The sequence below is a fragment of the Rhinatrema bivittatum genome, chromosome 9 (genome assembly GCF_901001135.1).
Source record: "Rhinatrema bivittatum chromosome 9, aRhiBiv1.1, whole genome shotgun sequence".
In the NCBI taxonomy this organism is placed as follows: Eukaryota; Metazoa; Chordata; class Amphibia; order Gymnophiona; family Rhinatrematidae; genus Rhinatrema; species Rhinatrema bivittatum.
The window spans coordinates 132,068,595-132,212,773 of record NC_042623.1 but is presented as its reverse complement, the minus strand read 5'-3'; the positions used below and the strand labels follow the sequence as shown (position 1 = coordinate 132,212,773).

Genomic DNA, 144,179 nt, shown 5'->3' with positions numbered 1-144,179 from the left:
AATATTAAAGAGCACGATTAAAGAGCTGGTACAAGATGCATTGGATCGAAAGTACATTACCACTCGGGAGGCCCAATTTTTGGTAGTTGATTGTCCAGTGATTCCGCTCTTTTATATTCTACCTACAATTCATAAATGTTTGCAAAATCCACCAGGCCTTCCCATTGTGTCTGGGATTGGAGCCCTCCTGGAACCTCTATCCAAATTTGTAGATGTTTTCTTGTGACCATTTGTTCCTTTAAGTCGGTCCTTTGTAAGGGATTATACACATTTGATTTCTATATTAAGTAATCTGACTATTCCATCTGATTTTTTGGTTACACTAGATATTGTTTCTCTGTATTCTAATATACCTCAGGATGAGGCTTTGACTATTATTGAAAGTACTCTGAATCTCCGTATTGACACTCCCCGAGTTCCTACTGATTTTTTGATTGAGCTAGCTCGGTTAGCTCTAACTAAAAATTATTTTCTTTTTGACTCTAAATTCTTTCAACAGATTAAGGGCACAGCCATGGGCGCCACCATGGCTCCCAGTTTGGCGTGCCTATACATTTCAGACTTTGAGGAGCAATTTGTTTACCCATTTGGTTTACACATATACATCTATGGCTATGTTATATAGATAATGTCTTCCTGGTTTGGTTGGGTACAGATATACAATTTTTTCTTTTCTTGGATTGGCTCAATAATTTTAATCCTAATCTTCAATTCAATTTTAATATTCATTCAAACCAAATTTCATTTCTGGATATCTTAATTTCTGTTGACCTTGAGGATTTTACCACTTCCATTTATTGAAAAGAAACTGATCGTAATACTTTATTGACTTTTGATAGTTTCCACCCACGTGTCTTAAAAAAAGAATTCCTGGACTAGTTTCTGAGACTGCACCGGCTCTGTTCCTCCAGAACAGAGTTTGTGATACAAGCTAAGCAGATGTTCTCTTGGGTACTCTATTAAAATTTTGAAGAGAGCATTTAAATGTGCACTATATGTGAACCAAGATCTTTTGTTTTTGCCATGAGAACGCTTTACTGATTGTTCTATTAATTGTATCCTCCCTTTCTCTAACCTTAGCTGCATGATTAGTAAAATCATTCGTAAGCTTTGGTCTTTACTTTCTTTAAATCACTCTTTTAATAGTTCCATCCGCTTCACTTTCCATCATAGTAAAAATCTTCGTGATTTATTGGTTCTTTCTGAACATCGCTCAAGTATTACACAACCCCATGTCCCCAGTATTCATAAGCCATGTGGTCACTGCTCTGTATGTCCGCTTGCATTAACTATGTCTTCTTTTACACATTCTAACTCCAAAAAACTTTTTTCTACATGGTTTCTCTGATTGCACTTTTTCAGGGGTGATTTATGTTATTATCTGTCCGTGCCAGAAATTATATGTGGGTAAAACAACACGGATTATTAAGACATGCATTATAGAACACCGCTCTAATATTAAAAACCTCTGCGAAAATGCTCCTTTAGTTAACCATTGGACTGCTCTGTCTCATTCCTTATTGGATTTAAAATTTTTTGTCATTGATGTTATATCACCTTCTCCCCGGGGGTAATTTTTCTGAAATTTTAATCCAGAAGGAGCAGAAGTGGATCTACACTTTAAACAGTATGTCTCCATATGGTTTGAATAATAGAGGGAGTTTTTTTACTTAAGCCCTGCTGCGATCTGACTGGCTAACCTTCTCCTCGTTGTCACTTGAGTGCTGCGCTAATTCTTGATAGCGTTTTCAGTCCCTTCAGCAGTTTTGTTTCTGAACCATGATGTGATTGGTTTACTTTGTTCTTCCCATTCTGATTGTTTGCGCCATTTTTTGACAGCTTTTAAAGCCCCTTTTCATGTCTAAGTCTCTGTGCTATGACATGATTTATTGTTATATTGTAACTTTCCTCCTTTGAGTTTTTTGTAAACCGGCATGATGTGTTTCACGAATGTCGGTAAATAAAAGTTAATAAATAAATAAATAAATAAAATAAACCTTTCACTGATGTTTTTCACGCCAATTTGATTGGTTAAACCTTTCGCTGATGTTTTTCGCTCCAATTTGACAGCGTTCAAAGTCCCTCTGCTCTTTACACTTGTGCGCTCCCTGTGAACTTACAGCATTACAGACATAGGTATGTTGTCTGTGTTGTATGTATTCGGCTTGTACCCATGTGTAGGTCCCAATTATATTATAGTATTTCATTGTTTTCAGTGTATTGAAAAAATCATTGTCCCTCCCGACGCAGCCTTACGGCGAAACACGGGGTCCATGTCGGGGGACCCTTACAAGAATCTACATATATACAGTGGAGTTGCCGCTTTTGAAATTGTGAATCTTTATAAATGAAACTTTACATGTGGACCAATAAAGTTCTCTGCACTTATTTTCTTGTGTAAGCATGTTACTAAGCCATACACTATTGCTGACAGATTCACTCACATAAAAAGATTGGCAGTCTGGTACAGACTCTACACTTCGGCCTCCATGCATTGCTCAGTCTCCTCACAGGTAGCTAGGTAGGGGAAAGGGAGTTGGAATGAACCTCATAGACATCTGTAATAGTGGAAGAAGCACCCTAAAATACTAGCACTGGCTTGGTGTGATAGTGGCAGTAGTGGCGCTGGTGATTATTTAAAACTGAAACTCAGTCATGATAAGACCTTCTCTGCACAGCTCTAGTGAAAAGAACATAGAAAAAAATAATGCGCATTGTGTACAGACTCAGAGAGGGCTGTTGGAGTGATAGTGTCTGGTGATCTGAAGGCAATCAAACAATGTGACAAGTTGGCAAAAGCCAGAAGGATGCCGGTTTACTTAGAGAGGGGAATAACTAGCAGGAAAAAGGAATTTATAATGTCCTTGTAAAGGTCTTTGATGAGGCCTCACCTGGTGTACTCTGTTCACTTCTGGAGACCTTATCTCAAAAAGCATAAGGACAGGTTGGAAGCGGTTCAGAGAAAGGCAATCAAAATAGTGCATGTTCTGCAACAAAAGTCATATCAAAAGAGGCTGAAGGTTCTTAATATGTATACCCTGGAGGAGAGGAGGTGTAGGGAAGATGTTTAAACCTTCAAATACTTGAAATGTATTAATGATATACAAACATCTAACCTTTTCTGCTGGAAAACAAAAACTAGGGTCATGATATCAAACTTTAGGGAGGATGACTTAAAACCAACATCAGGAAATATGTCTTCAGAGAGAGGATGGTGGATGCAAGGAATGCCCTCCCAGAAGAGGTGGTGAAGATGAGATTGGTCATGGAATTCAACAGGCATTGGATACACATTGTGGATCCCTACAGACTACAGGATGTTAATGAAGAAATGGGGTAACCTAAGTTAACTTTAAGTGTAACACTTCTGCATGGGGGTGACCTGCATGGAACGGCAGTTACTACTCTTAACAGAAGGCATGGGGATAACCTGCACGGCATGGCAATTACTATCAAAAGCAAATTACAAGGAATACTAGATGGACCATTTGGTCTTTTACTTGCCATCATTTACTGCATTTTCACACCAACTTTCCCTTATGAAAAGAAAGTCTCTATAATTTATGATTTAATTTCTTATCACTAGCCAGATGCTGTTATGATCACTGAAACATGGCTCTTTGAATATGACAATTTAATCCTAAATACTATATGCCCCGAAGGCTATATCCCCTTCACAGAGCCATGACCTAATTGTAGAGGAGGAGATCTACTGATTATTGTTAATGGATCTTTGCAACCATGCAAGAAACCATTTACCTGAGAAACATTCCTATGATCTAATCTAATAATCTATCTCCCTTACTAGAATCATTGACCACACTACCTGTTGATCTATCCAAAACAATACTTGCTGGAGATTTTAACCTCCATTTCAACTCAACACCCCCCCCCTCCCCCCACACACACACACTGCAGTTTCATCTTTACAAGAAGTCCTATTCGGGCTAGGCTGGGAACAATTACTGGATGTGCCCACACACAAAATGGGTAGCACTCTAGATCTTGTTTTTCATAACCCTAATTATACAAAGCTAACCGCATCATCCCAGCAAGTCCTTTGGTCTGACCACTTTCTAATACAAGTAACAGGCAATCTTAAGAACAAACTGTCTAATAATCCTGTTAGTTTAAAAAAATTATATAAAAGAAAGAAAAGGACTGTGAAACTTTCATAAACACCTTGCTCCCAAATCTTCCTTCAACAATTAGAATTGATATTGACCAATCAGCCAATAGCTGGAATTCATCAATATCTAAAGCCATAGACACTGTAGCACCTAGATAATTATGTACCATTACAGCTAGGCCTAAAGCTGCCTGGTTTTCACCCACTTTATGCGGAATGAAACCATGTTAAGACGCCTTGAACGATGCTGGCCCAAGAACCCAACAATAGAGTGAAAAAACGCTTACTTTACTCATCTGAAAAAATACAAAAAAGAAATTGATTTTATGAAAAAAATCATATTTATTTAATTTATTTAAAAACTTTTCTATACCGTCGTTAAGTTAGGTACCATCACAATGGTTCACATCAAGGCACAAACATAAATGTTAGAGAAAAATAATGAAATCTATCCGTGAAACAGGTACCAACAATTTATGGTAACATAGTTTGTTATAATTATTTATAGGTGGGTGTGATACATCATGTTCATTATTTTTTAGTGACAGATTAACATCGAGAATTTATATATCATATTCTTTGGAAGCGAGTGAAAAATATATAGAAATATATATATAGAAAATAAAAATAACTTACATACCCGTGTCGCTCGGGTAGTGTTTGTGGGTGTTCTGCAGATTGCCTCCCATTTTCCTTGTATTCTATTCTCCTTTCTCTATGTTGTATGCTTGTTTAAATAACCATATTTTTAAATTTTTTCTGAAGGTTTTGATGTTTCTTTGTAAGCAGATCTCGACAGGCATGGAGTTCCATAGCATAGGTCCTGCTAAGGAAAGCGTTCTTTTCCTTACTTGGGTTAGCCTTGCTGTTTTAATTGAGGGGATGGTCAATAAAGCTTTATTTGTTGATCTCAGGTTTCTGTGAGGGACGTGTATGTGGAGTGCTGTGTTGAGCCATTCAGCTTTTTCATTATGTATTAATTTATGTATGGTACATAGGGTTTTGTATTGTATTTTTTGTTCGATGGGTAACCAGTGTAATTCAGTTAGGGTTTTAGTGATAAGGTCTCTTCTGCTTTTTCCCATCAGAATTCTGGCGGCCGTGTTCTGCAGTATTTGGAGTGGTCTAATCGTGGTGTATGGTAATCCGAGTAGGAGGGCATTACAGTAATCAGTGCTAGCGAAAATTAGGGCTTGTAACACTGATCGGAAGTTTTTTGTTGTGAGTAGGGGTTTTAGTCTTCTAAGAGTCATGAGTTTGGTGTATCCTTCCCTTACTTTTAACGATATGTGTTGTTTCAGGTTAAGTTCTGTGTCAAATATCACGCCAAGGTTTCTTACTTTCTCTGCTAGTTCTATTTTTTGGTTGTTTTTGAGTGTGATTGGGTTTTGGATGATTTCGATGTTTTTACGTTCCAAGTGTAGGAATTCTGTTTTTTCTATGTTAATAACTAATTCCATCTGGTTTAGTAATTGTTTGATGATATCCAGATACATGTTGGCTATATTCAGTGTCTTTTCAATTGTGTCATCAATGGGTAAGATAAGTTGAATATCATCGGTGTATATGTAGTGTGAGATGCCTAGAACAGCTAGTAGGTGACATAGTGGTAGTAGGTATATGTTAAATAGAGTAGCCGATAAAGCTGATCCCTGTGGGACTCCTGTTTGAAGATTTATTTTTTTTGACATTATGTCTTTTATCTGTACTTGGTAGTATCTATTGTTTAAGTATGATTGGAACCATTTTATTGTTTTGTTACTTAATCCTATTTCTTCTAATATATTTAGCAAATAAAATACAAATGGCTAATGGTAACCCAAACACCTTATTCAATATTGTAAAATTCTTAACCTTACAACGAACTGCATCACTCAATAATATTTCAAATGCCCTCTGTAATGAAATTGCCCAACATTTTCAGGATAAAATATTCAAAATTTCTTCAGAATTTTCTCACCTGCCTATTCCAAAAATCTACCTCTGCTTACATGTTCTTGGTCCATTTTTTCTGAAACTGATACATCCACTTTATCCCATTTACTCACAAAACTGAAAATCTCAAACTTCCCTTATAATCCTTGCCCAGGCCAGCTACTGAAAGACTTCTGAGAACACATTGTTCCATCCATAGTGCAATTAGTTAACTTATCCCTCAGTACTGGAACATTTCCTAACATTCTAAAACAAACATCTATTACACCCATACCTAAGAAAAAAACTTCTGTTACATCAGTAATCTTCGCCCAGTAGCCTCACTCCCTACTCTTGCCAAAATCATTGAATCAACAGTCCTTTATTAAATAACTGAATACATCACCGACAATAACATTCTTCACCCTAATCAACATGGCTTCTGCAAAGGACACAGTACTGAAACTTTACTCCTCTCTTCATTTGACACAATCATCCGAGGGTTTGATACCAATATAGATATTATTATCATTCTTCTGGACCTCACTGCAGCCTTTGATACTTTAAATCATGAGCTTCTTCTCGCCTGTCTACAATTCATAGGCGTTAATGATTTTTTCCTTCAATGGTTTAACTCATTCATATCAATCGTCCCCAGCAAATTAACCTAGATGCTTACCACTCAAATTGGTACACCATTACAAATGGAATCCCACAAGGCTCTGCTCTGTCAGCTATGTTATTTAATATCTATCTACTTCCCCTATGTCACATACTAACTGGTCTAGACATACATTTTAAGATCTTTGCAGATGATATACAATTTTTCATACTGTATACCTTCTCCTGGACCCATACCTTCTCTTTAATTTCCCTCTATCTAGAAACCTTAAAAATCTGGTTATCTCACAACCATCTGAAACTAAATGCTATAAAAACTGAAATAATACATGTTGACTCAAAACTATCCATTTATTTTATTTATTTTATTTTTTTAATTTTTATATACCGATGTTCTTGTATGAAATACAAATCACTCCAGTTTACATAAAACAGTGAAATGCCCAAAAAAGGGGAGGGGCTTTACACAGAACAATAGAACAAAGTACAAATTAAACATAGTATAGTATAATTACAAGAAATCCATGACAGTCAACATATCCAAGGTAGTAAAAACTTCCTTCTACAAACTGCATCTTCTAAAAAGACTAAAACCCCTACTATTCCCTACAGATTTCAGAACTGTTTTGCAAGCCCTCATCCTTTCTGGCCTAGATTACTGCAATTCACTGTATGTTGGTCTTCCAGATTCCATGACCCGTCCACTCCAACTTATCAAAAATGCCACAACTTGCCTTCTTACAAATACAAAACTTAAGGAATACATTACCCCAGCTCTTCTCAGCCTTCACTGGCTTCCAATCAAACAACGCATTCATTATAAAATCCTGATACTAATTTTCCACTTAATCCACAATTCCTCCACCGTCTGGCTATGCACATCCCTATGCTTGTATCAACCTCAACATCATTTAAGATCAATTGATAAAAATCTTCTCCGGGTCCCAACGGTTAAAATCTCAGGGCTCAAAATAACCAGAAAACGTACCTTCTCAGTGGCAGGTCTGTCCCTTTGGAACTCCATCCCAACCACCCTCAGAGTCATAACCAATTCTAAAGAATTCAAGAAGAAATTAAAAACCTATCTATATTCTACTGCCTTTGACACACATATCTCAGAGTAATACCATCCCCTTACCTTTTTATTTAATGTATACCCTGTCATTTGTTATTTTTATTATATTATTCTTATTTATTTAGTCTTTTAATTTGCCATTTTATGTATGTTTTAGCCTGTAAACCATCTAGATCTCTACCTTTTTGTGTAAGCGGTATATAAAAGTTTATAAATAAATAAATAGTACATCTGCTTTAATAAGCATTGCTTTTTAAGTGCCAATAAATGGCGCCAAAGCTGTGTAGTGGAGTCAGTTTCATGTAGCACTTGTAAAATACCTCTGCATTCTTAGGGACTGCAAAGTTTATTTGAGATTACTTCTGATCCTGAGCTTTTCTAATACTGTTTTCAAATGGGCAAAATATGCAAGCAAGGTCATAGAACTGCATTTAACCTTAAGAGCTGGTATGTATCTCTCAAAGCAGACATTCTACATGCAAGGTGAGGAGTGCGGTGAAACTCAAACAGCACAAAGGCATAGACAGGCCTTGACAGCAAGATGAGAAACCAGAAAAGAGATGGAGTGGGAGGAGCAACTTGTATTTTTTTGGCTTTTTCACATTTTTCCTAGTGACAAAACACCCCACAATTACCAACAAGCAAGCAAACAGGGCGGGAGAAATAAGCTGAGAGCCAAACAGCAAACATGGAGGACCCAAAACTCCCATGCTGGTATATAATAGGCATGGCATGTAGGTATATCAACAGCATGACCCCCCAAAGTGTTATATGAGGAGCTGGCAGGTAGCAAAATGGAAGAGACTCCTAAGGCGAAGGATAATGGGTATAGCAGCAAGGCAGAGTGGCATGGCAGAGTGTTGTCTTCCTGTGGAAGTACATGCCACATGTCAGAATTAGTACAAGACAATCATCTGTCATCAGTATATTTTTGTAACAAGAGCTAGTTTTTCATTTTCTGCTTGAGCTTGCTGTTGGGTAGCATTTTGGGTTTCTGGTGTAATTTGCTTTCCGAATGAAAGAATAGTCACATTCAGAGCATCTAATTGGTTTACCATCAATGTGGTTTTCCTGGTAATTTCTGAGGTTTGCTTTACTAAAAAAGATTTTACCATATTCTATACATGAACACAGTCTCTTCCCTTTTTTGATTTTCAGGTATTGCTTTTAGTTCTTTCTTCCTTCTGAAGCTTTTACCACATTCTGAACATGGGAATGGTATTTAATCTGCATGTTTTCTGTTCTGCCCCTATTTCTTCATTCTGACTGAGGCTTTTTGTGGACAAAACACCCCAGTAAAAGTAACAAATCAAGTAGGAGACCCAGGATGGGATTGTGGAAGGGTAGAACAAAAGGAAGAACTGAAAAACAGGAGGAGGGGGAGGAGTAATTTGTATTTTTTTTCACATTTTTCTCTGAGGACAAAACATCCCAGTCTAACCAATAAACAAACAGGGTAGTAGAACTAGGGTTTGATTATAGAGGGGTAGAAGAAAATGAAGAACCGTAAAACAGGTGGGGTGGGGATAAACTTGAATTAAAAAAAAAAATCACATTTTTTCCTGGGAAAAACAAACACCCCAAAAATCTGACAACAGCAAATAACATTAACAAATCGAACCTCCCATGCTCATACAAAATAAGCACGGCAGAAAGTCAGAATAGTAGCAGCAAGATGCATGTGGTGGCATACGGGGCATGGCAGGTAGGCAGAGTGGTCAGAATCAGGCACCTGAGATGGTATAAGGGGCATTTCAGGCAGAAAGAGTAGATGCAGTCAAGCCCCTGCGGTGGTATATGAAGCATGGCAGGCAGACATAATAGATGCAGTTGGACCCCTGTGATGGTATAAGAAGCATAGCAGGCAGACAGAGAGGATATAGTCACTGCTCCTGTGGGGATATATGGAGCATGGCAGGCAGACAGCAGATGCAGTCAGGCCCTATGATAGTATATGGGACACGGCAGGTGGACAGAGTGGATGCAGCCAGGCCCCTATGGTGGTATATGGGGCATAGGACCCAAGACAGAGTAGATGTAGTCAGGCCCTTGTGGTGGTATATAGAGCATGTCAGACAGAGTGGATGCAATCAGGTCTTTGTGGTGGTATATGGGGCATGGCAGGCAGACAAAGTGGTTACAATCACTTGTCCCTGTGTTGGTATAAGGGGCATGGATGCAGTTACTGGCCCCCATGGTGTTATTTGGGGCATGGCAGGCAGACTGCGTAGATGCAGTCAGGCCCCTGTGGTGGTATATGGGGTATGGAAGGCAGTCATAGTGGAGGTTAGTCAGGCATCAGACACTCCTTCATGATCTGTCTCAAGAAATGGAGATAGGTATGCAGTGCCCCTAGGACATCATGATTGGGTAGTCATGAGACAGCTAGTAAAAATCCAGAAGCCCTTCAAGGATTCCATGGAGGAGCTCAGTTCCAGACGTACCATCTCGGGCGATGTCATCCCTATAGTAAATATCCTGAAGAAAAAGTTGGGGAGCTTTCAACAGGAAGAGGGAATGATAGTAGAGGTACTGTGTTGTCTGGACTCCTTGCAGAAGCAGGTGAAAAAGAGACTACAACCTCTTACAAAAAAAACCCATATATAATTGCTTGCTACATTCTGTGATCCTTGTGTGAAAGGGAGATTCACCCTCCAGTCCAATTGACATTCATGAAGTACATGCTGATAGAGGAAGTCTGTGAACAGGAGCACTATAGGCAGAGACAGAGTAGGGATGTAGCATAGGAGGAAATAGTGGGTACCACCAGGAATAGTGCAAGTAGGAGCAGCATCCTATCACCTTGTACTTCCTCCTCCAATACACCAAAGCCATAGAAACATAGAAACATAGAAATGACGGCAGAAGAAGACCAAATGGCCCATCCAGTCTGCCCAGCAAGCTTCACACTTTTTTCTCTCATACTTATCTGTTTCTCTTAGCTCTTGGTTCTATTTCCCTTCCACCCCCACCTTTAATGTAGAGAGCAGTGATGGAGCTGCATCCAAGTGAAATATCTAGCTTGATTCGTTAGGGGTAGTAGCCGCCGCAATAAGCAAGCTACACCCATGCTTATTTGTTTTACCCAGACTATGTTATACAGCCCTTATTGGTTGTTTTTCTTCTCCCCTGCCGTTGAAGCAGGGAGCTATGCTGGATATGCGTGAAGTATCAGTCTTCTCCCATGCTGTTGAAGCAGAGAGCGATGCTGGATGTGCATTGAAAGTGAAGTATCAGGCACATTTGGTTTGGGGTAGTAACTGCCGTAACAAGCCAGCTACTCCCCGCTTTGTGAGTGCGAACCCTCTTTTCTTCTCCCCTGCCGTTGAAGCAGAGAGCTCTGCTGGATGTGTGAAGTATCAGTTTTTCTTCTCCCCTGCCGTTGAATCAGAGAACTATGCTGTATATGCATTGAAAGTGAAGTATCAGGCTTTTTTGATTTGGGGTAGTAACCGCCGTAACAAGCCAGCTACTCCCCTCTTTGTGAGTGCAAATCCTTTTTTCCACATTTCCTCTTGCTGTTGAAGCTTAGAGCGATGTTGGAGTCACAGTAAGCATGTGTATGTTTATTTAATAAGGGTATTGACTCCAGGCAGTAGCCATCATTCTGGCGAGTCACCCACTCTTCATTGGCAGCATCTTGACTTTATGGATCCACAGTATGGATCCATGTTGCCCATAAAGAATCATCTCTTCTGGCTCAGGCTATAGAGGAAGCAGCTGGCAAGAAAGGCTCTCAGACCACCCAAGCAAAGGAGACACCAGCACAAATGTGTGTGATATGCTATTTTACAGAGCCCATTGAGGACAGACACAGATGCATTGACATGTTATATACACAATCCCACCGTCTGGCCAGACCTAGCTAAAGTCACTCTGCACTATCTGTCCTGATAACCAAATAGTGTGCCCAGTGCACATTTCTTTTCAATGACAGAGAACATCATAAACCCTCATCTCTCAAGGCTGGCACCTCAGTTGATGGAAAATCTAGTATTTTTGAAAATCTATCTGCCTTTGCTTGGGTTTCCAGATTTGCCATGCGAGTGGCAATATGAATCAAAGCACTTTGAATGCCATGCTACTACTCTGCCTGTCTGCTATGCCCCAGATGTACCACTACAGGGGCCTCAATGCATCCATGCTGCCTTTCTGCCATGCCTCATATACCACCACAGGGGCAGTGACTGCATCCACACTACCTGCTATGCCCCATATACCACCACAGGGGCCTGACTGCATCCACTTTCTCTATTCATGTACCTCATATGCCAGCATCATATAGGTGATGCCAATATCTTAAATGAGATGCTTGTGGGGTCATCCCAAAATCATTCTGCTTTTCATGGAGAAATTGCCCCACCATCACACTTCTGTAAAGTGCCCTGTTATGGTCCTTCACTTCTGTATTAACTCCTAAAGATACTCTTGGTGCTTGGACTCCAGCCCTAGTGCATACTTCACTACCAGATGCAGATTGTGCAAAGCAACAGATACACTGAAAGCCCCTATCCTATACTGCCTTTACCATATTTTGACCACTGTAACAAAGAACTCTGCCTGAAGAATCCTGGCTCTCTAGTCTAACTGCCAGCCCTCCAGCATCTCTCTAATGGATGACAGAATTTTTGCTGAGCTATGAGCCTCATCTGACAAGTGGGTGTGCAGCAAAGCCCACAGGTACCCTGATACTTGGTCCCTGCTAGAGCTGCTGCCTGCCCCTGCCTTAACCAGGTCCAGCAGTGGCTGGCTAAGGCACTGGTTGTACAGGCTGGCTATGACCTTTCTACTGTTTATTTATTTATTTGTTTGTTTTAAATTTGTATACCACAAATCATAATGTCTAAATGTTGTCTTGGAGGGAACTTTGTAATTTGGGGCTAACACCTGCTGTAGACGCTTGAAACCCACATTTTCCACTTCCTGCTGGGGCTGGTCATCCAGGGTAATTTTCCCTGATGCTCCTGCTTACAACTTTTGATGCTGCCTACCTCTTTCCCTGAACACCACCCTATTTTCTCCATAGTGGGTGGTTGCGTCTGACGTATGGCAGGGGACTGCGGGCCTGCCACCCGACTGCTGGAAGGAGCCGAGGGTGTGGGATCAGCTGGGAGGAATGCTCTTTCCCATTTCAGAGTCCCTCTGACTGGAAGAAGGATTCCCCCTGACTATTACTAGTATTACCACCGTCTCCAGCTGATAGTTTTAGTGGATGCTGCTTCTGTAGGCGATGCAACAGACCGGCATTTGTTAGATGTCCCACTTGCTTGCCTTGGCTGATATCCTTGGCACAATAATACACTGAGCCAAGCGCGGATCCTCCCTGAATGGGAAGTGTCTCCAAATCACAGATTTCTTTCAGGATCCCTTCTCTACATCCTTTAGGGGTGGATGCTAGCACCTCAGTAGCGATGGAGGGTGGATCCTGAGAAACAGTGACAGGGGCATCAGTCATTGCTCTCCAACTGCGCTGTTGCCTGCTGTTCCTCACCCTCATCACCGGTTTCCCCTCTTTCCTCCATCACTAGGGTGGCGGCTGCTGCTGGTGGTAACTAATCCTCCAAAACTTTCTTCAGCTAATAGCTCTCCAATTTCTTCTTCAGGGAATCCTGTAAAAGGAGATTCTTCTTCTTCAGTATCTGATGCTGCTGCTGCCAGTACCTTTTCAGTTCTCACTAAGAAAGATTGTGTTGCTGGTTTTGGGACTTGCACTTCTACTACCTCTACTGCACTGCTGCTACTGCCTGCCCTTTTTTTTTCCACCTTCAAAACAAAAGGGAGAGAAACAGGTAATGGTGGCACATCCTCTCCATCTTTCAAATTCTTCAGCTGGAGCTGCCATTTTCGATTTGAAAAAAAACATCTTTTTTTATTATAGGTGGAGGACTTCCTATTTTAGGGCCTCCTTTGTCATCAATATTTTTCTCTTGGCCTCTGCCTTTCACTGACATGATGTAATTTAATTTGTCACTGATGTGCCTTGTGGGGATTTCGTTAGGGATTTATTCATTATTACATGTAATGGAGCTGACACACAGCACAGCTGAAACTGTTCTGTTCTGTGCTCACAGGATCCACAAAGTGGCATTCTGCTTGCTATACTGCTTTTTTTGCTCCACCATCTCAGTTCACTGGACTGGACTGTGCCTACCCAGACAGAGGAAAAAAAAATACCATATACTTCTACTGTGGCACAGCTGGTCCACTGAAACTGGTCCCCAATCTCTTCCACCCACAGAATATCCCTGCCTGCCCTGTACCCTCCCCCAGGAGAGAGGAAGGTCTGTAGCAAACTGCAACTGCTAGCAGCCTGGCACAAGCCTTCCTTTCTCAGTGGTTGAGTGTGACAGTGAGATTAGTGCAGCACAATAGAGCAGGCAAACGGATTTATTTATGCTTTTATAAAACATCACATTAAACACTCTCGGGCCGATACATAAGACGCGCGGGAGAGCCGGCGAGCACCTGTTCTCCCTACGCGGGCCCAGGCCACTCTCCTGGGCGCGCGATTCAGTAAATAAAGATATGCAAATTAGGGCCCGTGGTAAAAGGAGGAGCTAGGGACACTAGCACGTCCCTAACGCCTCCTTTTTGACAGAAGCGGCGGCTGTCAGTGGGTTTGACAGCCAACGCTCAATTTTACCGGCGTCGGTTCTTGAACCCGCTGACAGCCATAGGTTTGGAAAACGGACACCGGCAAAATTGAGCATCTGTCTTTCAACCCGCGGGCCACGGGCAGATTAAAAAAATTTTTTTATTTTTGGGACCTCCGACTTAATATCGCTATGATATTAAGTCGGAAGGTGTACAGAAAAGCAGCTTTTTCTGCTTTTCTGTACACTTTCCCGGTGCCGGCCGAAATTAAAATGTGTGGCTTGGCTGCACATTTTACTTTCTGTATCGCATGGGACTAATAGGCTCATCAACATGCATTTGCATGTTGCGTGCGCTATTAGTTTCGGGGGGGTTGGACGCGCGTTTTCCACGCGCTATTACCCCATACTGTATAAGGGGTAATAATAGCGCGTCGAAAACACGCATCCAAATGGGGGCTAACAGCGCGTTCAGCCTGAGCTCACTTTACTGCCTCGGCCCATCTGTGAGAGCTCAATCTGTAGCAAGACCTTTCCAGACAATGTCTAAGAAGAAACGCACAATCCTTGCACATGCTCAGAACCCAAGATCAGTGTCACTGGATCCACAAAGCTGTATAGGCTAAATTAAAAAATGCTTCACGGGCCAAATTAGCCTATTTAAAATGGTCGTTCTTCCCAAATGGCTCTATGTTTTGCAGAACTTGCAGCTTCATGTCAAACATCAAGACCTCTTATGTCTTGATAGAGCCTTACGTCTTTTTAGATGGCAAGGCAAAAAGTCACATATTCCCCTAGCTTGGTTGAAAACAAGATGGGGGTCAGGCGATTTGGGAGTTCCTGACTTTGCCAATTATAACTTAGTGGCCAATCTACGTATTGTTAAGGAATGGCTTTTGGGAGACTCTCACTTTGTTACTATTTTGGCTGAAAAAACAATGGTGGCCCCCTAGACCTGTGATATGTACTGTAGGTGCCTTCCGCCCAACTCCCACTTTCTTTATCGCACAATATACTGATCTCACCTATAAGGAAGGCTTGGCTGTACTTAATGAGGCGGATGGGTTTGCCAAAGGTTTGCTCTTATTTGCTTCCTATTCTAGGCAACCTTGAGTTCACCCCTGGCTCTCAATCCACTAGCTTTTGCACTTGGGGGCCTCGGGACATTACACAACTGGGCCATGTGTTGGATGATGAGGATAGAATCCTCACTTTCCCAGGTTTGAAAAGCTTATACGGGTTGAGTGATGTCCATCTCTTTGCATATTTACAAATACAGCACTTGGTCCATACCCTACTAGCGACCTCCAGGCATCCTGCATTTTTTCACTCTTTAGACGTCCTTTTTCTGTTTGAAAAGTCACATTCCATATGCTATAGGGATATGCAGTACAAATTCCTTCGGAGAGCCTTTGTGTCCCCCAAGTTGCATATCATTCTAAGCTCACATGCTCAGCCCTGTGTGAGCGCTGCGGTACAGCAATTGGCACTCTATCCCACTCTTTTTGGGAATGCCCCTTTGTTAAGAAGTTCTGGAGACGAGTTGTGGGTTATGTTGGTGATCTCTTAGATGTTCAAGTTCCCCTTTCTCCGAAGGTTTTGTTATTTGACTGTATTCCCCACTGCTGATTTGGGGCTTCCGGCCTCTTTTGTTCTTAAAGAAAGTGTGTACTGTGGGGAAAAAGTGATTCTCTTGTTTTGGAAAGGGAAGGGTATGGCATAATCACTTGCACTGTATGATGCAGATGGACAATATGGCATCATGTATCTCACCCCAACACAGACGACGTTTCTTGTTGACTTGGGACTCCTACCTTCAAGCATTGCCGCATCTCTTCAGGAGTTTGGTTGTAAATGACTGACCTACAGGCCTATGTGAAAAAGTTTTATTGACTGTGGGCACAGCACTGCATATGCATAAGGACCTTTTTGGGGGCGTGGGTGGTGCTGGGGGAGGGGGAGGGGGCAATGGGGTGTGACACATTTAAAACAATTGTCTGTTTGTTACTATATGTTGTTACTTGGGATTGCATAAGGAAATCTACACCCCAGGTCATGTCTCTGCGATTTTTAATAAAACATTTTGAACTAAAAAATGCTTTATTCTGATATGTTGGCTGTGTGGTCTTCTTGCTGACATATCCTGCCTACTCTATGTTAAGGCTGTGAGGTTATACATGACTCACAGGGAAGGGCTGGTTGCTATAAAGATTTTCACATGATCTTCCTTAGAATCCTATGGACCCCATAGTCTTTAATGAGCTATTCAACTCAATGAGGACTAAACAAATGAAACAAATAGGATATTATTTATTTATTTATTTATTTATGAACTTTTAATATACCGACATTCGTAGAACACATCACGCCGATTTACAATTAACTCAAAGAAAGGAAAATTACATTTAATGGGGGGTGGGGCGAGGGGAGCAGGCAAGAAAAGGGGAGAAAAAAAGGGCTGGGAACGAGAGGGACTAAGAGTAGAATACTGAAACGAAGTAAAGAGGAGAAAGTGGAGAGGAACCAAAATAGGATATGTTTCATTCATGTGATAGACCCCACAAATGAAATGAATGGGGTCCATTCATTTCGGATGTGCCATTTGTTTTAAACAAATGGACATACCTAGAGGAAACAGATCGGATCCATGCAGTGACTTAAGAAGAGTGGTTTTATGGTTATAGCAACACTGCAGTAAGATAAATCATGCAGCCAAATTTTGAATAGATTGCAATGGAAAAAGATGGTTCAATTGGAGACCTGTGAAGAAAAAAAGGTTGCGGCAGTCTAAGCAGGATAAGATAAAAGAGTGTATGAGAGTTTTGGTAGCATACGCAGAAAGGAAGGGAAGATTTTAGCAATGTTATAGTGGAAGAAATGACATGCTTTAGCAGTGTTTTGGATATGTATAGAGAAGGAAAGCAAGGCATGAAAAATGACCCCAAGGTTACAGGCTGAGGGAACAGGGAGGATGAGAGCACTAACCACAGAAACAGAAAAAGAAGAATGAAGGTAAGTGGGTTTGAGGGGAAAGACAAGACATTTTGTTTTGGCTATGTTAAGTTTAAGATGGCAGTGGGACATCCAGGCAACGATGTCAGACAAGTAGGCTATGATTTGAGACTGGATTCTTGGTGAAATTTCTGGTGTAGAGAGGTAGATGTAGGAGTCATCAGCTTAAAAATGGTTCTGAAAGCTATGAGAGGAGATCACAGAACCAAGGAAAGAAGTGTAAAGAGAAGAGAGCTTAGGACAGAATCTTGAGGCACACCAACCAATATGTGGAATAACAATGGAAGATGACCCACCAGAGGATACAATTAAAGTAAGTTAGGAGATGTAAGAAGAAATCCAGGATAGAGCAGAGTCCTGAAATCCAGTGGAGTATAGTGTGTTAAGGAATAGATGGTGATCAACTGTGTCAAAAGCAAAAGATTTGCCAAGGAGGATGAGAATTGAATAAAGGCAACTCAATGAGTTTCCTCAAAGTTGGCAGTCCTCCTCCTGACTCAAGCTATGGAACTCCACCCTATTTATACACTTGAAACAATCTCACTGGATACACTGGGCAACAATGAAAGTGTTACTGACCTAAAAAGGTCCTACTCTGTAGTATCTTGATGTGCTGAACACGAATATGACCATGAAAAGTTTTTATTGGCTCTCGTTTTTAAGATATTTAATATAGTTCACTTTCTATGTTTAGTCATGTAAATTTATCCAGTAGGACTCTAAATAAGCCTAGAATGATGTAATATTGCATCATATTGCATAATACCATCATGCACACATCATCCAGAGTTTATTATATCATTTTCTGATGCAATGCAGTTCTACTGCCATGCTGCTGCTGAGTAAGCTGACGTCAGCAGTGTACTATATGAAGCCCAGTCAGAAAGGGTGAGCATTTGAAATATTCATGCTGGCTGACTACTGCTGGATACTCCGCAGAGATGCTCCCGAACAGGTGTACAAGAGACAAGCAAAGAAATCTAAGACGTAGTCTATGACTTCATTTTTCAAACGGTATTAACCGTAGGTCTCCTACTATTGGCATACAATTCAAGATGTAATTATATTATTGCATATTACAAAAAAACTAGAGCCAATTTTGCATTTTCACAGTCACATTCATGTTTAGCACATGGAAATTTACAAGAATTGACTAATTTAATTTCAGTAACATGACTTTTGTGAAAATTTGTTGCCCAGTGAGCTATTGGCATACAGTTCAAGATGTAATTATATTATTGCATATTACAAAAAAACTAAAGACAATTTTGCATTTTCACAGTCACATTCATGTTTAGCACATGGAAATGTATAAGAATTGACTAATTTCATTTCCGTAACATGACTTTTGTGAAAATTTGTTGCCCAGTGATATCTGAGCAGGGAAATACCTCTCTTCCTAGAGAGAGGTTCTTCAATAATCTCAGTGATCCTCTTGAATCTCAAGATAAGATATCTCTAGTCCTGAAGACCTGAGTACCTCATCTTGGGCCTCAGCCACCTTCCCAGGACAGAACAAGATGGAAGGATGACCTTTCTCTTCAAAGAAGAGACCTGAAGAACTCTGAACCAAGTGAATTTATGAGTTTTGTTAAGCTACTGACACCTCCATCTGGGAAGTATCAGACATTTTCACCACTACTATTCTCTCTCTAACCTCAAACTCAAGGGTCTATTGAGGTCTACTAGTAAGGCAGTTTTGTGGCTGCCTTACAAAATAAAAAAAAAAATCTAATCACTAATGACTAGATTATTGATTATATAAATTGAATGGAAGTTCTGCCTTGTGTGTGATTTGACACAACAGGTATAATTAGATGGTACAGTCAAGGTGCAGGTACAAGCAACATGCTTGGTTAAACTTGCTTGGGTAGTTGAACAGGTTACTCCAGCATAGAATAAACATTGAATGCTTTTTTTCTATCATGCTAATGGCTTGCTGACTGGTGATTCAACTAGTTTTTACACATAAAGTACATCAAAAATGTTTTTTCAATTACAGGGGGAGAAGTGGGTAACAAAAAGAAAAAGCTCTATCATTCACCAGAGGAGAGGATGGAGCACTTTAGGAGGCTAAGCACTAAGAATATGTGTGATCCTGATTGCTTTGCTTAATATATATGCAGAATGTTATAGATATAAGTATTCACTATCAAAAATTAGGGTGCCACATATACTTTAATCGATATAGGTTTTTACTGTGCACATTTGCCAGCTTCTGTGAACCAGATTATAATCATATACCTATACCAAGTAATGTTGTAGAAATTTTTTTGCAATATAAAACTGTCCAGTAGATATGAGCATGACTATAATACTAGGTCAGCTGATATTTTCCTGAAGCTCAGTTCTCATATTTTTCCCAATCATGCAGTTTTTCAATGAATTCAGTTCTCATATTTTTTTTGATAATTGCAGAAGGGTGCTATGGCAATGTGGAGAAGAAGGGGTCAGGAGGGGAGACTTTCACCATTCAAGATTTCACTTACAAATTAGCAAAAAGGGAGATTTCACTTAAAATTAGCAAAAAGGGAGATTAGCAAAATTAGCAAAAAATTAGCAAAATTAGCAAAAAAGGAGATTAGCAAATTAACAAAAAGGGAGATTTCACTTACAAATTAGCAAAAAGGGAGACTTTCACCATTCAAGATTTCACTTACAAATTAGCTAGTCTTCACATGCAGCAATATAAAGGGAGGGCGATGCCGCTAAAATTCATATGTCAGAAATTCAATAATAATGTTCATTAAACTAATTTAAGTACCATCATAATCAGTATTTGTCATGTCATCAACGCTAGATTAAAATTTTGGTGTCCATTGGCAGGAACAGAGAGTATAGGGTCCCTCTTGGAATATGGAGAGCTGGAGAGATTGGCTAGAGTGCCATGGTGGTATTGGCACACAGCCCTGAAGCAAGTGAGGGCAGGCTTTTTGGTATCCCAGGCAGTTGTCTTATTGCCTTTGCCTAAATTTAGGCCTGCACATGGCTACCAAGCATTGGAAGGATTCCGTCATCAATTTAGAACCAAAGAGGATAACTTTCAAAACAATTCGTATACACCCATTTACACGTGTATATGGGAGCATACAAATTTACTACTATATTTTATAACCTGTGTGGATACAATATGCGCAGGTTATAAAACATGAATATATATGCATGCACAAATGCTCACATATGTAAAAACTTGGTTCTAAGCTATACTTATCCGGATAAGTTCCAATTTATCCAGCTAAGTAGCAGCATTTAGATGGATAAGTCTGAAAAGTACTACATAGATGGACAAGTAATTCTTTTCAGACATATCCAACTAAGTAGCGCCTGCTGCTGCTTAGCCAGATAAGTTGGAATATAGTCAGATAAGTGCCACTACTTATTTGGATAAGTTCAAAATTGTCTTCCTAAATCGGAATTTAGCTAGATAAGTGTGCGCAAATGATATAGCTGCGTATTTGTACTTCGTTTGAATAGATTTTACTTGCATTATTTATACGCATTTACCCTCCTGTAAATTGGCTTTTATATGTATAAGTTAAGGGATTTACTAAAATGTGTGCAGCAGTAAAATAAACAGTTTAATTAATCTACCAGTTCACCCAGTCCATCTGTAACTCATGAAAACTCTCCTGGCTCTTCAGCTTGAAGTACCTCTATTTCACCCAGACCTTCCACCCAGTCATTTTTTTACTTTTACTATATTTAGGATTACTTACTCCTGACATTGAGCCGGAGTAAATATCTGCAAGTAAAGTGCCACATTTACATGTATACTGTAAATTACCTTTAAAATAGCAACTTATTTGCATATATGTTGGCCAAATTTGTAGATGATACAAACAGATTGTAAAAAATTACAGGAGGACCTTGCAAGAGACTAGAAGACTGGACATTCAAATGGCAGATGAAATTTAATGGGGACAAATGCAAATTGATGCACATGGGGAAAAGTAACTAATACTGTAGTTACACAATTTTAGATTCCATTTTATTTATTTATTTTGGTTCTTTGATTTATATTAGGAGTTACTTTCCAGGAAAAGGACTTGGGTGTCATAGTGGACAATACTTTGAAATCCTTTGTTCAGTGTGTAGAGGTGGTCAAAAAATCAAACAGAATGTTAGGAATTATTAGGAAAGGAAAGGAGAATAAACCGGTGAATGTTATAATGCCTCTGTATCGCTCCATGGGCAGGCTGCACTTGAGTATTGTGTGCAGTACTGATCGCCGCATCTAAAAAAAGATATAGTTGCATTAGAAAAGGTACAGAGAAGGGCAACTAAAAGGAAAGGCTAATCAGGTTGGGTCTGTTCACTTTGGAGATGAGACGTCTAAGGGGGGATATGATAGAGGTCTATATAATCATGAGTGGAATTAAATGGGTAAATGTGAATTGGCTATTTACTCATTCAAAAAATACAAAGACTAGGGGGTTCTCTATGAAGATAGTATGTAGCAGATTCAAAACAAATTGAAGAAAATTAATTTTCATTCAAACACAATTAAGCTTTGAAATTCATTACTGGAGGATGTGATTAAGGCAGCATAGCTGGGTTTACAAAAGGTTATTAACCAAGTAGTCTTAAGAAATAGCCAATACTTATCACTGCATGACAGCAACATGGGATCTATTACTGTTTGAGATCTTGCCAGGTACTGTTACCTGGATTGGCCACTGTTTGAATTAGAATACTGGGCTTGATGGACCTTCTGTCTGATCAAATATGGCAAGTTCTTATGATGTCATCTAAGCACTGATATCCTTGCAATACCCTTGTATATACTACTATGGGATAAAGGGGATAATCCCTGTGTTTTGGCATGATGGCCAAAAAGCAGCCTACTCCTGGCAGTCACTTAATAGGCCAGGTACAGATTAAATCTGTTCTGCCCTGACCAAACTGAAATTATGAGTGATTTAGGTAGCTTGCTCCAAACCTTTCTCTGAATTGTCTAGAGAAGACAACCTGATGGTGGTGGGAAAGAAAGAAAATGCAAAGAAAATATTCCTGTTCATCCTAGATAGGAATTATTGATTGTAAATACACTGTATTTTCCTACTGATATAATCAGCCACAATTTACTACCTCAAAATAAATGTAAGCCTTTGGGAAGTGTAAAACCCAGCTCAGAGTGCAGAATACTTCTTTGCAGCTACTCTAAATTCTCTTCTGTCATGAGTCGAGATCATCAAATTATTCTATTCTATTCCTTGCCCCCTTCACCCCTTTATCCAGAACAGGGCAACTACATTTATTATGGGATACAGTTAAACTCAGGCATAGGTGGAATCTCTGGTATCCATGGGAGGGCAATTTTTAAAAGCCATTCACCTGGGCAAATAGGCTGTCTGAAAATTGCTCACCCTGTATCAGATAAAATTGCATGCAGAGATCAACAATGTGGCTACTTTTATGTGGAAAAAGTAAATGGGATCAAAGGCGGGATAAGGTTAGGGGAGGCAATGAAAATAGCTTTGCTTTTTCAAAACTATGTACGATGGGTCCACATTCAGATGCTGGCTGGCTAGCAAAGGTAGCTGGATAAACTTATCTGGCTAATTTTTCAGTGATATTCACTGTCATAGATGCTCCACTGAAGATACCAGCTATGTTAAGGTTTAGCTGGATGTGTTTATCTGGTTAACTTTAGGACTGCTCTACGGCAGACCTAAAGTTATTGGGTAAGCTGGATAATGCTGAAAACTAAACATGAAAATGAAGAAATGGGATAACCTATGGCAACTTTTGGTGTAACATTTCTGCATAGGGCTAACCTGCTTGGAGTGGCAATTACTACACCTAACAGAAGAAATGAGGGTAGTCTACATGGAGCAGCATTTGCAACCTTGGATAACTTGGTAGCAATGGCATAGCCACAGTTGGGCCTGGGCTGGTCATGGCCCACCCACTTTGGGCTCTGGCCCACTCAATCAGGGCTGCTCAATACCAAACAAGGCATGAAGAATGGCCACCGCTGACTGGCTGAAGGCGAGAGCCTGCTGAAGCAAGGCTGCCACAGGAGCCCATCCCCAGGGTGTTGGAACAAGGGGTTTGGTGGTAAGCCACAGTGCCTGCGTGTGAGAATGGGAGCTTGAGTGTAGGTGTTTGTGCCTGAGAATGGTAGTCTGGATGTGTGTATGAGAATAAGAACATAAGAAATTGCCATGCTGGGTCAGACCAAGGGTCCATCAAGCCAGCATCCTGTTTCCAAGAGAGGCCAAACCAGGCCACAAAAACCTGGCAAGTACCCAAACACCAAGATGATCCCATGCTACTGATGCCAGTAATAGCAGAGGCCATTCCTTAAGTAAACTTGATTAAGAGCAGTAAATGGACTTCTCCAAGAACTTATCCAAACCTTTTTTAAACCCAGCTACACTAACTGCACAAACCACATCCTCTGGCAACAAATTCCAGAGCTTAATTGTGTGTTGAGTGAAAAAGAATTTTCTCCGATTAGTCTTAAATGTGCTACCTGCTAACTTCATGGAGTGCCCCCTAGTCCTTCTATTATCCGAAAGTGTAAATAACTGATTCACATCTACCCATTCAAGACCTCTCATGATTTTAAAGACCTCTATCATATTCCCCCTCAGCCATCTCTTCTCCAAGCTGAATAGCCCTAACCTCTTCAGCCTTTCCTCATAGGGGAGCTGTTCCATCCCCTTTATCATTTTGGTTGCCCTTCTCTGTACCTTCTCCATCGCAGCTATATCTTTTCTGAGATGCGGCGACCAGAATTGTACACAGTATTCAAGGTGTGGTCTCACCATGGAGCGATACAGAGGCATTATGACATTTTCCGTTTTATTAACAATTCCCTTTTTAATAATTCCTAACATTCTGTTTGCTTTTTTGACTTCTGCAGCACACTGAGCTGACGATTTCAAAGTATTATCCACTATGATGCCTAGATCTTTTTCCTGGGTGGTAGTTCCTAATATGGAACCTAACATCGTGTGACTACAGCAAGGGTTATTTTTCCCTATATGCAACACCTTACACTTGTCCACATTAAATTTCATCTGCCATTTGGATGCCCAATCTTCCAGTCTCGCAAGGTCCTTCTGTAATGTATCACAATCCACTTGTGATTTAACTACTCTGAATAATTTTGTATCATCCGCAAATTTGATAACATCACTCGTCATATTCCTTTCCAGATCATTTATAAATATATTGAAAAGCACCGGTCCAAGTACAGATCCCTGAGGCACTCCACTGTTTACCCTTTTCCACTGAGAAAATTGACCATTTAATCCTACTTTCTGTTTCCTGTCTTTTAACCTGTTTGTAATCCATGAAAGAACATCGCCTCCTATCCCATGACTTTTTAGTTTTCTTAGAAGCCTTTCATGAGGGACTATCAAACGCCTTCTGAAAGTCCATATACACTACATCTCCCAGTTTACCTTTATCCACATGTTGATTAACCCCTTCAAAAAAATGAAGCAGATTTGTTAGGCAAGACTTCCCTTGGGTAAATCCATGTTGACTGTGTTCCATTAAACCATGTCTTTCTATATGCTCTATTTTGATCTTTAGAATAGTTTCCACTATTTTCCCAGGCACTGAAGTCAGGCTCACTGGTCTATAGTTTCCCGGATCGCCCCTAGAGCTCTTTTTAAATATTGGGGTTACATTGGCCACCCTCCAGTCTTCAGGTACAATGGATTATTTTAATGAAAGGTTACAAATTTTTACTAATAGATCAGAAATTTCATTTTTTAGTTCCTTCAGTACTCTAGGATGCATACCATCCGGTCCAGGTGATTTGCTACTCTTTAGTTTGTCAATCTGGCTTACTTCATCTTCCAGATTCATAGTGATTTGGTTCAGTTCATCTGACTCCTCATCCTTGAAAACCATCTCCGGAACTGGTATCTCTCCAACATCCTCATTAGTAAACACAGAAGCAAAGAATTCATTTAGTCTTTCTGCAATGGCCTTATCTTCCCTAAGAGCCCCTTTAACCCCTCGGTCATCTAACTGTCCAACCGACTCCCTCACAGGTTTCTTGCTTTGGATATATTTTACAAAGTTTTATTATGAGTTTTTGCCTCTACAGCCAACTTCATTTCAAATTCTCTCTTCACCTGTCTTATCAATGTTTTACACTTAACTTGACAATGCTTATGCTTTTTCCTATTTTCCTCAGATGGATCTTTCTTCCAATTTTTGAAGGATTTTTTTTTTGGCTAAAATAGCCTCTTTCACCTCACCTTTTAACCGTGCAAACTACCTCTTTCCACTCACTTGATCAGTAACTGCCTCTCTCACTCACAGGCCGACATCCGATACATTGCTGATCTGGTGGGGCTTCAGACCCACAGCCTCAATGTTACAAACCCTGCTCCCAATCCTTGGGCCAGCCTGGGTGTATGTATGAAAATGGGAACCTGGACATGTGTACAAGAATGGGAGCCTGGGTGTAAGTATGAGAATGGGAGCTTGTGAGTGTTGTAGAACATGTGAGAGTGAGAGCTTGCGTGTGTAAGGGAGTCTATGAGCGAAAGCATGAGCCTTTGTGTGTATGTGAGAAAGAGGAAGGAAAGAAGATAAGAGAGTGAAGGTGACCCTGGAAAAAGAATTAGGAAAAGACTAACAAGGGAAAGTGGAAAAAAGAGACCTGGACCTACGATTAGAAAAATAAAAAGATCGGAGAACAAAAGTAAAATGCCAGTCTCTAGACTATTTCTTGAGCCTTGCTAGATTCCTCCTCATGTTTTCCACACCTTCCTGTCTACCTACCCTGTTGCAGATTTTGGTATCATCGGCAAAAAGATATTCCTTTCCTGACAATCCTTCTGCTATGTCGCTCACAAAAATATTGAAAAGAACTGATCCCAAGACTGATCCCTGAGGCATAGCGCTAATAACACCCATCTCCTCAGAGTAAACACCATTGACTACTACCCTTTATCACCTCCCCTCAGCCAATTTCTAACCTAGGCAGTAACCCTAGGTTCCATACCAAGGATGCTCAAGTTATTATATTTATATGTCTCCTGTGTGGAACTGTGTCAAAGGCCTTACTGAAATCTAAGTACACCATGTCTAGCTCTCTCCCTTGATCCAATTCTCTGTTTATTCAATCAAAGAAATTGATTAGATTCGTCTGACAAGATTTACCTCTAGTAAAACCATGCTGCCTCAGATTTTGCAATCCATTAGTTTCCAGAAACTGCTCTACCCTCTGTTTTAGCAATAATTCCATTAATTTGCTCTCCACAGAGGTCAGACTAACCATCCTATAGTCCCTAATCTCCTCCTTACTTCCACTTTTATGAATAGGAACCACATCTACCCCTCTCCAGTTCTCCAGAACTACTCCTGACTCTAAAGAAACAATGAAGAAGAGAAGTTCTGTGCCTGTAGGAGGAGGGGTTAGAGGGGGGTTCCAGGATCTGGGGAGAAGGGAGAGGTAGGAAGGATTGGAAGTTCCTGAATCTGGGAGATAGAATCCAGGATCAAAGACGAGAGGATGTGAATCGTGGTGGGGTGTTTTCTTTTTTTTTTTGCGGGGGGGGGGGGGGGAGGAGGGGAGGGGAGGAGGAGGGAGGTGTCCCTATTGTGCTCTAGTCTGGATCTTCCTTTCATCCTTTCATCCCTTCTCCAACATCTCACCCACTCTGGCATAGAGACAGATGCTTACCCAGCGCCAGTCTCTCACATATAAAAACATTGCCTCCCTCCCCCACAGACACATGGACCCCAGCTGATTCTCTCTTATGCCCCGGCAATCATCCACTCAGTTTCTCCTAACCTTCCCAAAATGATCCCCTTTTCTCTGTCTGCTCCAGTCTCACCCCCTTCCCTCCAGCTCCCTGCACACTGCCTGGGAAAGGAGTTGCTGGATCAGAGAGCAGAGAGCTGTTCTGTGCTGACATTCAGCACAGCTAGAGGACAGAAAATCTTCAGCCAGCCTCCTGCCCCCTCAGATTTTTGCTTCCATAAACGCAAGGCCAGAGTTCCTATTGACAAATCCAGGCCTGATCATGGTATAATATCAGAAAATTATTATAATTTGCACTACAATACATGCTGCATCTGTATTACAAGTGTCTGTAGCTGCTTCATATTCTTAGCGAATACTATGATTGTTATGCAGCTGATTTTGAGAAAGACCTGAATGACTGAAATATGAGATCTCAACTCCAGGATTTAAATTACAGGGGTAGGTGTGACTAATTGCAGTTACTCCCTGCGCAGAAATGCTGCCTGATGCAAGTCATTCCAGCCCAAACAGGAGCAGCTCTCACCTGGAGACAGTCCACTTCTAGTTCTGAGAGCTCCTAGGTGCCACATTGCTTCAAGCATGAGCAGAGCAGTGCTGGGGTCTTGCTCGGCAAACAGCTACACAGAGGAAAAGCGCAATGCCTGAATCTTCACAATGGAAAGAGTTAGCAAGGTGCTATCCAGGACTGTCTTCATATTGCTCTTCTTCACTTATGCTCCTGCTGTGCTGACAGGTACTTTATTATTACTAAAAGAGATCCTTGTAGAGGAAAAGTGTACTAGAAGGATACAGTCACTGCCAGTGTCTAAAAACCTATGAGACTAGCAAGTAAATTTTAAAAGGAGCATGAGTGCACCCATAAATGTAGGTATTGGGCATGTGAGCAAAAAATATGCTCAATTTTATATTGTGTGTGCAAGTACACGCGTCTCATTTAAAAAAATCCCTACTGTGCTTATGTATGGAGCCTTTACGTGCGTACTCAACAAGTGATATGTGTGAGAGACACTCTTTCAAAGAGACAATCTGACACGCTATATATCTCCCACTGTAAGAGGGGCACTTTCAACTCAGATTGGGGTGGTTTTTTTTTGGGGGGGGGGGGCAGTTTTACAAGGCTCTACAGACCCTTGCACCCTAGGCAGCCCTGTGTATAAGAGCAGTAAATGCTGAATTGTTTTCAGTCGCTTTCTTATACTATTACATGCTTGAAGTAGTCCTTGGCTTCTGATTGACTGACAGTGAGTTTCTGTTTCTCTCTGGATACATTTGTTTTTTTTGGATCTTAAGATGTCAATAGTAGTTTCATCACAATGACTTCATCAGCCTTTTTAATTTAAGACCTTTGACTTCTGACTGGCCTGTAATACTTTCCTCAGACACTGTTAAGTCTCAGTAAAGCTCTTTTAACAGCGTTGACTCAATTCTACACAAAACCTCTCCCCCTCCTCCCCACCAAAATACTTATACCTCCTATAGGCATTGCTTTCCTGCCCTCCCCCACCCCCACCCCCACCAAGCCATTACTTCCCTAAGGGGGTAATACTTCCCCCCAGATACACTGGCATCTCTGTGACATTATCTCTCCCACCTGGAGACACTGCTGCCTCTCAGTGACAAAACTTCACAGAAAGATTGTTTTCTTGTTGATGAGGTGTATTTATTATCAGTCTCACAATCCAGATACTGACTTTTGCTTCAATGAATGGCAGGATTTATTGCCCATCAAGTGTTTTATTAGTGCAGCCTTCCTTGCAGCCATAATGACTTTTTGGGTCAGGAAATCTGATTTTCTTAGTCAAAAGAATTCAATAAGTCTGTTTCAAAAGGGTAGTTTGAAAATGTAATAAATAAATAAAAATTAGCATTTATTACCTCATTCATATAGGTTCTGAGGTGCTGTTGCTTGTTTCATATGCATTATAATAACATAATAAATTAGAGTAGATAAAGACTAAAATAGTCCATCCAGTCTGCCCAGCAAGATGTTTTGGGTTATAACTGCTGCTCCATGCAGGCCATCCCCTTGCCAGAGCACTTCTTCCAGTATCATCAACTTGTGAGTTTTCTCTTAGCAAAAGGTGAACCTAAAACCTTGAGAATTCAGATTCAAGAAACTTTATTGGCATGGATGGCTTAACCATTAGGCAGAATGGGCGATAGCTAGACTGCAAGCTTCTATAGGTGGCAAGAGCAGCTGCAGTGAGAGCAAAACAATATGTGTACAGACAGATGTGCAGGAGATTTTCTCCTCAAATCTCTCAATCAAGTGTAAAGGGCAAGACAGAGAAGATGGGATTCTGAAGGTGAGTGAATGTTACATACAAGGTGTCCATGAGAGCATTGTTTTGACTTCCTAGACCATGGTATGGGATTCCAAGGACAGCTGAGCATCACTAGTAACAGAACCCACATGGAAGGGATGATACTGGACCCGGTGCTTGCAAATGGGAGCAGAGTTTCCAATGTCATAGTGGATGATAATCTGGGAGCCACTGATTATCAGATGGTGTGGTTCAATATTGGGGTGCAGGTGAGGATAGTTCTTTCTATAGCAAGGGTCCTAGACTTCAGGAAAACTAACTTTCTTAAAATGGGGAAGTATGCCAAGGAGTCATGCTGGATGGAAAAAACTAGGGGAAGTAGTAAAGCCATGGGCAAAAATAAAAGCAGATATTGTAAAGACAGCTCACTTTTTTTGTCAGAAAATGAAATAAAGGTAACAGGAAAAGAGCTCACTATGGTTTTCTAAAGAAGTAGCTGAAAAGGTAAGAAAAAAAAAGATTAGCATTCATAAGCTAAAAGAGATCACAGAAAGAGAAAGATAGGCAACAATATCTGGAAAAGCTAAGAGAAGCTGGAAAAGTAGGAGATCGAAGATGCAAATAGAAGAAAAATATAGCAAATATGGAAAAATAGGGGAACAAGACTTCCACTACATCAGAAATCCTGCCCCCATTGGTAAGCTCCAAGTCTAGTATTGTCCTCTCCCATGTGAGTTGTTTCTAATTGATGGAACAGCTATCCTTGCAGAGGATCCTGGATCTCTTTACTTCTAGAAGACAACACAGCTGAATTGCCCCAATCTACATGCAGCAGAATGAAATCACATAGCAATAGTACCTCCTCTTTCATAGTAACTTTGTAAATATCCTCCATTAAATCACTTTTTTTTCTTTTGCCTGTGAAGGGTGTCTGTAAATCACACCAGTATAGATGGATGTTTTTATTCCCTCTTTCCAGATTTACCCACAGAATCGTCTCCTTATTTTGTAAAACCCTGCAGTTCTGTTGCTTTAATTTTTTTTTTTTATAAATATAGTGCCATTTCTATTTCCTTTTTTCTTTCCCGTCCTTTCTGAATAGGTTGTAGCCCAGAATAATTATATCCAGTTATGGTTTTCTATGTATCACATCTCTGTGACAGTCACTTCATCCAAGTCAGCCTCTTCCTTGACTGCCTCTAGATCAGGAACTTAATTTCCCATACTATAGGTTTTAGTATACACAGCTCTGCAAATGTTGCTCTTTTCTTCCATTTCTATGCAAGTATTTAATGGTTTACTTACCTAGGTTTGCCCGGTAAGTAATCCATTCTTTTCTGGAAGACACTTTGCTCCTTCTTCGATAGGTGGATATCATCTCTGCTCAGCAGTCCTTAGAAAGCCATGCCATGGTCCAGGAAGCCAAAACACTCTTGTGGACTTTTAGCTGCATAAAGGGTGAGCATTGCAATTTTCAGACTACCTTTTACCTAAGTAAATGACCTATGAAAATTGGCCTTAAAAAAGGAGCAATTTTCATAATAGCTGTTTTGCTTGTAGTCCTGCAGGTACATGTTACTCATTGGATTCCAAGCTCATTTTCAAAGGAAACCCCATGCAGGGTTTCCAATTGAAAATTGGTGAGGACAAAAACAGTAAACAAATTCAAAAAGGTATGGTATAAACACTGGTATAAACTAAAGGCTAGAGCATGGAAATAAAGAAAAGTTATGGGGGTAACCTGCATGGAGTGGGAGTTACTACCCTTAACCAATTAGCTTTCATGATTTTGATACAATTGTAACCGCTCTCCTCTTCAGTGGTGGGGGTAAAAGAGGAATTGGATTCATATAACAACCAACACTGGGCCCTGACTTTTATGGTCTAGGGTACTGATACACAGACATTAGGGAAAAAGTGCAGAATTGCTTCTACATCCAAGACCAAAAGCAAAGCACATTCAAGCAGCATTGTCTAAATTATCAAGGCTGCTCACCCTGTAGAAATGTTGCTAGTAGTATTACTACCCTTAACATGAGGCTTGGAGGTAACCTACATGGAGCAGCAGTTACTGTCAGGATTTCTGGACTGTGAAGACAAAAATGGTGAAAGATTTCAAAAGGGTATGGGATAAACACTGTGGATCCCTAAAGGCAAGGGGGAGGGGAATGAAGTAAGAGGCATGGGGGTAACTTGCTGGTCTGGTGGATACTACCCTTAATAAATAAGCCTTCGTATTGTTGATGCAACTCCATCATTGCTCGCTGCTTCAATGACAGGGAGAAAAGAGGAAAAGAGGAATTGGATTTAGACAACAACCAACATTGAACTGTACAGTCTGGAAAAACAAATAAGCATGGGGGTAATTTGATGTGGCGGTTACTACCCTTAACAAAAAAGCCTGATACTACACTTCTGATGCAACTCCAATATTGCTCTCTGCTTCTGTGGAAGGAGGAGTTAGCAATCTGTTATGGAGCAAGGCTGAGCCTGAGTAATGGGTCCAAGGACAGGACACAGATACAGACAAGCAGGAACTGGACAGGGACTAGAACTAGGTACAGGTTGAGGTAAAATAATACATTGGCAAAATGGGGCATGAATACAACGGCTAGAAGTGGGCAGGACAGGACTAGACAAGGGCTATACAAGACAACACAGAACAAAGAATACAAAGGCCTGAAGGCAGTGATATAGAAGGCCCATAGGCCAATAAACAAGGAGAGGCTTGAGGTGGCCACAGAGCCAGAAGCAAGGTAAGGTCAGGCTTGAAGGCCACAGGGCAAGGCAAGAAGTAAGAGCAGGCCCAGAGGCCACAGGGCAGGGTGTAAAATAGCAGAAGGTCTGAGGATCATAGGGCAAGGAGGCCCAGAGACCACAAGGCAAGGCAAGGAACAGCGGCCAGGTCAAAGACTGGGTGGACCGTTTCGCCTTATTCTGCCATCATTTCCATGTTTCTATGTAATAAAATACTACTTCTGGCATCTAAGATGAAAAATTCCATAAGAACATAAGACATGCCATGCTGGGTTGGACAAAGGTCTATCGAGCCCAGCATTCTGTTGTACCCCACCCACTTTCTTATACATTTCAATCATATCCCCTCAGTCATCTCTTTTCCAAGCTAAAGAGTCCTAATATGTTTAGTCTTTCTCCATAAAGGAGTTTTTCTATCCTCTTTATCATTTTTGTTGCCCTTCTCAGTACCTTTTCTAAGTCTTTTGGGCCAGATTTTAAAAGCCCTACGTGCACTGGGCCTATTTTAAAAAGGCCCAGCGATGCACATAAAACCCTGGGACGCATGTAAGTCCTGGGGCTTTACTAAAGGCGTGGTCTGGGGGCTGGGCGGGGGTGGGGCCAGAGGCCTTCGACACAGCGGCCATTGCTGCTGTGTCGGAGGATTGCGTGCTGGCAGGGGGGTTAGAGTAGGGCTGGGTGGTGGGGGGGGGGGAAGGTAAGGTGAAAGGGGGAGAAGTTCAGGCTAGGGGGAACAGGGGAAGGCAGCACGGCTCGGCATGCACAAAGTGCTCAATTGTGCACCCTCTTGTGCGTGCCGACCTCTGATTTTATAACTTGCGTGTGCAAGTTATAAAATTGGGTGTACATGTGTACCCGCTGACTAGCGCACGCACATGTATGCCCACGCGCATCCTTTTAAAATCTACCCCAATATATCTTTCTTAGTTGGGGTGACCAGAACTGCACACAATACTCAAGGTGAGGTCACACCTCAGATATATTCAAAGGCATTATGATATTCCCATTTTTTCATTCTATTCCTTTCCAAACAATTCCTATTTGCCTTTTTGACTGCTGCCCCACACTGAACCTAAGATTTCAAGGTATTGTCCACAATGGTGTCTCCTAACATGGAACCCAGCGCCATGTACCTGTACCTGGGCTTATTCCTCCCTACATGCATTATTTTGCATTTGTCTACATTAAATTGTATCTGCCAATTAGAAACCAAGTCTCCTAGTCTCTCAAGTTCCTTTTGCAGTTCTTCACAATTCACTGCTGTTTTAATGACTCAAAACAATTTTGTGTCATCTTCATATTTGGTTACCTCACTCATCGTTCCTTTGTCCAGATCATTTTTAATATGCTAAATAGCACTGGTCCCACTATAGACCCCTGGGGCACTCCACTAATAATCTTTCTCCATTTGGAAAACTGACCATTTAGTCCTACTCTCTGTTTCCTGTCTTCCATTTATTGATCCACAACAGGACACTGCCTCCAATCCCATGATTTCCCAATTTTCTGAGGAGTCTTTCATAAGGAACTTTGTGAAATGCCTTCTAAAAATCCAAATACATTATATTAACAGTTCACCTTTATCCATATATTTATTTACACCCTCAAAAAAATCTAGTAAACTGGTAAGGTAAGACTTCCCTTTGCAAAAAACATGTTGATTCTTCCTGACTAAACTGTGTATATTCATGTGTTCAGTAATTTTGTTTTTAAGAATAGCTTCTACCATTTTGCCTAGCATCAATGTCAGGTTCACTGGTCTATAATTTCCTGGATCACCCCTAGAACCCTTTTAAAAAATTGCATTCACAGTGGCCACTCTCCAGTCTTCTGGTACCATGACTGTTTTAAATGATAGTGTTATGGATCTGCTCCTCCAGAGGGGAGGAGTTAGCAATCTGTTATGTGCGAGCTCCTCTGGAGGGAGGAGCTAGCACTCTGTTGTAGATCTGATGCCGGATGGGCGGAGACATCAGATAGGAGTTAGCAATCTGTTAAGGATCTGCTAGGGAGTTAGCATTCTTGTATGGCTAAACTCTTATGAAGGAGAGGAGTTAGCAATCTTGATAGGAAAGCTCTGTGTTAGAGCTAGGAGTAGCAATCTGTTGTGTACTAGCTCCAGAAGGAAGCAGAGTTAGCAAGCTGTTATGAATCTGTTGCTGAAGACTCCTGGTAGGAAAGGAATAGCCATCTGTTACCAGCGGAGTGCTTGGAGACGACACTCAACTGTAGAAGAATGTTTATAGGTGAATCCTTGGGCCGATGGCAGATGACTGCACCCCCAGGAGGATATCCTGAGAGGGACCACCGGTTAGGCTTGAGTATGGAGACAGACACAGAATTCTTTTATTAGACAGGTAGTAGAACCACCAGAGGTGACAGTAGTGAGATGCTACGCTGGCAGGACTGAAGTCCCTCAAGTACTGGAGCCACAATCCTAGGGTAGCTGAGCTGTAGAGAAACTATAGATAGTGAGTAGACAGGTATACTGTGTTCATAGCCAGAATTGGATGACATATCTCACATAAGGTCTTTAGAAAGCTCAGTGGCTGGAAAGGGTTAGGCCCTTGAGGAGCGAGTACCTGGTTCAAGGGAAAGCTCTGAGAGAGCGATGGTAACTCACAATTGTCTTTATCTGTGTTAGCTTCCAGGCAGTAGAGAATCTTCAGAGTGTTCAGGAACATGGGCCCTCGAGGAGCGAGTACCCGAGGAGTGGGTACCTCTGGTAAGTCCGAGGAGGCAGAGTAGCTTAGGTAACGAAACCCTTTGCTAACTCGATTCGTTAGCAATTTCTGAGACCTTTTATATTTGAAGCGGATGACGTCAGTTCAGGGGGATGCCCCCAAGGTTCGCGCCCTTGCTGGTACATCATTTGGAGCATGCGCATCCTACGTCATCAGGAACATGGCGGATCCACAGCATCGTGCCGCTCCGGGGATGCCGGAGGAAGACAGCAAGAAGACGCCGTGGCAGCAACCTGTCCGTCAGGCCCGGAGGGAGTCGCCACAGTGGTAAGGAGGGCGGAGTGAGGGTGTCGAGCAGCGACGGACGCTACAGATAAGTTGCAAATCAACAGAAACAAGTTTTCAATTTCATTTTTGAGTTCCTTCAGAACTTTGGAGTGAATAACATCTGGTCCTGGTGATTTATTATTCTTTAGTCTGTCAATCTGAGTTATTATGTCCTCCAGTTTTACAGTGATTCCATCTAGTTGCTCAGATTCATCACCATCAACAAATATTTCCGGTATAGGTATGATCCTGGCATCCTCCTCAGTAAAGACAGAAGCAAAGAATTAATTTAGTTTTTCTGCTATTTCCTTGTCCTTCCAGACCACCTCTTTTACTCCTCAATCATCTAGTGCCCCAACTGACCTTTTCGTAGTCTTTTTGCTTCAAATGTACTTGAAAAAATGTTACTTTTTTTTTTTTACCTCTATGGAAAGCTTCTTTTCAGATACTTTCTTGGCCTGCTTAATTTTTTACATCTAACTTGCCAGTGCTTATTTGAGTAATCTCCCTTTTTATAGTTAAATGCTACTGCAGTAATGCCCGGTACAATAGGTACCAATGTGCTGGGAGAGTTGAAAAGCTATTTAAGAATATTTCTTTGCAAGACATGGACATCAAGCAAAAAAGAGTGCCCAGAATTGGCACAGAGGAGAAGGCAGTATCAGTGAATGGCCTGAAAGATTGTCTTCAGATCACAGTTCTCAATGCTAAACTCAAGCAGCAAACACTGCAACTATCATGGCAGCGACTCAAAGTGCTGTCTGCATGCAGGTCTGAAACAGTGGTGGAAGACTTGTCATTATCTCTTGCTGACATAAGGCTATTACAGTGACAAGCTCCAGAGTTAGGTTCAATCATCTTTGTACTTGGATATTTTCAGAAACCTGACCTGAGTTAATAATCAGTTGGAAATAAAAAAGAAAATTACTGGCATCCACACAGACATCTTAGCATATTAACATTTTACTTGGCAGTGTAACCGGCAGGGATTTCCTGTGTTGCCCTGAGGTGACAGAGTTACATTTACAAGCACAAGTTATGCCCTGCTTGGAACAAGTATAACTTTGTGCACGTACAATTCAGCGGGTATCCAGGCAACTAGGGCAGGATTTTCAAAGTCATTTTATGTGCATAAGTTTACCTTGAAAATCTTTGGTAAAGTCTGCAGGTACATTGTACAATGTACCTGCAGACTTTATGAATATGCGGCTAGTTATAAAATTATCTTCCCTGTGTACAATTATTTTTATGTATTTCTAATTTCATGTATTTATGTATCTATTCATTTTTTTTGGTTATAACTTGCCTCGACCTAACACAGATGAGATGTGAACACCTCACATAGATGGGGGAAAAAATGATGCAGCTTCTCAGTTCATCCCACCCCACATATACATACATACACATCCCCATAACCACACCTGCCCACTTACAAAACACAGCCATACTCCCAAACCTCCCCACCCCATAATTTCTCTTATATACACAACCCTGCCTCACATACATACAAACGTAGACATCCCCACTCACACTTCCATACGCTTCCAATTTGCACACAATCTACACATGCACTCCTTCACAACCACATCTGCTGTCTACAATCACACCACCAAACCTCCAATAAAAACACACCCTAAAATCCCCATACATACAACCCCTCCACAAACCCATCCTACGCACGATACCCTACCCACCCAAAAACACATGCACTCCACACATCCATCCTTAAACACACATCTCCTCTACCCTCACCTACCCATCTATGTATATACACACATCCCCTCTCCTGTACACATGCACAGCCACATATACCCCTTCTACAAATTTATTGTGGGAAATATTCCCAAAGCTGTGTCTTTGCATGCTTTTACTACTTGTTTTATGCTGGTACTCACCTTGGGGGAAAGGGGATGTCAACAATCCGAACATGAGTTTATTTGGGTAAACACATTTCCCCATGTAAAATGCTTTGATAGTGGCCTCCTTTATTTCTATGTAGAATACTTATCTGTTTCTGTAAAGAATCCTCCAAATTCCTTTAGTCTGTTCTTAATTTATGTAAGCAATGTTACAGAGAGATCTGACCTCTGCCCTTGGAAGACTATATAAAAAAAGTATGCATTGGGGTGAAGGGTATAGTAGATGGGACCTTTACTGGCAAAGAGTAGTTCAGAACCAGTCTTAACTAGGATGCCAGTTGAGCTTCCCTCATCTAATTCTGTTAAACAAAAACTGAAAAACAAACAAATTTTTAAAGCTGGAAAATCTACAATACATAAAGGTGTGGCCTAATGGTTAAAGCAATAGGCTGAAAATCAGGGAAACAGGGTTCAAATCCCGTTTCTACCACGGATGATCCTTGTGCAAGTATCTTTATCTCCTAATAACTTAGATACATAACGGTGAATTTTAAACTGGTGCACATGTGCACGCATGTGTCAGCCTGTGCCCAAGGATGCGTCCATTTTATAACAAACGCACGTATATAAGTGCATGTTATAAAATAGGCTGTCTGCACGCACATGTGCACCCAATTTTAAGTGGGCGCGTGCCCGTGTGTGCAAATGCCGCTTCTACCGCATAAGTGGGAGTATTGCATGTCATCCATACCAGAAGTAAAATTACGCGGCAGGGGGCCTTGACGCATACCAGATCGCATAAGTATTTACATGCACATCTCAGAAATGCCCATGCTCTGCCCCTTTGAAAATGTCCAAGATATGCTCGTTCTGGGAGAGGCCCAAAAAACAGCAGGGTAGGCGATCCAGTACAGCCGTGAGGAAAAAAACAAAGAAATGGATGCCACAAGATAGTCCTTTTCAACGTTTAATCAAGGAGACGTAAAATTCTTATAAACATGCCCCTTCCACACTATTGTATCCCAGCCAGATCCACCCCACAGGCATTATTGGTAAAGAGGCACCAGGGGGACAGCAGTCACAACCTCTACAGCTTCCTCATTTGTGAGCACTGCCAGCCTGAGATGCAGGGTTGCAGAAAGGAAAGCAGTGCTGTGCTGTACAGCCTGAAGGAAATGAGGTGGCAGGCCTGAGCAAGCTGGTACCAGCAGGAGAGCAACAGAAGCACAGCTGCTGAAGCCACAAGGAACAACAACTATGCTGCATCTCCATGGCCTGATAATGCTGAAGAGAGACAAGGAAGGGGGGAGCAAGGCACCACTGTTTCACACTGACATAGTACTGCTCTGTCAGTTGCTGTTGGACACTATATCCTTGGCTGTCTGAACGAGGTGCTGTCATGAACAGGTTAAGTCATGGCATAACATTCAGAGCTTGCCCAGCCTTAAATGCCTGCAGGTGCTATTAGGAAAGGCTTACTCAGTGTTCTCCTGGCAGCAAACCCTGTTCGTGTTGCATGCAGCATGTGCATGTGTCATAAGTTGCGGCACATTGGAAGGCTGCTATCACTCACAGTGAAGCTCTTCATTGCTGTTTCCTGCTCTTGTTGAAAACTAATTCTACCTTTAGAGTGTGCCTGGTAGCTTGCAGACTAGCTAATACAGATCATCACATTAATCAGCCACTCTGTCTCTCTCCTTTGTTTTCCCCTCCATTCTCCATTGGTCCTTGCTCATCCCCTCCCTTCTCTCACATCCAATTTTCTAATCTTTCTGTACTTTATTCTCAGTCCCTTATTTTTCCATTCTATCTGCCGTTCTCTTTCTACAGCCGATTTTTCTTTCTTACGCCCTCTGCAATGTACTATATTGCAGAAAGCAAGCAGCGCTTTGCGCACTAAAACCCCAAATAGTCAGCATTATTTACAATGCTGCCCACTATTTGGCATTTTAGCATGCAAAATGACATTTGCAAAATATTTCAGCTTCACAGGGAACATAATTTTGTGTGTAGTTTTCTGTGTTAGAAATTTTATTCAGATCAGTAGTTAATGAGCTGGTTTGCATATATGTCATGATTTGGTATTATAAAAGATTGTTCTAAATTCCATATTTCATGCTAGAAACAGAATCTACGGCAGGATGTACTCTCTGCAGTAGTATGGAGCAGCTCATTAACTATTACTGCAAAATTAAACTGCACATGAAATTGGTTTTGCAGAGCTAATTTCACAAAAAAAAAAAACCCACTTTGTTTTTGGAAAACTTTTGCATGCTATTTTTCTTCCTAGATCATTTGCACGCATAGAAAAATAGCATATGAAAATTGCAAATGTGCAAATGGCACAGATTATTACATGACTCTCTTAGTCTGTGTCTCTAGTATCTTCAATCATTGCAGGATTCATGTTCATGTTACAGGAAAGGAGGAGACTGAAAGACTCCTAGATATGCTACATTGCAGCTGTAACCAATTCTGTTCCCTGGAAGCCTAGTGTGGATCCTGGAAGCAGAGACAATCTGCTTGTTTCTTATCCTCCTTCACCCTCCTGTACTATACTGTCTGCCATGCTCTCCCTCTGTACCCCTTCTGTCTCTTGTAGTAAAGTAAGGTGCATATATTGTGCATCAAGTTAATGTGCAAAGACACTTCATGAGCTCTTTAGGATAATTGCAGGATGACGTTCCTCAAATTCCTTATATCCTTCACTCCCTGCTTCCTCTAAGGCTGATGTAATAAGGTGCACTTGACAGAGCACACAGTTTATCTTCCAGTTGTTTGTACATTTTTTATTTGCAAACTTAGTGTCACTACAGCAAGGAGTTTCGAGCACATAACTCCCATCTAGATGGGGCACATAAGATGTGAGAAGATCGGACACCTGTGTGAGCTGAATGCTATCCTCTCGGGAAGGGTTTAATGGGAAAAATGGGTCAAGTAGACAGAGTAGTGGATCCGGGCCCAGAGGCAAGGAGGGTGTGTGCAATAGGGCAAAGATGAATAAGGACCTCAAGTTTAAGAGAATCCCCTCTATGACCCCCTCTGACTGCTATTTCCCTTGCTGAAAGCACACCACACCAGAAAGATGGAGCCCACTCTATACATTTATTTTCTGGTGATACCAGGCAACAGGGTGTATAACAGTAGATTGAGAGACAGCACTGATTTGAGCAGGGTACTTATGCTTGCCTCAGCTAGGCTGAGGTGATTACAGAACAATATAGAAAGAGTTAAATAGACTAAGTTGCTAACAAGCTATATACACCTTCTCTCAGGTTAGGAGAAGTTAGTTACAATTACTTCTGCCACTCCTTGAACTTCCATGCTTCAGCAACATCCTTACAGGCCGATGCAATATTGGCTCACATAAAACCTCTCATGGGCGTGCGATGCATTATTTAAAAGAGGGGTCTTGCTAAAAAGGACACGCTAGGGATAAATTGTGCATCCCTAGCGCATCCATGGCATCGGGTGCCCAGGAGAAGTGGCTGTGCGCTAGGGACCCTCAATTAATGAGCGTCCATTTTCCTAACATGTATGCCAGCAAAATGTTTTTTCAGCTGCTTTCTGTGGTCCCTCCTACTTTTTTGTGGCTTTGTGGGCTTTTTTGTTTAGATGGCTTGGAGTGCGTAAAGACTTAATGTCAGCCCTAGTGTTGGCATTAAGTTTTTCATGTTAAAATGTGTGCATCGGGTGCACTGATTTTTTGCATCGGGGGCTAATAGCTAATAGCGCTCATCACATGTAAATGCATGTAGATGCATGCACGTTGGATTGGATGCATGTTTTGGATGTGCTAATCCTCTTATTGCATCGGGTGTTAGCTAGCATGTCCAAGAGCTCGTTAGCCTGTGTGCTAGGCTCAGTGCACAATATAGCATTGGCCTGCATGTGAATATAGCTTCCAATCCTTTACTTTTCTAGTTCTCTATTTTCCTCAAATGACCCTGGTTATCACAGTCAAAATACCACAGATACCACCCAAACACATCTGTACTCACTCTTGGGCCCATTGTAGCTCTCTATAGACCAGTGAACTCTGCTATCCTACATAATTCATTGCATCACAGCTCCCATTCAAGTAAATAGCCAGGCACATTCCCTGGTGCCCCAACTATCAGTCTCTTGAGGTTCTCCACATTTCAGTCAAGCCCACACCTGTGGGACTTCCTGGCTCTCGTTTGCCTTTTAGGGCTCCCAAACCAGTCAGTTTGGCTGCTTCCCCTTGAGAAGAAACACCTCACACTTTGGCCCTTTCCACTTGAAGAGGAAAGCCCCTTCAGGGTCCTCTTAGTTGAGAGGCTACCTCGGGCAGAACCAAATCCCCATTTTCCACAAATCTGCTTTCCATTATTCTCTTGCAACAAGGATTTGTTTCTTAGGGCTATTGCCCAGGAGGGAAGGGTTAGGTTGGCTTTATAGTTGGTGATTCAATTATTAGAAATGTAGACAGCTGTTTGGCTGTTGGGCATGAGGATTACCTGGAAACATGACTACTTGGTGTGAAGGTGGCGGATCTCATGTGTCACTTAGGATTTAGACAGTGCTGGGGAAGAGCTGGCTGTTGTGGTAATGTGGGCACCAACGACATAGGAAAATGTGGGAGGGAGGTTCTGGAAGCCAAATTTAGGCTCTTAGGTAGAAAGCTTAAATCCAGAACCTCCAGGGTAGCATTCTCTGAAATGCTCCCTGTTCCAAATGCAGGTCCCCAAAGGTAGGCAGAGTTCTGGAGTCTCAATGCATGGATGAGACGATGGTGCAAGGGAGAGGGATTCAGTTTTCTAAGGAACTGGGGAACCTTTTGGGGAAAGGGGAGTATTTTCCGAAGGGATGGGCTCCACCTTAACCAGGTTGGAACCAGGCTGCTGGTGCTAACCTTTAAAAAGGAGATAGAGCAGCTTTTAAACTAGAACAAAGGGGAAAGCCGACAGTCACTTAGCGGTGAGTGGTTCAGAGGGAGGTATCTTCGAAGGATATTAATGAAGCATTAGAGTATCTCAGCAGAGAGATTCCAATAATTAGAAAAGTAGTTCATGTGGCTATAAGTAAAGAATCACCTGAGCTAAAAGATTCTAATTTATCCCCGTCTACTGAAAAGCAGAATATTAATACAAACAAAAAACACACTTTGAAATGTTTGTATGCTAATGCCAGAAGTCTAAGAAATAAGATGGGAGAGTGAGAGTGTATAGCAGTGAATGATGACATAGACTTAATTGGCATCTCAGAGACATGGTTGAAAAAGGATAACCAATGGGATAGTGCTATACTAGGGTTCAAATTATATCGCAATGACAGAGAGGAGCAACTTGGTTGTGAGGTGGCGCTTTATGTCTTGGATGGCATAGAGTTCAACAGGTTAAAGATCCTGCATGATCGAATCTTTAAGGGTAGAAATCCCTTGTGTATTGGGGAAGAGTATAGTGAAAGGAGTATACTACTGTCCACCTGGCCAAAATGATGAGATTGACAATGAAATGATAAGAGAAATTAGGGAAGCTAACCAAATTGGTAGTACAATAATATTAGGAGATTTCATTTACCCCAATATTGACTGAGTAAGTATAACATCAGGACATACTAGTGAGATAAAGTTCCTGGATGGAATAAATGACCATTTTATAGAACAACTAGCCGTTAAGCCCATTAAAATGGGCGAGATTCCATCGGTCAGACCGGCACGTTTAGAGCCGCTCTGTTCTCTACAACTTCCCTTTTCCTTCCATCCTCTCTCACCTCATCTACAACCCCTTCCCTCTCCCAGCCCTCCTCCACTCTTTTTTCTCTTCTCCAGAACTTCTTACCCTTCCCACTTGTTCAGTCATATCCTCTTCCCTTTTCCCTTCCCCTCTCACCTTCCCTTTTCTTCCCCTTCTCCCCTCTCCCTCAGCCCTCCTCCACTCACTCTTTTTCTCTACTCCATTTTACCCTTCCCACTTACATCCTCTTCCTTCCATCCCTTCTCATCTTCCCTTTCCCTCCCTCCTCCACTCCCTTTTTCTGTATTCCACAACTTTACCCTCCCAACTTATATCCTCTTCCTTCCCCTCCCACCTCCTCCACAACCCAGTCCCTCTCCCTCAGCTCTCCTCCACTCTCTCTTCTTCTCTCTGGCCCGCCTGACACTTAGATACCGCTGCCACTGCTCCATGGGAGGTCTCCGGGGGTCTCTCTCTCTCTCTCGCCTCTCCACTGGGCTCGTTGCTGGCCCGCCCGACGCTCGGTGATGAGGCGCTCGAAAGAGAGAGACACCTGGCGACCTCCCATGTCTGTGTCTGTGCCGCCGCTTCTCCCCGCGCGCGAGAGAGAGAGACCCCCCGGAGACCTCCTGTGCTGCCGCCGCTGCTCCTCCTTGCCGTTTCCAAGTCCGCTGGGCTCCCCTCTGACCGACGTGCTCTCGTGCATGCGCAGTAGAGCTGCTCTCTACTGCGCATTTGCGGCACGTCGGTCCAAGCCCATTTATATGGTAGATTAGTTCAAGAACTGATGAGAGAGGTAGCAATTTTAGATCTAATTCTCAGTGGAGTGCAGGATTTGGTGAGAGAGGCTACTTGGCAATAGTGATCATAATATGATCAAGTTTGAATTAATGACTGGAAGGGGGACAATAAGTGCTTTAGCACTAAACTTTCAAAAGGGAAACTTTGATAAAATTAGAAAAATAGTAAAAAATAACAACCCCCTGAAAGGTGCAGCTATAAAGGTTAAGAGTGTGCAACAGGTGTGGACATTGTTAAATAAAATACCATCTTATAATTGCAGTCCAGAATTATTTCATGCATTAAGAAAGGTGTAAAGAAGGCTGAATGATTGACAGCATGGTTAAAAAGTGAGGTGAAAAAGGAGATTTTAGCCAAAGGTTCTTCATTCAAAAATTGGAAGAAGGATCGATCAGAAGAAAATAGGAGAAAGGATAAAGCATAAGCAATGGCAAATTAAATGTAAGACATTGATAAGACAGACTAAGAGAGAATTTGAAAAGAAGTTAGCCCTAGAGGCAAAAATTCATAATAAAAACTTAAAAAAAATATTGAAAGCAGAAAGCCTGTGAGGGAGTCGACTGGACCATTAAATGACTGAGGAGTTAAAGGGGCACTTAGGGATGATAAGGCCATTGTGGAAAGACTAAACAAATTATTTACTGAAGAGGATCCAAGGGTGACAATTCAGATGAACGGAATCAAATCATGGTGAACCTGGAAGATGTAGTATTCCAGATTGACAAACCGAAGATCAGTAAATTACCTGGATCGGCTATACCCCAGGGTTCTGAAAGAACCCAAATATGACATGTCAAACCTATTACAATTAATTTGTAACATATCATTAAAATCATCTGTAATACCTGAAAACCGGAAGGTGGTCAATATAACCCTGATATTTAAAAAGGGCTCCAGAGGTGATCTGGGAAAATATAGACCAGTGAGCCTGACCTCAGTGAAGGGAAACATCATGGAAACTTTTATAAAGAATAAAATCACAAAACATTTAGATAGACATGGTTTAATGGGATACAGTCAGCATGGATTTACCCAAGGGATGTCTTGTCACAAATTTCCTATATTTTTTTGAAGGGGCGAATAAACATGTGCACAAAGGTGAGCCAGTAGATGTGGGATATTTGGATTTTCAGAAGGTGTTCAGCAAAGTCCCTTATGAGAGGCTTCTAAGAAAACTAAAAAGTCTGGGATAGGAGGTGATTTTCTTTTATGGATTGCAAATTTGTTAAAAGACAGGGAACAGAGCGTAGGATTAAATGGTCTGTTTTCACAGTGGAAAAAGTAAACAGTAGAGTGCCTCAGGGATCTATACTTGGACCGATGCTTTTTAATATATTTATAAATGCAGAGTAGTTAAATATCAGTGGATTGTGATAAATTGCAGGAGGACCTTGTGAGACTGGAAGATTGGGCTTCCAAATGACAGATGAAATTTAATGTGGACAAGGGCAGGGTGATGCATATAGGGAAAAATAACCCTTGCTGTACTTACATGATGTTAGGTTCCATCTTAGGAGTTACTACCCAGGAAAGAGATCTAGGCATGATAGTAGATAATAATTGAAATCGTCGGCTCAGTGTGTTGTGGCAGTCAAAAAAACAAATGGAATGTTAGGAATTATTACGAAGGGAATGGCAAATAAATCAGTGGATGTCATAAAATCTCTGTATCACTCCATGGTGAGACTACACTTTGAGTGTACAATTCCGGTCGCTGTATCTCAAAAAAGATATAGTTATGATGGAGAAGGTACCGAAAAGGGCGACCAAAATGATAAAGGGGATAGAACAGCTCCCCTTGAGGAAAGGCAAAAGAGGTTAGGGCTATTTCGCTTGGAGAAGAGATGGCTGAGGGGGGATATGATAGAGGTCTTTAAAATCATGAGAGGTCTAGAATGGGTAAATGTGAATCGATTATTTACTCTTTCGGATAATAGATGGACTAGGGGGCACTCCATGAAGTTAGCAAGTAGCACATTTAAAACTAATTGGAGAACATTCTTTTTCACTCAACGCACAATTAAGCTCTGGAATTTGTTGCCAGAGGATGTGCAGTTAGTGTAGCTGGGTTTAAAAAAGGTTTGGATAAGTTCTTGGAGGAGATGTCCATTAACTGCCATTAATCATGTTGACGTAGAGAATAGCCACTGCTATTACTAGCATCAGTAGCATGGGATCTACTTAATGTTTGGGTACTTGTCACGAAGTTGTGACTTGGTTTGGCCACCATTGGACACAGGATGCTGGGCTTGATGGTCTGATCCAGAATGGTATATCTTATGCTCTTATGTTTAACAGAACTCAAAATACTCAACCACCCCTTTTATACTGGGAAAACCAATCCCTCTACAGGACCTTACTCCCCATCCTTTTTAAAAGGAAACACGCTCACATAAAACATCAACCACTCTTAATTAACATAATGCAAATACATTGTGTAAATTTACCAGAATGAAGGCCATCTAGTGGACATTCAGAACACTACATCTTCCACTACACTTAGCAGCAACAGACAGCTTCTTCCATCCTATAATATTTTCACACTTCCATGATGCTCAACTCTAACTCCTAGATGGGGCTACATAGTCTTCGCCCTCAACTATGCCCAGAATCCTCTTCAGCGTTCTTTGTGATGGAAAAAGGGCCCCTTTCTGAGAGACTCTGTGTGCACCGGTTAGCATCCTCTTGCAATCCCATGCTAATTATGGCAGTAGTTATTAAACTCCCCCCCCCCCCCCCCCCCCAATGTAGAGAGCTGTGCTGGCTTACCTCCTGTTTACTTAGCACTGCAAAAGTAGCTCCTAGAGGTAGAGTAAGGTTTCTGATAAGGCTAGTCTATGGATGGAAGCTGGAGTCCATTGCCAGGACATGTAGTTGAGATTTTAAGTGCAGAAAACACATTTTGTGCACATAGTATGTTTTCTGCACATAAAATGATTTATGTACACAAAAAATATTTTTTCACTGTACACAAATTATAGTTTATGCACATAAATTATATTTTTATGCATGCTAAGCATTTTTTTTTCACACATTTTTTTAACTCCCGATGCATTAGTGTATCATTGACACTTTTGTGAGTATTTCATGGTTACTGTTTTGAAGAAAAGAGAATTCCAGGAAGTAGAATAACACATAGCTTTTGCCATTGCGCCTTTACTGAACATAATAATATCACTCCTCTCCATACCTCTTCTGTTTTTCCATGTTCCAGATCACAATGTCCTGCCAGCACCTCAAAATGTGTCCGTGGTTTCCATCAATATGAAGCATGTGTTGACCTGGAGTCCAGTAATAGTTCCCAGTGGGAATGTGACATACTCCCTGCAAGTTGAGGGGTAATTTCATTTCATTTTTTGTTTTCTACATACTATTTTCTTTTTCTCTGTTCTGAATTGCAGAAAATCAAAAGACATGCCTGTCTGAACAAAACTAGAGACTTTTCATCATACAGGAATATATCTGTGAATTGGAGTAGTTATCTATGCACATTGAGTGCATTGGTAATGAGGTATATAGAGATCTATATCTAACTATCCATTTATATATTCTATGGGCTATGTGCCTGCTTGCTTCACTTGTCAACCCTGCAGGTGGGGGAATGTGTGTGAAAGGGGGGTGGGGTGGAGTGCATGTAGTGTGGGGGTGTGTGCATATGTATGGCACATCCAGCATAGCTCTCTGCTTCAACGGCAGGGAGAATGAAGAAAAGATGATTTATATTCAGCATCAACCAACAAGGAATGAATTACATAGTCTGGGTAAACAAATAAGCATGGGTGTAGCTTGCTTGTTACGGCGGTTACTACCCAGAATCAATTAAGCCTGACAATTCACTTGGAATGCTTGTTAGGCGGTTACTACCCCAAACCAAATAAGCCTGATATTTCAATGCACATCCAGCATAGCTCTCTGCTTCAGCGGCAGAGAGAATGAAGAAAAGATGATTTTTATTCAGCATCAAACAACAAGGAATGAATTACATACAGGCCGATACAGTACAGTGCGCTCCGGATGGTGATATTAAGTAGGAGGTCCCAAAAGGTAAAAAAAGAAAAAAAATTTAAAATGGGCTGGCGGCTGTCGGGCCAAAAACCGGAGGCTCAATTTTGCCAGCGTCCGGTTTTCGAGCCCGTGGCTGTCAGCGGGCTTGAGAACTGACGCCGGCAAAATTGAGCTTCGGCTGTCAAACCCGCTGACAGCCGCCACTCCGGGTCAAAAGGAAGTGCTAGGGACGCGCTAGTGTCCCTAGCGCCTCCTTTTGCTCATTTCTACCGCACCACCTAATTTAAATACTGTATCGCGCGCACAGGCGAGTGGCCTGTGCGCGTGCCGGGAGAGCGGGCGTTTGTCCGCTCTCCCGTGGACTGTACTGATTCTGCCCATAAGTCTGGGTAAACAAATAAGCATGGGTGTAGCTTGCTTGTTACGGCAGTTACTACCCCGAATCAATTAAGCATGATACTTCACTTGGAATACATATCCAGTGCAGCTCACTGCTTCAACGACAGGGGGAATGAAGTAAAGAGGATTTATATTCAGACAACCAGCAACGACTGAATTGCAGAGGCAGGGTAAACAAACGGGAGTAGCTTGCTTATTACGGCGGTTACTACCCCAAACCAATTAGCTAGATACTTCACTTAGATGCAGCTCCAGCACTGCTGTCTGCATCGATGGTGGGGGTGGAAGGGAATTGGAACCAAAAAGTTACCAATAAGGGCCCTGACCTCAGCGGTCAGAGTAACAGATAAGTATGAAAACAAATAGGCGTGAAAGCTTGCTGGGCAGACTGGATGGGCCGTTTGGTCTTCTTCTGCTGTCACTTCTATGTTTCTATGTTAAGATCAGAGAAATGTGCTCATGTAGAGGAATACTAGACAAGATGTGTGCTATGGAGTTCTGAAGTAATTGCAAAGGTTGAAGACTAGATTGCGGTAACCCAATATAAAGTGAATTACAGTAATTGATCCCGCTCATCACCAGGGTCTGAGAATACTGTGAAAAGAAATCAGGTTTCAGATGCGGTTGAAGGTGTACAGAGTTTGGCTTCTTGGGGTGTCCAATTTAGGATATTTATTTAGACATTTTATATACCACCGTTCCACGTAAATATCACAACGGTTTACAAAAATAACATTCTTAACAATAAATCAGCAAATAATGAAGGGTTACATAGGCAGTATTCATAAACAGGCATTAACATCTATCAAATGCAGTTTATGTCTGCATATTTCTGTTTCTAGTCTGTGATCACTTATTCTTTATTTGGTGAGGGTCTGTTTATGTTTTACATGTGTGACCAAAGTGAGTTATTTTGCTGGCATGTAGTAATCTATAGCAATCCAGCTTGTTCTGTTTTTCAATTTGCACTTCCCAATAAAAGGTGTTCAAATTGGTATGCTAGGACACATTGTAATATTTCATTGTTGCCTTTTCATAGGTTAGGTTGAAGTTGTTTGAGTTCAAGTGTTAGTGCTGGTTTGCTATATAGATGCTGAATGTGGTTATCACAGAGTTTTTGTTATTTCACAGAGTGCCTGGTTATGGATAGTTTGTGTTGTAGTTATTGATGTAGACAAAAGAAAAACAAAATGTTTTTTTTATCTCTGTGTGGTTGCAGGGCTAGGTTGGCACCTATGCACTTGAAGATGCTCCCTGGAAGTGCCTGCTGGCATGGGCACAGACTATCTGACACACTTTTGCTGGCATGGTTTAAGTCTGGCTGGAGGAGGGGCTGTCCAAAGCCCAATGCAACTCAGTCAGAAATAGGGCTTAGAGATCCTGACTTCTGTTAAAGAGAAAAAAGTGGGTTTTTTTCTGCCGTAGCCATGGCCCATTTAATATGGTCCATGAGAGAGCCCTGAACTAGTGTGCTTAGTTGAAGTGAAAACCTGGACGGCAGCCCCTATCATATGTGCAAGGGAATTTGGGCATATTTTTGTGGTGAGGAAATGCCCCAGTACAAGGGTCCCTGTTTTTTCATGGAAATCCATGCCAGGTCTTACCTGCAGCTCCCCATTCTATCTGCAGCCCATTGTCCTACCTCCACTTCAGCACTATGAATGAGGGAGAGGTAATCCAGTCAATCACAGTAGCCTGATGGCATAGCCTCCTGGCCTTATGGGAGAGCCTTGCTGTCTTATGGGAATGAAATGACCAGCTTAAGGACACCGGGGGAGTAAGGTGACTTGCGCCTGTGGATTTTTGAGACATCACAGCTAAACATTTACTAGAAGTGGCTGGCACTTGTGCCATGGAATGGGGAAGGCTGGTGAGTACAGAAGCAAGGTTTGTGAGCACTTTTAAAGTTGGTACTACTTTTGTGATGTCACAACAGCAGGGATCTGATCTCTAGGGGCAAAAGGTTTTGGAAAGTTAGAGGAAGAAAATGGTTGTGACTAGACTAGGACAAAAGTCCAGTCACAACTGGCCCTGCCATACTCCAAAAGAAAATAAAAAGAACTTGGAGTGTTCAACCACCAATTTAAAGGGGAAGAGCTAAAGAGATGAGTATAAGAACAGTACTAGTGTGTGCCTTAAAAACTTGAGATAGTCACTCGACGTGTATTTATTTTTCTTTTTTTTTACTGGTAATTAATCCTGGTTCCTTGTACCAAAGTAAGGGGATAGAATAATTAATGGTAAAGTCTTGGACAGAACTGCGGTGCTATTTACATATCCTTATTAGAAGAAAAGGTGGAGATTTTTGAAGGTGGATGTGCTGTAACCCCTTAAATAATTTTAAAGAAAGGGAAATGTTGCTTATCCTTTTATTTTGTCTAGCTAGAAAATCAGTTTAATTAACTTGTGGAAGATTTTCGGTGCCATGGAGCTAGTCTCTCTTATTGATTTGGTATAGTCAGGGAGTAGGAAATCCTGAAGGAGAGTCTGACAGCCACTGCCATCAGACCTACCGCCCAGAGGTGCCTGCTACCACAGAGACCACTTCACCCTGAATAGATCACCAGAGATAAGTGTGCATATGACCCAGGACATACACACTAGATCTGGCCAGTCCAGCACCATTTACTGAGCTTCGTAGTAAAGCAGCACAAAAGTAAATTTAAAAAAACAAAAAGATTCTTACCTCCAGGGATTCTGTATGTGAAGAGCCTGTAAAGAAGAAAAAGAGGAGAATACGAAGAATCATTTTCTTAACTATAAACACGGTAAGAGTAAAGCAAGAAATATTCAAAGACAATACTTATCTGATGCTTAGTTGGACATGGTATAAGATTCTATAAGAAAACGAATATTATATTAACAGCAGTTCAAGGTTTTTTGCATTAAAGTAAAAGTTTCAAATTGGTTGATATTTCTAATGGATGTTTAAGAATATGTAAGAGTTTATGAAAGGTGGTTTTTTTTCCTGGAAGTATTGCTTAAAGGGAAAATATTTGTTGGGATATATTGTGTATTGACAGACTGTTTTAAAAATATATATTTTTGTTCTCTTCAAAGTTTTATTTATTGCAGAGGTTTCTTTTTGGACCAACATAACTTTACAGGACATTTCCAAATTTTTATCCTTGTTTTCTTTCCCTAAACCCCAGGTGGGTCATTGTATTCAGTCATACAATACTCTGCTGGAAGGAGGGCTTTTTGCAGAGGTGCTCCCTCAAGGGTACATCGTGGGTCACTACCTGCCATCACATTCCTGCCCTCAGCCTGGAACCCCCAAAGGCGAGAGACTCCACCCTGACTTTACATTGAGATGACACCAGAATTTGAATATTCTTTTTTGCATGTTGAGTAGTAAGATGAAGCATCCTAATTCTGCTATGCACCCATTATTAGCAGTGTTTCTCTGATCATGGGGTGTCTGTATGCAAAACTGAAGGTTTAGGATTTCTTTTGGGGTTCTGTCCCATTCCGGTATATTTTGGGGTTAATAGGCCCCAGACCTCACTCCCATAATAAAAGGATTGGTTGAATGATGCTATCAAATAATTTTAATAATATCGCTTGTTTGTTTAGGAAGAATTTGAATTCATGTTGGGGATATTTTGCCCTTTTCTGGAAAATAATAATTCTGTTTTTCCAGGTAGGCCTATGATTTATATCAGGTCTCTAGCAGATTTTAAGTACTCTTATATACCTCCAGTAGGAGATAAAATGACCAGATTATCTGCATATAGCATGGTTAGAAGGAAATGGAATTTAAAACTTTTTTTCAGCCCTAAAGTACAGTGAAGTTAAGGTGCTGAGAGGAAAGTAAGAGGGTGTGCGAGGCTTTTAAGTATTTTACTGTACTGGAAGTAATTCCATATGCAGCTCTTCAGTATTTAAAAGGTGGTAAAATTAGCTCACTTATTTACTTCTAACGGGCCGATACAGTACAGTGCGCTCCGACGAAGCACACTGTTAACCCTCTATTGGACGTGCATTTTCGACGTGCTAGCGTTACCTCTTATTCAGTAAAGGGCCGAAAACGCGCGTCCAACCCCTCGAACCTAATAGCGCCCACAACATGCAAATGCATGTTAATGGCCCTAGTAGGTATTCCCGCGCGATTCAGAAAACAAAATGTGCAGCCAAGCCGCACATTTTGCTTTCAGAAATTAGCGCCTACCCAAAGGTAGGCGCTAATGTCTTCTGGCACCGGGAAAGTGCACAGAAAAGCAGTAAAAACTAAAAACTGCTTTTCTGTGCACCCTCCGACTTAATATCATGGCGATATTAAGTCGGAGGTCCCAAAAGTTTCCAAAAGTAAAAAAAAAAAGAAAAAAATTTGAAGTCTGCTCGATAACGCCGGCAAAATTGAGCCTCTGCTGTCAAACCCGCTGACAGCCGCCGCTCCGGTCCAAAAGGAGGCGCTAGGGATGTGCTAGTGTCCCTAGCGCCTCCTTTTGCCTGTTTTTACCGCCGGGCCTAATTTGAATAGTGAATTGCGTGCACAGGAGCTCTCCCGCGGACTTTACTGTATTGGCCCGTTAGTGCACATTATATTGTAGAAAATTGGTTTACATCTATAAATTGCCATTGCTCATATTACTTGGAAAGTCATTTTAGCTCCTTGAAACTGCACACTAAACCCAAGTAAAGCCTAGTGCACTTTAATACATTGTCCTAAACACCAAAATCTGAATATATATATTTTTTGTATGGTGAGTAGTCTATTTTTTGTATGGTGAGTAGTAAAGGGAAATGTCTTAGTTCTTCTCTGCACCACTGGGGGAATTTCTGTAGAAGTGGAGAATGAATTAGAGAATTGTAGGAACAGAGCTGATATTGAGATTCTCTCCCATCCTTTATAGACTTTAGACTTCACTCCCATATAGAGGAATTGATTGAATGAAGTTGTCGAATAATTTAATATTACTTTTATTGGGTGGTGGAAACTGGCCAGGTGTTTTTTTTTTTTAATTGTATAGAAAGCCCTTGGGCCTTTTTCTTCCAATATTTTTTATAACGAATTTAAAGGCAGAGGGCTATGTTTGAGGGCGGGTATGATGTGTGGAAATGTCATTTTGGCTTGCCACCCTCCATATTTAGCTTGTTCCTCCCCTCGCCCCCCAAAAACATCTGTCTAGAGATGGCACGGAGTGGTGGGAAGGTGGAGGTGTAGATCGGGGTGTATGTGCATGCACACTCTCTGCCTTTCGCAGTCTCTGCAATTTTGTAGTCCTCCCCTCCCAGTTGTGTATCTCTGGATGGGCCACGCTTTCTTTGCCTGTGGGGTGTGAAGGGGTGAGGTGAGGAGAGAATATGGGAGAGAGTGGATAGGTGGTGGTGATGGGAGGGTAGTTGAGAGGTGATGAGGGACAGACTGTGCACACCCCCTTCCCCCTCACTTTCTCCACTTTATTACCCTTTTCTTCTCCCCCACCGATGTATGTGTGGGAGGTGGGGGTAGAATACGGATGTGGGTGGGAGGGGTGAGTGTGTGTGTATAACTAGGGACACTTTTTCTGTCTTTCATTATCCCCTCATCTCTGTGTCTGTGTATATGGATGTTGGGAGGAATGGGGAAGTGGTTGTGGTGGTGTAGATGGGATGGACGTGGGGGGGAGGAAGAGGAGGAGTTAATAAAGGTGGGCTGTGTGTGGAGGGATGAGTGTCTTTTGTTTTGCGCACTTAGTTGCCTTTTCCCTTCCCATGTCTGTCGTGGGGATGGGGCAAAAAAGTGTAGTGGTACAGGTGGTGTGGGTGAAGTGTGTGTGTGTGTTCACAGGCGGGAGCACTCTTTCCCTTCATAATCTCTCCCCCTCACGCTCTCCATTTTGTTCCTCTTTCCTCACCCTTGTGTGTGGGAGTCTGAGTGTCATGGAGCGTGTGTATGGCTGTGGGTACTATTCTCAGGGGAGGGATGTCGCTGGGTTTAGAGGAGTATGTGTGTGTGTGTGTGGGGGGGATGCTGTGGAGGTGTGTAGGATGAGTGAGGGAGGTGAATGTATGTGCACTCTCTTTTCCCCTCTCCCTTTCCTTTGCACTTACCACCTTGTTCTTCTCTTCCCTCCTCTCCCTTCCCTCTCCCCTCCCAATTCTCCCTCTTCCACATAATTTCCACATTGTAGGCCTCTCTTCCCCCATGTGTGTGTGTATGTGTATATATATCTTTTTTTTTGGGGGGGTGTTAATGGTTTAGGTGTGCTGTATTGAGGATGGGGTGTGAGTAGTGTAGCGGGGTGAGTGTCAGGAGTGTGTGTTTGTGTGAATGGCTGGGGCACTCTTTATACCTTGCACCCTTTAATTTCTTCCTCTTTCCTCACCCGTGTGTGTGTGTGGGGGGGGGGGGGGGGGAAGATGGTGGTGGTGGAATGTGTGTTTGGAGGGGGTAGGATGGTAGAGATATATATGTGGGGAGAGGGGTTGGCAGTAATGTGGAGAGGGATGAGTGTAAGGCATATGAGTGTGTGTGTGAGTGTGCATCCACGCTTTTACCCTCTTCCCCCTTTGCATTCCTGTCTTCTCCCTCCTTTCCTCTCTCTCAGCCCTTCTCGCCCTTCCCATCTCATTCTGGCACTCCTTATTTGCCTTGCCCCTTCCCCTTCCTCCTAACCAAACCCTCCTTCCTCACCTCCTCTTCCATTTCCTCCTTACCTTCTCTCTCACTCCCTTATCCTCTCCCCCCCACCCCTCTCATCCACCTCAAGCTGCTTTCTGTCACTGGTGGGGCTTGGGAAACTTCAGCTTTTGTAATGCCAGTTTTACAGCTGATCCTGCCTCCATGCCTCTCCTCTCACACTTACGCCCTCTTCTCATTCACACCAGTTTCCAACACTCAAAAATAAAGAAATCTCTTGAGATGGTAGATATAACTGAAAGTCCTGAAATATAATTGTTACCACCAAGGAAGTCACAGGCACTGTCCTAGAAACATAGAAACATGATGGCAGAAAACAACCATATGGCCTATCCAGTCTGCCCATCTACCCAACTAATTTAGCTTTACAATTCTGATCACTCCCTAGGAGATCCCCTTTGTTTCTCCCATGCTTTCTTGAATTCAGGTACTGTTTTTGTCTCCACCACCCCCATTGGGAGGCTGTTTCTTGCATCCACTACCCTCTCTGTAAAGAAATATTTTCTAAGATTGCACCTGAGTCTAACCTCTTTCACCCTCATCCCATAACCCCTTGTTCTAGAGCCTTCTTTTTGTAAAAATATTAGGATTGTAAACCTTTGTGTTGGGGTGAGGTTGATGCAACCTATAGGGGGCCCAGTAGGTCCTCACCGCCAACTGGCAGAGCAGACATGTGCAGAGATTGAACTGTAGCTTCGCCTGTACAGCCCCTTTCCCCTCGGGTTAAGCCTTTGAGTTCTGGGGGCAGGCAAATCTTAAGTGGTAGAGTCTGGGACGTAAACAGAAGAGTAGATCCAGGGTCAGACTGAGGTTGGAGGTAGGCGGCAAACAGGGGTAATGAGAGTCCAGGCTAAAGTCGGTGGCAGGTGGCAGGCAGAGGAACAAGAATCCAGGCTAAGGTCAGTGGCAGGAAGCAGGCAGGGGTAATGAGAGTCCAGGCTAAGGTCAGTGGCAGGAAGCAGGCAGGGGTAATGAGAATCCAGGCTAAGGTCAATACCAGGGGTCCATCCAAGAAGGAGAAAGTGGTAGGTTGGCAAGGAGGATGAGGCAGGCCAGGCAGGAGAGATGAGACTTGGGCAAGGCTGGAGAGACAAAGGCAGGCAGGCAAGGCTGGAACTGGAAAGCTGGATCAGGCAGCTTTGAGCCAACTCTCTGGTCACTCAGTTAAAGAGATTGATTGAATTTGTCTGACAAGATCTACCTCGGATAAAATCATGCCGCCTAGCAGCTTGCAATCCATTGGATTCCAGACATTGCACTATCCTGTGTTTTAGCAGCGATTCCATTAATTTGCCAGACTTGTCAGACTTTCCAACACATTTTCTGCATGCAAAACTCCTTGGTACATTGGCAGTAAGTTTTGGGCACAGAAAATGTGTGTTCAAGTGCAAGCAGAAAGGTGTGTTCAATCTCTAATGCCTTTTATGCAATAAAGAAACACCTGACCAGATACTGTCACCTATTTTTCTCTTTCTGTCTTGTTTATAATTACTTAACCTTTTCTCCCTTACCTTTTCAGCTACTTGTTTAGAAAACCATAGCATCCTCTTTTTCCTCTTTCCTTTATTTCCTTTCCTAACAAAAAGGTTAGTTGCCCTTATAATAACTCCTTTTAGTTTTGTCCACTCCTCGTCTACTTAACCCTAGATTTCCCCCCTTTTAACAAAGTTTTCCTGAAGTCCGGGACCCTCGCCTTTGAATGAGCCATCATCTTCCATGCTCTAAAACTGAACCACATCATCCAGTGATCCCAGATGATTGCCCACTTCAGCATCAGAAACACTTTTTCCATTGATGAGCACCAGGCCCAGTATCGCCCCCTCCTGTGTGGGTTCCCTTACCAGTTGACAGAACAGTTCTCCCTGCAGGAAATCCCGGATCTCTAGAAGACACTGCAGCTGGGATGTCCCAATCACCATCAAGCAAATTGAAATCTCCTAGCAACAGCACTTCCCCTTTCATAGTAATTTTGTGAATATCTTATATTAAATCTCTATCCATTTCTTCTGTCTGTGGTGGAGGTCTGTAGATTACACCAACATAAATAGATGTTCCATTCTCCCTTTCCAGACTAACCCACAGTGTATCCTCCTTACTTTTAAGCCCTTCTCCCTTTCTTCCTATCCAGTCCTTTCTGAATAGATTGTAGCCCACTATAATTATATCCCAGTCGTGGTTTTCCATATACCATTTCTCTGTGACACCCACTACATCCAAGGCAGCTTCTTCCATGACTGCCTCTAAATCTGGGACTTTATTTCTAATACTATGAGCATTAGTGTACATAGCTTTCAAGATGTTGCCCTTTTTTCCCAGGTATTTAATATTTTACATAACTTAGGGGGTCATTTTCCAAAGGTATTGCACGCAAAAAGGGACTTGGGGCAGAGTTGGGGTGGAGTCCGCACCAGAAGGGGAGGAGTCGGGGTGGACTCCGCGACAACTTCGCTGACGGTGAAAGGTAAGAATCCTTATGGCCGCCAGTATCGGGCCAAATAGCACCACCTTTCACGGTGGCGCTCTTGGGTGCGAAAGCCGGCAGCGGAGGTGCGATCACTGCCAGCTTTCACAGGCCCGCCCCCTACTTCGCCCCCCCCCCTGCTCCCTGTTACCGCCGGATTTTGTAAGTTCTGCGAACTTAGAAAATCCAAGCCTTAGGGTTTTGTTCACTCATAGCCAATGATCCTAGTTTAAAGCCTTCCTCAGTAGGTTTGCCAGTCTGTTTTGGAAGACACCGTGCCCTTCATTGACAGATGGATGCCACTTCTGCTCATTAATATTTGAAACATCATCCCATGTCAATATAGGTGCTGCAAAAGGTTCCGTTATTGTATTTTCAGGGTCTATAGCAAAATGGCCCATTGAAAGGGTCTGAAGATTGATTAATCACGGCTATAGTTAAAATTTTAAATTAGATTTACCATGAAATAGTTAACCAATGCAAAGAAAATAATACTGGCTATATGATCGTTACCATGTTTTCCTATAAGAAACTTGGCTGCCACATTCTGGCAAATATGGAAACAGGAGGACAGAGCTGGTACATCCATTAGGCAAACTAGGCACTTGCCTAGGGTACCTACCCTTAGGGGGTGCCAAACATTGGCGGCACAAGTTCCTGTCCCAGTGGCCGAAGACCCAGGAAAGAAAGGTCAACAGAGCCTCAGCCAACAAGCAGGGAAGAAAAGCCTAGGCAGTGAGGCTGCGAGCAGAGCCCATTCCACCCATAACCAACAAAGCAGAGAAGAAAGGGTCATGAGCTGCAGACAGAGCCCATCTCGGCTGCAGCTGAAGAGGCAAGGGAAAGAGGCTCGAGAGAACTGCGGGGCAGCCATCTCAGCTGTGGCTAAAGAGGCAGAGGAGAGAGACCCCAAGAGAGCTGTGGGCAGAACCCATCCTGCTTACAGCTGAAGAAGGAGAGGTCTGGGAGACATGTGGGGGTGCCATCCCTGTGAAGACACAGAGGAGACAAGCCTAGAATAAGAGACCAAGAGAGACTATGCATTTGTATGTGACTGAGAGAGAATTAGTGTGGTGTGTATAAGAGAGAGGGAGGGTGTATGTATGAGGGAGAGAGAGAAGGCACCTGTGAAGGTGTGTGTGTGTTATACAGAGGGAGTGTGTGGGAGAGTGAACTTGTGTGTTTGAGTAAGAGATGGACCCTATGTGTGAATGAGAGAGAGAGTAGGAGCCTTTGTAAGTGAGGGTATGTGTGTGTGTGTGTGTGTGTGTGAGAGAGAGAGTGCGGTAGGGTATGTGAGTGAGAGAGAGAGAGGAACCCTGTGTGAGGGAGAAGTTGTTAGTGTCTGAGTGAGAGGAGATACCTGAGGTGTGTGTGAATGAAAGAGAAGGTAAGCTTGTGGGATTGAATGAGGGTGTGTGAATGTGTGAATAAAAAAAGAGCTTGTATATGGAAATGAGGGTGTGTGTGTGTGTGAATAAAAAAAGAACTTGTGTATGGAAATAAGGGTGTGTGTGTGTGGGAGAGAGAAAGGGAATGCGTATATATGAGAATGAGAGATCATATGTGTAGAAGAGCCTGTGTGCATGGAGAGAACGTGTGTGTGTGTGTGTGTGTGTGAAAGAAAGAGGATAAAAGTTTGTGTACAACAACCCCTCTTCCCACCCCTTCGGGGCATCTGTTAATCAAAGTTCCCAGGTATAGAGAGCTGGTGGATTTCTATCCTTGTTAGTTTTAATCACTGGTTGTTTTTTGATGTGTCTGCTGTTTTGCAATATTTTTTTTTTGTGTTTAAATATTTTGTTAAATATGAGTTTTTAATTATTGAAAGTTATTCTGTTTGTCAGCTATTTTGAAATATTCTTTTTCAAAATATTGGATTTACTATTAAGATTATTGGGAGGGAGGATTATTGGGAGGGAGGAGGTTGAGGCGGGGGGTGGGGCAGCAAGACGGAAGGTTTGCCTAGGGCACCTAATACCCTTGCACCGGCCCTGCGGGCTGAAACATGCGAAGGTCAACATGCTTTATATTACATGCCTTATACTGGTTACTGATCAAGCAGAGAGCTCAGTTTAAGATTTTAACCCTGCATTTTCACCTTTTGTAGGGAATAGGCCCTCAGTACTTGGAGGATAAAATCTACTACTATTGTCCCTCTCTAATTCTTTGTTCTTCCCAGTCTGCTTGTCTGATTATCCCTTTATGTAAGATTGTAAGACGATCAAGATTCTGGGCAAGAATACTTTTGGTAGTTGTGCCCCCACTATAGAATTTGGATATTAAGAAGATAAGAATTTGCCATACTGGGTCAGACTAATATCCATCAAGCTCAGTATCCTAAACATAGAAATGACGGCAGAAGAAGACCAAACGGCCCATCCAGTCTGCCCAGCACTTTTTTTTTTCTCCCATACTTATCTGTTACTCTTGGCTCTTAGTAACCTTTTTTTATTCTATTTCTCTTCCACCCCCACCATTAATGTAGAGAGCAGTGTTGGAACTGCATCTAAGTGAAATAGCTTAATTAGTTAGTGGTATTAACCACCGCAACAAGCAAGCTACACCCATGCTTATCTGTTTATCCAGACTATGTAATTCAGTCCAACAGTGGCAAATCTAGGACACAATAAATAGATACCATGCTGCTGTCATGCAGTGATAAAATAGTAGTTATTTCTTAAGTTTACTTGCTTAATAACAGTTTTTTGACTTCTCCAGGAACTTGTCCAAACCTTTTTTAAACCCAGTTATGCTAACTCCCTTAACCACATCCCCTGGTAATGAATTCCTGAGCTTCACTGTGCGTTGAATGAAAAAGAATTTTCTCGAATTTGTTATGAATGTGCTATTTACTGATTTCACGGCATGCCCCCCCCCTAGACTTTGTATTTTTTGAAAGAGTAAATAACTGATTTACATTTACCACTCATGATTTTATAAACTTGTATCATATTTCCCCTTAACCATCGTTTCTCCAAGCTGAACAGCCCCAACCTTTTTAGCCTTTCCTCGCAGGGGGGCTGTTCCATCCCTTTTATCATTTTGGTTGCCCTTCTCTGTACCTTTTCAAATGTAACTATATCTTTTTGAGATGCGGCGACCAGAACTGCACACAATATTTTAGATGTGGCCTCACCATGGAGCGAAACAGAGGCATTATGACATTTGCCATTTTATTTCCATTCCTTTTCTAATAATTCCTATAATTCTGTTTTTTTGACTGCTGCTACACATTGAATGGAGGATTTCAAAGTATTATCCACTATGACACCCAGGTCCTTTTCCTGGGAGGAAACTAACATAATATAAGTGTAGTGTGGGTTACTTTTGCCCATGTCATCACTTTGCATTTGTTCACATTAAATTTCATCTTCCATTTTAAAGCCCAATCGCCCAGTCTCTCGAGGTCCTCCTGCAATTTTTTGCATTATGCTTGTGATTCAACAACTTGGAATAGTTTTTTTGTCAACTGCAAATTTTATCATTTCACTCCTTGTTCCCCATTCCAGATCATTTATAAATATATTAAAAAGCACTGGTCCCAGAACAGATCCCCAAGGAACTCCACCGTGTACCCTTCCCCACTGAGAAAATAGACCATTTAGTCCTACTCAGTTTCCTATTTTTTTAACCAGATTTCAAACCAGAAAAGGACATTGTTTCCTATGCCATGACTTTTTAATTTTCTCAGAAGTCTCTCATGGGGCATTTTATTAAATGCCTTCTGAAAATCTAAATACATTACATCCATCGGCTCACCATTATCCACAAGTAACAGATTGGTGAAGCAAGATTTCCCTTGTGTAAATCAGTGCTGGCTGAGTCCCATTAAACTATATCTGTCTATATGTTCTGTGATTTTGATTTTTATAATAGTTTCCATACTTTTTCCTGGCACAAGTCAGACTCACCGGTCTATAGTTTCCCGGATCACCCATGCAGCCCTTTTTTAAAGATCAGGGTTACATGGCAACCCTCCAGTCTTTAGGTATGATGGATAATCTCAACAATATGTTACAAATTACTAGTAAGAGATCTACAATTTCATTTTTTAATTCTATCAGAACTCTAGGGTGTATACCATCTGGTCCAGGCAATTTGCTACTCTTTAGTTTGTTAAACTGCCTTATTACATCTTCCAGCTTCACAGTGATTTGTATCAGTTCTTCTGACTCATAACCATTGAATACAGTTTCCAGCACAGGTATCTCCCCAGCATCCTCTTCAGTAAACACTGAAGCAAAGAATTCATTCAATCTTTTCGAGATGGCCTTATCTTCCCTAAATGCTCCTTTAACAGTCTAACCAACCCTCTCATAGGCTTTTTGCTTTGATATATTTTTTAAAGTTTTTATTATAAGTTTTTTCCTCTAAGGCCATCTTCTTTTTAAATTTTCTTTTAGCCTTATCAATAGTAAACTAGAAACAAACTATCATTTCAGAAGAAGGAAAAGTCTTAGCTTTTCCCATCAGGTTGACAACGCTGTCAGTTTTATAATGCCATTTGTAACAAGTTTTATTTTATATGTTGGTCTTTGCTTATTTGTATTCTATTAAGTAGTGATTTTAATTTTGAACATTGCCTTGGGCAATAAACTGGTTTGGTCTGGAAAATGGTTTAGAAATAATTTGAAAAAATAAATAATCACATTCTTTCCCCCACTCCCCTTACTGTTTTCCATACCTTTTGGTTCCTCTCATTTCCTATGAGGCGGATGATTTTGGGTTAAACATTTGCACTAGCTCTTCTGATTCAGGAAAGTCAGGTCTTATCTCCTTTAGATTTGTAAAGGCTTGAGGCTGTTGAAGCTGGGCTTTATGATTGGATGCAAACAAGTGATGCTTGCAGGATTCACAGTGCAGCACCATAACCACTGAAAACAGAGTGGCAAGCTCCATATGCAAACTCAAGCTACATTACTTCCTTCCTTAATGACTAGCCATACTCTTTCTTCAAATTACTAAACCATAGTTGTCTATATAAAATCAAATATTTTTGTCTGGCAGTTTTGCAGCAATGACATCACTCATATAAGGTGCACTTTATTCTTCCTCCTTTGCACATAAGCACTGCAGAGTATCATTCCAATTTTTATGGACTCTGATAGGCTGCATTATGATGACATGGATGGCATCAAGATGCCCATGCATATATTCCTCTTCTTCCCTGAACTTTCACTTGCTTTCATCTCCACTAAGGCACTTTTTAGGGGTGGGGGGAATGGTGGCCACTTGTGGTGCAGCATAAAGACCCAGCATAGAAAAATATGGTGATTTCATACTATTTTAATGTACATTTTGGTCCACATACCTATGGGCCTCATACTGGGTACCATTTTGGTATAGCTTTTTTTTCTCTGTCTTGCTTGAGAATGGGGAGTATGAGGTGCAGTTTGTTCCTGAGCAGGAGAAGATTTACTTTTAGGCTTATTGGAAAGAGGCCTGGGCCTGAGTTGTAGAAGCAGGAGGGAGACCCAGATCCAAGGGATGGCAGGAGAAGATCCCCGGCCCAAGTGGCAGCAAGAGACAGAGACCCAGGCCCGAGTGGCAGAAGCAAAAGAGGGCCCAGGCCCGAGCGGCAGAAGCAAGCGTTGGGCCCAGGCCCAAGTGGTGGTTGAAAGAGTGGGGTCCAGAACCAAGTGGCAGCTGCAGGAGAGAGGCCCAGGCCTGAACATCAGTGTCAGGAAAAAGATGAGGTCCTTGAGCATCAGCAGTAGTAAGAGACAAAGGCCTGGATCAGGAAATAGGCCTGGCACAGAGAAGGAGAGATGCCTACTTCTAAATAGCTGGAGCAGCAATACAAGAGAGAGAGGGCTGGCCAGGTCCTCCCCCCCCCCCCCTTGCTGGCTCCCTAGTCTCCCAGCTGCCCAGGCCAAGTTCATCCTGCTGGTGAGCGCCAGGGAGAACCCCCCCCCCCCCATACTGGGGCATCCCCGCCTCCCACCCCCACTCTGCAACCTTTGCCCTGTTTGCAGTGTGGCAACGCCCGGCCTGCTGACCCCCATCCCCCCATTCTCTCCTGCTCGATTAGGTTGCTGCTGTACCATCTGAGCTGGGGGCTTGGAGGGACAAGAAAAGAGAAGGGCGGTCAGCGATGGGGAGAGGCTGGAAGGGAGGAGAAGAGGGAAAGATAGATGCTGGGGAGAGGCTGGAAGAAGTGAGAGGTAATGTATACTGTCTCAGGGTAGAGTCCTTTGCACTTGGATGTCCTACGCCAAGGGGGGGGAGGTATGTGATGGTAAGTAGGGATTCATGATATTCCTCTTTCCTGCTAGGCTTTGCGTGGCCAAGTGTGACCCACCCAGTCTGTTTCCCAGGGGTAGGGAGAGAAAGCAGGGATAAAATGGTGAGGGGATGTTGGTCCAAAAAGAAACCTCTGCAATAAATAATTCTTGCGGTAAAAACCAAAACCATTTAAAAAAACACTCTGACAATACAACAGATACTTGAACTCTGTCAACAAATATTTTCTTGTTAAACAATACTTTCAGAAAAGGCTTTTTATACACACGTATAACACATAACTACAGATTTCAAACAATTCAAACGTATTTTGTGTAGTGCAAAGTACCTTGAAACAATTATATTCTTTTCTTATAGAAACCCTATACCATGTCCAAATAAGCATCAGATAAATATTGTACTTGAATATCTATTTGCTTTACTCTATTTGTGTACTCTTAAAACTGGTATTTTTAAGAAAATGATTCTTTTTTTATTGTTTTTTTTTCTTTACAGGTTCTTCACATACATAGTTCCTGGAGGTAAGTATCTTTGTGCTTTTATGTATTTATTTATTTTGGTGCTGCTTTACTACTGAGCTCAGTAAATGGTGCTGGACGGGCCAGATCTAGTGTGTATACACCAGAGATAAGTGTACACACTTATCTCTGGTGATCCATTCAGGTAGCAGTTTGGGTGCAGTGCTCTCTATCGGGCGGATTCAGTAAAGTCCGTGGGAGAGCGGACGAACGCCCGCTCTCCCGTATTTAAATTAGGTGGTGTGGTAGAAACAGGCAAAAGGAGGTGCTAGGGACACTAGCGCATCCCTAGCGCCTCCTTTTGACCCAGAGCAGCAGCTGTCAGCGGGTTTGACAGCCGACGCTCAATTTTGCCAGCGTCGGTTCTGGAGCCCGCTGACAGCCACGGGCTCGGAAACTGGACGCCGGCAAAATTGAGCGTCTGGTTTTCGGCCCGACAGCTGCCGGCCCATTTAAAAATTTTTTTTCTTTTACTTTTTTTACCTTTCGGGACCTCCGAATTAATATCGCCATGATACGAAGTCGGAGGGTGCACAGAAAAGCAGTTTTTACTGCTTTTCTGTGCACTTTCCCGGTGCCGGCAGAAACTAGCGCCTACCTTTGGGTAGGCACTAATTTCTTAAAGTAAAATGTGCGGCTTGGCTACACATTTTACTTTCTGTATCGCGCAGGCATACCTAATAGGGCCCTCAACATGCATTTGCATGTTGAGGACGCTATTAGGTGCCGTGGGTTGGACGCATGTTTTCCACCCCTTACTGAATAAGGGGTAAGGGAAAACGCGCACTGTACTGTATCGGCCTGCATGGTAGAAGGCACCTCTGTGCAACGGGTCTGATGGCAGCAGCTATTCGTTTCTTCTTCAGGATTTCCTGCTGCCTGACTATATCAAATCAATAATAGAGACTAGCTCCCTGGCAATGAAAATTTTCTGCAAGCTAATTAAAATGATTTGCTAGCTAACCATAATAAAAAAATAAGCCCAAAATTCCCTGCCTTGAATTTTCTTAAAAGGAAAAACACACATTCAGTTTTACAAATCCCCACCCTTCCCTTTAATGACAGGTAAATACCAACACGGTCCTGTCTAAGACTTTACTATTATCTATTCTGCTCCCTTACCTTGGCACAAGGAACCAGGATTAACTTCCAGTCAAATCTTGCCCCCCACCTCATGTGCATCTCTCAGTTTTCTAAGGCACACACTAGCACTGCTATTATACTCGTCTCTTTAGCTGTTCCACTTTAAATTGGTGACTGAATACTCCAAGTTCTTTTTTTCTCCCTTTTGGAGTATGGCAGGGCCAGTAGATCACTTCTGCCCTAGTCCAGTGTAAGCAAGTTTAGGGGTGCAGGGACCGACCTGTCTGCTACAGGACACTTCCAATTACCCTCCCACCTTACTTCATGATCCTAAGTCAGGAAAAGACAATGTGTATTCTCCTCAGAAACAGACTTTCATTTATCAGATTTGGCAGGATATAGCACTTAGACAATAGCAACAATTCCTGTTTCTATCATCCTGGCCACTAAACACCAGTTTTCCCTAAAGAACGTTCTGTACCATGGGTGGTAACAAACATGCCATAAAACTTAGCCTGCTTAATATATTAATACTTTAGCTAACTTACTTACCCCGGGTCCCAGCTTCAGGCGCTATCCCTCTGTTATATCTCTGAACCAGACTCTGGCTGGAGGTCTGGAGAAGGTGGGCAGGGGAGAGGCTTGCTTCCTGGGCTTGGTACTGGCAGAGTAGGCAGGTGGTCCCAGAAAGAGACTGGCTTCTAGGTCTGATATTTGCCAGGCTATCTGGGTTTGCTCTCACCCTTCACCGTCCCAGACTCTTTGTCACTCTCCACACCTGAACCGGGTGTCTTCTCTCTCTGGTCTCCTGCCCCAGTCTCTTGGCCACATCTAGTCTTCTCCCTCCTCGATATCAGGGGCTGCTGGTCTGCTTCAGGCTCCCCTTTCTTTTCTTTCAGGGGGGACCCTTCTCTGGTTTCACGGTTTTTCTTAGGATTCACCCCTGGGTCTCACTCTCTAGCCTCCAGGGGGTTCTTTCCTTCTTTCTGGGTTTTTTCTTCTCTTCTTCTTTGTCCCCTGTTTTATACTATCCAGCTGATAAATATGCATAAGCTCATGTATAATCATGTGGTGGGTGGAGGGTCTTTGCCGCATTGCAGGTCTCTTCCCTCTTCCCCATTACTTTGGGGGGGGGGGGTCCTGCCATGTTGCAGGTCTTTTTCTCCTTCCCCATTTCTTTGGGGGGAGAACTACCACATCTGTATGCCAAGATATGTGCCAAAGTATTTTTCTCAATCTCCAACTGCCCCTCTCTTCCTTCCAAGGGTTGGGGTCTTTCTGACCTGTGGACTTGCCTTGGCTGATCCATGAATCCTGCTTTTGGGTTTAAGTTGTTGCATTGTCTCTGCCTTCTTTATATTTGCACAGGAACTGACAAACAGGCAGATCTGATAAGATATCCTTCAGTTCTGTTTTAAAGTTCATCTGTTTTAATCAGGGAAAGGTTTCTTCTTTTTCCACTGAGCTGTGACAGTGCTTTTGGGGCCTGTCAGTAAACTGGCCTGTATGTTTCTTGACTATTATTATTCATATTTGGTGATTCAGTGGTAAAACATGAGATATCTCCCTACACCAGCCACATTCATCTTCTCTTTTTTTTTTCTCCAAAAAAAAACTTTGACTCCAGATAACATAATCCCTGCTGTGGTGACATCACAAAAGTAGTGTACCTTTTAAAAATCCTCACAAACTTTGTTTCTGCACTCACCAGCCTTCCTGATTCCATGGCTCCAGTGCCAGCCACCTCTATTTAATTTCTAACAGATTTCATAGCAGCTGTGCCTTTTCAAAAAACCCCAGGGGCTGGTCTCTTAACTCCTCTGGTATTTCTGCATTGGGCATTTCATGCCCATAAATATAGGAGGCTAGCCTATTGGCTATATGATTGATAGGATTACCTCCCCCTCCATTCAGAGAGCTGGAGGAAGAAGAATAATGAGCTGCAGGTAAAACAGTGAGCTACAGAAGAAAAATAAGTCAGAGTCTCTCAGACCTGCTCTTGACTGAGCTGCACTAGGGTTTAGACAGTCCTCTTCTCCAGGCAGCCCTAAACTATGCCAGCAAACATATTCCAGACAGCCTTTGTCCATGCCAGAAGGACTTTCAGGGGGCATCTTCATGGGAATGGGTGCTTCCTACCCCAACCGCAGATAACAAAAAAAACCCCATGTACTTTTTCTCTCTCTTGTTCATCTTAAGAAGCAGTGGGAAAAAGAGAGAAGGGAAGAGGCTGGGAAGAGAGAAAGGGAGAGGTAGAAAGTAGAAGGGACAAGAGAAGGGGAGAGATTGGAAGAAGAAAGAGAGAAAGAGGAGAGGTTGGGATGAAACAAGACAAGAGACTGGAAGTAGAGCAATGCTGGAAGGTGATGGGATCAAACAGGGGACAATGCTGTGGAAGGGGATGTACTATTCACCAACCAACCTCGTTTCCTTTATGTAACAACTCTTCAACCTCCAAGTGTCAAGGAAACCCCTTGATATGTGTTTTTTGTGCGGTTGCTATTAATGGACCAACCACTCTGTGGCTGGCCTGCTTAAATAGCTCCCGTATTTTATTCTTTAATTTCTTTTTCAAATTTCAATTTTACAATTTTTATTGGATTGTCTGTGCTTTTGTTTTCCCGGTGTGCAGTCTGACCCACCATTCACTTATCATTGTCCTTTATTGGGTACTTATCTTATCTTCAAAATGCTGATTGCTGCCATTATTCATGGATCCAGCTTTGCTTGCCCGACAATGGCCATGTTTTGGCAGCGCTCTGCGTGCTTCAGGGGTCACGGGAAAAGCCTCTATTATGTCTGAGGTACGGGTCCACCATCAGAAAAGCACATGGAAAAGCACGTGAAAATAAATCCATGTGCTTTTCTGATGGTGGATCCGTACCTCGGACACAATAGAGGCTTTTCCCGTGTTGACAATGCGATTAGCATAGTGGAGTTTAAAAGAGGTTTGGACAAGTTTGTGGAGGAAAAGTCCATATCACATTATTAGTCAGGTAGACTAAAGAAAGCTATTGCTATACCTGGGAGTGAATAACAAGAAATAGATCTACTTTATGGGATCTACCAGGAACTTGCAACTTGGACTGGCCACTGTCAGAGACGTGGTCGCTGGGCTTGATGAACCTTGGTCTAAACCAGCATGGCATTTCTTAGGTACTTACAGTCTAAAACAAAAAGTGACTTGAGAAAAGAGTGATATCCTACAAATGATTATGTTCTACAGCAAGCAGCTGGAATATATCCTTGTACTGTTGATAGGAATAACTGGAAAGATTTGATGGGCTAATTTTTTTTTTGCTATCTTCATTTATTATATGTCACTTCCTACTATGGGGTCATTTATCAAAATGCGATAAGGCGTTTTCGCATGTGTTAAGAGCTTATCGTATGCGAAAAGCCCCGTTAACGCATGCGATAGCATCATATCGTATGGCGCGATGCAAATTCTCTCTCTCTCTCTCTCTCTCTCTCTCATCCACCCAGTGGTCATATGCAGGAAATACAACAGGTCTGACACCTATCGCAAATTCTGATAATGTTATTGCAATGTGCACTAACTTAGCTCTTCGCATAGGTAATTAGCGCAAATTGCGATAAACTGAATTTTTGCATAACCCACGCCCCTTTAGCAATCGCATGCGGCACTTACCGCATTTTGATAAATCCAGGCCTATATCTGATAATTTGTAAGCCGCTCCCTAACAATTCTCCTGGAACAGCCAAATTTCAAATGTCACAAACTACCACACACATACCAGAAGTGATTGGTTCATTTTGGCTATTATGTTATAAACTGCATCATGCACAGCAAGAGGGAATTTAGTGCCATTCTATGTGATGCAGCTGGTGACACCATTTCAAGGGTAATATGGGGAACTATTTCAGAACCAAATTTACAGTCAAATGTTTGATGCAATGTAGGTATTGCACTTGCCAAATGAACTTTAAAAGCATTGCTGAGTAAATGATGACTGCAGATTTTGTTTAATGGCAGGTACGTTGAATGCTTGCTCAGTTATTACTTTTGGATTACAGACTTGGTTGTGATTACTAAAACTCAATGATTCATACTTCAGAATATATGGTGGTAACAGGTATCATGAGGATTACCATTAACTGGGCATTGGAAAATAGTAAATATATAGCTAGTATTACAGGTTAACTACATTTTAATTATTTAATTACATTATGGAGTAAATTTTATAACAGCGTGTCTGCATCAGTTTTAACGTGCATAAATCTTTGAAAATTGACCCACCAAATATACCCACACACAAGTATGTCTGCTATCATGTATGTGAAAATTTACATGTACTTTTGAAAATGCGAAAGTATGTGCATAAATCCAAACTCTCCCCATCTCTGTACTCAGGAATGCCTCCACTCAGTCCAGTTAAACTTAAACACAAACAGGCAGTACACATGTACGTTTACCTGCATATCAGGCAGCAATTTTGTAAAATGCCTTTGAAAATTGTCCTCTATATGAATTGCATTATAGTAATAAGACGGAAATTTTGTAACATCACAGATGCACCTATGTTACTCCAATTTTCAAAGCAAACGTAATCACATAAGTCCACTTTGAAAATTAGCCAAAGTAACATGCACAAACTCACCAGCACAAAGTTACCCCTGTTCTTTACAGGGCCCAACTTGTACTTGTTTTTTTATGTGCATTTTGATGTGATTTTTAAAATCATAAATATTTTGTAAATACCTCTACACTACCCCAACTCTGGGCCCTGGATACTTATCTTTTGTGCACATAAAAGTATGCATGAAATCAAGTTACACACTTTTATGCACACAAACCCTGGTCAATTTTATATCAAGCCTTTTTTGTGCTAAAACCTGTTTTATCCACAGAAATGGCTTTGGAAATTATTCCCTAAGACCAGAGCAGGAATTCTTTACCTTTTCAGTAGAGCACCCCTCTTTGGCACCACGTGGACTGATGCCAGAGAATTAATGGAATGTCCTGGAAAAGTATAACCCAAGGTGTCTAAAGCTGTTATAATTGAAGTTGGTTTAAACATTTGTAATACCTCAGTGTTGTCATCTGGATATTATTGCATGACATCATAAGTAGCCTCATTAGTTACTGGCATTTTGGCACCCATATTCATAATCATAATAGCTGTTTCTGTCGTCCTAGGGAGTTTGAAAAGAATCACTGGAACCAGAGCTGGTTCAATGTCAGTGACTGTTGGTCTATTTCTGTCACTTGGTGTGATGTGACCCACGAAATTGCAGCCAATGTTCTATACAACCTAAGGGTCAGAGCAGAGTGGGGCACACAGAGATCAGACTGGACTGCACTGGATCAATCCTTCAATCGGGTTACAAGTAAGAAATTAATTAATTTCTACACTTTCGTCTCATTTTCAGGGGAGAAGCCCTTCATTATACCTGCAGAAGATGAAAACTTGGTAATAAGTTTAAGAAGGGGGCTTGAGTGTTAGCTTAATTAATAGTAGTGTAAGAATCAAAGCTGATGAGGTATACATAATTGACATCTCAGAGTCCTGACGGAAGGAGGATAACTAATAGAGATGTGTGGGGGAGCACTGAGAGGAGAGGATCACCTTGCTGGTGGCTGAAAGGAATCAGTAAGTTTTTGCTTGGGAAATTTTCTTTTCTAAAAGCATTGGGACGAAGTTAACTATTTGGGAATATTATTTAGTATGTTTGTGTGTGTTTGTGCTTTTAATAGTCAGGAAGGTAGGGAATAAATTGAAGTTAGACTGTATTTTTAAATAGTCAGTCTGTAAGGCAGCTAATAAGCAGAAGTTAGAGTGTTTGTATATTAAAAAAAAAAAAAAAAAGTAGCCAGAAGCTAGAAATAAGCTATGAGCAATGTATGCCTAAGTAAAAAGGTTGAAAAGTTCAGCACTTACCTTGGAAAGGTGTTAAGGTAGTGTGATTTGGTTTGATTAGGTACCAACATTGTTAATCAAGAGAGCAGTGAGTCACTCTGACTAACTAATTGAAGTTTGACTGTTTGTCCTTTAATTTATAGGCAGGTGCCACTTTTACAAAACAAAACCTTATTGAGAGTTTGATCATTCCCCTATAGGCCACTACCAGACATACAGTGAATTCACTAATACATTTAAAGGATGTTAATTAGACACATTCCTACCCCCATAGCAACCTAAAACTTAACTAGGAACTGAACAAATTTGAGATGAAGGCAGCAGTCCAGCAGCAAGAGGGGGGGCTTCCCAGTCTTTTGCATCGAGTGTCACATGTATGAATTTTTACCCACCGGTGAGAAATTGTACATGTGCATGTGATGCAAAGAGCTCCTGTCTCTCAGAAAACGAGCCCGATCACTGCAGGATAGAGTGGCAGACCTGGAGGAGCTGAGGCAGACAAAAAGGTATATAGATGAGACCTTCAGGGACATAGTAGCCAAGTCCCAACTTCAGACTGGCAGCCCTGATGCTGCCTTGGAGGAAGAGGGTCTCATGATTGGAGAGCATCAACCTGGTGCAGCAGGAAAGGATCCTGTAGCAAGGACCTGCTCTCCAGGTGGTACAATGTCCTTTCACACCAAGGATGTGTCTCCAAGGCCTACTGCCCAGGAGGGAAGGGTTAGGTCGGCCATCATAGTTGGTGATTCGATTATTAGGAATGTGGACAGCTGGGTGGCTGGTGGGCATGAGGATCGCCTGGTCACATGCCTAACTGGTGCGAAGGTGGCGGACCTCATGCTTCACTTAGATAGGATTTTAGACAGTGCTGGGGAGGAGCCGGCTGTCGTGGTACATGTGGGCACCAACGACATAGGAAAATGTAGGAGGGAGGTTCTAGAAGCCAAATTTAGGCTCTTAGGTAGAAAGCTTAAATCCAGAGCCTCCAGGGTAGCATTCTCTGAAATGCTCCCTGTTCCACGCGCAGGTCCCCAGAGGCCGGGAGAGCTCCGGAGTCTCAATGCGTGGATGACTGTGCAAGGAAGAGGGATTCAGTTTTGTAAGGAACTAGGGGAACTTGGGGAAGGGGTTGTCTCTTCTGACGGGATGGGCTCAACCTTAACCAAGGTGGAAACAGACTGCTGGTGCTGACCTTTAAAAAGGAGATAGAGCAGCTTTTAAAGTAGAACAAAGGGGAAAGACGACAGTTACTCAGCAGTGCATGATTTGGAGGGAGGTATCTTCAAAGGATACTAATGATGCATTAGAATTAGGGCATCCCGACAGTGAGGTTCCAATAATAAGAAAAGTAGTCCAAGTGCCTGTAACTAAAAACTCACCTGAGCTAAAAGATTCTAAATTATCCCTATCAATTAAAAAGTAGAATGAAAATACAAACAAAAAACAAACTTTGAAATGTTTGTATGCTAATACCAGAAGTCTAAGAAGTAAGATGGGAGAATTAGAATGTATAGCAGTGAAGGATCAATAAACAATGAGCACCAAAAAATATTTTTGGGGAAATTATATAATCCGTTATTCATTCACATCCAATTCCCCCTTAGGAAATACTTTTTGCATCAAATTAAGCAATTTTTCAATGCTCACAAATCGTGAGTCATTTCAATTCGATACCATACTTTACTAGGAACCAGTCAAGTCTGTATGCTGACCCGAACTGGTTTCCCATGAAACTAACAAAAACAAAGAAAAATTTTTTTAAGGAATGGAGGAAGGGTTTCATATATCTGAGTTTAAAACCCCCACCAGGGTGAACTCAATTCATGTGCATATAATCATGAACCTCCTCCGTCCCTTGTTTTTTGTTTTCAAATTATGTGCAACAAGCCTACACCCCTATGTGTTTCATATTAATAAAAAATCATTTTCAAATCTGAATGTGTCATTCTTCTTTCTTTGAAATTATCAAAAGCGGATAGACTTCATAAAATGGTTTAAACGTCCCGACTTATCTGATGGAAGTTGACAACCCGACGTAGCCACGTTTCTGGTCTGCACCCAGACCTTTCCTCAGGGGATGTTATCCTGTTTGAAAAATAGTCGGTGTAACGAAGCTATCCATGATCTTGAGAATCTCTCGGAGGACGCCAAATGCGCTCCCTGCATAGATGAAACGCTGCATCCTACCCGCTACTGTTATTTAAACTATGCACACAAGTGGTGAATCCACCAATCGCAACGTTCATTGTTGTGACGTAATGACGTATATTTAGAAAAGGCTTGGTCAAGCTCTATTAGAAAGACGTAACCTGCATGGATGAATCTACTATTTAAATCAATGAAACCCAATCTAGCGCTTCATTCAACCCCAAAGGGGCTTGAGTTTTTAACGTAAAAATCCAAAAAGCGTTTCATCTATGCAGGGAGTGCATTTGGCGTCCTCCGAGAGATTCTCAAGATCATGGATAGCTTCGTTACACCGACTATTTTTCAAACAGGATAACATCCCCTGAGGAAAGGTCTGGGTGCAGACCAGAAACGTGGCTACGTCGGGTTGTCAACTTCCATCAGATAAGTCGGGACGTTTAAACCATTTTATGAAGTCTATCCGCTTTTGATAATTTCAAAGAAAGAAGAATGACACATTCAGATTTGAAAATGATTTTTTATTAATATGAAACACATAGGGATGTAGGCTTGTTGCACATAATTTGAAAACAAAAAACAAGGGACGGAGGAGGTTTGGTTCATGATTATATGCACATGAATTGAGTTCACCCTGGTGGGGGTTTTAAACTCAGATATATGAAACCCTTCCTCCATTCCTTAAAAAATTTTTTCTTTGTTTTTGTTAGTTTCATGGGAAACCAGTTCGGGTCAGCATACAGACTTGACTGGTTCCTAGTAAAGTATGGTATCGAATTGAAATGACTCACGATTTGTGAGCATTGAAAAATTGCTAAATTTGATGCAAAAAGTATTTCCTAAGGGGGAATTGGATGTGAATGAATAGCAGTGAAGGATGACATAGACTTAATTGGCATCTCAGAGACATGGTGGAAGGAAGATAACCAATGGGACAGTGCTATACCGGGGTACAAATTATATCGCAATGACAGAAAGGAGCACCTGGGAGGCGGTGTGGCGCTTTAAGTCTGGGATGACATAGAGTCCAACAGAATAAACATCCTGCATGATACTAAATGCACAATCTAATCTATATGGGTAGAAATCCCTTGTGTGTTGGGGAAGACTATAGTGATAGGAGTATACTACCGTCCACCTGGTCAAGATGCGGGGATGGACAGTGAAATGCTAAGAGAAGTTAGGGAAGCTAACCAAATTGGTAGTGTGGTAATAATGGGAGATTTTAATTACCCCAATATTGACTGGGTAAATGTATCATCGGGACATGCTAGAGAGATAAAGTTCCTGGATGGAATAAATGACAGCTTTATGGAGCAATTGGTTCAGAAACCAACAAGAGAGGGAAACTACAGACCAGTTAGCCTGACTTAAGTGCCAGGAAAAATAGTGGAAAATTTTCTAAATATCAAAATCACAGAACATATAGAAAGACATGGTTTAATGGAACAAAGTCAGCAAGGCTTTACCCAAGGCAAGTCTTGCCTCACAAATCTGCTTCACTTTTTTGAAGGAGTTAATAAACATGTAGATAAAGGTGAACCGGTAGATGTAGTATATTTGAATTTTCAGAAGGCATTTGACAAAGTTCCTCATGAGAGGCTTCTAGAAAAAGTAAAAAGTCATGGGATAGGTGGCGATGTTCTTTTGTGGATTGCAAACTGGCTAAAAGACAGGAAACAGAGAGTAGGATTAAATGGACAATTTTCTCAGTGGGAGGGAGTGGGCAGTGGAGTGCCTCAGGGATCTGTATTGGGACCCATACTTTTCAATATATTTATAAATGATCTGGAAAGAAATACAACAAGTGAGGTAATCAAGTTTGCAGATGACACAAAATTGTTCAGAGTAGTTAAATCACAAGTAAATTGTGATAAATTGCAGGAAGACCTTCTGAGACTGGAAAATTGAGCATCCAAATGGCAGATGAAATTTAATGTGGATAAGTGCAAGGTGATGCATATAGGGAAAAATAACCCATGCTATAGTTACACAATGTTAGGTTCCATATTAGGAGCTACCACCCAAGATCTAGGTGTCATAGTGGATAACACATTGAAATCATTGGTTCAGTTTGCTATGGCAGTCAAAAAAGCAAACAGAATGTTGGGAATTATTAGAACGGGAATGGTGAATAAAATGGAAAATGTCATAATGCCTCTGTATCGCTCCATGATGAGACCGCACCTTGAATACTGTGTACAATTCTGGTTGCCGCATCTCAAAAAATATATAGTTGCGATGGAGAAGGTACAAAGAAGGGCAACCAAAATGATAAAGGGAATGGAACAGCTCCCCTATGAGGAAAGACTAGAGGTTAGGACTTTTCAGCTTGAGGAAGAGACAAGTGAGGGGAGATATGATAGAGGTGTTTAAAATCATGAGAGGTCTAGAACGGGTTAATATGAATCAGTTATTTACTCTTTCAGATAATAGAAAGACTAGGGGGCACTCCATGAAGTTAGCATGTGGCATATTTAAAACTAATCGAAGAAAGTTCTTTTCCACTCAACGCACAATTAAACTCTGGAATTTGTTGACAGAGGATGTGGTTAGTGCAGTTAGTGTAGCTGTGAAGGGTGAAGTGGTGATTGTTGGAGATTTTAATCTATCAGATGTAGTAGACTGGAGATTCCCTTCTGCAGAATCTACCAGTAGAGAGATAGTGGATGCCCTGCAAGGGGCTCTGTTCAAACAAATGGTAATGGAACCCACAAGGGAGGGAGCTAAACTCAGTTTAGTGCTCACTAATGGGATAATGTCTCTAATGGTTGGGTGGGTGCCCACCTCAGGACCAGTGATCATCAAATGGTATGGTTTGATATTGCAAATAGGATATGGAGAAGTCTCACGAAGACCCAAGTTTTGCATTTCAAAAATATGGACTTTGTTGAAATGGGGAAGTACCTGGGGCGAGAACTAGAAGACTGGGAGAAAATGAGTGGGCCAAACTAAAAGGAGCAATTACAAAGGCAACTTATCTATATGTTAAAAAAGTAAACAAAAGCAAGAGAAATAAGAAACCTATCTGGTTCTTAAAGGAGGTGGCTGATAAAATAAAAACAAAAAGAACAGTGTTCAAGAAATGTAAAGGATTCTAAAGGGAGGAACACAAGGAAGAATATCTGGTAAAACTGAGGGAGACAAAGTAATCAAGAAAGCAAAAAGTCAAGCAGAAGAAAATATTGCCAAAGAGGTAAAGTGAGGTGACAAAACATTTTTCAGATCCATCAGAGAAAGGAGAAAGATCCAAAGTAGTATAGTGAAATTGAAAGGTGAAAAGGATCAATGTGTGGAGAGAGATGAAGAAATGGCAGAAATATTAAACAAATACTTCAGTTCAGTGTTTACAAAGAAGACACTGGAGAAGGACCGTCACTTGTTAACAAGCAAATGGAGGGGATTGGAGTAGACGAAACTCCATTTACAGAAGAGAATGTATGGGAAGAGCTAGGAAAACTGAAAGCGGACAAAGCCATATGAAGCCTGATGAGGTTCAGCCCAGGATACTGAGGGAGCTCAGAGATGTACTGGTGGGTCCGCTGCACGACCTGTTCAATAGATCCCTGGAAACAGGCATGGCGCCAAGTGATTGGAGAAGAGCGGTGGTGGTGGTTGCGCTTCACAAGAGTGGGAGCAGAGAGAAGGCTGGAAACTACAGGCTGGTTAGCCTCACCTTGGTAGTTTGAAAAGTAATGGTGATGCTGCTGAAGGAAAGAATAGTGAATTATCTACAATCAGAAGAATTGCTGGACCAGAGGCAGCATGGATTCACTAGAGGAAGGTCCTGTCAGACAAATCTGATTGACTTTTTTGATTGGATGACTAAGGAATTGGATCGAGGAAGAGCGCTTGATGTGATTTACTTGGATTTCAACAAAGATATTGATATGGTCCTGCAGAGGAGGCTTGTGAATAAAATGAGAAGCTTGGGAGTGAGCGCGAAGGTGGTGGTCTGGATTACAAATTGGTTGACGGATAGAAGACAGCATGTGATGGTAAATGGAACCTACTATGAAGAGAGAGAAGTGTTAAGTGGAGTGCTGCAAGGATTGGTGTTGGGACCGGTCCTGTTCAATATCTTTGTGAGCTACATTGCAGAAGGGATAGAAGGTAAAGTTTGTCTTTTTGCGGATGATGCTAAGATCTGCAATAGAGTGGACATGCCGGAAGAAGTAGAGAGAATGAGATGTGATTTAAGAAAGCTTGAATGGTGGTCGAAGATATGGCAGCTGGGATTCAATGCCAAGAAGTGCAGAGTCATGCATCTGGGGTGTGGTAATCCAAAAGAGCTGTATGTCTTGGGGGGTGAAGGGCTGCTGTGCACAGAGCAAGAGAGTGACTTTAGGGTGATACTGTCTAGCTATTTGAAGATGGTGAAGCAATGTGACAAGGCGATAGCTAAAGCCAGAAGAATGCTGGGCTGCATAGAGTGAGGAATAACCAGTAAGAAAAAGGAAGTGATAGTCCCCTTGTACAGATCCTTGATGAGGCCTCAGATGGAGTATTGTGTTCAGTTCTGGAGACCGTATCTCAAAAGGGACAGAGACAAGATGGAGATGGTCAGGAGAAGGGTGACAAAATGGTGGGGGTCTCCATCAAATGACTTACGAGGAGAGGTTGAAGGACCTAAATATGTATACCCTGGAGGAGAGGAGGTGCAGGGGAGCTAAGAGACAGCGTTCAGATATCTGAAAGGTTTTAATGATGCACAATCGACAAACCTTTTTCATTGGAAAGAAATCAGTAGAACTAGGGGTCACATAATGAAACTCCAGGGAGGAGTATTCAGAACCAATGTCAGGAAATATTTCTTCACGGAGAGGGTGGAGGATGCCTGGAATGAATTTCCGGAGGAGGTAGTTAAGACAAAAATAGTGAAAGATTTCATAGGGGCATGGGACCAGACATTTAACCTGGTTCACCTTAAGCCACAGACAGAAAGGGAGTTCTGTTCTGAGGGCATTTTCTGTAGAAAGAAATATGCCCAAAGAGAACAGGGGGCCCCAGGGAAAATAAGGAAGCTTAGTAAAGGCCAATACTGACTAGCTATGAATTGCAATGCTTTTTTTTGCTTTTGAAAATTTTATAGGTAAGCAGAGCTGTTTCTGTTTTATTTTTTTGTAATTAATTAATTAAAAGTCTATGAGAAAATAGCTAGAGTCTAGACTGAGCACTAAAGGCTGCTCATGGTATAACATATAATGTCAGTTCTGGAATTTCTGCACTAAGCCTGGCACAGACAGAGATCCACGCTAAAAAGAAGAAAAAGAGAATGGAAAAATGTTTTCCCTAAAGGCTAGAGGATGGAAATGAAGAAAAGAATGCATGGGGGTAACTTGCTGGTGTGGCAGTTACTACCCTTAACCAATAAGCCTTCATGCTGTTGATGCAACTCCATTATTGCTCTCTGTTTTTATGGCAGGGGGAAAAGAGGAAAAGGGGAATTAGATTCAGACAGCAACCAATAAGGATATTGGATTTTATGTTCTTTGAAAACAAATAAGCTTGGGGGTAAAACAAATAAGCATGAGGGTAACTTGCTGGTGTGATGGTTACTACCCTTAACCAACATGCCTGATACTTTGGATGCAACTCCAACATTGCTTTCTGCTTCAACGGCAAGAGGTAACAGGGAATTGAACTCAGACAGCAACCAACAAGGGCCATGAGTTTGATGGTTTGGGAAACTAAGTAAGAGGATGACTTGTATGGCGCAGCAGATGCTTCGATAAGCTTGCTAGGCAGACTGGATGGACCGTTTGGTCCTTTTCTGCCATCATTTTCTATGTTTCTATGTTACTCCACCTGGAATGTTGTGATCAATGTGGGTTCTAAAATTTCGAAATAAATAAATAAATAAATAAACAAATAAACATCCCTTTCATTTTAGCCTTTCTCCAGCAGGGGTAAAGAAGGGTTTGAACTTAAACTCTTTGAAGTTTCAAGTAGCCACCATCTCTTGTATCTGCGGTAGAGTTCAGGAGGTCTCGGTCGCCTCCTATCCAGATGTGTCCCATTTTCTTTGAGGAGTGAAAAGACTGGGTCCACTTTATAGGCCAATGGTTCCTCAGTGGGATCTCAACTTGATCCTGAAGGTACCTTCCTTTCAGCATCTAAGATATGTTTCAGTTAAGGAACTTTCTTTAAAGATGGTGTCTTAATAGCAATCTGCTTGGCTCGGCATATTGCAGAACTTCAGGCTCTATCCTGTAAGGATCTTCTTTTGGTGTTTGTATCAAATTCTGTATCTTTTTGTCATGTACTTTCCTATCTTCCAAAGGTGATGGCAGTGTTTCATCTCAATCATTCTATTTCTTTACCAGGCTTCTCTAATGAGGAATATCAGGGCAGTAAAAGCCATTCCTAATATGATCCTTATTTCAACTTTTTGTCTCTGGCAGTTTTGAGGATGGCGTTCTTGTTTGAAAGTTGGGTGATGAACTTGTTAAATGTTTTAGCTTGTTTTAACCATTACTTTTTTGCTGAGGAGTTGTCATTAGTTTTAAGATCATATATGTTTTAGATTTGATCTTAACTAATTGCTTTTAGATTAATTACATAGTACTTTTAGTTGTTTTATTTTTATTATGAAGTATTTTTTAGGATTATTTAAGATGTATTTTTAGCTTAATTATGATATATTTTAGATTTATAATTGATGTATTTTAGGTATTTATGATGTATTTTAGGCTTATCAATGATTTATTTGATATAGCATGATCTTTCATGATTGTTGTGAACTGTTACGAAGGGTCCTTAGTAACGGTATATAAAACCTAATAAATCTAAATCTTATCTTATTAAGTGGTGCTACTTTTCCAGATAAGTTTGAATTTGTGCAGCTCATGAATTTTACATATGTGACCATTTGTGCATGCATATGTACCTGTATTTTTCAACCTGTGCATATCCAATCCATGCAGGTTATAACATTCAGTAGTAATTTTATGTGCATCCACATAATATGTAATTGGGTGCACACAAGCAGTATTGAAAGTTATCCTCCCTGTTAATTGGTTTGCTCCATTAGTCGAGACTCAGTAAAGCTATCAGCAATTATTTTGCCATATTTTTATCATTTATTTGTCTAAATATACTCAGATATTTTGGGACGAGTGATATTGGGTCCGTGTATTGTGGTATTCCCTTTAACCCCTTTTACACCAGGCCTGCTAAGACCTCAGCAAAATGCATAGCCTAGAGGCTGAATGTGCTGGAGACTTGGACAGTATAGGTTCAGTCAGCAACAATGTTTGCAAGCAATTTCTCCATTTCCATTTTTCTACTTAGTAAAACATTTCATTCTCTGCACTCACTTTATATCCTCCTGATAGTTATGATGTCTGCTTTTCAGCTTTCCTTACCCCTCCTAAACTGAAGGTACAAACAGATGGCGTGCACATCATTGTGGAACTGGAAGACCTTGGGCCATACTTTGAGTATGAGTTGCTTTACTGGAGGAAAGATGAAGAGACTTTGGTAAGCATGTAATGGATCCATTTCTACTAATTCATGATCTGGGAGCAGTGAATGAATGAATATCGAAAAACTGATCTCTAATACAAAAGTGTACTTCCCCCTTTTTACCTATCCTCTTCGTTCTGAAAATCATATCATGATATACCTTCCAGTCATGATTATTGTTCAACCATTATTCAACTACACTATGGTCTTTTTCCACGTTTTCCAGAATATTGATTTTTGTCAGATAGACCATGAGCATTTCAATATATTCTAAACCTGGATGGGAACTGGCTGTGCTTTTTCTCCTGCTTGCTGCATCTGCTACTACTATTCTTCTGCCCTTTGCTACGCCATTAGATTGTACTGGAGCTGCCAGTTCTATGGCCCATACTGTAGTTCCATGCATGCATGTGCTTGCAGGTACTGGAGAGAAGAGACAACCGACCACAATCACAGGAGAGGAGAACCTGTTGCGGGGGTGGGTGGGTAGGCATATTCAACTCCACAAGGACATTAGTGTATATATATAGAAACCCAGGAAAATGGATGTGAACTGTGAGTGTCCTGAATTAAATAACTGTTATTAGTTTATTGTGTATTTTGAGACAGTTAGAAACTGTTATTTGTTAGTTAAAGGCAGGAGAGCCTAAAGCTCTGTAACTGAGTGGCTGGGAATCTCTAGAGAAGATGTCCCTGAATACACTGGGAGAAATAAGACCAGGAGTCACATGTATACCCAGGAAGGACAGGATACCCCAAACACCACTATAAATGAGCCACTGTGCTGTGGAGCAGCCAATATCAGCTGGATCAAACCAGTATCCCCAAGGTTGCTACTATTATTACTACTACTTAATATTTCTATAGTGCTACATGACATACGTAGCTTTGTACAAACATACAAAAAGACAGTCCCTGCTCAATAGAGCTCACAATCTAATAAGACAAACATACAGGACAAGAGACTTGGTTAAAGAAAATTAGTCAAGACTAAAAGCAGCCAATCAGGCATAAGATTTAAAAGCAGTTTCAAAAAAGTGGGTCTTTAGATGGGATTTAAACACGGCAAGAGAGGGAGCATGACGCACCAGTTCAGGAAGACTATTCCAAGCACACTGTGCTTGTGGGGAAGTATAGCACCAAGAAACTGAAGTGCCTTTTGCTTTGGGGAGGCACTAAGAATTGAAAGTGAGAATAGTGGGCACCACCCACAGTGTTCTAGCTTGTTGCAAATTTTGTGTACAAAATAAGCTGTTGAAGCCTTCCTATCTGAATTTATTGTGTTACGCACGATCACCAAACCCATGATTTCTGGGGAGGGAAGGGGAGAGGAAGCCAAATGAGTAACAATATAACTGTAACCATTTACTCAGGAAAGACTTCCTGATTACTTTTAACGTTCTTACACTGCTTGGCCTAATAGTGTAATGGATTTTGGGTGAAATGAATTTGCTGTGAGGTAATACTTTTTGGCAGTAGAATAAAAATTCAAGATAGATATGAGTCTACTGCTCTATATTAGAGGGTTGATCTAGCACAGTGGTTCACAACCTGTGATCCCTGGACCCCTAAGGGTCTGCAAAAGTATCACAGGGGGTTCCCTGGAAGTGAAAATGGCAAGAAAAAGCAGACTCTTCTCAAATGCTGCTGCTTGATTGTCATCTGCCTATGCTGTCCTCTTGATCCTCTTCCTTCCTGCCACTACTGCAGCAACAGGAGCAGCACTTAATAGATCATCAGCTTCCTGTGGCATCAGTCTTCGAGGCACAGAAAGTTGACATGCTATTAAGCTTCATGCCTACTGCTGGAGTAGAGGCAGGAAGGGAGAGGATTGAAACTTTGATGCATTCACACCAGGCCAAAAATGGTGCTGATTCTATGCTCTCCCCCCACCTAAGCTAAAGCCCTAGGGAAATAGGTTAATGGCGGTGTAATGCTGTGCTGCCCCCCACAGCCAGGGTAGCAGGACCGATGATGCACCTGCTTCTCCTGCAGCTGGTTTTTCTTCCTTCTGTGCAGTTCAGATCAGCTATTTGACCCATACAGGAGGTAGAGAATCATGTAGTAGGAGAACCAGTTTAGAAGCAATTGATTGCCACCCCAGGGCTGGTGCTTCCATTAGGCAAACTAGGTGGTCACCCAGAGCAGTGGTCCACAACCCTGTCCTGGGGGCCCACCAGCCGGTTGGGTTTTCAGGATATCCCCAATGAATATGCATGAGAGAGAATTTGCATGTCATGGAGGCAGTGCATGCAAAATTTCTCTCATGCATATTTATTGTGGATATCCTGAAAACCCGACTGGCTGGTGGGCCCCCAGGACAGGGTTGGGGACCACTGACCTAGAGCACCAAAATTTTGGGGGTAGCAAAATCCCACCAGCACAAAACCAAGAGAGATGCTGTGCCAGAACCAATACCATCAAAGAAGGGAGACATGTGCTGGAGTCACTGCCACTGGTAGAAGGGAGCATTATGCTGGAGGTATTTTGGGGGAAGGGGATGCATGAGCAAAGGTTCACCTAGAGTGCCAAATACTCTTGCACCGGTCCTGCGCCATCCTCCCCTGGGGGTGAGAGAGAGAGAGAGAAGGGCCTGGAAGGAAGGCAGACAGGAGAAGCTATAGTAGTCGTCTTGTTGGGGAGGAGAGAAACCCAAGAGGTGGAGGGCAAGAAGAGTTCCATGGGAACTCATGAGATAAGGGGGAAGAGTGTCATGGCAACTCATGGGGTGGGCAGAAGAGTAGGAACTGATAAGGTGTTGAGTGGAAGAGAGTGCCATGGGGCTTGAGTGGAGGGGGATAGCATGGAGGATTAAAGATTGGGTTAAAGATGGGAGGGCAAGACTGGGGGATTAAGTAGGGACTTGGTGGAGCAGAAACTCAGGAATGGGGGACAGTGTAAACTTAGGAGAGTAGAGGTTCAGGGGTAGAAGGGAGAGTGGGAATTGGGAGCACAGGGACTTGAGGATTGAGTGGAAGTTTGGGAGAAGATTGGATAAAAGCTGATAGGGGGAGCACAAGGGTGGTGAAGGACCATTTAAAGATTGAGAGACAGAGAGGGAAATGGAAGTGGCTGATGAAAGAGGGGGTAGGAGTTGGAAAGCTGAATGGTACTGCCTCTTGCATGAATCTGTTTCTTTCCTGCGTCCTCTCATCCAAAAATGCCCCTTCCCTCTATTCTTCCAAATGCTGCCTGCTCCCTCTCTTTTCTGATATTGGCCTCTCTTTTTCCCATTGCTGCCTATGGTGCTGTCTTGCTGTCCCCTAACTGCCGCTGCCCCTCTCTCAGCTTCCTGATGCTGCTTGTCTCCCTTTCCTCTTTCTCTCCCCAGTGTTGCTGCTGTTGTCCAGCTCCCTCCCTCTCTCCTCTCAGTTCCTCCTAGTTCCCCTACTGCTGCCTTCCTGCCCCTGACTGGACAAAGAGAGGGATCTAGTGGCCCGTCTCCAAGCCCCAGCCATTAAAAAGGACCCTGGTGGTCTGGAGGGAGCTCCATTACCCCCACCTCATCCCTGAACCTCCCCGTTTCTCTAATTTAAAGTATTGGTGGTCAGTGCTCCCTTGCTCCGGGCCCGGGTGACACCATTATCCAAAATGACGTCAACCTGACCTTGCCCTCTTGTGTAAGGGGGCAAATTCTGGGGACTATAGCGGCTTTGTAAATCTTCCTGTAAATTTCAAAACCTGGCCCTTTAGTCATCTGGTTAAACCTGTGCTCACAGCTAACATTTTAGATTTGGGAATGGTGGCAGGGAAGTAGAATTTTTAACCAGTTAGATATATGTGGTTGAAAGTTGATTTTATCTGTGTACATCATTCTTTTGAATATCAAACCCATTGTTTCTTTTGCTGTCATTCATCTGAAAGTTGGGGGAGGAGGAATAGCCTAGTGGTTAGAGCAGTGGGCTACAAACTAGAAGACCAGTGTTCAAGTCCTGCTGTTGCTCCTTGTGACCTTAGGCAAGTCACTTTACCCTCCATTGCCTCAGGTACAAACTTAGGGGGTCATTTATCAAAATGTGCTAAGGTGTTTTTGCATGCGTTAAGGGCTTATCGCATGCAAAAAGCCCCATTAACGCATGCGATAGGCCCTTACTGCATGTGAAAAGTCTTTAACGCATGTGATAGTACCATATTGTATGGTGCGATGCAAATTTGAAAAAGAGGAGGAGTTAGGGGCAGGGAATGGGCTGGGTTTGCCAGTCTGTGAAATGCTATCGCACAGACTTAATGCCGATGTTAACTACACCTTTTTCAATAGCGTTAAGCTGTGCGATAGCTTGCGTTACCGGGCGGTATGTTTTTATCGCATTGTGCAATGTCTCCTGAAAGACCTGTTTGAGTGGATTTAAAGCTCTCGGAGCACACGAGAGAGCGAGAGAGAGAGAAAAAGAGAAAAAATAGTGTCCTCTCCCTAGATAGGTATTTGAATCTCTATGGGAGGCCCACCTAGTAACTCGAAGTGAAGTTTAGGTATTAGTGTAGGGGGTTAGGGCCACTTTGACATTCAATGTGAGATGTACGAACAGAACAGTGGTCTCTTGTGAAGATTTGATGGCCTTTGGAGTGAGGAAACTCACCCCAAGATGAGATTTGAGCAATGTTCTCTCCACCTAGCTTTATGTTACCCAGGTAGAGAGTCCATCAAGCTAGGTGGAGAGAACATTGCACAAATCTCATCTTGGGGTGAGTTTCCTCACTCCAAAGGCCATCAAATCTTCACAAGAGACCACTGTTCTGTTCGTACATCTCACATTGAATGTCAAAGTGGCCCCTAACCCCCTACACTAATATCTAAACCTCACTTCGAGTTACTAGGGGGGGCCTCCCATAGAGATACAAATACCTATCTAGGGAGAGGACACTATGGCTAGTCTCTCTCTCTCTCTCTCTCTCTCTCTCTCTCTGACCATTAACAGTGGTACCCCAGTGGTCAAATGCAGGAAATACAGTAGGTCTGGCACTTATCACAATTTGTGCTAACTTAGCTCTTTGCATAGGTAATTAGCACAAATTGTGATAAACTGAATATTAGCATAAAACACACCCCTTTTGCTATCGCATTTTGATAAATCCAGGCCTTAGATTGTAAACCCTCTGGGGATAGGGAAGTACCTGAATGTAAACCAATGTGATATCTCAGATCAAATGTCGGTATATAAAAAAAAAAAAGAAGTTGTCATACAGGTAAGGCACCAGCATTGATAGCTAGTCTTCATATCCCAGAAGGTGGCTGCTTGCCTTTATCTGATGTATTCTAATTATCAGGTGCTTCGGGATCTTGTTTGGATCAATAGGATTATATTATTTTAATAGCGATTTTATTAAATAGTTTAGCCTAACAGATTGATCTATTTTTGTTTTTACACATTTTTAGGTGCATAGAAAGACTGTACCTGAGGCCAGTGCCTCAGTGCACCTGGAGACTGTGGAAGCAAAGACAGATTACTGTGTGAAAGTGCAAGCATATGTCAGAGCCATAAACAGGAGCAGTGGTTTCAGTTCACCTGTATGTGTAACTGTATCAGGTAAGGTGCCAAGCCTTAATTTCTGTATGTGTAGCTGGGCACGGTAAGGATATTACGCTTCAGCTTTGATATACTAAAGAACTCATCTTTAACAATAAGACTTAAAAAGAAAAGATTTACCAAAGGAGAACACAATGTAGCAATAACAATGAAAAGGCACTGATTTAGCTAAGGAATACACCTTGCACTGATACAACTGAAATGGGGCTGATTAAAGTTGTGCAGGATAAGACTTATCCAGCTAACTCAATCGGGATTTTCAGTGGCACAGCTATGCCACTGATTATATCCAGATAAGTTAGACCTGCTAACTAGAAACTTATCTGGTTAACTTAGTCAGATACATTAGTGGATAAGTAAATCTTCCCTGTTACGCCCACATCCCACCCACCACTTATCTAGTATCCTCTGTCTCCAGCAGATGTGATGTATTTAGATTGATGCAGCAGGATTTCAGCTCCCAGGCTTCAACCTACTCGCACTCTGGCCTGAGGCTTTCCAGTTGAGCTTGTGTGGCTCCTAGTGCAATAGTTTTTTTTTTTATTTTGCACTTTTCAAAACTTGATACATTTAAATTCAATCATCATTATTATTAAGGAGTACAAATGATAACAATATATATATCATCCAAGGATAATATAAACCTCCAAACATTTAAACTTAACATATATTCATTGACTCCATGTTACCAAACAATGGGGGGAGTGCCATTCTTTAAGCAAGTTCACAATAAAAAAAGAGAAAATTATATTCTAACCAAAACTGAGAGATAACGGAGTATATACCTATTTCCCTACATCTATAAGGAAGATGTTAATTCGGGCTCTGCCACCTGGTTCCTTCGATTCTCTAGGAATTTCGCTGTTCAGGTTCATAGTAAACAAATTTTTCACCATCAATTTTCATAACACATTTACACGGAAATCTAATGCTTAATACAATCCCAAACGTTCTAGCTTGATTAGCCAATGTTAAAAATTTCTTATGTCTTGCCTGCGTCTCCTTGGAGACGTCAGGGTAAACCCACAGCTACTGACCCAAATATAATAAAGATCTTTTACTTAGAAATATTTTTAATATGTTATCTCTGTCCTCTGTTAGCTTAAATTTTACCAGTAAAGTTCCTCACATTTCAATTTGGGAACTGTAAGATGTTTCTATCAGTTCCGTAACATTCAATGATGTAACTTCTGCTGGTATATTTTCTTCCACATTTTCATCTTTTTTCTTCGGCAAAAAATAAGCTTTCAGTATTACAGGTAACTTTTCAGGTGGTAGTAGCAGTATTTCTTGAAAATAATTCTTTAATGGCTCTTTAGGGGAAGTCATTTTGCATTTAGGAAAGTTTATTATCCTTAAATTTTTATATCTTATGGTGTTTTCTATACTTTCCATTTTCTTTTCTAACATAGTCTCTCCTTTAATTAGAGAGAGCTGAACACTCTTTATCTTATTTATTTCTTCTTCCACCTTCATTAAAGAAGAAGTATGTTGTTTTATTTCTGGGATCGAGTTGTGAAGCATTGTCCGCATTTCTTTTATATTCAAAGATAAGTTTAACACTGCATTTTGCATTGACATAATTGCCTGCCAGATTAAATCCATAGTAACAGCTTTAGGCTTTTCAGTCGGTAGAAAAGGTATCAAATTTTTAGCTTGAGATAGCGAAATACCTTGAGTCTCTAGGTTTCCTGGGGACTGAGCAATCCTTACAACTGTTCCAGCTTCCATTTCGCTGGTTCCAGCTCGGGCAGTGCCGATAGTTCCCTCCATTTGTGGGGAGGAGATGTAAAATCCTCCCGGTCTCTCTATCGATGCCATCCCTCCAACTGCCCCCTCCCCGATAGGGCTCATTTCTAAGGATGCCATCCGTCCTCGTCCAGAGCCTGGGTGTAGAGCAGTTTCGGCATCGCCTGGTGGAGTAGGAGTTGTAGGAGCCCCGGGACTGAGTGTGACGTCTCCCTGGAGCGTAGGCGCTTGCTCCCCGCCTCGCAGCTCAGCGGGATTCTCCGGGGTTGTTAACTCCGACTGGGGCTGGAAACCCGTCAACGTCGTTTGAATTAGAGCAGGTCTTGCGGGGGTCGGGGCACCCTCTCTCACCCGTCCTTTACGCTTCAAGTGTGGCATCTCTGGAAGGCCGGCAATCAAAAAAATAACAGAGAGAACAACGGCGTTGCAGGAGCTTCACAAGCCAACTTCTCTCACTGACGCCATCTTGGCCACTCCTCTAATGCTCTAGTGCAATAGTTTTTAAGCTGTTCTCCTGGTTGAGCATCTAGAGGCCAGGCTCCCAAGTTCTCTGGGTGAGCGAATCTGGTGTTCCTCTTCCAGATCCTGCTGTCGCCTGGTTGAGCATGGGAACAGGCTCCCAAGTGAGAGAGCCTGGCTCCACTCTCAGGTCCTGCTGGGCCTGGTTGAGCTTAGGGAGCAGTGAATCAGTTTACTCCATCTTTTTTTCCTCCCCCAACCTTGGTTTGCAATTCTCCTAAATGGCTCCCTTTTTGATAATTTTTTTGGCAAAAAAAAAAAAAAAGGAGCCGTGATTAAAAGTGAGCTCGTGGCAATGGTGGACAGCCTGACTGAAACATTTGGAGGCCCTATCAGAAGTCTCCAGGCCAAGTACAGGGAGCAGATTTTCCTTTTCCACATGTCAGCTTGATAGAGAGGGGTTGGCGGTGTGGAGGTTGTAGAAATCAACAGCAACACAGCTGGTTCCCACTGCGTCTCCTGCACTGGGGGGTAGCGATTCCATCATAGGGGTTCAGACAGGGTTCCAACTACTTCTTGCAAAGTGGGCCTGGAGAGAAGCTTTGGGATGATTTCTGGGTGATCTTCGTGGTCTGTTATAGCCATGCTGAGGTGAGAGTGGCTGCCATTTTGAATACCCCGTGTGGCCCGTACCCACCAGTGGATCCTCTGAAATTTGCGTATTTTGACTGTGGGAGCCTCCAATTTTGGAGCTGCAGGTGGAGAAGTCTTGGGTTCTGGCCGCAAGTGCCGTGACCAGACAGTTACCTCCGTGCTCCTGGACCTACTCCCGCTTCTGGAGGCCTGGTTTGTGCCCTGTTTGGCGGCGTCCCCGCAGGGGCCGCACCACCGGGAAGCTTCCTATGGACGCCCTGCTTCTAGGCGCGCGCGCACGCCACTTGGACACTTTTCTAGGCCGTTTCCCGCCAGCGGTGACGCCGCCCAGTTCCTGACGTCAGACACCGTGGCCTTGATAAGCCGGCCGCGGACACTCAGTCTTTGCCTTGCAATGGGCCTTACCTCCTGGTTCCCTGTTGTGCTGTGCACCGGAGTGAGTTGTCTTGCTACTTCCTCCGTTCCTGCTTGCCTGCTACAGTACCTGCTTGGTTCCTGCTTGCCAGCTACAGTGCCTGCTTGGTTCCAGTACCCGATTCCTGCTACAGTTCCTGCCTGGTTCCAGTACCTGAGTCTTACTACAGTTCCTGCCTGGTTCCAGTACCCGATTTCTGCTACAGTTCCTGCCTGGTTCCAGTACCCGATCCCTGCTACAGTTCTTGCCTGGTTCCAGAAACCGAGCCTTGTTACAGTACTTTCTACTGTCCTAGTCTGGTTCCAGTTCCCAGTCCTGATCACCAACTCGCCTAAGCCCCAGCGGTAGGGCCCCTACGGGCTCCTCCCGGGGGGGCTTCGGCTTCCAAGGGTGAAGCCGCCTAAGTCCCAGCGGTTGGGCTCCTACAGGCTCCTCCTGGGGGAGTACCAGCTTCCAGGGTGAAGAGCACCTCTACGTCCTGCTTGAGCATCTGCCTCCTGGCCTGCCACATTCTAGAGACATTGACCATCTTTCCCAGTCTCCTGCAGGTCGGCCCAAGGGTCCACTAAACTGAGACTCCTTAACAGATTGTAAGGCCATGGACTCGGCCGATGCGCCTGCCCCCTTGGATCTGCCAGGGTTGGCCCAGCAGCTACAGTATCAACAGCAGTACCTCGAGGTCCTTACTGGTTTGGTAGGGGAATTGTCGGTCCGTTTGGATGCCAGGGCCTCGTCTGTCCCAGAACCAGCACCCGAGGGTCAAGACTCTTCAGTGACTCAACTGCCGGCACCCTCTCGTTACGCTGGTGATTTAAAGACCTGCCGCGGCTTTCTGAACCAATGTTTTATACGGTTCTCTCTGTTGCCCCGGCAGTTCCCCTCGGATGCGGTGAAAGTGGCGTATATCCTGTCCCTGCTTGATGGGAAGGCCTTAATCTGGGCTTCTCCCCTTTGGGAAAATAATGATTTCTCGCTAACGAACTTACAACAGTTCATCTCGAATTTTCGACAGGCCTTTGATGAGCCCACCCGAGTAGCCTCGGCTACTTCTGACCTGCCACAACTCCATCAAGGGACTCGCTTCTTGGCAGATTATGCTATGGAGTTCCGGACTTTAGCCCAAGAAGTAGGTTGGCAGGATGGTAGTCTTAAGGCCATCTTCTTGGAGGGACTCTCCGGACATATAAAGATTGAGATTGCTGCTCGAGATCTGCCGGAGGACCTCAATGCCTTGATAGAGATGGCTGCCCGCATTGACCACCACCTACAACAACGGGCCAAGGAGCAGCGCTCCCCTCGCCACAGTTCTTTTGCTGTGTTGGCGAGACCTGTGCCTTCTCCTAAGATTTCTCGTCCAGATGCCCTCACCTGCGAGCCCATGCAGCTGGGTCAGGCCCTGCTCTCTGTTGAAGAGAGGCAACGTCGCCGTTCGTTGAAGTTGTGTTTGTATTGTGGTCAGAAGGGCCACTTTTTGGCACGCTGCCAGGAGCGTGTGGAAAACGACAAAGCCTAGGAGGTCGGGAGGAGCACCTCCTAGGCTGTGCTACAACTCCTCAATGTACCGTGCCTGTTATCCTGGAATACCCTGGAGGCTCCATTGAGACAATGGCGTTCCTGGATTCTGGAGCCGGAGGTAATTTCATCCTGCAGGACTTAGTCTCCCAGTTGCGAATCCCTACGCATAGACGGGAGGTTCCATTACGAATTACCTCTATCCAGGAGACGCTCCTTCCAGGTCCGGTCCTGATGTCCATGGCACCCATTACTGTCTGCACCGGGGCGATCCATTCAGAGGAGATAGCCTTCCTAGTGTTGGATAAGGCTGTCCACCCTGTGGTGCTAGGGTTGCCGTGGTTACAGAAGCACTCACCCACGATTCAGTGGGATACTCTACAGATTGTCAAGTGGAGCCCTTTCTGCCTAACTGTATGAAAGTGTCTAGGACTCCCGCACTATACTTGATGCACTCTGCTCTAAGTCCTCCTGTACCTTATGAGGATTTTACGGACATATTTTCCAAGACCAAGGCGGAGATCCTTCCGCAGCATCGTCCGTATGATTGCCCTGTAGACCTGTTACCTGGTACCATTACTAAGCAAGACCGTCACCCGCTCCCATTAATCCCGGAGCTCCTTGATAGGCTCCATGGAGCGAAGATTTTCACAAATTTGGGCTTATGTAATGCTCCGGCGGTGTTCCCGCACCTTATGAATGAGGTGTTACGGGACCTTCTGAACACCTGCGTAATTGTTTACCTTGACGATGTGCTAGTCTACTCCCAGGACCTGCCTTCACACCATCAGCATGTCCGTCAAAAGCTCCAAATACTTAGGGAGTATGGTCTGTACGCGAAACTGGAAAAAAGTAGTTTTGAGAAGACGTCCCTGCCATTCCTGGGCTACATAATCTCTGCAACAGCCTTCCAAATGGATCATGAGAAAGTGGCGGCAATTAAGAATTGGCCCCGGCCGAAGGGCCTTAAAGCGTTGCAACTCTTCCTCAGTTTTTCCAATTTCTACCATCACTTTATTCCTAACTATTCCCATATTGTGGCCCCGTTGACTGCCCTCACCCGAAAGGGGGCCAACGTGGTGGATTGGCCTCTCCCCGCCTGCCAAGCCTTCGAGGCCCTTAAGGAAGCGTTCTTGTTAGACACTTGCCTTCGTCATCTGGATCCCAGCCGGCCCTTTGTGGTGGAAGTTGATGCCTCCAATGTGGCCGTGGGGGCCGTGCTGAGTCAGTACTCCGATTCTGGACAATTGTTACCCTGTTCCTATTTCTCAAAGAAATTCTCCCTGGCAGAGAGCAACTACTGTGTTGGTGATAAAGAGTTGCTAGCTGTGAAACTTGCCCTGGAGGAATGGAGACAGTGGTTGGAGGGAGCCAACCATCCGGTTACGATTTACACCGATCACACAAACTTAGCATTCTTAAAGCAAGCCCAATGCCTGAATCCAAGGCAAGCCCGGTGGTTGCTGTTTTTTGATCGGTTCGATTTTACCTTACGCTATCGACCCAGCTCTAAGAATGTTTGAGCCGACACGCCTTCGTGCTCCTCTGAGGTCGAAGAGACTCCTGACACTCCTCAGTATATGTTGGATCCTGTGAAAGTGAGCCTTGCAGCAACCTTGGTGTCCTCCCAAGGGAAGACCGTCATTCTACGTCGCTCCCGGAGAGCAGTTCTCACTTGGGCCCATGACTCCCTCACTGGGGGCCATTCTGCCTGTAAAGGGGCCTTAGACTTGTTGAACCGATTCTATTGGTGGCCGACGGTGAGACAGGATGTCCAAGCTTTTGTGGGCTCTTGCCCTACTTGCGCTGTTGAAAAGCTGCCTATCGGGAGGCCCAGGGGCCTGTTGCAACCATTGGCCATCCCGGTGTAGCCTTGGACACACATCTCCACCGACTTTGTCGTGGACCTTCCCGTCTCAGGAGGTAATTCAGTCATTTGGGTGACCGTAGACCGATTTTCCAAGATGGCGCACTTTGTCCCCTTGCCAAAGTTGCCTTCTGCATCTGACCTGGCTAACCTCTTCGCTCAGCATATCTTCAGACTTCACGGTCTCCCGCAGGATATAGTCTCCGATCGAGGACCACAGTTTACTGCTCGCTATTGGAAAGCACTTTGCAAATGCTTCAATGTGCAACTTAGTTCTTCATCTGCTTTCCCTCCCCAGAGTAATGGGCAAACGGAACGGACTAATTGAACCTTGAAGACTTTTCTTTGTTCGCTCGTGAATGAACGACAAGATAATTGGGCCAAGCTACTCCCATGGGCGGAGTTTTCGTATAATAACCACACGCATGCTGCTACTGGAAGTTCGCCTTTCCTCGTCGTCTATGGGAAGCAACTTCGACCACCCTTGCCTTCACTTGAACCCAGTGCACTCCCGGCAGTGCAACTTTCAGCCCGCCAGCTTCTTTCCTTATGGACTTCTATCCAGGGGAAGATTTGCAAAGCCGCCCAGTCCGCCAAGAAATGGGTGGATAGACATCGTCAGCCAGCGCCCATCTTCCTCCCAGGAGATCGTGTCTGGCTTAGTACCAAAGATTTACGGTTACGAATTCCGTCTCAAAGACTAGCCCCGAGATTCTGTGGGCCTTTTCGAGTCGCCGAACGAGTGGGAGCAGTCTCATACCGTTTACACCTACCCTCCTCCATGCGCATACATGACGTGTTCCATGTGTCATTGCTGAAGCCTCTTGTTCTATCCAGATACCATTCCCGGGCTCCTGAACCATCAGACCTTTCAGTACCGGACGAGATTACGTATCAAGTACGTGAGGTCTTGGATGTCCGGTTCCATCAAAGCCGCTGGGAGTACTTGTTTGCCTGGGAGGGTTGTGGACCCGAGGATAATTCTTGGGAACTGGCCCGTAACATCCTCGACAAGGACTTATTACGGCAGTTCCATCTGGACCACCCAAATAAACCTGGACCGGCTAAGAGGGGGCGTAAGAGGGGAGGTACTGTTGCGGTTCTGGCCGCGAGTGCCGCGACAGACCCTTACCTCCGTGCTCCTGGACCTACTCCCGCTTCTGGAGGCCTGGTTTACACCCTGTTTGGTAGCGTCCCCGCGGGGGCCGCGCAGCCGGGAAGCTTCCCACGGACGCCCTGCTTCTAGGCGCGCGCGCCACTTGGACGCCTTTCTAGGACATTTCCCGCCATCAGTGACTCCGCCCAGTTCCTGACATCAGACGCCGCGGCCTTGATAAGCCGGCCGCGGACACTCAGTCTTTGCCTCGTAATGGGTTTACCTCCCGGTTCCCTGTTGCGCCGTGCCCCGGAGTAAGTTGCCTTGTTACTCGCTCCGTTCCTGCTTGCCTGCTACAGTACCTGCTTGGTTCCTGCTTGCCAGCTACAGTGCCTGCTTGGTTCCAGTACCCGATTCCTGCTACAGTTCCTGCCTGGTTCCAGTACCAGAGTCCTGCTACAGTTCCTGCCTGGTTCCAGTACCCGATCCCTGCTACAGTTCTTGCCTGGTTCCAGAACCCGAGCCTTGTTACAGTACTTTCTACTGTCCTAGTCTGGTTCCAGTTCCCGGTCCTGATCACCAACTCGCCTAAGCCCCAGCGGTCGGGCCCCTACGGGCTCCTCCCGGGGGAGTACCAGCTTCCAGGGTGAAGAGCACCTCTATGTCCTGCTTGAGCATCTGCCTCCCGGCCTGCCACATTCTAGAGACATTGACCATCTTTCCCAGTCTCCTGCAGGTCGGCCCAAGGGTCCACTAAACTGAGACTCCATAACATCCTCTTCCCTGTGATTCCTCTGTTCCCTGTCTCCCTGGCCTTACCTCTCCCCCCTTCCCTTTCTGACCACCTCTTTCCCACCCCTTCCTGCTCAGCATCCCCTGACCTCCCCTCTCCCCTCTCCCCCAACCCAGCAGGCCCACTTTCATCTCTCTCTCCTCTTCCATCTCTCCTCCCTGTCCAGCAGCCCCCAGCTCCTCCTTTCTCCACCTCTTCCTACCCAGCAGACTCCTGACTCCCTATCTCCCAAGGTCTTCCTACCCAGTACATTTACCCCTCCTCCTGGTCCTTCTCCTTTATCTTTCCATCCTTGATCATCTCACCCTCTCCTTCTCTTCTCTTCATCCCTGAGATCTCTGTTGTTCAACAAATACAAAATAAAAAATTATACAGACGCAAGTAAGGTTGGAAATTTACTTCACTTCTATAACGTAAAAGATGGAAATGTTTGCCAGTGTGCTTCAGAATTTTTTAATTTTTACTATAGAAATTACCCCTGAATTGCTGCAGAAAACTGGGGTAGATTTTTAAAGTTATGCGCGGGCGAAGATTTGCAGCACACATGTTATAAAATCCAGGGTCGTCGTGCACAGGGGGGTGCACAATTGTGCGACTTGCACGCGCAGAGCCAAACAGCCTGCCTTCGTTCCCTCTGAGGCTGCTCTGAAATCGGAGCGGCCTCGGAGGGAACCTTTTTCAAGCCCCCCCACCTTCCCCTTCCTTCCCCTACCTAACCCACACCCCAGCCCTAACTAAATCCCCCCCCCCCTTTATTCAGAAAGGTGTAACTTGTGCGCACCGGCCAGCTGCCGGCGTGCCATTCCCCGGCCCGGGGGGGGGGGTGGTTCGGAGGCCTCGGCCACGCCCCCGGAACGCCCATGGGCCGGCACCACGCCCACGACCCCCGCCCCCAGAACGCCCACATATGGTGTGTCGCCCCCGACACGCCCCCAGCACGTCTCGGGGCTTTGCGCGCACCGGCGTGCAAGTCCCCTGCACGCGTAAATCTGGCTGGATTTACACGCGCAGGGCTTTTAAAATCTGCCCCTGTGTGTCTTAGACTTTCTGCTCCCTGTTGTCTGACCTTATGGTGGTGGTGGTGGTGGTAGGGGGTCTGGGGAGGACAGCACCCTTACTACCTAGGGGTAGAAAAACCTCAGGCACTGATGTGTTTTTGCCTTAGCTGTGTGTATATAGAAAAACTGTTCTAATCATCTGCCATCCTTTCCCTCCCCCTTCCTAGGTCCTCTGTGATATCTGTCTGAAAATATCAGTGTCCTGATCAACTCCTAATCTTTGTTTGATGAATTTTTCTTTGCTCTAGGTGGCACTGCACTGAATTTGCTGATTGTTTTTTTCGGTGTCCTCATTGCCATCGTGGTCCTGCCCCTTATTGCGTGGAAGGTCTCTCAAATGCTGCAGTATTCCTGTTTCCCAGCAGAGATGCTGCCAGAAACCCTGGTGAGCTAATTTCTTATGTTATCCCAATTCTTAGTTTCCTGCCCTTGTCTTTAGTGCACAAATTTCCTGCATAGAGCAGTTTAGCAATTCATGTTAACCTTCAAACTGAAATGGATAGTCTGACTTTCTTTCTTGCTATTACCACTTCATACTTCAGGTATTTAGGGAGTATGTGACTGATTGCAGCTTGTATGACTTATGATATAGATTAGCAGAAGTTCCAGTAGAAGCATTTACTTTCCTGTATGTGACAGTGCAGTAGAACTGAGCCTCATTTTTCCATTGATATTATGTTCCAGTAGAAGGGCAAAGATCAAAACCTCAAAACTGAATGATTTCAGAGCCTGATTCTTGCTTCTGCCAGTACCTTCATTAACTTGATCCCTCCCCCATCTCCTTCTGTCATTCTTTCTTTACTCAGATCCTTCACTTTTCATCTTCAGCATTCCCTGATTATTTTATCCTTCTCCCACTTCTCCAGCATTACCCTGTGTAAAGTTTGACGGGGAATCCTTAGTGCTGAGGTATGGTTGGCACTGCCTAGCAGAGAGGCCTACTAAGCCCACACCATCATCTGGTGGTGAGATTCAGAGGTGGGACCAACTGGAGCTTCACCTATACCAGCTGCCTCCTTCACAGGTTGAGCCCTTGGGTTGTGGCTTCCAGCAGATCTTAGGTGGGGTCCCTAGGGTAGTCCAGAGAGGAATCCAAGGTGATGTATAGGTCTGGGCAGGCAGCAGACAGAAGAATCGGAAGACAGGCCAGAGGTCAGGGCAGGCAGCAGGCAGCAGAATTGGAAGACAGGCCAGAGGTCAAGACAGGCAGCAGATGGGTTGAGGTCAATTCCAGAGCCAAGGTAGAAGTCTAGGAAGGCAAGCTGAAGGAACAAAACCAGGAGACAGACCAACGAGACAGACAGGGAAGAAGCAGACAGGACAAGGGAAGGCACGGAATCAAGAACAAAGAGCAAGATCGAAGATGAGGAACAAGGATGAGGACAAAACAACAAACAAGGAGCAGAACGAGGAACCAGGAGCAAGGCAAGGGATAAAGCAATGCACACAGAAACAAGGAGCACAAGGGAACACGTTGCTGATGCATCTGAAGGACGTCTGAAGCAGGCTGAAATAGGCCGGGCCTAGTGACGTCAACAAAGGTTGCCGCGGGGACTTTCCCACTGCGAGCCCTTTAAGAGGTTGCCCAGGTTCCAGCAGGGGATAAAGTTAGCAAGTATGTCAAGGCAGCTACTCAAAGAGGAATGGAGAAGGCTATGATGAGCAAGGAACTCAGTCTTAAGCTTGCTAATTCACAGGTGTAGTGAACTGCAACAGTTAAAACTTCTGCAAGGTAGCAATGTTGGCAGGGCAGCCTCAACTCTAAAATTCTAGGAAGAAAAAATCCACAGTCTATATAGTTCAGAATCTTTTTCTCTGCTTGGAACTTCATTGCATATTCAGTTCCATAGGACGCAAGATTGATCTTGATTGGATGTCACCATCATCTGTAGATACAGGATTGGTGGGCTGTTGATGCCATCTTCTAATTCCAGATGTATGTGAATGTTCTCACTGTTGGTAATGAGTTTCATCAAGAGAGATTTTCTGAATAATACCCGATTCATATCTGGTTTCAGGCTAGATACAAAGTTTCCTCAAGGACATATTCAGCAGTTCATGTGTCCGAGGTGTACTAGCATATGGGGAGGTATGGACAGACGTCGGATAGGGAAGAATAAGCACTGTTTCTTCTCCTCTGAATGATTCACAGTCTCATATGAAGTTGCCAAGATCATCATGTGGCTGAAGACTCCATCTTTGTATTGCTTAGGCTTGCACTTTGGTTCAGTCTGTGTGCACGGCTGCAGGCTCAGGTTCAACTGTGTACATCTTTGTTTCAAGTGACTGGCTTTTACCCTACAGGATTTGAAGCATTATGCTGCAAGTAACAAAAAGTGAAGGAAACATTCAGTTTAAAATTAAAAACTAACCTGGCTGCCAAGGTGTCAGAACTGTTTGTCATGGCTGTTCCTTTGTTGCTGCTGGGGAGCTGCTCCAAGGGCTGTCATAGCTCATGAAAGAGGGTTTTTTTTTTGTTTTTTTTTTAAATGTTAAAAAAAAGCAGATTTGGTCTGCAAAGAATGTTGCAAAATTGCTGCGGGTGGGTGACTGTTTCCTTCCATGGCTCAGGAGAAGAGTCAGCTGTTTCAGGCTACCACAGGAGAGATCTACTTTCCATGGTTGTAAAGAAGGAGAGACTGGAGCTATGGTCATGGTCGTGGCTAAGTTGAAGCTGCCATGGGCTGGTTTCAGTTTGCAATGGCAGCACTGAGAACATTACTGCTACTCAAAGGGAGCTGATTTCAGTGTCCAGGGGACCTGGGAAAACCTCCAGATGCAAGAGGGAAAGCAGGTGAACTGGTAATGTCAGTTCCTGTCTCATGGGTCGGCCATGACAGTATTTAAAATAAATCTAAAATTTAAAAAGGCCCAAATTCAGATAGGGCAGATCAAAAGAGATCCTCATTCAAATTGTAGACCTCGGGAAGCACAGAAGAATAAACAAAGATATGGCAATCTTGGTGCCACTACATTTAAATACATTACAAATAACACAAATAATAAATTAAGCATTGGGAGCACCAGGGGGGATGTCCCTAACTTCCAATCTGCCCTTAGATGGGGGTTTTAATGTGAAAAAGTGGTCAAAAGTACAGCATTTTAAAACACTAAGAAAATGGAATTTAAAATTTTTTTAAATGGCCAAAATAAATTTAAATAAAAGCAAGAATCATCATCAGGGGGCCTGAAGATCATTAAAATGTTTTTTATTTATTTTAAAAAATGACTGTAAAGCAGTTATTATTTTAGTTATAATAAGGGTAAAATGGAGTGCAAAGTTTATGGAAACTTTGTCTAACATCTTGAAAACATCCATAAAACAATTTCTGAGGGAAAAAATATTTAAAAAATTGAATTTATTGATACACAAAAACTCTAATCTACTGAAATTTTCTTAGTTCAGTCTTGGATTTCAGTCTCACCAACTATACTTTTCAGTAGTGCTCAAGAGGATCTGAACTGTTACACTAAATAAATGAACCATTCCTTAGGCAATGGAACCATCTTGTTAGGGTCCAATAGAAAAAATAAAGTAATAAGGCAGGCAGAAGGATACTGTAAGTGTATAAGGTGATTAGCTTAATTGGAGGGATAAAACTTAAGTAGTCCAAAAATTAATAAAATGTTTCCCCAGTATTTTTTTTATAAGAAGAGAGTGTTACCCGTGCCACCCGCGGCAGCCCTGCGGCGCGGCCCTCTCATCTTCTCAGATGGACTCCAGCTCCTGGCTCCTCTTCTCTGGTGGCGGTGGGCCACCAGCTCTGACCTCGGGTTCCCTCCGGTGCCTCCGGCCCTGCAATGCCACCCAGTGTTGCTAGCCAAGATGTCCCTGTTCGTCGGGCCTCTCCACTTGGCCCGGGGAGAGACGCCGCCATCAGCACTGCGCCACTTCCTAGGCGTGCGCGCATCATTGATTCTTTTAAGGAGCCCATGACGGGAACCTGGCCGCGGACCCGGATGCTGATGTCAGACTCTTCAGTGTATAAAAGCCCAGGCCTCGCTCCATAGTGTTGCCTTTGCAATAGGTCTCCTTGTACTCCGAGTACTCATTGCTCATCCTAGATTCATCTCATCATGTGTTCCTGTTTCCCTGTGGTTCCCGGTTCCTGTTCTCCTAGTTCCTGTTCGTCTATGTGTTGGACTGATTCATTGGATTTGACCTCCGCTATGCTTGACTACTCTTCAGCTTCTGTCCAGCCCCGGACCTCCACTGTACCTGACTACTCTTCAGCTTCTGTCCAGCCCCGGACCTCCACTATACCTGACTACTCTTCAGCTTCTTTCCAGCCCCGGACCTCCGCTACGCCTGACTACTCTTCAGCTTCTCTCCAGCCCCGGACCTCTGCTACGCCTGACTACTCTTCAGCTTCTCTCCAGCCCTGGACCTTCGCTATGCTTGACCATACCTGCCTTCTCCGTGCCCTGACCACTGCCTTGATTGACTACACCTGCCTTCTACGTGCCCTGACCACTGCCTTGAACGACTACGCTACAGACTATTCAGTGTCCAGAGTTCTACGTTGCTTGCCACAACTACTCGTCACCGGCTCTAACCCTAGCCTGTCAGTGACACCTCTCCTCGCCGTATCCTCTGGACATGGACTTTCAAGGCTTCGGCCTTCCTTTGCTTAAGCACCTTCAGTCTCTCCTTGTTCCCTTGGCGCCTGAGTTCCAGTACTGAATCTAGTCCAGGATAGGACTGCACCTTCTAACGACTGCTATCTCTGGGCTGAAATACCCATCTTCTCTAGCTAACCTTGATGCCCACCTAAGTCCTGCCGGCCCCGGCACCCAAAGGCTCAATCCCAGGGGAACGACGGCTGGTATAGGTGAAGCTCCAGCGGGCTCTAGCTTCAGCCCACTCCACCTGCTGATGGTGGGGACCATAGGTCCTCGCCTATGGGTTGCGTCAACCCCGCCTCAGCCCAAGGTCCACCACTGACGCAACAGAGAGATGCTAGAGCCCTACAATACTCTAAAAGTACATCCAAGACATAGCCCAGAGTTATTTTCTTTTAAAGTGAAATTATTAGAGCAGTAATATTGTAACAGAAGAAATTGTCAGAAAATCTTAGAGAAGAAGTAGTTGGCAAACAGAGAGAGTAGAAGCTTCATCCCTTGTCTCTTTACTGAGACTGCTCATTTAGCCAAAAACTAAGTAAAAGCACAGAGAGAGCAGATTTATAACACAATATGAGTGTGAAGTATGTATGTGAAAGTGTTTTTTAAAAAGAATCTTTATAATTAGAATTTGAAATATTGGCAAGGCAAGGGCCAGGATAGCCTAGTTAATGATTAAAAATTGGATGAAATGCAGTTTTAGATATCGGCCTTTTTCAGAAAAGAAGAGAGAGTGTCAACAAGAGAGGCATACATTTGACATTTATTGAAAATAGTTTTATATATAGGGAAAATCAATTGAAATACCCTATGTTTACATATATTTAATCCCAAAACAAGTAAAGATATCAAGGAAAGATATTATCTATAAAGAGTATTATAAATCCACTTAGTCTCAAATTTCTGGCTATAAGGCAGAGTATATACCAAGTGCTTTTGGAAACTATTAAATGTTTAAAGCTGAGTGACAAAATCAATTGGAGAGAAATTGTTGAATGCTCTCTAATTAAGAAACATTGGTGTTGAGCTAACATTACTACTTATTGGAAGAGGAAAATTCAGCTTTTGATAGAACAGATTCCTTAAAATTATTCACTCAGTTAGAGCATACATACAGACTGAGTACAAAGAATTTAATAGCAGCACTGTGGGAACTATAGGGTGCCTGAGGATAGTCATCAATAATTCTAAAATTCATCTATTGAAGAACATCCTTGCAGTTAATGCACAATAACTAAAAGACTCAGATACAGAGAATATCAAGTGCGATTCAGAGAAAGAGATTGATGTGAGAGAGTGCACTAATATACACATACCAAGTCATTTTGTGTATTCCTCTGTACTATAGCAAGTGTATAGGTTATTTATTTGTTTGTACACATAGCTAGCCTAAGTCCAACAAGTTATTGTGGACTATACTGAGGGAACTTCTAGAACATCATTGGAAGCACCACTGAGTTTAGTATAGATAAGATACATGCAGTTTTTTTAGTTAATGCATAGTGAGGGAGAAGACCCAAACCCAGATCTAGGAGACAACACTCATAATAGTAACAGAAGGAGGAAAGACATAGCGCTCTCTACCCGTAACCCTTACCCACTCCACCCCGTCCCAAAAAAAACATAACTCTCAATTGGCGTTTATAAACTGGCCGCAGTTTATTTCACTGAACCCGAGCCCTTACAATCATAACATACTCTTCAACCCCCAGCTCCTCCCCCTCTCCCCCTCAAGTTTGCCTCCACCACCATGAGCCCTAATGGTGGATAACCTCTCCCCCCTCCCCCCTCCCCCCCCCCCCCTCCCCCCACCTGCCCCGCCTCGTGCCAGCGTGAGCAAGCATCACCGGGAGCCTATGCCCCACGGCTCACCGGTCTTCCAGCGTAGCAGCCCCCCCCCGGCTACGCAGGGCCTTAGCCCCCCCTCCAACCCCCCAACTCCCCTTTACAACAATAATAATAACTCTGGGCTCGGGTTACCCACCAACACTGCGACAATATTCAAAACCACACCTTGATTATATTTGCTTGGTGAAGGGCGGGAGGGCGGGACACTTTACCTCCGCCTGCCTTCAAGCCTCCCTCTCAACTGACGCTCTCCTCCCTAACGTCACCCCTTTCCACCAATCGCCACCTCCTATTTGAATTTTCTCCCCCCCTAATCATCCCTCCCCCCCCTTCCCTTTTCCCACTCTTATGGCTGCTCCCTTCCCCCTCGCCCACTTACGATCGCATGCTTTCCCTCTGTTACTCTCGTCGAGCTATATACGTAGCACAACTTGCTTATAGAAGAAAAGAAGAAGAACTTCAGATATGCAGCATAGAGTCCCCTTAGCAATGCCAGCCACATCCACTAACTACGATAACCAGCTTCTATAGCTAGCTATGGTGGGGTGGGGGGGGAGGGGTGACACTATCGTCGACAATCAACTTAGACCTAGCTACAGCTAAGTATGCACACAAAAAAAATCAACACAAATCTAGCTAGACTCAAAGAACAGAGAGACATAGCAACAGAGTAAAGTGAGAGAGACCTTAATAAAAGCAATAAAGAACAATATTTCTAAAGTAATGGAAAGAAGAAGAAACACAGGACAGGACATTTACAAAGAGAGAGGAAAAGAGGACAAAGGAAAAAAAAAACAAGGGAGAGATACAAGAGGAGACAAACAAATACAAAGGAAATACAAATACAAATATTTACCATTCTTACCTTAAGCTTCATTCATATAAGAATCTGCTACACTTGAAAGGGAACTGATATTTAACATCAATAAGCATAGAATTGCTAAAATAGAATCAAAGACAGCATTAAAAACATATCTGATAGCAACATCCAGATAGGAAAACTGGTTCTCTATAGTTCAGTGTATTAAATGCTAGAATGTTTATTGCAAGTGTATAACATTTTCATCAATTGCTTTTGTTTATTTAATTGTGTTATAATAAATTGGAAAGTAAAACATTTTAAAATCATCTTTGATTCCATCTGATTTTATTCAAGACTGCCTTCCCTCTCAAACTTGGGAGACTGGGTAGGTACCAGCCCTTTTTTCCTGTAGGAAGACTCAGCTGGAAGGAAAGCAATGTTCTAATTTTCACTCTTGGTTACATCAGACAGTGATTCACTCTGTATCATCAGAAACACCATTAGTATCATTGCAACCTTAACCACTGAAGTGGGAGAGTCACTAAACAAGAACAACAGGTTAGAGGAAGAATTACATTCAGGTTGAACCATGAACAAGAAGACAGGAATGAAATCCAAATATATCTCTTGTACCAAGGGATTATGGGATAATGTGGAGGGGAAGCGGGGCAACCAAGGATAGGCTACTGGGGCCCTCAGACCAGAAGGGACCCCCATAGGCCTGCCTGGAGATAAAAGAAGCACAGCTCAGTTTCAGCCTTATCTGCCTCTAGTAAAGATCTTTTTTTTTTTTTTTAAATTATGTATTTAGTTCATGCTTTTTCATTGGTAGCTCAAGGTCAGTTACATTTAGGTCCAGTAAGTATTTTCCTTGTCCCCAAACGGCTTATAATCTAAGGGCATGATTTACTAAGGCTTTTCTCCCATTCTGCATCTATGGAAAAAATGCTTAGTAAATGAGGCCCCAAGTTTGCACTTGAGACAATGGAGAGTGAAGTGACTTGCCCAAGGTCACAAGGAGTGTCAGCAGGAACCCTGGCTTCCCTGATTCTCTGCCCTCTGCTCTAACCACTAGACTAGTCCTCCACTCCGTCTTCAGATGGCAACAGTAGAGGAGAAAATCAGCACAGGATCTGTTAGTTGGCATGCGTTCACAAGCTCATCAATGGCCTCACCTCCTCATGTGTGGGTTTCCTGTTCCAAGAAACTCATGTGATGGTCTGAGGCATTGCATTTCCTGTGAGTGAGGGCCAGTTCACAGGCTACAGGCTGATTTTCCCTTATATTATCAAGGCCTAAATATCTCTGCTGGAGCAGGAACCAGCCCAATGAGCTAAGGGGAAGAGAAAGCAGTACCTGAGATGAGGGGAGAAAAAGGGCCCAGGAAGGGTCATTTGGTGGTGGTGGAGAAGATTAGGAGCAAGAGGACCCGGGAAGGGTCCATGGTAGGAAAAGAGAGGTATAGTAGAAGGGAAATAATCTGCAAAGGGGCTATGTTGATTGAGAGCATAAAGGAAGAGAATGAAGACAGGAAGGGGCTGATTGGAGGGAGACGAAGGAAACAGGAAAGACACCTTGCGGAGGGATAGAAATGAGTAAAGCCAGGAAGGAAACTTGGTGGAGGATAAGAGGGAGATGACCCAGGGTGAAGACCTGTTGGAGACTCCAGGACATGATCATGGAAGAAGGGAGAGGTCCTGGGAAGGGGCAATAGAGGAAGAGAAGAGGTGGTGATGGGACAGGAACCGGGATATAGGGTGGCAGGAGTAGGAGAGGTCCCAGACCTGGAGGGGTATGGGGAGGATGAAGAGGTTCAAGAAATGGAGATTGTGGGAGGGGGCTAGGAGGAATAGGGGCTATGGAATGAGGGAGAGGAGACAGGCTAGGGAACCCAGGATTGGATTGGATGCTCCAAGTTTCTGGCCTGAATCCAAGCATGTCTAGCACCAGCCCTATTTGCACCATCAGGAAGAAAAGAGGAAGTTAAATACAGCAGCCAGTCTTGTGTGTTTCCTGCTGTTTTTATTCAGGGAGGACGGGGAGAATTCCTAAAGAAAATCCTGGGCTGCAAGACTGGCTGCAGCAAGAAGACTATAGGAGGACATCCACTTATAAGAACATAAGAACATGCCATACTGGGTCAGACCACCCCATCCTATAATTCTGTCTTCTGCCTCTTACTGCACAATCCTACCTCCTCCAATCTCTTTCCCACACCTCACACATGATTTCCCCCCCTCTGGCTAACAGGAGGAGTGGAGTGCTTTATCCATGTATGCCTCTTCAGATTAATTCTGGTGATTTGAAGACATGGTGCTGGCAGGTCCCACAAGATGCTGGTGCCTGTGCATTCGCACTACAGTCTGAAGATGGCAATCAGAGGAAGCAGATATGGCATGAAGCACCACTGTCCTGAGAGTTGGAAGGAAGACAAACACACGGGGTGGAAAGAGAAAAGATCATTGGGAGAGGAAAGTGAGAGAGGATCTCGCAGGGAGGTGAGTGGGAGAACTGGGGATTAAAAGGAGGAATGAAAGGGATTAAAAATGGGTGAAGGTGGGGGGAATGGCCTTCAATGGCAGTTCATGATGCTAGACTGCTGGGCTGGTCAGAAACCATTCAGGAAAACCGTAGAGCCCCTGGCACAGAATTGTTAAAATCAAGCACAGTGTCACGTGTCTGTAGCCAAGCAGTTAAGAAAATGTCCTCATATAACAAAATATTAAATAACAGTTCCCATGCCAGTTGTCTTCATGAGAGAGAATAAGAAATTGTCAAAAAGACAAATTTATAATTATTTTGAAATGTATTATTTCCAAAGTGACCAATAAGTAGAGAGAAATTAAGTAGATATTTTGACAACAATATTCTACTGTTCACATTAAGACAATATGTTCCTCCAAGTAACACTGGAATTTATCAGCAAATAATATTCACACACTCTTTATCTTTCATACATATATGCACATTCTCTAGTATCAACTTCTGGTTTATTTACTTTGAATGTACTAAGCATGTACATAGCATCCCATGAAATATAATTCAAACAACAATCATGAATTATCAATAGACAAGTAAAGCTGTATAACCCTATTTTTTGGTATCCTTATATCCCAAATAGACATATATCTAATAATAGACTATTATAATAAAACTGCTTAGTTTGGTACAAAACTTATACTAAGTTTGTATGTGTCAAATGTCTCATGTGACAATGTGTAACAGACTTAGCTTTTATCCTTTCACTGGATGATTGTGAATGAAGCTTGTGACCGCCTCTGGCTAGCGAGGGTTAACTTTATCCCAGGCAGATGAGAAGCTTTAGATGCTTGAGACTAGATGCTGGCTTGTGATGCTGGCTAGCGCAGGCTGGAACTCTGTACTCACATGACTTGGAACTCTGGTACTTAAATTTAATCTGGCACCTCCAACTCTTGAACTCGTGGTCTGATTTTTACCTATTATCTTTACTTAACAAATCAATAAAGGAAAACCTGTCTCCCTATTCCAACTCTTCTTTTCCATTGACTATAATCTTGCTATATGTATGTACTCGGGAATCTTGGTGTAAAAGAATTCTAGCTATTGCAAAAATAAAAATAAATATTTCCCTCATTCTCAGATAACCTAACCTATCTATCTTAGGGGGTCATTTTCCTACTCTTGTTATGGCATTTTCGCATGAGAAAAACACCTTAATGCATGCGAAAAGCACCATAACTATGCTGCGATGCTAATTTTTAAAAGGGGAGGGATTGGGGCAGAGTCAGGGGTGGGATTTTTGTAAAAGTGGGCTGGCTTCATGAAGCCATAATGCATGATATTGCACAGTTTTAATACTGAAAATAACTATGCCTTTTTTGTTGGTGTTAAGCTGTATAATGTTATGTGATATGCCCATAACACAAATTGTGATTTTTTTGCAAATTGTGTTTAGAGCATTTTTAGGCTGGGGATGGGCCTGAGATGGATGGATGGGAGGGAAGGAGAGAGAGTGAGCCTCTAGGGTTGGTACCATAGTAAGCAGCTATTTATGCTACTATAGGAGGTCCACCTAGTAACTCGAGGTGAGGTTTAGGTAGTAGTCTAGGGGCCACTTTGACATGCAGAGTGAGACGTACAAACAGAACAGTACACTCTTGTGAAGATTTGATATCCTTCGGAGTGAGGAAACTCACACAACGCTGAGATTTGTACAATGTTCTCACAATCTAACTTGATGGACACTCTACCTGGATAACATCAAGTTAGGTTGAGAGAACCGTGTACAAATCTCATTGTTGTGTGAGTTTCCTCACTCCAAAGGACATCAAATCTTCACAAGAGTGCACTGTTCTGTTCGTATGTCGCACTCTGAATGTCAAAGTGGCCCCTAACCCCTACACTAATACCTAAACCTCACCTCAAGTTACTAGGTATGCCTCCTATAGTAGAAAAATAGCTAACTACTAGAAGAGTCTTAAGGTCTCTATCTCCAGTGGTTACAGGTAAGAAATGCAATAATTATTGTATTACTGCAAAGTGCAAAAAGTTAACAAACTTTGTGGTAATATCTCTGCAAAGCACTAAGATAACACACATAAATAGGCTATTACCATAAAACATGTCTCTCTTCTTATCACATGTAATATTTTGATGAATCTAGCCCTTAGTGTGTTTTAGTTGATTGTTGATCTTCTTCAGGAATCAATAAAAATATCAGGAATTCAGGAATCCACTCATACACTCCAATAAATTCCTCATACAGTTATTCAGAGATTCAGGTTATTACTATTCCTCTCAGGCAAAATTTAAATTTTCAGTTACAGCTGAGTAAAGGTACTAATTTATCTACATTAGTTTTACCCTTTCCTTCAAATTGGAATATTGGTTTATCTACACCAGCTTTATTTCTCAATGTTATAATTTATCATTTAAAATTTTTTCTAAACCTTTGTGAATTTTTCATAAAATTATTCTAACATTCATACATTCATCTATCACTCATTCACTATCAAGACTGACAAAAGTTTCCACGGGTCAGTCAAATTAAAGTTATTTTAAACTTCCACTCAAACCTCCTGTTGCGCACCCCATCTGCGCTCGGCCCGTGCAAGGGCCTGCTCACTTCGCTAGTTCCTCTGCAGGTCATGGGTCGGCCTCCCCAGCGGCAGCCGCAAGCTCCTTCAGGCCTTGGCGTCCCGCGGCGGCAGTCGCTGGGCCTTCCACTGCTCACCAAGCCTCACGTCGGAGTTCGGTGTCCTCCGTGGTGTTGGCCACACCCCTACATATGTACGAGTGGACCGTCCGGTCTCTTGTAGGCCAGGGGCGGGTCCTAGATCCGCGGCGCACCCTGATTGAACGTAGTACTTAAGAAAGTTCCTGCCTGCACTTCCTTGCCTTGGCAATCGGGTTGGCACTGTATGTGTACTAGTTTGCCTCCACATTCACAGTCTTGTTCCAGTCTTGTTCCAGTGTCCTTCTGTTCCAGCATCTGTCTGTTCCTGTCTCCCCAGGTAGTACCTTCAGACTGACTCTCTGGTACTGACCTCTGCCTGCTTCTTTGACCATTCTGATCGCTGCCTGGATTCTGACCTTTGCCTGCCTTCGTGACCTCGTCTGATCTCTGGAACCTGACCCCTGATTCGTTGACTTCTCTCGGACTGATTCCTGGTATCTGACTCCTGTTTTGGCTGACTTCCCTCGGACTGATCCTCAGAACCTGACCCCGGCTGCCATTGACCATGCCTCCTTGATTCTGGTTCTGTCCCTTGCCTTGTCATCGCCTACGCTGTATTGGTCTTCTCTGATACTCCAGACCTACAGTCTAGGGACCGACCGCGCTCCCTTGCTACTGATGGGCACACCTCTATATTTCCTCTCCGGGAGACCCTACGAGACCCACCTAAGTCTAAGCGGCCCGGGTCCCCAAGGGCTCCACCCGGAGGGACTGCGAGCTTCCAGTGATGAAGCTCCTTCTAGCCTCTGTCTCTTCCTGTGCTCCACCCCCTGGGGACATGTGCTCCCTGGGCCTGACCAGGGAGCCGTCCTACACTGCTCCAGGACAAGGGTCCACCTCCAAGCGCAACAGGTTGCCAAGGCCATGGACTCGGCGGAGTCTCCCACCTCCAGGGCCCTACCGGGTTTGGCCGCAACAGTCCAAGAACATCGCAGAGCATTGGAATCGCTAGCCTCTTCAGTGGAAGAGCTTCGTTCCCAGTTGCAAGATACAGCTCTGGCCAATCCTGTGGGTCTATCAGCCTCTATGCTACCCAAAGCATCCTTGGTGCTCCCTGCACCTCCTCGATACAATGGGGACTCATGCTTCTGCCGTGGATTCCTCAATCAGTGCTTCATGCAATTTGCACTGCAACCCTCTTTGTTCCTGAAGGAAACCACCAAAGTGACCTTCGTCTTTTCCCGCCTAGAGGGGAAGGCTCTTGTATGGGCTTCTCTATTGTGGGAATGCTCCAATCCCGTTCTCTCCAAGTTATCCAAGTTCGTTGCTCTCTTCAAGTAGACCTTCGGAGACCCAAGCCACCAAGCTGTAGTCAGCCACAATCTACTCCATCTCTGTCAAGGGTGGAATTCAGGACCCTGGCTAATGAGCTCAGATGGCAAGAAGATTGTCTACAAGCCATCTTCCTAGAAGGTCTCTCCAGCGCTCTCAAAGACGAACTCTTCGTCTATGAGACTCCCACGTCTCTGGAGGACCTGATTTCCCTCATCAGGAAGATCGACCATCGACTCCGGAAAAGGCACCTAGAAGTAAAGGCCTCTCGCTTTCCTACATCACATCCCATGCGTGTCGAGAGTCCTCCAGCCAAGTCTCCATCAGAACCCGTGGAGGTGAACCGTGGTAGACTGTCTCCGACCGAACGTCTTCGTCGGAGGAAGGAAGGTCTTTGCCTTTACTGTGGCGCCTCTGGACATCTTCGGCAGTCCTGTCCGGTCCATCCGGAAAACTGCAATGCCTGAGCCCAGCGGGGGTCCCAAGCTTGGGCGCTACTGTCACCGGCCCCCAACCACTGCTTCTAGTCTCTCTGGGCATCGAGTCCCACTCCTTCGCCACCACTGCCCTTGTTGATACAGGGGCAAGTGGCAGCTTCATCATGGATGACATTGTCAAGCTTCTGAACATTCCTCTTCAGCCACTAGAGGTGAGCCTTCGTATTGCCTCCATCCAAGGAGAACATCTTCCAGGGCTCATCACCCATCGAACATTGGCTGTTTGTCTTACATTGGGCACTCTCCACGAGGAGGAAATGTTCTTCTATGTGTTATAACGTTCCACACATCCAGTCATCCTGGGGTTGCCCTGGCTCCAGGCCCACGAACCACAATTCGATTGGCATTCCCTGTAATTGGTGGATTGCCTACCCAAAATGCCGAGTTTGAAGACATCTTCTTGAAGCAGAAGGCCGACACGCTACCTCCGCTACGTAAGCTGAATTGCCCTATTAAACTTCTGCTGGGCACGATGCCTCCCAAGGGCAGAACTTATCCATTTCCTATTCCAGAAACCCCAGCCATGTCTGAGTATATTAAAGGGAACTTAGAAAAGGGATTCATTAGACTCTCCGATTCTCCTGCTGGAGCGGGCTTTTTCTTCTTCAAGAAAAAGGACAGTGGATTACGCTCTTGTATTGACTACAGAGGGCTCAACGCCATAACCCGAAAGGACCAGTACCCACTGCCCCTTATCAGTGAGCTGTTTGACCACCTCCAATGGACTCAGATCTTTACCAAGTTGGATCTGAGGGGTGCGTACAATCTGGTACTCATCCAACCTGAAAATATTTGGAAGACCGCATTCAACACGAGGGATGGTCACTATGAATATACCGTGATGCCCTTTGATCTATGTAATGCCCCAGTGGACTTTCAATGCCTTATGAACGAGACCTTTTGTACTCCTTTGTAGTCGTATACCTTGATGACATCTTGATCTTTTCTAAGGACCTTGAATCCCACCAAGATCATGTTAGGATAGTACTTCAACGCCTAAGAGAAAATCATCTTTATTCCAAATTAGAAAAGTGCCTCTTTGAGCGAAACTGTTTACCCTTCCTAGGGTACATCATATCCCATCAAGGATTCTCCATGGATCCAGAGAAAGTCCAGGGCATCCGGGACTGACTCCAGCCAGTTGGCCTACGGGCTTTACAACACTTTCTTGGCTTTACTATTACAGGAGCTTCATTGCCAATTACTCTACCCTAGCTGTTCTGCTCACCGCCATGACCAAGAAAGGGGCTAACACTCGTGTGTAGACTCCCAAAGCACAAGCTGCCTTTCAGATGCTAAAAGAAGCATTCTGTTCTGGTCCCTGTCTTCAGCACCCAGACCCAAGATGCCCATTCATCGTAGAAGTCGACGCCTCTGCGATCGGAGCTCGGGCAGGCTTAAGTCAGTTTTCTCCAAAGGGTAAATTGATACCATGTTCATTCTATTCACACAAGTTCTCTCCTACAGAGCAACACTACACCATCGGTGACCGAGAACTTCTAGCTGTCAAGCTGGTGCTCCAAGAGTGGCGACCCTGGTTGGAAGGGGCGCAACATAAATTTACCATTTTCACCGATCATAAGAATTTTGAGCACCTTAAAGAAGCTCATCTCTTGAACCCCAGACAAGCCCGATGGGCGCTCTTCTTCAAGCGGTTCTTCAAGCGGTTCAATTTCGAACTATGCTATCACCTGGCTTCCAAGAACCTCCGTGCTGATGCACTATCAAGATCCTTCGAACCAGAGGATGTTCCTGATGTTCCCAGGCACATCATAGATCCTGCCTGCATATCCCTTGCCTACTGAGGTGGCACTGGCCCCCCTGAAATGAAAAATAAAGAAATGCCACATACATGGTGATGGCCCTTTCCTTCCCCCCATTAAAGGCCATAAACCCCACTGACACAAGATTGTCCCCCCCTATAGCAGGCTAATAGGATAAAAGGGGGCAAATTAGCTAGGGGGTTAGGGAAGTCCTCTCCTTTATTGGGGCAAATTGGGAATGAACTGGGGAAACAAGTAATTGCATTGGCACAAGTATCCACTAAAATCCCTCCCCCCACTTAGGCAATCGAGGCAGCATTTACACGTGTCAATATAAAGTCGTGCGCGTATGTACCTGCATATAGATGATTTTATAACAGGCACACGTATACGTGCATATATGCGTATATGTTATGAACTGAAAACTTGGCTATTCAGCCAAGCATTTCCATGATTTCTAAAAAGCTGCTTCAACGAATCTCTTTTACATCCACCCCGCTCTAATTATATAACCCCTCCATCCCCCCTCCCTTTATTCTTCTCTCCCCCCTGGATTCCGAGTTTCGCCCACCCATCCCGACCCCCTCACCCCTACTCAACCCATTCCCATTCCTCCCTGATCGCTTCGAATTACCAATGCAGAAGTAAATTATCTTAGACTTCTGTTAACAAATTCCTGTAAGACATCAGTACAATTAGGAACTAGGAATATTCCATAATACCATATTTTAGACATTGTCTTTTTTAGGCTATTTATTTCTTCTTTAAACGCTATTTAGAAAAGCTCAATCTAAAACATTAAGATTTAGACATATAAGACTTTGTTGTGCCAAGTATATTTTGCTCTTATGTTTAAATGTTATTCAAAAAAGTTATACAATATGTTACTCAAAAAAGTTCTTTGTTATATGTAATTGCCCACAAGCAAGCTTATTCAACTGTTCTCTGTAAACCGATTTGATTTACATATAATGTAAGAAGATCGGTATATAAAAACCATAAATAAATAAATAAATAAATAAATATGTTATAAAATCACTGCGTCCATGTGCGTGAGCCAGCAAACATATGCAAATCTTATCACGTAACTCGTTGTTTCCCTTTCCAGATTATTTATGGATAAATAAAAAAGCCTTGGTTCTAGCACAGACCCCCGGGCTACTCCACTGGTTACCTTCTTCCATTGAAAAAAACATTTATTTCTACTCACAGGTTTCTCTCTTTTAACCAGGTTGCAATCCACAATAGAACATTGCTTGCTATCCCATGATTTTTTAATTTTCTCAGGAATCTCTCATGAGGGATTTTATCAAACGCCTTCTGAAAATCCAGATACACTATATCCACCGGCTCACCATTATCCACAAGTTTATTAATCCTTCAAAAAATATAGCAGATTGTTGAGGCAAGATTTCCCTTGGATAAATATGTTTTCTGTCTGCCTATTCAATAATTTTGTTTTGTACAATAGTTTCTTTCACGTTTCCTAGCACTGATGTCATGTTTAATGGTCTATAGTTTCCCGGATTATTTCTGGAGCCCTTTATAAAGACTGGCATTACATTAGCTACCCTCTAATCTTCAGGTACAATAAATTGTTTTAATGATACGTTACAAGTTACTATTAATAGTTCTGCAAATTCATTTTTGAGTTCTTTCAGAATTCTGGGGTTTATATTGTCTGTTCCAGGTAATTGATACCCTTTTAGTTTTGCCAGTTTGCCCTATTATGTACATCTTCTAGCTTCACCATGATTTGTTTCAGTTCCTCTGAATCATCACCATTTAAGTTTTGTTTCTGGCATGGATATCTACCCAGTGAACACCGAAGCAAAGAATTCATTTAGTCTTTCCCGTATGGCCTTGTCCTCCATGGTGGCCCTTTTACCCCTTCCTTCTATCTTTTTTTTAATGTGTGGAATACATCTGGTGTGAGCTTCTAAGATGGTATTTTATGCCTAATGCAAACTCTTAACATTCACAGCTGCATCTTTTACTTGTTTTCTAACCTTTTTCCTTATTTTATCATAGACCCCATTTTGAAAATGTAATACTAGAGCAATAGTTTTTCTGAATGTCCTCCCTCCAGTTATTAAGTTAAATTGCGTGGCCCCACTGTCGATACCTCTTGCACCAAATCCTGCATTTCACTGAGAATTGAATCTAAAATAGTTGCCCCTCTCATTGGTTCCTGGATCATCTGCTGCAAGAAACAGTCATTTATTTCATCTAGAAACTAAAAACTTTATATGCCTAACATGTTCTGATATGACATTTACCTAGTCAATAACAGGGTAATTGAAATCTCCAATCATTATTGTGTTGCTAAATTTGTTAGCTTCCTTTATTTATGTTCATATTTTATTGTTAACATTTCGTTGTTAACATTTCATTGTCTAAATCTCCTCCCACTATACTTTTTCCTAATACACATGGAATAGATCAGCTGAAAACCATGGAGGGGTGTGATGCTTATGTTTTTTGTCAGGAAGCTAGTCTATTATATGCCATAATTGTCAGCAGCTATTACTACTGATTATTGGGAATTTAATATAATTTATAAAATGTATAACTACTTGGAAAGAAAGTACTGAAAAATTATACATGACAATTAGCATCAAATGGGCTATGTTAACAGTTGTGTGTTAGATGATAGACCTTTTTTTACATAGGAAAAGAATAAAAATGGTCCTTTAATAATAAATAAATATTTATTGCATTCACCTTTACCAAGGTGTGCCTACCCTTCCACAAGATGGACCTTGGCTCCAGTATAAGGTATTTAGAGTTAATTTTTCAGATAACCCACATAGCTGCAAACCCTTTGGTAGATATACTGCTGAAAATTGACCTTATAGTGTTGTAATATTCCATTATAGGTTACTTCTGAACTGTTACATGCTTAGCAATCATAGTTAACTCTTCAGGTTAAATGAAATTGTAACAGTATTGATAGAGCAAGCTACTAACACGTACTCTGTCTCTCTGGTTTCCTTGACAGATAGTAATGAAGTCCCATCACAGGTTGATTGATGTTAAGAGCAATGCAGAAGAGGACTCTGAGACAGTGGTGCAGGTGGTATATGGCTACTGAAATGGAACATCACAGCAAACACAGAGCTTACCACTGGAGCAGTTTTCAAAGTTGGACCTTCCACAAAGAGAAATGAAGACATCTTAACAGAAAAAGACTGGACATATCTAAAGAGGATGTTTAAAAGGGTATGGTGGGGTAGGAGAGTCAATAAATAGGCATTAAAAAAACAACAAAATAATCCCAAGCATTTGCTTAAAAAACTAGTCAGTGATTTATTAAAAATCAGGAAATGGGCATACAAAGATTTATTAAACATCTTGTATGCCCATCTCCTATCTTTTAATAATCGTTGACTACTTTTAAGCAAGTGCTTGGATTTTGTTTTATATTGACTCTGTTATGGGACTCCTTGGAGTGGTGTCCTTACTGTTGGCATGGCAAAGCCTTTAATTTCCGGTCGCTTCCTGGCATTTCTTGTGCAAATATGGAAACAGCCGGTTCATTGCTATGGAATATGTTGCATTTTGTGCATTTCTGATGGAAGCTCAGCTTCAACTGCAGGTTTCAGCGTGGCATATTCTTATGTTATTCCTCTACAGTAAGATGGAAACGTTCATACATGTTCTCGCGTTTGTTGGCCGTGCCAGGGACATGGATTATTTCTAACATCCCCATGTATATGTTATAAAATAGTCTGACCGGGCATACATGTGCCCGCAATTTGAAGTGGACATGCACCTGTGCGCTCAAATGCCGCTTCTGTTGCATAAGTGGGGGGAGTTTAAAAGCCACATGCGCCGATGCCATTGGTCATTTTCCTAATTCGTTCCCAGTTCTCCCAATTAAGGGATAGGAATTCAAAATCCCCCTACTTTAATAGCCTCCCTCCCCTCCTTTAGCCCCTACCTTTAACACCCCGCTGATCTGCCTATATTTTTTTGTTTTACTACTTACACGCCTTCCATAGTAGAAGTAAAATTAAGCAGCAGGGAACCCCAGCGTGCACCAGTGTGCATAAATATTTTACGCACAAATTTCAAGTTAAAATCCAGGAACACCCACGCCCTGCCCAGACCACACCCACGCCCTGCCCCTTTCTTGAACTTTTCATTGGTGCGCACAGGGCAAGTACGCGTGTATCCAGCCGGCTTTTAAAATTCGCTTGGCATGCACCAGCCCGCCATTCGCACTTCCCCTAATTTAGGCACTCGTCGGGTTTTTAAAATTCACCTTTTAGAGTGCTGTCTGAGTCATTGGAGATCCTGTGTTGATTCTGCAGTTGCCGTGTTACTGACACCAGCAGTTTTTTAGTGGAGGCATTTTTATCATTATGGGGCGGATTTTAAAAGGCCCGCGCACACTCGGCGCGCCTATTTTGCATAGGCCGCTGGCGCGCTTAAAGCCCTGGGACGCGCGTAAGTCCCGGGGCTTTCGAAAAGGGGAGGGAGGGGGCGTGTCCAGGGGCATTCCTGAAATGATGCGGCGTTTCGGGGGCGTGCCGCGGCGTTTCAGGGGCGGGCCCGGGGGCGTGGCGCCGGCCCGGGGGCATGGTCGAGGCCTCCGGACCAGCCCCCGGGACCAGAGGATGGAGCGGGGCTGCCGGCCGACGCGCGCAAAGTTACGCCTGCTTTCCACAGGCGTAACTTTGCCGACAAAGGTAGGGGGGGTTTAGATAGGGCCGGGGGGTGGGTTAGGTAGGGGAAGGGAGGGGAAGGTGGGGGGAGGGCGAAGAAAAGTTCCCTCCGAGGCCGCTCCGAAATCGGAGCGGCCTCGGAAGGAACAGGCAGGCCGCGCTGGGCTCGGCGCGTGCAGGTTGCACAAATGTGCACCCCCTTGTGCGCGCCGACCCCGGATTTTATAAGATACACACAGCTACGCGCGTATCTTATAAAATCCAGCGTACTTTTGTTCGCGCCTGCTGCGCGAACAAAAGTACACGCTCGCGTATTTTTTAAAAATCTGCCCCTATGGTTTTTTTGTCTCTCTGAGTTTGTAGTATTACATTTGTCAGCTGTCTTTCAGCCTCCTGATACTGGTAGTTTTCACTGGCAGCTACAGCTACGGTGCAGTTGGTCTGAAGGAAATACCTGGAAGCTTTAGGGAAATGTTTTAAAAGATTAGTCAGGACCTAAGTATGTAAAATAAGGCATTATCCTTGCAGATTGGCTTAATGTGCTTAAAATTACACAATTACATGCATAAGTTTATAACTTGCATAAAAAAGAGGCAACCCATGGGACATGCTATGAATTTAAATACACAAATTACATTTTTAAAAAGCAGGCATACAACTGGCATAACAATAGCGCATGTAACTTACACCATTGTTTTAAAATGGGTAAAGTTTCAAAATTGGGTGTTTGAAAATTAGGTTGTTTTGTATGTGCTTAAAAGTATGCACATCACTTTGCAGTTAGGCACTGCTGAAAATGTAGTAGCCAGTTAAATCTACTTTGGGACAGAGTGTCATATTATTTAAAATTAATTTTCAGTAAATGAACATGAAAAGGGTAATCTATAATTCCGATGATGAGAACTATATGGTCAATTAAGAACATAAAAAGTGGCATGCTGGTTGAGACCAATGGTCCATCAAGGCTAGCATCCTCTCTCTGATAATGGCTGGCCCAGGTCACTTTGAAGCACACAGCAGATCCTAATAGGGAAGTCCATTCCATGTTGCTTATTTCCACAAGTAAAAGATAGTGAAATCCAAGTCTAGATAGCTAATAACTATTTGTAAAAATGTTCTCTGGATATTTATTCAAAACTTTTTCCTGCTATATTATTTGCCTTGATCCCATCCTCTGGCAACAAATTCCAGTGCTTAATAATGCAAATATTTTCTTATTTGTTTTAAATCTGTTACCAGTTAGTTTTATGAAGTGTCATCTAGTCCTAGTATTATTTGATTGGGTAAATAATTGTTTCGTATTAATTTGTGTTACGGGACCGAGCTGTGCCCCGGTCCCTCCTCCTACCTCGGGGCCGGTCTGGCCTGCATGGACTCCTCTTTGGCCCGGTAGGCCTGACCAGCATCCTGCCGTGGCTCTCCCTGTGCGAGGGAGACGCCACCGACCCAACGTGCTTGGCCCCGCCCCCTAGGTGCGCCCACGCCCGGGGGCTGGAGCCTTAAAGGGGCCAGCGTGGGAAATACGAAGAGGATGCCCCGGATGACGTCAGACACTGCAGGGTATTTAAACCCTGCAGCTTGACTAGGACGGGGCCTTGCAACGAGGTTCACTCTTCTGAGGATCTAGTTGTGTTTCCTGCTTCCCGGTTCCTGACTACTTGCGACGTCTGACTTCTGGCTTCTGACCCGGCTTTGTCCACTGACCTTGACTCAAGCTTCCGTCCCTAGTTTTGGCTTCGGACTTCTGACTTCTGGTTTCTGACCCAGGCTTCGTTATTCAACTCCGACTTCAGCTTCCTCTTCGTTCACAGGTATCCAGTTCTTATTGGCCTGGAGGATTCTTCTAAGTCCCAGCGGCTCGGGCTCTCAGGGGCTCCTCCCAGGAGAGCCGCGGGCTTCCGAGGGTGAAGACTCTTCTAGCCTCCTGGGCCCTGCCGTCCTCATCTTCCATCTCTTCGGCTGCTTCCTGGATCCTTGGTCGCATAGGGTCCCACCTAAGAGGTCCTGGTCCCTATGGGCTCCTCCTGGGGGGACCTTGGACTTCCAGTGATGAAGCCCTCTTCGGAGTCTCTCTTCAGCGCCGCCTCCCGGCTGCAACACTCACTGTGGGTCTCCACAGCGCAACACCTGCAGTCGCAACCAGCCCAAGGGTCCACGATCCTAATAATTTGTTCCATATCATTCATGATTTTGTAAACTTCTATCATATCCCATGATATTCCATCAGACAGGAGCCCCCTAGGAGTCAGCATTTTCGATGCTGTTATTTAATATCTATTTAGCGCTGATCTGTAAGTTGTTGGCTGGCTTGTCTGAGGGCTTTCTTCTGTATGCTGATGACATTCACTTCTACATTCCTGTCAATCATGGCTTGAGGTAACTGAAATCATCTATCTCTGTTTAACTTCTATAAAACAGTGGCTATCCCTTAATAAATTACCTTTAAATCTTGCCAAGACAGAGATAGTTGTGATTCAGAACAGAGAAACAATCTCGATAGCACCCAAAATTAGGATTGGAGATGTCAAAATTAAAGTTTTTTCCCATGCCAGAAGCTTCAGGGTTAACACTTGAGTCAAGATTATCTATGAGCCCAAAGATTAAATCCATGCTGAAGGCCGGCTTCTATAAATTGCAATTATTAAATACTTGTTACACCCCGATGATTTTTGGACAATTGTCCAGGCTTTGATTTTCCAAAACATTGACTAAAACAATGCTACTTATGTTGGCCTACCATCTACTACTATCAGAGCCCTTCAGTTACAACAGAATTCTGTGGTGTGATTAATCTCTGGTTGTAGTGTCAGACATCACATCATGCCAATTTTATTTTATCTTCACTGGTTATCTGTACAATAGATAATTACATTCAAAGCTGTCATTCTGGGTCATAAACGTCTAGCCCTGGATTCCTTGCCATGTTAGAGCTGTGCGGTCCTCACAGAGGGAATTGCTAAATGTCCCAGTGGCTTGGGCTCTCACAGGCTCCTCCCGGGGGAGCCACAGGCTACTGAGGGTGAAGACTCTTCTTGCCTCCTGGGCCTGCCGTCCTCATCTTCCATCTCTTCAGCCGCTTCCTGGATCCTTGGTTGCATAGAGTCCCGCCTAAGAGGTCCTGGTCCCTACAGGCTCCTCCTGGGGGGACCTCAGACTTCCAGTGATGAAGCCCTCTTCGGAGTCTCTCTTCAGCGCTGCCTCCCGGCTGCGACGCTCACTGTGGGTCTCCACAGTGCAACACCTGCAGTCGCAACCGGCCCAAGGGTCCACGATCCTAACAATTTGTTCCATATCAGCTTGTTGCTGTTCCGACTCTTTGGAACACTTTGCCTCAGGAACTACATCAGTTAGACCACCATAAGACATTGAAAAAGATGGTGAAGACTTTCTTCTTTAAGCAGGCATTCTTATAGATCAATGATCCCTGTACTTTGAACATGCAATTGACCTGCAGGTTATAAGAGCTTCTATGTATGTTATTTCCTTGTTTGCTTTTATATGTTTTATTTTGTGTACACTGCCTAGGGCCTTGGCTAAGGTGACATATAAATAACTAAATAAATCCTATCTCAGTCATCACTTCTCTAAGCTAAAAAGCCCAAAATGACTCCAAGATCCTTTTCCTCAGAGTTAACTCCGCTGTGACGGAGGATTGCATGCCAGCAGGCTGCCGGCGCACGCAACAGGTAAAATAAAGGTCGGGGGGTTTAGGATAGGGCTAGGGGGTGGGAGGGTTAGGGTAATGGGAAGGGAGGTTAGGTTAGGGGGTTAGGAAGTTCCCTCAGAGGCCTCTCCGAAATCAGGCGTCCATGTGAACGCGCCGAGTAGCACGTGCACATGGACGCACGTGTGCAAATTTTTAAAATCTACCCCTAAATTCTTAACGTCTTGTTTTTTCCTAGCATCTATATTGCAATGCTTTAGCTATTTTACTTTGGTTCTCGCCTTTAGCGTGGACAGCAATCTAAATAAAGCTGTCCTGCACACTCTCTATTCTGTGCTGCTGTAGCCTCACTAAAAAAAAAAAAAAAATTGACTAGAAACTCTAAAAAAAAAAAAAAGAATGACCACACCTTGAACCCTTCTCTCAACCTCTCTGCAGTACCACATATGTATATAAGTTCCTGAGTCTCTGCATCCTCTTCATCACAATAGACTTGCATTACTAAATTTAAAGAAATATACTAGGTACTGATATGTATGGTACATCAGCTTATAACTTTTTTTTAAACTTTTGTTACAATATGAGGAAGGCAATGTGGGATTCCTTCCTAGTTTCAACAACACTATGTAGGTATGTTTCTGCTTTTGCTGCACCAATCTCAAAAACAACTTACCTGCACGATTCCTGTATTTATATAACTGACTTTTGTATATTAAAATAGAATCTTGGACCTTTTCTTGCAATAAAAGATTTATATTAAGTCTACATTGATCAAAGTAATTTTTATTTTCTTCTGTCTGATGTTTAATATGTCTCTTCCTAGCCTCAAAATGTTCCTTAGAAACTGTCTCCACCTTATAGTGAAAACTTTTTTCTTTTCAGCCATATATGAGAAAATGTCGCCTTGATAACCAACTTTCATGGTTTTCCAAAATATCCATTTGTCTATCCCTCAATCCAATTATTATCTTCATATATATGCCGGTGTTTGACAAAAAATTCCTCGAAAACGGGATCCCGAAACTGTTGTGTGTCCTGGCCGTGTGGGTGCCGTGGCCGGGCCTGCTCACCTGGCATTACCTTCCACAAGCACAGGCTTGCCTGCTGCCGCAAACCCCTGGCGTCCTCGTCAGTCACTGCGGCCTCCCTCTGTGTCTCCATCCCTGCAGGCCTCACAGCGGAGCTCCCGTTGGGGCTCCGTGTCTTCGGCCAGCTTGGCCTCACCACTAGGCGCGCGTGTGGCCGACCTCTCCACTCTTAAAGGGAGCAGCGCGGGAAAACCCTGGGAGAGACGCTGATGACATCATTGAGGCTCCAAATATAAGGCAGGGCTCAAACCCCTGATCCCTGCCCTGGCAATCGGGTCAACACCATTGATGTAATAGTTTGCCTCTGTTCCAAGTGTCTCCTGTTCCAGTGTCTCCTGTTCCAGCATCTCCTTGTTCCTGTGTCCTTCCCAGGTAGTACCTATCTAGACTGATCTCTTGGTACTGACCTCTGCCTGCCTGACCATTCTCTTGCCTGCCACCTGGAACTGACCACTGCCTGCCTGACCACTCTCTTGCCTGCCACCTGGAACTGACCACTGCCTGCCTGACCATTCTCTTGCCTGACGCCTGGAACCGACCACTGCCTGCCTGACCATTCTACTGTCTGCTGCCTGGAACTGACCACTGCCTGCCTGACCACTCTACTGTCTGCCACCTGGAACCGACCCTCGCTTGTCATGACTACGCACGGACTGATTCTGGTATTGACCCCTGCTTTGGCTGACCTCTCTTGGACTGGTACTTTGGCTCTGACACTTGCGCTTCACTCGGACACTCTCTTCTGGCCCCCAATGACCATTGGGCCAATGCACTTCAATAACAACTACGGCCTCCACGTGGCTAGACCTGCAGGCGTTGCCTGTTTCATCTGGAGGACTTCTCTGAACTGTTGCCTCTCCAAGGTCTCTGGAGCTTCCGGTTCAGGTCTAGCTCACCCACTCTGCATCAGCCACGCACCCTTACTCGTGGTGGGCACACCTCTCCGATACCTCTCCGGGAGACCACCAGAGACCCACCTAAGTCCAGGTGGTCCGGGTACCCAAGGGCTCAAACAGTGGAAACCCCGGATCATTATTGGTGAAGCTCTAGCTAGCCTTTGTCTCCTTGTGTGCTCTGCCTCTGGTGGCAGGTGCTCTCTGGGTCCGACCAGAGGGCCTTACCAATCCTGCACCAGGCCAAGTGTCCACCTCCAGCACAACAGAAACCATGTGGGATTAAGCTTCCAGGAGAAAGATTGTCTTTTCCACTTTCCCATTTGCAAGTTAAAATCAATGGGTGAATGATCTGATAAGGAGTTAGCTCCTATACCAGCTGAAGTAAACATGAGGTATCAAAGGCACCGCCCTTAGCTGGTTCAGGTCGTTCCTTCAAAACAGGACATACAAGGTCAAAATTAACAACAAAGAGTCCCAACCCGTCTGCTCTACTTTGGGTGTACCGCAAGGCTCCTCCTTATCCCCAACCCTCTTCAACATATACCTGCTCCCTCTCTGCCAACTCCTCTCCAATCTAAATCTTATCTTTTACCTATATGCAGACGAAGTACAAATCCTTCTACTGATCACAGAATCAGTAAACAAAACTCTTGCTTTCTGGGATACCTGCCTTGAGTCTATAAACAGCCTTCTATCAAGCCTTAACTTGATCCTGAACACTAACAAAACTGAACTCCTACTCATCTCGCACGACGGAAATATCTCACGGCCCAACCTACATTCCACAACCCTCCCCACCTTCTCCCCCCAAGTCAGAAACTTAGGAGTCATCTTCGATAAACAACTGAGCTTCAAAAGTTTCATAAACAACACGACTAAGGACTGTTTTTTCAAACTTCAAGTACTGAAACGATTGAGACCTCTCCTTCACTTCCACGACTTCCGTTCTGTTTTCCAGGCAATCATCTTCTCAAAAGTAGATTACTGTAACTCTCTTTTGATCGGCCTACCTGCAGTATCCATCAAACCACTACAGATGCTGCAAAATGCAGCAGCCAGAATTCTTACCAGGACTAAAAAAAGCGACCACATTACTCCCATCTTGAAGAACCTCCACTGGCTCCCGATCAAATACAGAATCTGGTACAAAGTTCTCACCAGTACTCACAAAGCTCTATACAATATCACCCCATTAGAACTCATGATCCCTTTCCGACCTCACTTACCATCCAGGCCAGTAAGAGCAGCATATAAGGACACCCTCATGGTCTCCCCTTTAAAAACCATTAATTAAGAGAGCCATCTCAGCCTCTGGACCAATACATTGGAATTCTCTTCCACCAGACCTCAGGCTGGAACAATACCATGGTCTTAACCTAACCATTCTCTACCAGCCATGTATCATAGCTCGATATATATATATATATACCCTGGTTTCTTTCAACAGTTTCATGATCCTAGTTCTGTATTCCTCTGTTTTATGTAATTGCACTATTTGAGGCACTGTTATTGTTATTATGTAAACCGTTTTGATTTGTAATCCTGTTACAAGAAATTCGGTATATAAAACTGTTAAATAAATAAATAAATAAATAAATGAGGTACAATGTATGAGAAATTAAAAAATAATCTATCCTAGAGAAGGAATTATGAACATGGGAAAAGGAGTAATCAGTATCATCCAAATGCAATTGTCTCCAAATATCTACCAAGTTTAAATTATCTATGAGAAAGGAGCCCCCCCCCACCCCATGTATTGATACTCTGACTCTTGTTTGAGGTGGTAATAAACCCAATATTGGATTAGGGGAAAAATTAAAATTGCCTCCCAACATAATGTGATAGTCAACAAATTGCAGCATCTGTGTTGCTAAAGAGACAAAAAAATTCATGTTCATATACATTAGGGAAAAACAATAATTCTATATTCCAGGGCTAATATCCTCACACCGTACATCAATACACACTACTCAGAACACATGAGGACTATTCTGCTTATCACTTAGACTTAACACAATTTTTCAAAGGGAATTAGTATCAGAATATGTGCTCAATCGCTCAGGCTCTTGCCCTATACAGGGCTACAACCATTTTCATGGCAACAATAGCACTAGATTTTCACTTCATTTACCAATTCCCATTAAATAATTTTTATTTTTCTGTTTTCTAATATATAATTTAATATTACTTATCTTTTTGTGTTCGTTTTAAAAACCGCTCTAATTTTTAGCACCATTCCGTGAGAGCTCCTTCCAACACCTCCTCTCGTGACTCCACGTTGCCTGCCTATAAGGCAATTCAACCACCCGCTATTTTTGTGACTGTTAAAAACTCCAACCTCCCGACATTACAATGTTTCGGCGGCTTATCTCGCCTGCTTCAGGGGATACTTCCTAGTCAGAAGCAAGAAAACACACTCATTAACATACTATTCCCTCTCAGAAATTTTTTTTATTTAATACAAGCCATTCAACACGATGGGACTTACTCGTTTAGCTGGCCTTTCACGGCTCCTCCCTGCAGCACAAAAAACCAGCGGCGTCTCTACGCTCTGAAAAACTCGTCAGCACTTCCTGATATCTAAACTTCCCTCCTACCCTCAAAATCTCACCAATCAAAATGTTTTTCCAATGCTTCAACCAATCACTACTCTTCCTACATAAACACTGACCAGTCCACTTCCTTGTTCAAAACGGCAGGATGCGTGGTCTGCAATTTAAAGATCCATTTCTGTTCTTTTTGCATCAATTTTAAATTAAAATTGCCTCCACGATCATCCTGTTTTAAAACTTCCAACACTGTGCACCTCATACTACTAAATGTATGGCCTTTCTCAACACAATGTTGTACCATCGGTGCTTCTAACCTCATGCACTTCAGTGCACTCCTGTGTTCAATAAGCCGAGTTTTTAAACTTCTCACAGTTTTGCCAATATACACTAATGTGCAGGGGCACCAAATTGCATACACGACTCCTTGAGTGGTACATATTGATCTTACCCGAGGTTTATAGAATTGTAGTCTCTCTATTGGAATGCCAATATTGGAACAAGCATTCTCACATACAGTACAAGCATTGCATGGGAAATGGCCAGGTGTTTCAAAGATCTTCGCTTGAGATGTCTTAAACATAGAATGAACTACTAGATCCTTGATGTTATTTCCTCTTTTAAATGCCATCCACGGACGCTCTGCAAACACTTGATGCACTTGCAGAATGTGCCAGTGCTTTTTAATGCTGTTTACTACTTGTCCTATGCCAGCTGAAAAAGGTAAAACACAGGTCAGTTTAGTCTTTTTCATTTTTGGTTGAGGAGTTAACAAAAGCTCCCTACTATTCCACCGAGCCCGTTTCAACGCTTTCCGGATTACCTTCTCAGGATATCCCCTACTTAAGACTTTTTCTTTCATCTCTTTAGAGCGTTCCTTAAATTCAGCTGTAGTTGAGCATAACCTTCTCAACCTTAAAAATTGTCCAAAAGGTATGCTATGAATAAGCTGTTGAGGATGGTGACTTGAATATTCCAACAAGGTGTTTCTATCCGTTGGCTTTCTATATATTGAAAAGAAAACTTCATTCGATCTAATAGACACTAAGATATCTAGGAGGGCACTTCCTTATTGCCAAAAGTGTGGGTAAATTGGAGAGAGGGATCACAGGAGTTTAACCAACTTATAAATTGTTCAAACAACACTTGCTCTCCAGACCACACAATAATGATGTCATCAATGAAACGCCGCCAGAACAAAATATTATTCCCCGAGTGTGGCCAGTTTATATAGGGTGGTTTGAGGAGCAATGTTTGAAAGTTTGTCCTTATAGGAATAATATTTTGTTAAACTGGATACATTTTCTGTCTTCTCTGTCTCTTGCAGCAGGATACATCACTGGTGCTTGCCCAACTAGGGCTTAGAGTAGGCTCACAGGTCTTTGGTCCCCTGTAGAAAGCCCTTTTGCCCCTAAAGGGTATCAGGCTTAAAAAATCTATCTCTCTGAAAATTAATAAGAGAAGGACCCTCTGCCAGGAAGTGCAATAGAAATTCCATTTGGGTGAAGCTGGGAGGCCTCACCTGAGTGTAATAATCAGATATCCTTACTCTTCAATTGCTTCCTCACATTGATCCCCATGTGTTCTAAAATGACTGGGCTAAATAGTATTCAAGCATTCAATCCAGAATCTCTAAGTGGGAGGGACTGAGGGATATGGATGGCTTCTTACTAGAGTGTTATAATACAGGGACTGTGACATCTGGTGGTCAGAAAAATCACCCGAAGACATAGTAAACATACAAATAGTAATCAGATGTTATACCATCTTACCACTAGGGGTCTACCTTCCTTAGGGAGCTATGACCAGCATAGACAGGAGACACTGGATCTTAACTGGAAAATCAAAATACATATACAATGTTTCAAAGTATATACACATCATATGGCCATGTACTCCTTCCTGTAGAATAAATAATGGTTAATATAACATGGAAGCCACAAGCTAGCACTGCCACTGCTGGAAAAATAGGGATATTAACAACATCCAGGATGAGGTAGGCGCTCTCACCATCAATTGGGATGAAACAGATTACTCAGCTTGGAATAGACAAAAATCTCCAACCACCATCCCTGTTGGAAAAAGCCATTGGATCTTTTCCTTCTCAGCTTTTGCCCAGTAATACTAGAGCATCCCAAGGAGGGGATACTAATCAAACTTGAATATATTTGAACATTTTATTATCAATTAGAAATCTCTCCTCTGTAAACTTCTTTCTCATCACATATAGAGAAACAGATTCTGCTTAGTGACGGGGAAACAGGATTATTATTTCATTTTCAGAAAATAATAAATAAATAAATAATTTGTATGAGCGGTGTTGAATCTTATTATGAAACTCCACCTATAAAGAAAAACAATGACTAATCACAAAATGGCAATAAATAAATCAAACACCCATTTTATGAAGTTTTTTTTTAACTTTATAGGCTTTAGAAAAGAGAATAACTATTTAAATATGGCATAATTGACTCACTGCCGAGAGTGATTTTAAATATATTTTAAATATAAGTTCCTTATCTAAAGGGCTGTTACAGTTCATGAATCTGAAGAACCTTCTTTTCTTCTTGGCCTCTGCATGGAGTACAGCCCACCCTCTCCAGAGGGGATAACAATTTTCACCCTCCCATGGAACTTCAACCAGTTAACAAGATGCCCTGCAATTAAGCAGAAGATACACCTCAAAGAGAAAAACAAAACAAGAGTCTCTTCTGATCTGTAACAGGAACAGTCTTTACATAGTTGTCGTCACCTCACCTCACAGTGAGCACTTGGGGCATCTTCTTTCTTAGGAATCCAGTGGCATTCATAATGCTCAGGGCTTGACTTTCTGATGGTCATGTTGTTGGACAGGAGGCAGTTTATAGAATAGGGCCCCTTCTCTCCATTACACAAATGGTAAATAACCGCATGTTTGAAGATGTTAATGCTGAGATGCAGGTCTATTTCTTTTCGATCCAGGGCCCATTGATAGGGTGTTCCCTTATTCCCTGAGGGTCAGTTGAATCCTTGATGATGGATGTTCTGCTAACCACCCATCCTGCTTCTCCTCAACAAGGTTCATTACATAAACCAGGACATATAGATACTGAGGGCCAAAGATGACTTGAACTCTCCATTCTACAATCCGTTGGCCTTGGGAGAACTTGTAAATGTTGGGCCTCTCCCCGAAGACACTGGTCTCTCACTGCTCACTGGTCTCTCACTGATAGTGGTAGAAGCTGATAGAGGAGATCCACATCCATAGAAAGCTCAGAGGGTACCCAAGGAAGAAGACCCTCCACTGCTGCTGTTCTTCTGCTAGTGGCATATAGTGACTTGCTCTGCAGTACTGACACTGCTCCAGAGGAGATTCCCAAACTTGAGAGTAAGGATGGCAGCTCTATCACCATCCAACAAAATTCCCTAAAACTCTTTGTCCCTTTTGCCATAAGGTTGCACTTCAGGGTCACCACCCCATATATTTCCTCAGCTTGTTCTGGCATATTTGCCGTGAACCATTCTTTCCTCTTCACTTGGCTCTGTAAAGATTCATTTCTTAGATGGCCCAACAACATGGATTTTGTGGATGCTGCATCCAGAGATCTCGATCTGCCCCAGCCCAGATGAGGAGCAATCGTCGCTTTCAGATATCTGAGGGGAACTTTGGAGTTGACAACTGCACAGTCTCTGGTTTGGCAGATTTTACAGACTGCCAGCCTTGCCCAATCATGAAGATGATCACCACTACTTCTAGCTTGAGTTGTTCTTGGACAGCCATCCATTCCACCCAGGAAAGGGTACCGGTATCTCTGCTGGCCCCACCTGCAGGTGGTTCCTCCATGATGGCTTCCACCACCACGTCTGGGCCATCACCACTTTCAGGGGTCTGGCCCCACTCAATTTCAAACTTTGCAGCACAGGCCGCCTCATGTAATGCTGATGCTGTCAATGAAAGAAGCTTCTTAGTTGAAGGGGATTTAGATTGCACGGTACTACTCCCGCTGGTGTATGATCCTTCAGGGGAAACTTTGCCTTCTCATTGAGGAAATTCCAGACATCAAAATGCTGTGGATGGTCCGGCCTGCCATCCCATGGTAATTCTGGGGTCTACTCCGATATCCTGAAACAAAGGTCCCTTGCAGCAGTAACAGTGCGTGAACACATGCTCCGGTCATTGTACTTCTGGACAGTCGAAGAACTTGACAGCCAAGATCGTTCCAGTACCGGTGAATGACATCCATAAGCCGGCACGATACTGCATAAGACTTGCCGCTTGCGTATGACTGAGGTACTGATGTGGTCCACATATCAGGATAATGGTCTCACTCATCACTGTCCGCCTACAGTCTGAACCGCATAGGCCTCATCGGTGAGTGATTTAGGAGGGCTGCCAGCACTGGAGTTTGAGAGTTTTTATGTTGACTTTTTGGCCATGCTGGATTGATGAATGGTTGCTTTGCTCAAGGCATTAGAAATCAGATGAATGGTTGATTTTTTCCGTTGAAACAATATTGGAATGTCCATAATTCAATAAATAGTAGAATTTTTTGGGTTATAGAATTTGTTTGTTCACTTGGCTATCCTGTTAGAGTTAGGAGTCACGGTCTTCACTCACTGATCGCTTAGCACCACACCCGCACCATGCAATCCCTAGTGCTGAGGATGACGTCACAAGCATGCCACTGCTCTTATAATGCTTCATTGGTTGAACATTGTATATGCTGTTCTGATGTCAGATGCATACATTGCACTTGGATTCTTCTCTAATGCACCCCTCTCCCAGCTGAATGATGAACATTGGAACCAGCACCATGCTGTTATAAATGTCCCAGTTATTTTCTACACTTCCTTGTACATGGTACATTTGTCAAATATCACATTTCTCCTCAAAACACATTGTACATATTTTCCCATCATTCTCAAGACCCACATTGGGCACCAATTTATGTAACCCTTAGCGAGGTCTTTAGTCCCAAGAGCTCACAAATTAATTTATTTATCTTCTGGGGCTGCTCCAGCTAGCAATTCCATCCCAGCTTTGACTCTCAATCCCTGGGAAGGGATTCTTTTTATGGGGGTAAGCTCTCGCTTGGGGCCCAGATGATGTTAAAAGTTTCCCAGTCTGTATACTGTATTGGTGCTTCCCATGAGGTGAGAGGCTTCAATAACTCAAACAGGACCAGGTCTGGGTTTTAAAATAATAGTTTACTGATTGGTAATCATAAATTAAAGTCCATTGTTCAGAAGTGTGAATTTACATCTGATTGAAGGTACATATATGCTAATAGTCTTCAAACTTTCCAATCCAGACCCTCCAGGGGGAGGTACTCAGGGGTATGGATGGCTTCTGACTAGAGTGTTATAATACAGGGACAGTGACATCTGGTGGCCAGACTGGGAGGGTCTGCCACATCTAGAAAATCAATTAGGCAAATATTATTGATGGGCAAAGCCCCCTGTCACAGGAATATAACACTGGAGAGCAGACAAAGGCCCTGAGAAAAGAGGAGAAGGCAGCTTCTACAAAGATAACTGACATTTTGCTGAATATGTGAGAAGTAGTGCTGAAGTAAGCAAACTCTGTTATTCATTTGGCTATAAATAATAACGTTTGTTTAAAAGACAGCTGGAGTCCAGACTGGAATCTGTCCTTCAGCCAGCCACAGGCTGCTCATGCTGTGCCATCCCCCCTCCCTTCTTTGCTTTAATATTTAGAAGAGAGAATGGTTTAGCTTCCAGTGCTTCCTTAGCTCTTCTTTTGGCCATACGAGTCCTCATTGCCTGCTCGGTGGAGGCTGATGTGCCACACAACACTTTTGTGTATTTAGGCCTGTCTAGGGCTTGAAAAGATTAGGAAACTACTATTTGCAAACAAGTCCTTGCTCATTATGCAAGCATAGGAATGAGACAGCAGCAACCAGCCAGTCCAGTCCAGTCCTGCCAGGACTTTGAACAACTACTTGCACAACAAGAAATGTTCCAGAACAGAAACAGAAGACAATAATTGGGAAACTAAGACAAAAGATACTACAAGTAAGAATTGAAAAAAATCACTAAAAATCGTCTCGCCTCTTAAAAAATGTACAAATTTCCACTGATTCAAAGCTCCCTTCTGCTTCATAGCACTGACATCCAAGGCACACGTTAAGACAGCCTTATATAATGATGAAGAGGAGGTATCTTGATAAACCAGGAAGAAGGCTGAAATACATGCATTAAACCAGTTTGGGCCTATGCATTAATCTAATTGCATCCTAAATACTAAAGAAGACTATTTACTACAAGTGTATTTAATTTAGCACTTGTTCATTCAGTATTAATACACGTTTCATAGGTCACGTGTGCTATGTATATAATTACGTTGCTTTCCTTCTTGCTTTCAAGCTTGTCATCATTAGGTTTTTCATAATAGCATCAAGACATTCCTTGCTGTACTGTAGGAGAAATTAATATATGTATTAGCTGACTGAATATCTCCAGCCATCATACACTGAGATTTTCATCAGGTCCCTGAAGCGACATGAAAACCCCTCAGAATGCCTGTTGTGTGTAATTGCTTAAGTGTTTGCTTTAATTCATTTTATTTTAGGGAATATATTATTCTGAGTTCCACTGGGGGTCAGTCTGAATTTTCCTTCAACCTTCCATGAAGTTGGGAAAAGTAATGTATTAGTATAAGTCATGCCCACACCCCCTTTCCCATTAAGTATCAAAGCTCAAGGTATAACAAATGGGCATTCTGCTAAGCAAACTCTGAAAAAGATGCTCTTGGGACCCTGAGGAGTTTGCATGACAAAGTAGAATATAGGGGAATTTTTGATAATGACATTCCCATGTATAACAGATGGCCCTATAGTACTGGGTTCTGCAGTCTCCTCCATTTGATATATGAGGTTATTATTTAGAGGTAATGTAAGCTAAGTGATGCTTGTCATAAGCTTCCAGCAATAAGGATTGTTGTGCAAAGCTCAAAACCTGCAAACCCTATATCACAAGGGAGGCCTGAAAATTGTTTCTTTCTTATGGTGACGGAAGAGATGAGGGATGCATTTGGAAAGGATGAATTTGGTGGAATTTAGCACTCAGTAAATGAGTTGCTGCTAGGACACAGGTCCTGTACTGGCTCTCATACTTCATTGCTAACCTACCTCATCTTAACTTGGAATACTGCCTGTTTTTGTGTGGAAATCTTGGAAAGTGTAAAAAGATCCTAATGGTTTTTAGGATGATTATTTATACAAGAGTACAGTTCAAAATGGTCTGCGGAGGCCATTCCGCTTTTGAGAAATTAAACTCTGCCTTTTCCTCAGAACCATGCTTGCAGCATCCTGACCCCAGTGTTCAAGGGTCCACCCAAAACCTTACAAACAATAACACATTTTGACCATTTCAAAGAGAAATAGAGAACACCTCTGGGGAAGGCCTCCCAGTGTGCAACTATTTATATCTATAAGAGGGCCATCTAAGAGGTTGAGGTGAGGTGTTGGTGGTTGTTTAGGGTTTAGGGGCAAGTTTCGCATGTAGATTGAGACGTACGAACAGCACAGTACACCTCGGTAAAGTTTTGACATCATTTGGAGTGAGGAAAATCTCACAAAGATGAACTTTTGTACTATGTTCTCTCATCCTAGCTTAATGGAAACCACCACCAACACCTCACCTCGACCTATTAGATGGCCCTTCTATAGAGATATAAATAGTTGCACATTGTGAGGCCCTCCCCATAGGTATTCGCGCTCTCTCTCTGTTAAAAATAGGGATTATTGTAGGGTGTGCAAAGTTTATTGCACCATGTGGTACTACTGATGTGAATTGGTAAGTTACTGTGTGGTATGGTAGTTCTAAAAGTTCCTAAACATGCCCCTTTTTCTTAACGCAGGCGTTATCAATGCATTTTCATGAATCTAGGGGTGTGTTAACTGGCTAACTCCGATATTCAGAGTTAGCTGGATAACTTAGTCAGCTAAGTCTGGTTGGACCAAATAGATGGATAACTTTAAAACAGCTGGCTATATTCAGTAGTGTGGTAACACTATTGAAAACACCTCCAGTTAGCTGAATAAGTTTATTCGGCTACCTTTGTTATCCATCCAGTGACTGAATGTGGACCTCTTCAAACTTACTTTCATAGGCCTGTATTACCAAATAGTTGTTAATTTGCCTGGTGATAAGTAGAAAGGGGCAGCGATTGTAAGAAGTGATTCAGACAGTATATATTAATGTTTTGGCAGTGTAGCAAGGTATTATAACATTAACAAATAGCTGTAATGTAATGGACTGCACATGTAGAAGGCATAGAAAGTCTATGTAGCGTCTTGGTATAGGAAGCTTTAAATAACTGCTACAGCTTACCCTAGCATCAGTGCATTCTTCTGATGATGAATTATTAGAGAGAATAACAGGTTAGCAGTACTGAAAGAAACTCTGCACAAAGAAGTACAGCTAGTACTACTAGATGACAGCTGTCAGGACACATTAGAATAAGGACAACTATTTGGTGATATTGCAGAACCCTTTTGTTCCAGGCCTGATTTCTTTTATGCCCTTTGACCTGTTTACCTCTTCATTACAAGCTAGAGTGACTGTGAACAGTAGATCAGAGAGGATGATACATAGTATTTTAAGTGGTTGCCTTGGCAGAGGAAAATATATGTAGCTCTCAGAGTTTATAAGTGATGTGGTTGTAACATCATTAGAATAAAGGTTGCACTGGAGTCAATGATGAGAAAACAAACAAACTGGATGCTATAGCCATTTAGATACTGTATCTGCGTGTGGGGTGGGAGAGGGGGGGGGGGGGGCTTTCCAGTCTTTTATATGCAACACAGCTTGCATTTCAAGTGATTATGATGTAGACTGTCCTTGGATGTCATTTGTGACAGATTAACTTGTCTTGATAAAATGTGCTTGTGTCTGTTGCAATGAAAGCTATGCAATTTTTTCCATAGCATCTCCCAATAGCAGAATAGGTAGCTGCAATGATTCTATATTTTTCTAGTTATTGTGCATCCTTAGTCATGTCCACCTTTTACTGTCTTCAGTTTGGGGGTTCGTCTAACTGGCTTCCTGTGCAAGGAGTGTTAGTGTGTGGTAAGTCGTGTAATGGTTTCAGGTGCTAGTTTTACTTCAAAGATTACCAGGTAGAGGAAGCAGTTTGTGGGGCAGTAAAGAAGCTCATACCCTATTAATAAAGGGGAACGTTGTCTTCTGTGCACTAGGGAAAATGGTCCTTATTTACATTCCCCCACATAAACAGAGATATTTTGGTGGAAGCCTGCAGTCTACATTGTGGGTGTGTTTCAGGCATGGTTGCTTTTAGGTAGCTTTTCCAATAAAAGATCGTCCTACAAACTGACTCCCATCAAAAAGTACCAGCAACAAGGAGTAACCAGCTTTACTTTAGCCATTGTTGAGCTTCATAATAAGGCATCTTGGACAAGCTCAGGACTCCTTCAGCTTTGGCAACTGGTATCACACTAATTGTATATCTGATGCACCCATGTTCACTTTTTGGCATTATAATGTAGGTCTTCATTATACAGGAGCTATTTTCTAACATTTGGGAGATCTTGGGGCCTTTACAGATGCCTGCCTTTGTATGAGCAATACAACAGTGATATTGTTTGTCTCCTTCACAGTGTGAAGTTTGTCAGACCTCAGAATGCCAGCCTCAGAATCTCATTTCGGAACTTATTTCTTTGGTCCTTTTTTATTTCATTATTCATTATTTACCCATAAATGAGTGCTCAAATAGTGTCCAAACTCAAACAGTGTCCAAAAATCAAATGCATCTTATTTAAAAACTTTGAATTTGATTAAACTTAGCTTTGTTCCAAAAGCCAAACACGCTGGCCAGTGGGACCATCTGTCAGACTTATTGAAGAAGCTCTGATGGAAGATCAGTGAAAACGTTTATGAAACAGCCCCCTGACGCAGAAGGGACTCAAAACGTGATACCATGTTGGAGTTTTGGAACAAAGCTAATTAAATCAAATTAAACGTTTTTAAATAAGATGCATTTGATTTTTGGACACTTTGAGTTTGGACTATTTGAGCACTCATTTATGGGTAAATAATGAAATAAAAAAGAACCAAAGAAATGAATTCAAAGCGTGAGATTCTGGGGCACAACAAACGTTACATAGTGAACGAGACAAACAATATCACTGTGGGATTTCTTTTTGTATTATTGGAGTTTCCCAGTGATTTAACTTAATTTGTGGGCTTTGAGGTATAGTTCAATATTTGTATGAATATTGACATGAACCTAATTGGGCCCATGATGTTATGTAAGTGTGTAACAGCTAATGGATATATAATCTACTTTAGGAACTGAGAAAAACCTATAACCCAATGTTCCATATAGAGCTTGCATTGTGACACACACCTACTTCTGTACTTATTAAGGTGTAAAATATATATCCCAAGGATCCAAGTGAGACTCAACTAGAACAGTATTTGACTATGTGGGTTACATTTTCAGGTTGTCTCAATACATTATTTAATCCTTGATGATCATATCTATTTCTCTCCATGACTAATCGGAGAAAATTCTTTTTCACTCAACGCACAATAAAGCTCTGGAATTTGTTGCCAGAGAATATCGTTAGTGCAGTTAGTGTACCTGGGTTCAAAAAAGGTTTGAATAAGTTCTTGGAGAAGTCCATTAACGGCTATTAATCAAGTTGACTTAGGGAATAGCCACTGCTATTCCAGTGGGAGCACTGAGAGGAGAGGATCACCTTGCTGGTGGCTGAAAGGAATCATTAAGTTTTTGCTTGGGAGATTGTCTTTTTTAAAAGTATTGGGACAAAGTTAACTATTTGGGAATATTATTTAGTGTGTTTGTGTGTTTGTGCTTTTAATAGTCAGTAAGGTAGCGAATAAACAAGTTAGACTGTATTTTTAAATAGTCAGTCAGTAAGGCAGCTAGTAAGCAGTAGTTAGTGTGTTTATTTTTAAAAGTCTGTAAGGCAGCTTATAAGCAGAACTTAGTGTTTGTATTAAAAAAAAAAAAAAAAAAAGTAGCCAGAAGCTAGAAATAAGCTAGGAGCAGTGTATACCTAAGTAGAAAGGTTGAAAAGTTCAGTTATTCACCTTGGAAAGGTGTTGAGGTAGTGTAATTTGATTTGAATAGGTACCAACATTTGTTAATCAAGAGAGCAGTGAGTCATTCTGGCTGACTAATTGACGTTAGACTATTTGCGGGCCAAATTCTCACATAGAGAATGGTTATTCTCAGCTCGACCTACCGAAGATTCTGCCACCCTTACTTGTATTTTACCATTTTCACCAGAAGCGAAGATCATCAAACAAGCAATCATCAAGTACTGGCATGTTTTGCAAATACACTGAAGCCCCTCCTCCACGCCCACGACTTCCGCACTGTGTTACAAACCACTATACTATCCAAACTCGACTACTGCAACTCCCTCCTCTTAGGCCTACCAGCCTCTACCATTAAACCCCTCCAAATCCTCCAAAACACTATGGCAAGAATCTTAACAAACACCAGAAAAACAGACCATATCTCTCCCATACTCCAGGACCTCCATTGGCTCCCCATCGCCTTCCGTTCCCAGTACAAAACACTCACCATCCTCCACAATACACTATACAATAACAATTCTCCCTGGCTTGAAAATATGCCACAATTCCGTCAAGCTAATCGCCCCACGAGAAACTCCCTTGCTGGCACTCTCCAAATCCCCTCACTGAAAATTGGGCACCTTACCAATACCAGGGATAGAGCCTTCTCCATTGCGGGCCCCACCCTCTGGAATTCCCTCCCCGTCAAGCTCCGCCTAGAACCATCCCTGAGCCAATTCAAAAAAGGAATCAAAACATGGCTCTTTAGACAGGCATACCCTAACTCCGCTCAACCCTAATCATTGTCCTTGAACCACCTTAGCCCACGCTCAGCCTTTATTGCTCCTCCCTGTCCTCCCCCACCCCTTCCCACCTCCCCTCCTGCCCACTTCCCTTGCAATCCCCAGCCCCCCTTACCCCACCCTCTCACCCCCTAGCAACCCCTCCCTGAAAGTACCCGTGCTTTAATGTACCCCTTTTTCACTCTACCCCTCTCGCCCCTCTTTCCCCTGTTCTCTCCCTCCTTACTCCCCCTCACTAGCATTTAACTATACATATGTACACTTGCCTCCTCATACTGTAAATAAGCCCTCATATGCTAATTCCTCAAATGTACATGCCTCGTTTACTTTGTTTATAAGTTCTTTTGCATATTTAACCCTCACTTGAATGCAAAAAGTTGTAATTCTGCTCGTTGACTCTCCTCCTTTGTATTTCGCATATTACCCAGTTGGCCCTTCCCTTGTTCATTGTAATTTCCTTTCTCAGTTACTTGTAAACCGACATGATGTGTCCTACGAATGCCGGTATAAAAAAAGTGTTAAATAAATAAATAAATAAATAAATGTCCACGGATAACTTTTTCCTGTGCTAGAAATTTAAGAGATCGCATGTTACATTCTGATTTTTCTCTTCCATCTAACACCATATTTGAAAATTCAGGTTCCCATAGATCATGCCAGTCATGTTCAGTATGTACAAATTCTATGACTGTTGATGATGTTTTGGAATTGTCATCCGGTTTTAAAATCTATCTTAAGCACCATACCACATGTATTTCTATGATGGTCATATATCTGATTAAGTGTCCATGTGATCTGTTATATTTTGGTAAAACCAAACAGATGCTCAAAACCAGAATGATTGAGCATTGATCAAATATAAAAACTGGCCACGTGGAAGAACCCTTGGTGACCCATAGTATTCAGTATGGACATTCTTTTACCGATTTGACATTCTGTGCAATAGATTAAGTAGTTCAACATTGGTGGGGAGGAAATCAGGGTTTATACCTCCTCCGTTTAGAACAGCGTTGGATATACAGATTAAAAACAGTCAGTCCTTTTGGTTTGAATGCTGAATTGGACCTACATGTTTTTCTGGGTTAATATGTTTTTGTTGATGATTGAAAGTATAGCATTTAGAGGAGATACTTTTCTATTTCCCTCATCTACATGATGTCATGATTGTTTGTTTGGACATCCCCATTTACATAGAGTGACGTCCTGTTCCCGCTCTCTGCGAAAACAAGATATTTAAAGAGACGCTCTCGTTAGCCTCGGTTCCTCCGTTCAGATTGCAAGACAGTTGAGATGCCGGTCCAGATGAAAATGGTAGCCTTCTATTCAAGATAAGTATTGCTGTATATAATCGATGATTTTTGCACATCTTACTGAAATTAGTTCTTTTGCTACATTTTATAGATATGATGAAAGTTCTGTTTAAATGCCCCTGAGGAAGCACTGCTTGTGTTGAAACAAGGCCGTGTTGGGTGTTGAAAAATTCTTGGACTGTGGCAAAATATTCTTCTTTTTACAAAAAATTCTAAGAGAAAAAAAATCCAAAAAAAGCATATAGAATAAAATGTTATTGAAGGTGAATGATTGAGAAGACCGGTTGGTTTTGATAGAAATACAACAATAAGCTTGCTGACACCTTCATTGAGGCTATTTGAATAATTGATTTTTGTGTTCCCATTTTTTTGATTGATATATCATTGCTTGGGTAATTTTGACGACTCCATCGATTATTGTTGTAGACTTCAATTACCCCAATATTGACTGGGTAAATGTATCATCGGGACACTCTAGAGAGATACAGTTCCTGGATGGAATAAATGATAGCTTTATGGAGCAATTGGTTCAGGAACCGATGAGAGAGGGAGCAATTTTAGATCTAATTCTCAGTGGAGCACAGGATTTGGTGAGATAGGTAACGGTGGTGGGGCCACTTGGCAATAGTGATCATAATATGATCAAATTTGAATTAATGACTGGAAGTTGGACAGTAAGCAAATCCACGGCTCTTGTGCTAAACTTTCAAAAGGGAAACTTTGATAAAATGAGAAAATTAGTTAGAAAAAAACTGAAAGGAGCAGCTACAAAAGTAAAAAGTGTGCAAGAGGCATGGTTATTGTTATGCATCCTAGAAGCACAGTCCAGATGTATTCCACACATTAAGAAAGGTGGAAAGAAGGCAAAATGATTACCGGCATGCTTAAAAGGGGAGATGACAGAAGCTATTTTAGCCAAAAGATCTTCATTAAAAAATTGGAAGAAGGATCCAACAGAAGAAAATAGGAAAATGCATAAACGTTGGCAAGTTAAATGTAAGACATTGATAAGACAGGCTAAGAGAGAATTTGAAAGGAAGTTGGCCATAGAGGCAAAAACTCACAGTAAAAACTTTTAAAAATATATCCGAAGCAGAAAGCCTGTGAGGGAGTCAGTTGGACTGTTAAATGATCGAGGGGTTAAAGGGGCACTTAGAGAAGATAGGGCCATCGGGGAAAGATTAAATGATTTCTTTGCTTCGGTGTTTACTGAAGAGGATGTTGGGGAGGTACCCGTACTGGAGAAGGTTTTAAACATAGAAACATAGAAATGACGGCAGAAGAAGACCAAACGGCCCATCCAGTCTGCCCAGCAAGCTTCACATTTTTTTCTCATACTTATCTGTTTCTCTTAGCTCTTTGGTTCTATTTCCCTTCCACCCCCACCATTAATGTAGAGAGCAGTGATGGAGCTGCAACCAAGTGAAATATCAAGCTTGATTAGTTATGGGTAGTAGGGGAAGTAACCGCCGCAATAAGCAAGCTACACCCATGCTTATTTGTTTTACCCAGACTGTGTTATTCAGCCCTTATTGGTTGTTTTTCTTCTCCCCTGCTGTTGAAGCAGGATATGCATTGAAAGTGAAGTATCAGGCTTATTTGGTTTGGGGTAGTAACCGCCGTAACAAGCCAGCTACTCCCCGCTTTGTGAGTGTGAATCCTTTTTTCTTCTCCCCTGCTGTTGAAGCAGAGAGCTATGCTGGATATGCGTGAAGTATCAGTTTTTCTTCTCCCCTGCCGTTGAAGCAGAGAGCTATGCTGGATATGCGTGAAGTATCAGTTTTTCTTCTCCCCTGCCGTTGAAGCAGAGAGCTATGCTGGATATGCGTGAAGTATCAGTTTTTCTTCTCCCCTGCTGTTGAAGCAGGGAGCTATGCTGGATATGCGTGAAGTATCAGGTTTTCTTCTCCCCTGCCGTTGAAGCAGAGAGCTATGCTGGATATGCATTGAAAGTGAAGTATCAGGCTTATTTGGTTTGGGGTAGTAACCGCCGTAACAAGCCAGCTACTCCCCACTTTGTGAGTGCAAATCCTTTTTTCCACATTTCCTCTTGCTGTTGTAGCTTAGAGCGATGTTGGAGACACAGTAACCATGTGTATGTTTATTGAATAAGGGTATTGTCTCCAGGCAGTAGCCGTCATTCTGGCTAGCCACCCACTCTTTATTGACGGCCTCTTGATTTTATGGATCCACAGTGTTTATCCCACGCCCCTTTGAAGTCCTTCACAGTTCTGGTCTTCACCACTTCCTCTGGAAGGGCATTCCAGGCATCCACCACCCTCTCCGTGAAGAAATACTTCCTGACATTGGTTCTGAATCTTCCTCCCTGGAGCTTCAAATCGTGACCCCTGGTTCTGCTGATTTTTTTCCTATGGAAAAGGTTTGTCGTTGTCTTTGGATCATTAAAACCTTTCAAGTATCTGAAAGTCTGTATCATATCACCTCTGCTCCTCCTTTCCTCCAGGGTGTACATATTTAGATTCTTCAATCTCTCCTCATAAGTCATTTGATGAAGACCTTCCACCTTTTTGGTCACCCTTCTCTGGACCGCCTCCATCTTGTCTCTGTCTCTTCGGAGATACGGTCTCCAGAACTGAACACAATACTCCAGGTGAGGTCTCACCAAGGATCTGTACAAGGGGATAATCACTTCCCTTTTCTTACTCGATATTCCTCTCTCTATGCAGCCCAGCATTCTTCTGGCTTTAGCTATCGCCTTGTCACATTGTTTCGCCGACTTCAGATCATTAGACACCATCACCCCAAGGTCTCTCTCCTGCTCCGTGCACATCAGCCTTTCTCCCCCCATCGAATACAGTTCATTCGGATTTCCATTCCCCATATGCATGACTTTGCACTTCTTGGCATTGAATGTCAGCTGCCATGTCTTCGACCACTCTTCCATCTTCCTTAAATCCCGTCTCATTCTCTCCACTCCTTCCGGCGAGTCCACTCTGTTGCAGATCTTAGTGTCATCCGCAAAAAGACATACCTTACCTTCTATCCCTTCCGCAATGTCGCTCACAAAGATATTGAAAAGGACCGGTCCCAACACCGATCCCTGCGGTACACCGCTTAAAACCGCTCTCTCTTCAGAGAGAGTTCCATTTACCATCACACATTGTCTTCTGTCCGTCAACCAGTTTGCAATCCAGGCCACCACCTCGGCACTCACTCCTAAGCTTTTCATTTTATTCACCAGTCTCCTGTGTGGGACAGTGTCAAAAGCTTTGCTGAAATCCAAGTAGATGACATCGAGTGCTCTTCCTCGATCCAATTCCTTGGTTACCCAGTCAAAAAAGTCAATCAGATTTGTCTGACAGGATCTTCCAATGGTGAATCCATGCTGCCTCTGGTCCAGCAATTCTCCCGACTGTAGATAGTTCACTATTCTCTCTTTCAACAGTGACTCCATTACTTTTCCCACCACCGAAGTGAGGCTAACCGGTCTGTAGTTACCAGCCTCTTCTCTGTTCCCACTCTTGTGAAGCGGGACCACCACCGCTCTCCTCCAATCATTCGGCACCACTCCCGTTTCTAGGGATCTAGGGGTAGATTTTCAGAGCCCTGCTCGCCTAAATCCGCCCAAAACCGGGCGGATTTAGGCGAGCAGGGCCCTGCGCGCCGGGAAGCCTATTTTACATAGGCCTCCCGGCGCGCGCAGAGCCCCGGGACTCGCGTACGTCCCGGGGTTTTCGGAGGGGGGCGTGTCGGGGGCGTGTCGGGGGGCGGGCCCGGTCGACGCGGCGTTTCGGGGGCGTGTCGGCCGCGTTTTGGGGGCGGGTACGGGGCGTGGCTACGGCCCGGGGGCGTGGCCGCGCCCTCCGTACCCGCCCCCAGGTCGCGGCCCGGCGCGCAGCAGGCCCGCTGGCGCGCGGGGATTTACGTCTCCCTCCGGGAGGCGTAAATCCCCCGACAACGGTAAGGGGGGGGTGTAGACAGGGCCGGGTGGGTGGGTTAGGTAGGGGAAGGGAGGGTAAGGTGAGGGGAGGGCAAAGGAAAGTTCCCTCCGAGGCCGCTCCGATTTCGGAGCGGCCTTGGAGGGAACGGGGGGAGGCAGCGCGGCTCGGCGCGCGCAGGCTATACAAAATCGATAGCCTTGCGCGCGCCGATCCCGGATTTTAGTGGATACGCGCGGCTCCGCGCGTATCTACTAAAATCCAGCGTACTTTTGCTTGAGTCTGATGCGCAAGCAAAAGTAGGCTGTTCGCGCGCCTCTTAAAATCTACCCCCTATTGAATAGGTCACACAGCGGACCCGCCAGCACATCTCTAAGCTCCCTCAGTATTCTGGGATGAACTTCATCAGGCCCCATGGCTTTGTCCACTTTCAGTTTCACCAGCTCTTCCCATACATTTTCTACTGTGAATGGAGTTACATCTACTCCATTCCCCTCCAGTTTCTTGTTAACTAGTGTCGGTCCTTCTCCAGGGTCCTCTTTAGTGAACACAGAACTGAAGTATTCATTTAATATTTCTGCCATTTCTTCGTCTCTCTCCACACATTGATCCTTTCCACCTTTCAATTTCACTATACCACTTTGAACTTTTCTCTTTTCACTGATGTATCTGAAAAATGTTTTGTTACCACTCTTTACCTCTTTGGCAATCCTCTCTTCCGCTTGACTTTTTGCCATCTTGATTAATTTCTTCGTCTCCCTCAGTTCTACTAATGATTCAGATGGACTGAACCAAATCACGGTGAACCTAGAAGATGTGGTAGACCTGATTGACAAACTGAAGAGTAGTAAATCACCTGGACCGGATGGTATACACCCCAGAGTTCTGAAGGAACTAAAAAATGAAATTTCAGACCTATTAGTAAAAATTTGTAACCTATCATTAAAATCATCCATTGTACCTGAAAACTGGAGGATAGCTAATGTAACCCCAATATTTAAAAAGGGCTCCAGGGGCGATTCAGGAAACTACAGACCGGTTAGCCTGACTTCAGTGCCAGGAAAAATAGTGGAAAGTGTTCTAAACATCAAAATCACAGAACATATAGAAAGACATGGTTTAATGGAACAAAGTCAGCATGGCTTTACCCAAGGCAAGTCTTGCCTCACAAATCTGCTTCACGTTTTTGAAGGAGTTAATAAACATGTGGATAAAGGTGAACCAGTAGATGTAGTGTACTTGGATTTTCAGAAGGCGTTTGACAAAGTTCCTCATGAGAGGTTTCTAGGTGTTATGACCCCTGCCGCGGAGCTAATCCCCGCGAGCAGGCATTTTACCTTTTTCTCTGCTTCTTCCTTTGCAGCATGTTGCCGCCGTTGTCGGGCCTCCCGCGCGGCCGGAGCTGCGTACTCAAGTTCTTCTTGCGGCCCGGAGGCCGCCCTGCTGGCTCGTCTTCACTGCGGCTGGAGCTGCGGACCTTTTTGTCCCTCTTCGCGGCTGGAAGCCGCCGTTGCTGTCATCTTGATCTTTGTGGCCAGGAGGCCTCATTCCCGGGCTTGATTAGCGGCTGGAGCCGCCCCCGGGGCCTCGTGCAGTGGCTGGAGCCGCTGTCATCATTGGGGCCTGCCTCCAGGCCCAGCCCTGCTCTTACGCGACAACGTTGTGCAGGATCACTGTCCACGGTCCTGCACAGTTCCTGCTTCCTTCCTCTAGGTGTGCGGCCGTGACTCTCTACTGAATTTAAAGGGCCAGTCACAGGAAGTGTGGCTGGCCCCACTTATGGACTGATTTCCTGCTTGAGCCCTATAAAAGGGCTGTCTTCGTACTATGTCTTTGCCTTGCATCAGAGTTACTTCAGTCTGGAGGCTCCTGCCTGCCAGAGCTCCGTCAGGTCTTCTTCGTGGAGCTCCTCTTCATTTCGTCTTCATGTCATGCCATGCCTTTGTGCCTGAGGTCCTCGTCCAGGTGTCTTGGTGTCTCGTCTTGATCTTCTGCTTCCTGATGTCCCAAGTTCCTTGGTGTCTTGTTCCTGTGTCTTCAGCGCTCCTGAGCCTTCTGGTCCTGTCAGGCCCTGCTCCCTCGGATGACGTCTTTCCCGAGCATGGAGTGGCCTGCAGGTGGAATTCATTCAGTGCTCCTGAGCCGTCATGTCCTGCCAGCCTTTGCGGAGCTCTGGATGACTTATGGCTCCGTCATCGAAGTTCTGCCTCAGCTGGATTCTTCCCTGCGCTTGTCCCGCTGTCCGCTTGGTCCATGACCAGCCTTCTCGGGCTGTGTAGGGCGTGCAGTGGGACAGGGTGGTCCGCGACCAGCCCATTGGGTCCGCCCGTGAAGGTGGGCTGAGTAGGATACCCTGAGAGACAGTGCTAATGTCCTTCTACCCAATTTCTTGTCTCGTCTGGACTTCGTCAAGTTCCTTGTCTCTGATGTCGTCGCATTGACCCTGGTCTGGGATGCCGTTGCATCGACCCTGGTCCATGACATCTTCGCATCAGCCTTGGTGTCATGTCTTCAACAACAATGGTGTCATGTCTTCAACCCTCATCTGTGATGCTGTTGCATCAACCTTCGTGTCATGTCTTCATGTCAAGGCCCGTCTGCCCTCGTCCTCAGGACAGGCCTGCTGCTCCATGCTGATCTAAGCAGCAGGTCCAAAAGTGCTCGGAATGGTCGGACGACCTTTCAACTTCCAACATCATCTTGTTGTTGGCCTTGGGAGCTTGCAGGCCTGGCAGAGGGTTAGACCATCTGCCATGCTGGAACACACCGCC

General features: G+C 43.2%; 1 protein-coding gene across 2 annotated transcripts; it reads left to right on the top strand.

Moving 5' to 3' along the window:
- Window positions 1-27,604: 27,604 nt before the first annotated feature.
- IL20RB (interleukin 20 receptor subunit beta) lies at window positions 27,605-115,892 on the top strand. Of its 2 annotated transcripts, none has more exons than XM_029617153.1 (7): window positions 27,605-27,819; window positions 46,692-46,815; window positions 69,976-70,166; window positions 80,199-80,323; window positions 85,683-85,833; window positions 95,685-95,821; window positions 114,461-115,892. In XM_029617153.1, exons 1-7 carry the CDS (start codon window positions 27,741-27,743, stop codon window positions 114,551-114,553), a joined length of 900 nt encoding a protein of 299 aa, XP_029473013.1. In that variant the 5' UTR covers window positions 27,605-27,740; the 3' UTR covers window positions 114,554-115,892. The 2 variants fall into 2 exon arrangements, with proteins under 2 accessions (XP_029473013.1, XP_029473014.1); XM_029617154.1 differs by lacking the exon at window positions 27,605-27,819 and adding an exon at window positions 30,744-30,808.
- Window positions 115,893-144,179: the final 28,287 nt, after the last annotated feature.

Bases quoted from the DNA above. Each gene is read 5' to 3' on its own strand.
- IL20RB (XM_029617153.1), top strand. From the start codon at position 27,741: ATGGAAAGAGTTAGCAAGGTGCTATCCAGGACTGTCTTCATATTGCTC. The intron at 85,834-95,684 runs GTAAGGTGCCAA...TCTTTGCTCTAG, and splicing joins TGTATGTGTAACTGTATCAG to GTGGCACTGCACTGAATTTG. The intron at 95,822-114,460 runs GTGAGCTAATTT...TTTCCTTGACAG, and splicing joins AGATGCTGCCAGAAACCCTG to ATAGTAATGAAGTCCCATCA.